Source organism: Suncus etruscus, chromosome 16, assembly GCF_024139225.1.
Source record: "Suncus etruscus isolate mSunEtr1 chromosome 16, mSunEtr1.pri.cur, whole genome shotgun sequence".
Lineage (NCBI taxonomy): Eukaryota > Metazoa > Chordata > Mammalia > Eulipotyphla > Soricidae > Suncus > Suncus etruscus.
The window spans coordinates 57,629,976-57,774,154 of NC_064863.1; the positions used below are offsets into that span (position 1 = coordinate 57,629,976).

The window sequence follows — 144,179 nt, forward strand, 5'->3', positions numbered from 1 at the left end:
ATTGACACAGGTAATTTATTTACACAGTTGAAAATGTAATGGAATTTGACTCACTAGTTAAATATAAAAAAGGATCAAAGTTTCTTGAAAATGTGAATTTAATCTCTAAATGAATAACTTTGATGCAAGATAGAAAAATTCTAATTCTACTAATTCTAGTGTTGTGAAATTTATCATTCTTTGACCTTTGAACATACTTCACTTGCTCTTCAAAATAGCACAGCAATTATATCTAAAAAAAAAACTACTGCAAAACAGGATAGAAAATATTTAAGCAATATTAATCAAATAATCAATTACAGCATTAATAAAAATTATAAAAATTAGCATTAATTATTATGAGAACTGTCTAGCATATGAGAAGTCTCTAAAATAAAAATAAATGTTGGAGTGCTTTAGCACTTTATGTAAGTGATTCAAAATATAAGATTATGGTTATTACATCATTTTGATAACTGGTCATGTCATTATTTCTGGACTAGAAATCAAAAATAATTCTTAGTTCATAAGTTTCAAGTAATTATCTATTAATGTTAGCTACAAATGATCTAAGACTCTTTTACCTCTATGTAAGGATGGTTTAATGTTTAAAAAGAAAATTATGTTTACAGATAAATAAAACTAATGTTAAAATGATTCTCAATATTTGGCCACATTCACAGCAAAATGATTGGAAATATTTTATTTATTTTTATTTTTAGTTTACTGTTTTTGAGGACAATTCTAGAAGTTCTCGGGGTTTACTCCTAGACCTGGACTAAGGGATCATGCCTGCAGTGCTCAGGGGACTGTATGGGGTATTGGGGATCAAATAAGGTTTGACAGTATACAAGGCAAATGCCCTACCTGTTGTACTATTTCTTTGTCCAAATGCAGGAAGGGGTATAAAAATCTAGAAAAGTCAAAGGACATGGTATTCACTGGTAATGCAGGAGTGTTTTGAAACTGAGGCCAGATATAATTCAATAACAATAAAATAGCATGCTTATCTATGCTTGGAACCATACTAAGTCATACACTTTGTGGATAAGCCTTATTTATCACTAATTGTTTAGTTAAATAAAATAATCCTGGAATGCGTTCTTTGATTTCTCTCCTCCCTCTCCTTTCCAACCAACTTCCATAGCCTCCTTCAGGATAAATTATTTATTTTAAAATGTTCTTTAATATCATTTTCCTCACTTGGTTCATCTCAGTTGTATGAATAACAATTAAGGCAAGTTAATTTTCAGCATTCCCCCAATTATATGCAATAGTGCAGTTGGTATTACTTAGGGTTTGTTTGTTTTTGTTTTTTTATTTGATTTTGCCCAGAGCTATGAATGTTAGTCACATTAAGGAGAAATTTACAGGTAATCAGAGAGCAGCTAGATCATGTATTCAGGAGGGTTCAAATCAAATAAGCTATACTTACTGAGCAGACACATATTCACTGTAAAATAGGTGATGACTCAGACACCAAATGTTGCCTAAATGTACACAGTGCCAAGTTCTAGGGATTCCTAGACTGTTCCTGAATGGCCTTACTGCATTATATTTGAAAAAAAAAAAACCCAAACAAACAAAACTACAGATAGTACCATCTTACATAGTTCTTCTTAAAACATGATAAAATTATAGAAGTTTGAGCCCATCAATCTGAATCATGCCTAAAATTATTAACATCATCAAGGGCTACAGAGATAGAACAGGGTATGATACTTGAGTACTGAGGTTACTCCCCATCAGAGAATAATATTAAGAAACACATAATGAGCCTTCACCAACATATATAGAATTTATTTGTAATTTAGAAACATAGATACTTTAAATAAAACTTTAATATAACATATTGTATTGAACAATTATTTCAAAATTTTCAGAAAGTCAAAAGTATTATTTGTTTTTTAATTATGTATTAAAATACCAAAACATTAAAGTGTGTTATGCATGTCACTTGATTTGTAATATTGAAAATAATGTGTATTTTAAGTTTATTAACACAGACTGATTTAATTCAAATTTCAAGTGTTTTCACCTTATCTATTATATCACAATCTTGGTCAGGCAGCTATGTTAATTTCTCATATCCTAGACATGATTCATTATTAATTAAAATTTATTGAGCACAAATTAAAGAGCAATATCATAATATTCACATCAAATAAACATTTATTTTAACAGAGTTAGACTTTTAGTTATAATGGTATAATGGTAATAGATTGAGAATTAGTGATTTAAAAATATAATTGACATTCAAAATTATGTTATGTTAATTTAAAATTTTATAGAATGATCAGTTTTTTCTATACTTATTGTTATATCCTTTTAAAATGATCTTTTTACCTTTAATAAGTTGCTTACACTTTGTCCTTGAGAATAACTGACTTTATCTCTTTGAAGATGGTGGCCACGTTATGGTATGTGTGAATACTTTACTGATTAGAGGTGGAACATTGCCCACAACTATGAAAGTCTTCACAATGTGGCATACTAACCACTGGCCTTTTTTTATCTACTCAATAAAAAGATATAATACTTCCCTGTGCCATCACAGTTATTTTCAATTATGACTCAATTCCAGTCACACTTTGATGAAGAAAATATGCCCTAATGATACTATAGAATTCCCCATGGTGTTTCACTGAATTGTATTCTCTAGCATAAACTTAAAATTTTGTTTATATAATTTTTTTTAGCTCATCAACTCAAGTTCACAAATTTCATATTGTATAGTCCTGGGCTTAGTATAAAGCTCATAAGCATATTATTAAAGGTTAAAGATAAAATACAGATTTAATGAAAATAATATGCATAAAATTATTAGTGTACTTTGTCAGAAAAGTAAACAGAAAAAGATATTGTCATGTGTTGCAAAAAGTATGGGAAGAATGAGACTTTTTTTTTTTACTATTATTAAAATTACTGAATCTTAGAATTTACATCTAGGCTAAGGTACAGGAGTAAAAAAGAAAAATGACATGAAATGGAGAAATGTATTTTCCTTAAAGCTATAGGCAAGGAATAAATAGGATTGCCAAAATAAGCCCTTACTGAATGAGAAAGTTCTAATCCTTCTTTTTCTTCTTTCCTGTCTTACCAAATTTTTTACAAGAAAACAAGCAACACTTTGTGACTAATATCAGAGCAGTTGCCACACAGGTCAGCAGGAAAGCAATCACATCCAAAGAGTGGTACTGGAACCATGTGAGGTCATGGGCAGCTGGACGCAGGTGCTTGGCTCCTTTGTGACGCATTACAAACTCGATCCAGAAGACTGCTCTATCCAGTGGCTTTACAGGTTGATCGTGATGAATCCTTGACAACCTCATAGCGTTCTCTTTATAACTGGTATAACAAAGACAAACATGAGAAATAAAATACTTTCATTGCTGTATTGGTTAAAAAGTGCTGTTGTGTGAACTTGGCTTGGTATTTTAAGAGTTGTAAAGAAAAGGGTGTAAACTGGAAGAGGAAATGCAGTGTAGAGATGAGGGGATACCTTGCCCCCCCCATGACTCCCATAGGATAAAAAAGAGAAAGATAGAGAAGGAAAGAAATAAAGGAGGGAAGAGAGAAGATAAGAGGTAACGGGAAAATAAGGGTAATGGATCTCAGGCATATTGATAATGCAGGGAAATATGTAGCTATATATTCAAATCACAGACAGGCTCAACCACACTAAAAAAATGATAACTGTACTACAACCACCAAATAATGAAAGGTGTCTGTCAAGGTGGCAGGTTGGTGGTGTGGGACTGAAAATGGGAACACAAGTGGAGGGGTATTAAAAGTGATGGTAGAATTGGTGCTAAAAAGTTGTATACTTAAAACTCAACTATCAGGAAAAAGTATACATCACCATTCTTTATATCAAAAAATGGAATAAAAATATACTTATGAATTAAAATTTTATTTAACCTTATTAATTTTATATATTAAAGAAAAACATCTTAAAATTTTACAAAAATAGAGAAAGGTATAGAAAAATATATTCTTAATATAATGCGGTCAATTGCAAACATAAATGAAATAAGCTTATTGACAATGTATAGCATAATTATTTTTTCAAGAAGGAATGTTGTCCAAAGTACAGTCTTATGATCATATCAAATTTGTGAACAACATGGTAAATGTTCATTAGACTTAATAAGTTTATACTCAAATGTCTGACACAAAAATAATGGAAAGAGAAAAACTTATAAATGTTTCTAAAGTATTTTAGATTTTGATCCTTGACAATATCTCCAATCTTCATAAAACATGCAGCATGAAAGCTGAACACATCATATTCAAATGAAAAGTGCAAGAATGATTTTTATAATGGCAAAGATAAATATATAGAGCTTTTCTTTTCTTGGGAAGGTAGGGATGAGACACATCTGGCATTATTTAGGAACAAAAGAGAGCTCAACAATTTAAATGCAAGCCTTGCATGCATTTAATTCAATCCCAGACACCACTTGTATCTCTGAACATTGATAGGAAAAAGGCCACAAAACAGAGCCAGGAGTAGCTCCCTGAGCACAAATTATGTGACCCCCCAATCAAATACATATATATTTATACATATTCATTTGTTGTAAATTATAAAGAGTAGCAAAGTGAATAGAAAATCTGCAAAAACTAATACTTACGAAGGTTCATTTATTACAGTTCTTAAGGCATTGAGCAAGTCTGCACTTGTCATTGTGTTTATGTTCACATCCACAGCTGCTCCTTTTGCTTTCATGTGAGCAATGTTATCAGGCTGATCAGCAAACATGGGAACTCCCACCATAGGAACACCGTGATAAATTGCTTCATAGATCCCATTGGTACCACCATGAGTAATGAAAGCTTTTGTTTTGGGGTGACCTAATTTAAGAATTGAGTAAGAAGTGATTATTTTTTTATCATACTATATTAATAATATTTAACAGATTTGGGATAAAATATGGGATAACTAAATAATAAAATATTTTTAATAAAAGCTGAATATATGGGCTCTTACTATTTTAGAAAGTATTCTAGTAAAATAAAAATTTAATTTTCTCTAATTTTATGGACAGACTTAATTGAAGAGATAATATCTAAATCAAAACATGAAGATATATGAATCAAGATAATGACGTGAAAATTTTTCATCCTAATTAAACTTGCCATGTTATCCACAGAAACATTAATATATACAATTAATGGTCAGTTAAATACTATATTTGCCTTAAAAGTGAGGATAATGTTAATTCTTCCACTTATGATCATGACATCTTTTATAGTGTTGACATTTTCAACAGTGAATTATAGTTTTTAATGTAGAAATCATTTTATCTCTTTGACTATCTCCTTGTCAAATTGATACTAAGAAACTTAATTCTTTTGATAAAATTGTAAATAGAACTACTTTCTTTCTTTTCTTTTCTTTTTTCTTCTTTTTTTTGGTTTTTGGGCCACACCTGGCGTTGGTCAGGGGCTACTCCTGGCTGTCTGCTCAGAAATAGCTCCTGGCAGGCACGGGGGACCATATGGGACACCGTGATTAGAACCAACCACCTTTGGTCCTGAATCGGCTGCTTGCAAGGCAAATGCCGCTGTGCTATCTCTCCGGGCCCAGAACTACTTTCTTAATTTCTTTCACTTGTTAGCCATTCTTTATACATATATATATATGTATATATATATATAATTTTTAGACTTACACTTTATATACAATTAAATTTATACATAATTAATTTTGTAGACTTCCACTTTACTGTATTGGTCTAATGTTTCTCTAAAAATTCTAGTGCAGCCTCTTAAGTTTTCTATTCATATTATCATGCCTTCTACAAATAATAATTTTATTTTTTTGGTAATTTTTTGTTTGTTTGTTTGTTTACTAGGATGAAACCCAGTGATATTCAGGGTTTACTCCTGGTGATTCTGTGCACAGGAATAACTCCTGGTTAGGCTTGGGAGAATATAAAGGGAGTGCTAGGGGTTGAACCTGGGTCAAACGTGCTGGGCGAGTGCCTTTCCCATTCTATTAACTCTCCAACTACTTTATTTTTTAACAAACTGGAAATTTTTTCTATTTATGTTTACTGTTAAACTGCTATGGTTATTCTAATATTTTTGTTGAATAATATGTTGGCATCTATATCCTATATCTGATATAAGTTTTGAATTTTTATTTTTCAACATTGACTATAATTTTTAATGTAGATTTGTGATGAATGGCTTTTACTATGATGTGCTAAGTTCTTTCTATTTCACCTCACATATGTAAGAATAGTATGTCTCAAAAAGGAAATCTTATTAACTGTTAATAAAAATATATATTTGCCCAGTTTCTATGAAAAAGTAGACATTTCTTAGTAGCAAAAATAAAAATACCACATGATCTATTCATTTTACTTCTAATATAGTGAAAATAGTCAACTAATATAATCTTATATAATCAAAATATTAATAACAAAGCCACATACACCAAAATTATATACAGACCTGTTCATTGCAACGCAATTTAACATTGCTCTAATATTTAAAAACTCAATAACAGATAAATGGGTGAATTATTTTGCATCTATTCATCTTCCATGTACAAATAATAAATAGTTCTAAGATAGTAGAATAAATAAATATTGCCTTTTTAACAGCATTTATGGAATTTGACAATGTCATGCTAAAGAAAATGGCAGGAGAAAATTAATAATAAATGACCTCACTTATTGTGTCATATCAATAAAAAAGCAGGAAGATATAATGTCTAATGAAAACATACTCGACCTCTGACAACAGAGGCTAACAAATATGAAATATGGTAGTGTTACATGAAAACTTTGGTGGTTGGGTGTGATATTAAAGTAACAGCATATTTTAATACATAAATATCAAAGCTTAATAGTATATGCAGTAATGCACTTGCTTTTTATGTTGCCTATCTTGGGTACCACATATGGTCCCTAACCCTGCCAGGAATGATTCTGAGCACAGAACAAGTAATAATTCCTGAGTACAGATGGATATGTCCTCAAAGTAATAAACCAAATAAACAAATAAACTAAAAGTTTACAAAAATTTACACAAGAGTAATTCAACATAATTAAAAAATTTAAAAAGAAACAAAAATCTTGAAATGGTGAAATTTAAAAGTCATTTAATAGTTATTGAATTTACTTGATATTAAACAAACACTTAAATTGTAATTAAGCATAGTATAACTACTCTCCCACATCTTACCAAGAAGGTCATTCTGGGGTAGCCAATCATATAGCCTAGTATTGGCTCCCAAAGTATCTGGTATCTTTCCTTTGTACCGCCACAAAACCTGAAGAAGAGATTTCTTTAAGTGTAAGCCTACAGTTGAGGCATTTGAAGAAGGCGCAGTTGTTAAGGAATCAGGTAGATCACAAATTATATGATAAGTTAAAGGAAAGTACAAAAGGCTATATTGCAAAAATGAAAAATGTTATAAACTATTTGACTACATTTTTGTAAGAACTTGTACCACTATCTTATATATATATATATATATATATATATCTTATATATATCTTATATATATAGTAGTATGACTGAAAATTATCATTTCAAATTTTTGAGAGTAAAATTATGTAAAGAAAAATAGGATTATTTTAGTCAAAGTGTAAGGGTTAAAATTATTAAAGCATAAAACATTATTTAAATACGCTTATATCACCAGGATTTATCAGGCTATAAATAATATATTTTTGAAAATCATATTTGAGTTTATATTTTATTGTATTGTTTAATACTTTCCTTTTTTCTTCCCCCCTCCCTCTTTTTCTCCCTTCCTTTCTTTTTCCCTACCCCTCTTCAGATAATTCTTTACCAAATAGTACAATAGTCTGGTGCTAAGGGCTTGGTGCATAGTACTGGATACAGTGATGCTCAGGAATCATCAAGGCTCTACCAGGGTGTGGTTTTCTATACTGTACTGGGGCTAGAACTTAAAGTCTAATATATATTAGACATAGAATCACCACTTGAGCTATATCCCTGGAACTATTATCTAATTTTTGAAAAATTGATTTCCCCCCAATGATTTAAAGTGTTTAACAGAATAGAATTTTAGTTTAAGTTACATTATTAATATTTGGTTATAATATTAATTTTTTATATGTAGTATGTAAGAAAAATTCAAGACTAAATGCATGACAGGGAAATTCTTTATTAAAAGCATTTATAAATAAAAATTCAAAGTTTTAGATTAAACCCAGGGCCTTACATATCAATCCCTGACTCTCAAATTCAAAGTTTTAACAGGCTTAATTAGTTCATTGCTATAAGGTCATTTACACTTAGTGAATGAATATGTTTAAAACAAAAATGTAAAGAATCCTAGGCTATTTCATAATTGTAATGATAAATCATTAAAGTTGTTCCAATATTCATTGTAGTGTTATTTACAATAGCCAAACTTTGGAAACAACCAAGATGCCCTTCAGCAGATGAATGACTAAAGAAACTGTTATATATACACACAATGGAATATTTTGCAGCTGTCAGTAGAGATAAAGTCATGAAATTTTTCTATACATGGATGTACATGGAATCTATTATGCTGAGTGAAATAAGCCAGAGGGAGAGAGATAGACACAGAATAGTATCATTCATGTATTGGTTTTAAGAAAAATAAAAGACATTTTTGTGAGATACTTGAAATCGAGCTCCCATATGATCCAGCCATGAAATTTTCCTATACATGGATGTACACGGAATCTATTATGCTGAGTGAAATAATTCAGAGAGAGAGAGAAAGATGCAGAATGGTCTCACTCATCTATGGGTTTTAAGAAAAATGAAAGACATTCTTGCAATAATAATTTTCAGACACAAAAGAGAAAAGAGCTGGAAGTTCCAGCTCACCACAGGAAGCTTACCACAAAGAGTGATGAGTTTAGTTAGAGAAATAACTACATTTTGAACTTTCCTAATAATGAAAATGTATGAGGGAAATGGAGAGCCTGTTTAAAGTACAGGCGGGGGTCGGGTGGGGAGGAGGGAGACTTGGGACATTGGTGATGGGAATGTTCCACTGGTGATGGGTGCATGACTGAAACCCAAACACAATCATGTATGTAATCAAGGTGTTTAAATGAAAAAAAAAAGACATTTTTGTAATAATTCTCAGAGACAATAGAGATGAGGGCTGGAAGGTCCAGATCACTATATGAAGTACACAGCAAAGAGTATTTAGAGAAATAACTATACTGACAACGAACATAACACTGTGAATGAATGCGGGAAGTAGAATGCCTGTCTCAAATACAGGTGGGGAGGGTATGAAGATGGAGATGGGAGATTTGGGGCATTGGTGATGGGAATGTTGCACTGGTGAAGGGGGTGTACTTTATATGACTGAAACCCAACTACAATCATGCCTGTAATCAAATTGTATAAAGATATTAATAAAAAGAAAGTTGTTATATATTATATGTAGAAAATATGTTATTTCACATTTGTATTGTTTTAATTATTAAATAGTTTGCTTTTATAATTAAAATATACTTTGATAAGCAAGGAATAAAAATAAATTATAATCTTGAGCACAATTCTTATACTTTATGTCCAACCTTATCCTCTTTTTTGGCATTTTAGTAAACTCTCATTGGTCAGCTCATTTAGAAAATTATCAAATACTAAATTACTATTTTAATTTTTATTTTGAAAATCAATAGTTTTATAAAGCATTAAATTTGCTGATAAAATATGGCCAAATATACCATTTTAATGTTTGGAAAATTTTATTTAAAGTTGGTGTCATTTACATTTATTATAATATGTCTCAGCTTTGATTAAGGAAGAGGTCAGAAGCCACACTATTTTCAAATCGCAAATAATTGTTGACCAATATCTGAGTTTGTACTGACCTTCTGTGGAACCTGAGCAAGGGCTGAAGCAATAAGATTGGCTTTTTCATCTGTGAGGTTTTTGACCATTGACCCCAGTGAAAACACCACAATGCCATCTTTACCTGAACTTTGGACAAATTCTTCCATTTCCTAAAAAGAAAATAATTATTCTATTAAAAAAATGAAAGATCACAAGGTAGGAGCAGGAAGAGAGTTTGCCACTTCTATTAGGGCAAAATGAAGATAAATGTAAGACATTATTAGAATGGTCTGTACCACATAAAACCATCTACACTTCTTATGAAGATAAAGCTATGAGAAAATAAATTTCTAAAATGACACATATTTACCAAGATAAAAAGTAAAGAGATGTAATCCAAAATTATTATACAAAATAAACAGGAGCTAAGAGAGTTGTTTCCATAGAACTGAGATTCCCCAAGACTTTATTTGATTAATCTCCAGGGCTCTGTGAAATAATGAAAGATTTTTTGAAGAAAACCCAAAAGGGGGGTCCTGAGAAATAATTATAAACTTTTAGCATCCAATTCCCATTTGGAAGCTAATAAAGTATTGTTAAATTTCTGCATTCAGGATATTTTTATGTTGATTTTTTCTCTATTTAATAAGACTAAAACTTGCATTGGAATGAAATATAAAGTGGTAAGCTGTAAAATGTGATTAACACATTTCATTGTAATTTTGGTGACATTTATGAGTCTACTTCTCTGTCCTCCTGCAAGAATATAACACTAACTGTAAACCTATAATATAAGCTTTGCAAAAAGTAAAATAGTTTTTCCTCGGAAAATTAGTCTTTTGGTCTTTTCTTTGTCATACAAGTTGGCAATAAAAATCTCGACTTTGATCTTTTTCTTATTATCATTGCCATTATTATTTGTCCTGTGGTGCTCAAAATGCCAAATGGGGATTGCTCTCTGGTCAGTGATATGCCTCAGTTTTAGGCTATCTCTCTGTCCCTGGAAATTTTATCTTTTATATTATAATCTGTGTGAATGTCACCTTATATTGATGTGTCATAATTTTTGTGCAATATTTGTAGTTGCCTGCAATCACTGTTTTTCAATTTAAGACTAGTAAAATTGCTTGGATAAAGAGGAGGTAATAACTGAAATGCATCACTATTTTTTAATTTCTAATTATTTAATTTTCATTAACAGGTCCTATCATTGCTTAACAAAGATGAAATGAAAGATGGGCTATTTAATGTCTTATCCACATCTTCATAGTAAGTGGGGAAGTCAAATTCAAATTACAATAATCTAGATCCAGTCATATTCTTTATTAAAAAATTGCTGAGTCCGCTTTCCCTGCATCTTAAGCATCATATTCTATACTACCATACTGTAGCTGTAAGATCATAATTCAAACATAAATTCCAAAAGAGAAATTTTAGAGTCAGTTGGCGAAGAGTCCTGATTTTCTGATGCTGCTGAAGGTAGCTTCTAAGACTGGCTTGGTTGGGGGAAAGTAGCGTTAAGGAGTTCTGGCCATTATAAAGGGAGCTCCAGGATTTCTGCTTCCCAACCTAGTTAAATAGCTAGATTGAGAAACGAGCCATGTGTGAGACTTCGTATATAAAATCTTCTGTAGTAATAAACCTACCTTAGGCAGCGGTTTAGCAGGCTTACAATGCAGTCCTCCAACAAATTCAAAATTAGGTAAGTAAGGGCGAGGAAATTCAAAATCCCAATATGTACGAATTAGCCAGATCTCAGCTTTTCCCATTGTCTCACACAATGTAGTAGGTCTTCCTAAAGAAATCGGGAAAGTTGGGTGGAAGTTATTAGCATATAAAGGTAAAAAAATGGACACTAATTTTAATGTTTGGATTACCTGTAGAATTCTTACTAGGTCTGATGAATGAAATAAGGTAAATAAAAGAGGGAAGAGAAAAAAAGGAGGAGGAAGAAATATTGGAATGTGAGAATAAAAGGAAAATCTTTTGCTAATGAAAGGACAAAAATTTAGCCACTTTCCTAAGTATTAATTTAATGCTCACTGATTTTTCTCTATTGCAATTAGTGACCATAGAATAGGTTCATTATATCAAGATTGTATCACTTTTAAATGTTTTTCCCTTTTTAAGATGCTTTTTATTTTTTGTTGTTTCCGCTACACTCATGGTTGAAGACTCCTACCAGTATCAGCTTATCTTACTGAGTCAGATTCTATTATTTCTATTTGTCGTTCTTTTCTTAGTAGAAATTCTCTGAATAACTTACACGCAAGCTAGCTAAGACAGCCTTCTTTGGAATGTGAAACACAGCATCACACATCACCTATATTGTATATTTAATTTTAGTTTTATCTTAATTATTTTTGAGAAAATGGAGAGTACAGTGGGTAGGTTGCTTGACTTGCATGAAGTTCACCTTATTTCTCTCCCAGAACCCCTAAAATTCCCCTAAGATCTGCCAAGAGCAATGCCTAAGTACAGTTAGAATTATATTCTGAGCACAGCAAAGTGTATTGTCATCCAAAACAGCCCTTGATATTTTTTGAAAATTATATATTAATAGATATAAAGTCACATATTAGCTATTGGAGATATTTGGAAAAGAACTCCCAAATGCCAAGGTAACTTGTATATTTTGAAAATATATTTTGCATCACAGTAAAGAAAAAGAATCCTTAAGATTTAAATCAAAATTGGATATCGTATGTGCAATAGGTTAGATCATCTTTCTTAAATTATTCTGTATTATTTCAACATATGTTTTAGATTATATAATTAGATGTCTTCACTTGATAATGTACAAATATTTCTCAAGGTCATTAAGCCACTAATTTTTACTTCTGTGTATATTATAAAAGAAAGTCACTTCATAACATTCATACTGGTATGTTTATATCTTTTGATGTCTTATTTTATTATGTAAATTATGCCAAATTATCATCTCCCCAAGTAAGGTTTTGCATGTAAGCAGTAGATAATCTTCTAAAAAATCTAGGTTACAGTATTCATTAGATTATATATTTGTAGGGAAGTAGATAGTAAAAACATCAGTAAAAATGTTGATAATATAAATGGAAAATGAGTAGGTAAAATTTGATTATTCTTTAATTTATTTTGGAACAATAATAAGAAATAAAATAAAATTAAATATTTTGTGTTATTCTCAGAAAAATAATGATCAATAAAAACTATAAGTTATAGATATTTAATTAACACAATATTAAAATTTGGTTAGTTATAAATGTTGTTATTGCTTCATTTATACTACACAAGAATCAACTGAAATAGATCTTTTAGCTGAAATAGATTTTAATGTCAAATAGTTTTTACAAGTAGGTAGTTTATTATAAAATGCATTGTGAGAGATAAAATAATATAGAAAACAATTTCAGTGAGAACAATTATAAATCTGCAGAAGTAAGTCATTTTACTTAATAATCAAAGACAACTTTTCTGTAATTCATAGGTTATTAACTTCTTCCAAAGACCTGTAAAAAAGTAAATGTGTATAACTTGAGGATCAATTTTAAAAGTTTATACTTTTATTTGTTTGCTTTTGGGTCACAGTTGGCAGGGCTCAGGGGTTACCCCTGGCTCTATGCTCAGAAATCGCCCATGGCAGGCACAGGGGACCATATGGAATGGCGAGATTTGAACCACCATTCTTCTGCATGCAAGGCAAATGCCTTACTTCCATGCTATCTCTCCAGCCCTAAAAGTTAATACTTTACATTTTAAAGAAGTTCAATTGCAGTAAAATTAAAGGAAACAAAAATATTCCTAATATTCTCTTGCCATGTATAGATTGTCCGAATAGTCTAATTGGGATAATAATATTAACATATAAATCACCACTCCAAGTATATAGCCTTCATTATTGTTGACTCCTGTGTGCAAATTCTATGGAAAAATGTGGTAAGATATTTCCTTATCTTGTTTTGATTTTAGAGAATTTTTTTGTGCTCACCACTAAAGAAGGTATTATTTACAGCTTTATGTGGTGTTTACATTTGCCAAATGTTTTATACTGTTTTTTGTTTAGTCAAATGTCTTGGTTTTATTGTTTATTTTTGAAAGATAATTTCTGGGGCTGGAGAGTAGTACAGTGGGTAAGGTGGCTTGTCTTGCATATGGCAAACCTGGGTTCTAGTTCTGGCATCCTATATGCTCCCTCTGAATCTTTAGGAGTAATTCCCAAGTGCATGAGCATTGCCAGGTGTGGCCCAAAAGCCAAAAAAAGGAAAGTTCCTATTGCTCTTACTTAAAATGTAAAGCCCTAAGTTTAATAAAATGAGGAATTTTTTTGTTTGATTTTTGAGCCACACCTGAAACTTAAGGCTTACTCCTAGCTTGGCAATCAGAAATTACTCCTGGCACACCTGGGGGACCATATGGGATGCCAGGAATCAACCTGGGTTGGCTGTGGCAAGGCAAATGCCCTACCTCCTGTGCTATCACTCTGAAACCACTTAAAGGGGGTTTTATAGAATTGCACGATATTTTAAAATATATATAGAGAGGCAAATATCTAAGAATAATCAAGATGTTTTTAAAAAAGAATTTTATGGAGCAAAGCATATTATCCTTTTTTAAAAATAATATCTTTATTTAAGCACCATGATTACAAACATGTTTGCTGTTGGGTTTCAGTCATAGAACACCCTCATTCACCAGTGCATATATTATACTTAAAGATGTCAAGAACAAATTACTAATGACATAGCTTAATAAGATGTCTCTCTTATATATTCCTATTAAAACAGTTATTTGATACATATTTAAAAGTAAAGGTTCACTTCTAAAAGTCTGGTCGTCTGGGTAGAAAAAAATCATAAAACTCTGTTGAGTCTAAGACTAAAGAAAAGGAGTTATGTGAGAAGGCAAATTTTAAATGATGCATCTAATTATTATGCTAACAAAATATACTAGGATATCTGTGTCCCTGAGACCTTGCTGACATAACCTGTTTAGTTATGGATTTGATTTCATCCCTCTAAACCAAGAACTCAAGAATACATGTAAGGTAATAGACCTTTGGGCCTAGGTCATAGGTTTGGATTCCAGAATAACCCACTATACAGTTCCAGCCCCTTTCAGCTATAATATAGAATCAACTGGACTCAAAACTTACAAACCCCTACAAAGAAAAGATTTTGAAAAAAAAAGAAAAGAAAGAAAAACAACACACTATTATGAGATCTTCCTGGCATAGTTTATAAACCAAGCTGCTGATACAAGAACTATAAACATAATGCTGCCAGAATCTCTGGAGAACTAAAAGGAAATACATTTAACTAAAGTCTGAAAGAAGTCTGTCTTGAGGATCTAGGCTCCACATTTCCATTTTGCAATCTGGAGATCACAAAAGGGCCCCAAGGAGATCATAAAAAAATCACAGTATATAAACAATTATGCCTACCAAGGAATCTAAGAGAAGACAATTCTGGCTATGCCAGTACAGGATTCAATGCTTTTCTGAGGTCCAGCTTCATAAAAGCCAATCTTGTTTGGAGATTTACTAACTCAGGACCAAGAAGGTTTTTTTCCCCCTAGAAATCTATATGTTTAATTCTAGCCTAGGGACATTATTTCTGGATAAATGGTTAAGGTTATATGCAAATATCATTAGTGACACTTAAAATGAGGTAGAATAAAATTGTCACTTGTGACAAAAAGAATGAATATTTTCAGAGATCTTTTAAGGATTGGACTGTATTACTGGAATACATAAGGAACTGAATCTTAACCTGAGCATCTAATGATCCCTAAGCATAGTTTGGCATAGGTCAGGTGAGTTAAACATTCCCAGGGCTAGATAGCACTGATTTTCTTTCTTCAAGCACTGAATTGTTTTTCCTGCATAGTTTTATGGACTATCACTGAAGTGAATGCCCCAAAGGCTTGCAGAACACTGCTTGAAAGCCACCTGTCAGTTCATATAAATAAAAGGAATAAGTTATGTAGATCTTTTAAGTGAATTAATTATATAGTCAAAAAATGCTGAATTATCTCACATGAGAGATATGTTTATAAAGAAAAGCCAAAAATAGCCTCTATCAGTAGCATCCCAGTCACAAAATGAATTCTTATTGAATAGTCAACCATCTATAATATTTATTTGTCAGCCCCCACGTGCCACATATGAAGACATAAAGAAATAAACAAGTTTACCTAGAGAGCTGAAAGTCTGAAGGGAGGTACTGATAAAAAGTTGAGGGCTCTTACTATAAATTATCAGAAGTCTGATGCCCACAGGGATGTCCTATAGGCAGGAGTTCTGTATACAGTCTCTTTTATCAGTCATCTTTTCTGGAGAAAGAATATCTTTAGAGATTTTACCTTAAATTCTTCTTTCCTCACACATTCCTTTCTGAAATGTAAAGCCCCACTTAGGCTTAGTTAGCATTAGATAGGAATTTGTCTGTTATCTGTCCTTTTCCCCATGTTAATTATTCCTGAACAATAAATGTCATACATGGAGTATGGTTATGGCTCTCAGTCCACAAGTTGGGAGCCCTTGTTTTCTTAATTCTCAGGGTGCCCCCTGCTTCAGGCTTTTTAACCGAGGGTTGGGCTCCAGAAAGTAGCACCTAAAAAGGGACCTGGAGCAATAGGAAATGTCTACTTTGACAGAAATCGGTGAAGTCAGACAAACTGCAATGACCCAGAACCAAAAGAGGGGATCCCCACCAAGTGACAAAGTTCAAAGAGTGAGTGTTATGGGGTAATAATGTGGCAAAATACTTGTAAAGAAGAGGAGTACATTCAACTCTTAAGGTTGGTAGGGTGCAAATCGGGAGTAAACATTTAAAAGGAAGTCTTGGGGCCAAAGAGATAGCACAGCAGCATTTGCCTTGCAAGCAGCCGATCATGGACCTAAGGTGGTTGGTTCAAATCCCGGTGTCCCATATGGTCCCCCGTGCCTGCCAGGAGCTATTTCTGAGCAGATAGCCAGGAGTAACCCCTGAGCACCTCCGGGTGTGGCCCAAAAACCAATAAATAAATAAATAAATAAATGAATAAATAAACAAAAGGAAGCCTTTCAGCAACTATTTCAGGCTACTAGGCAGCATTGTTATCAAATGCCCTTGCAAGGAACTTTAGATTTGAAGAAATAGAAGAATGTTATCTTAAAATTAAGAAAGGCCCTTAAACAATGAGCATCTATAGTGATTACTGTGTGTTCCCTTTGAAAAATTAATTTACTTAATTTTAAATTCATCACAGTCAGGAAAAAGGTGAACTAAGAAAAAAAGAACATACAATCAGTAGTGAAAGTAGTAAAGAGGACTAGTAAATCCCTCCCTTGAATTGCAATAATTATCAATAAACTCACAGAGGTCAGAGATATTAATAAATCAAGGATACTTGAAAAACACTCAGGGACCAGGTAGATACTAGGACCTGTACCTCCATAAGATCAGAATAATACCAGCCTCAGATATTTGTCAACTCAAACCATCTCAGTAACTTTTTCTGGCCCAGGAGTAATGCACAGGAAGAAGCAGGGCCTGTAAATTCTTAAATGTGAAACAGAGTTAAAAATTTACACATTACAACTCTATATTGCTACAAAGACTATTCATGTATGGGAACAAGGTCTGTTACTATGAAGAGCTTCCTTAAACATCCCAAGCATATCTTTGACAAAACAAGCTAAAAAAAATTCCTTTAAGTTAAATCAAGATCGTAATGAAAATCTTCAATTGGAGCCACTGTAGCTGTGTATCCTAAACCCATACACTTGGTATGGAAATCCACTCTTGCCATCTGAGCAAGAATATGTTCCCTGAGTTAGAAAATATTGGGTGAGTTAAAGGAGTAAAGAAAAGAATTTCTTTAGATCAGAAACTGTTCCACAGTATTTTGAAGTGCTTACATTTGTGATGTGTAAAAAGACAAGGATAAGGAAAAAGCTGGCTGGTTTGAGAATAGTGAATGTAGCAATTTAACCTATGAGACTTTTATAGCCAATCCTCACTGTCAGTAATTCCTAGAAATTGGAAATTACAGTAACTTATTTAAAGTTTCCTTACTATTCCTTTACCAGAGGCCACTAGGGAAGCTTCTTCCAGTGTCTAAGAGAAAATTAATTCCCTCCCTCAAAGCAGGAGGACTGATAATAGTAACATTTTATTGTCCTGGACCATACTTCTGGCAATATACCAGTGAAGCACTTTGACCTATTTCCATGTAAAACGAGCTTAAATCAGTGTCTGTTGTGTGAACTGAGGAAATGTAGAAAAAGTTCCAATCAGCTGACAGGGTTAATTTTTCCCTGGGCACTGTCCTTTTCTTCTGCATCCTCTCCTCATTTCAACCTCGCCACCTTAAATGAGTCAGAATAACAGCTGGAACAAATTGATTGATCAACTGTGTATGTGTGTGCATGTCTATATGTATGTGTTGGGCACCTTTATGTTTGTAGTCATTTTATACATCTTTGGTGGAATATTAAAGCCAGATGGAAATTAGAAGAAATTCTCAATACAGATTGAGCTGAGTCAGTGAATAAACGGGATAAAGAGCATAATCCCTAGAGATCAAAACATGTAAACTAACAATTTTAAAAGTATAAGAATGCTACTTATTTACTGTGACCTTGATTTAATAAAAGTAAATGGAAAGTTTTATAAATTGCTTAGAGACTATAAAGAAATCGGAATTCTTGATTTAAATATTCTATGGGGAAAATGAAGTGAATTGATTTGTGAGAGTCAGAAAAAGAACTTATTTAGAAATGAAAATGTGCCCTGGTTCTCACCCGCTCCCAAAGAATATCTCAAAAGACTTAATAGGGATATCTATATTTTCTTTGTATGTTTAATACCTCAATAGTTATACCACTTAGTGTGTTTATTTCCAAAGATAAAGGTAGCCTCCTCCATTCTTTTTTATTATATTTTTAATTTTTATTATTTATTTATACAAACACATATCTGTTATATGTGTATCATATATATATAATTTTGCTTGTTTTGGTTCTGCTTGTTATGAAATTCTAGAAGAAAAAGTCTTACTTGGGATAAAAGCTCAGGTCAAAACCAGGGCACACAGATCTTAGATCCTGTCATTCTTACTCCAAATGCATAAGCAATATAATATGGCACTGTTCTATTTTGCATAGGCATACTAAAAAAGGGAAAAATCTTATATATAGAAACAAGCTATTTTCTACTAAGGATAAAAAATCATAAATTTTATAATACAAGGGCATATCCTACCCAGAACTTTTGTCATGGGGACTTGACTTAGACAACATATGAGTGACCATCCAACTCCGAACCCCAGATCCCAACCATAGAAAGGACACAGTACCCTGCAGCAGCACCAGGAATTAAACTCCCACCAGGGAGTTCCTAATACTGCTCTGGCACCAATTTTGGCCAGGTTGATACCACACCCTGAAGATGAATAAACAGAAAAAACTTGATCTAAGAGCAGATTGCCCTACCTCACCACCTAATGGTAAGATGAAATCAGAAAACACTCCATCCTTTGATTTGTGCAAAAACCAAGATTGCTAATTACAGAATGATTTTGACAAATGAGATGGAGCAGAACTTTTCTTGGGATCAATAAAAAAAGGTCCTAGTCTAAGGTTTAGCCTAGAATTTGTACAAAACCCAAGATACTTGGGGCTGCGGTGGCACAGTGGTAGGGCGAGTCCTTGCACCTAGCTGACCTAGGACAGATCCACTGTTGAATCTCTCAGCATCCTGTATGGTTCTCCAAAACCAGGAGCGATATTTGAGTGCAGAGCCAGGAGTAACCCCTGACCATCACAGGGTGTGGCCCCCAAACCAAAAATCAATCAATCAATCAAACAAGATTTCGAATTCCAGAGGGTTGACTTTGATAATTGCAAGTGAACAGAACTTCTGGAACCATAAGTAATAGACTCTATCCTAGGCTTCCTGCTAGGATTTGTGAAACAACCAGATCACTAATTACAGAAGACTAACTACAGAAACCATGCAGAACTTCTAGAACCATAAAGAAAGACTCAGACTTGTGAAAATACCAAGATCTTTAATTACAGAGGACTGATTTTGTCAATCACAATTGAGTAGAACTTTCCCTGGAACCATAAAAAGATCTTGGGGTTCAATAATGAACATGTCGGAGCCATAGTCTTTCCCATAATAGTATGCGGCCAAGGGAATTCCCTTTCTAATTTCACAAATGCTTAATGGGCCTATGCAAAAATTAAACAAACAAACAAACAAAAAACAAACAATAAACCCACAAAACCTTGACACACCAGCCCTTCTCTGTGTTCAAGAGCACACAGAGATAGGAATTCTCCCTAAGGGACAAACCTAAACCACAAACAACTCATACCTATACCCTGTATAACCCCTCCCATATACTATCCCCTCTCCCTCCTCCAGAAATCCGACTATTCCTTCACCCCTCAATCCCACCCCCGATATCCCCATCACACTATAACTCTTCACCCTCAGCTTTTAATCCATTAGGCACCAAGAAAGACCTCCTACCACAACAAGCCAGTATCCACTACCCAAGTAAAGAGACACCCACTCAAGCTCTCACCTGGTTCCCGGCAAGAAAATACAACAAACACCCTGACAGACTCATGCAGTGTGGCCCTCCTAATTACCTCTCCCTAATGTGGACTGTGGCTTGATACAGGAACTAGCTCCAAAGGACCCCCACTGCAAGAACTCTACCCAAGACCTCCCTTCCTGGACCCCACATCTCACAAGGAAATCTCAAAAGACAATGGGAAACCCTATTCTTTCATCATAAGTATAGACCTATATAATACTACCTTTTATCCTTTTTCTCCCCAAATGTAAAGTGATCTCCTGTATCACTTTCTCCCCTTTTTCTTGTTTTTTTTTTCTTTTCTTTTTTATTCTTGTTAGTTTCTTTTGTTTGTTTGTTTGTTTTAGTTTTTTTTTATTTGATTTGATTTGTTTTTTCTTCTTTTGGGTCACTCCTGGCAGTGCTCGGAGAGTGCTCCTGGCTCTATGCTTGGAGAATGTCTCTGGTAGGCACGGGGGACCATATGGGATGTCGGGTTCTGAGCTACCGCCCTTCTACAGGAAGGACAGACGCCTGGTCTCCATGCTATCTCTCCTGGACCCACTTTATCCCTTTAATTCTTTTATTTAATCTTCTTTTTTTTTTTAAGAAATTTTTTTTCTTTAGATATGTGTGAGTATATATATTCTTAGTTTTTGTCGGGAGTCTGTTTCCTTTCTCTACACCCCCCAAATCCACCAGCAATATAATGTAGCACCACTTCCTCCTGCAAAGACCTATCAAACAAAGGAAATATTGTACGTATAAAAACAAGCTCTTATCTACTAGGGATAAGAACTCATACTTGTTTACAACACAGGGACATCTCCCACTCTGAATGTATGTCATATGGAAACAACCTAGGCTCCAGGGAACTAGACACTGACCATTCAGCCTTAACTGCTGGATCCCAGACATAGAAACGACAGAGTTCTCCACAATAGCTCCAGGAACCAAATCCCCTTCAGGGCATTTACAATGCTGCTTTGACACCAACATGTGCCAGTTCTAAATTGATAACCTGACAATGAGGAAATGGGAACAACTTGATCTAAGAATAAGTTGTCCTTTTTCATCAGCTATCGATAAGACAAAATCAGAAGACATGTCACCCTTTGATCTGTGCAAAAGCCAAGATCGCTATATACAGAGGACTGATTGTTGCAACCAAGACTGGACAGTACGTATCCAGGGACCACCACCACCACCACCACCACCAACAACAACAACAACAGCAGCAACAAAAAGCTCTAGCCTAGCTTTTGGTCTACGATCTGTTCAACACATAAGAGCTCCAATTCCAGAAGTCTGACTGAGACAACTGCAACTGAACGGGTCTTCCGGAAACAAACGACTTTATCCCAGGCTCCATTCTAGGAGCAACATAACGACCAAGAACGCCAACTACAGAAGATGGATTAAAACAATACTGAAGAAGCATAACTGCTAGAACCACAGAGAAGGACTTTATAAGCTCCATTCCCTGAGCTGCACAGCCACCAAGATCTCTAGATACAGAGGTCTGATTTTACCATCCAAGACAAAGCAGAAGTCTTCCACACACCACAAAAGCAACAAGGGGAGAGTAAATGATCATGCAAGGAGTCTAGAGTTAATCCCATGACAGATTATTTTAGGGGTGGAAAAACCCTGTAACTCCTAGGTGAAGGGAATTCCCTCTACAATATCCCCAATAGTTACTGTGCCTATGCAGGGGGGAAAAGAAAAAAAAAAGCACAAAACAATCATTTTTCCACATGTTTATTTATCGATTGATCAATTTTTTTGACATCTTTATTTTGGTGTGGAGATTAAGGTTGATGTCTCCAATATTATTTTATTTTATTTTGTCTTGTCTTTCTCTTTCTTTTTGCACTCGAGCATGATTTGATTTCAGAACTGAGACTATTGTGTGGTGCCTGTCTGTATTGCTGTGGTGCTCACTGGTTATTTAATTCGATATTTCTTTCTGTATTGTTGTGGTGATTCAATTACCTTTTTCACATCCTCTCTCAAACTGAGGTTGGAAGCCTCTAGAGGGACTCCGCCCATTTTCAGTGTATTTGACTTTTGACTTCATTTTTAGTTTTTTCTCTTATTTTGTACCCCAATCTATTGCTTTTCTTTCCTTCAAACAAAACCACATACCTCGATTTATCTAGCTGTGCCTCTTAAATAGAGGGGGAAACAAGGGAGGGTTCCAGGACCAAACAGATATGTGATCACTAATAGTAAGCCAGAAAAAGAGGGGTCCACCTACTCTAGCAGCCCGGGGGGGTGATGGTGGGGTATATGGGTTGTAGAAAGGAAACTGGAATGGGGGAGGACATATTTGGTGATGAGTATTCCCCTGATTCAATGTTAATATGTACCTAAAATACTACTGTGAAAGATACGTAAGCCATTATGGAAAAATATTTTGTGTTTTTAATCAGAAAAAAAAACATAACAGTCAAACAGGCCTTCAAAGAATAATTGAAATGTCGATCAGGGATAACAAAATATGCAAAGACTAATATGAGTTTTAAAATTTGGAATATTATAAAGTTAGATACTTATTTTCCAAGAAGGGTATGAAGTGACATTACGAGAATGTTTGTTCTCATTATAGAAGAAACAGTGAATAATGAACCAGGACAATAAAACACAAAAAACTCAATGAAATACTCAGTGAGCACACAAGCCAGATATGTTTTTAAGAATAAATTTGAATAAAGTAAATAAATTAAAGTAAATAAAATAAAATTTCCATACAAAACAGTATTATCAAAATAGTTGCATCTTGTAACATTTTAAAACTTTAACTTTAATCTAATTTTATACAAATGAGCTACATGCTCTATAGTAACTGGTAAACTAGAAATATTAATTATATGTTATTAACGTGAAATTATTTGCAAGAGTGGAAATGTTAGTTTTAGGAAGAGAATGATACCATACTTCACCCACAACCAAGTAATTGTCTTTTTATATATTTTTCATTTTGATTTTATTTTGGCCCACACTTGGATATTTGCAGGAATTACTCATGGATCTTGCTCTGGAATTAGTTTTTACAGAGCTTGGAAACCTTTATGTTCATGAGACAGGCTGTTTGCAAGGAAAGTGCCTTACCTGTTACTCTCTGACCCTTATGGTTGTAGAAATATTCTGCAATTAGCTTTTTTAATTGTTACACTTCTGCATCAATATCTTATCAGAATATCCTTTTCAATTGTTTGCTAGATAGCTAAGTTTTATTTACAAAACCACATAATCAAATATTAACAATTGAGAAATGCAGTATTAGTTTCTGATTTGTACTCTTATAAAACCTATATACTGCCTATCAATTGTATTCACTCAATCTGAAAGACATTAACATTTTCAACTGATACTATATATATATAATTGTATATACATACATATCTAGCCATCATTCTATATGTAGCCATGGACTAACAATGTTAGTCAGATGTGTTAAGCAACTAATGTTACTAAATGCTTCCTGAAGGCAAGCAGTTGACAGACTACTCGCCTTATACTAAAATGTAAAGAGGCATGACAAAATGACATCATTATTTATTTTTTTAACATACACACTCTGTTATTTTTTAAAGAAAGAAACTGCAGTCAAACTGAATTGTTATAATGAGATCTTTAATTTCTGTTATATCTGTATATTTGTTTTAATTCTCAAGTTTTGAGACAATTTGTTGAAAAGAGTCATAGATATTCTAGAATATAGACTTGATATGGAAAAAATTGTGGCAGTCTTAGCAAAATCATTACCAAAAATCAAGGTTTTCCTCATAGAACTAAAAGAATTAAGCAATCATAATAGTTTAAAATGTGTGATGACCTCCATAGTTGTTAACAATATTTTCTTTTATTATTAGTTAAATCATTAAGGCCAACAACCAGCTGCCTCTAGAGGGCCTGGCTCAAGGAGCAGTCCGATTTGTCAATCTTTTGTTGGCTTGACCTTAATTCTGATAATTAAGGTACCAGGTACCTCAGGCTCATATGTAGGTGGCCATGTAAATTGACCAGCCTCAAGCTGTTATTCCAATGTTAAAAGAACAATTGACTCAAGCAGGACTTAGCATAGCTCCTGAAAAAAATCAGAAGGAATATTCAATTTAATATCTTGACCATTTAATGAATAGGAATTCTTGATACTGTAAAAAGCACAGCTCAGAAATGATTTGAATTTACTTTAAATTATTATCAGGAGACAGAAATTTGGCTGGGTTATTTGGGGCATGCCAATTATAAATTAAGTGAATAACAACATTTTAAAGATGATCCAGTTTAAACAGCCCTCTTTGTCTGACCACAGCTACTAAATTAGAATAAGAATGGGTACAAGCTAGGATACATGAAGCCCTCTGATTAAAACTTGTGTTCCAGATGAGGAAATAAGTATGCTCATTTTTCCATGTAAACATTCTCTCACAGGAGTTTTGAATCAACAATAAAGAAGAGTGGGGTGAATATTTTTGACTCATATTCAACATAAAAATAGAAACTTAGATACAATAAAATTTTATCCTATGAGCCCACCTACTTTACTGATGGTAGTAGTAACGGAAAGGCAGGGATCCACTATAAGAGCATGGCAGATAACATATTCGTCTCCCAGGAGAGTGGAATTAGAAGCAGTGGCTTTGTGGGCAGAGTGGTGGCACAGCAGGTAGGGCATTTGCCTTTTATATGGTGGACCCGGGTTTGATCCCAAGAATCCCATATGGTACCCTGGGCCTGCCAGGAACAATTTCTGAGCACAGAGTTAGGAGTAACCACTGAGTGCTGCCAGTTTTGGACCAATGCACCCCCCCCCCAAAAAAAAAAGAAAAGAAAAGAAGAAACAGTAACTATGTTATTAGAGGATGTATTGAGTGAGTTAAATATTATTTCTGATAGCCAATGCATAATCATTGAAACCATTCACATTTAAGAAATAGATGAAATTTTTGGAAGAAATAGATGAAAATTTTATGCAGTTACAAAAGCACCCAAGGAATCATCAAACTAATGTGCATCTACATTGTGCATCTACATGCTCTTTCTTCATTACCTAGAAAAATTTTCAAAGGATTGCTGTAATAGACTGATTATTAATTTGTAATGTTTGAAAGGCTCTAGAGTAGCATCAACTAACTCATAGTAATAGTAAAGATCTTTATCATTGATTTGCAGTTCAGAAAATAGGAAGTAAGAGAAATTGTGACCTTTTGCCCAACTTGTGCTCATAACTATTTATCCTAGATGGCTCCTTGGGTTAATCCCCAAGTTGAAAGTATTAATGATAGATATCAGTCATGTCTTAATCTTTTGGCCAACATGATATTTAAGATTTTTATGGGCACAACCTTTATTCTAGAGGGCAAACAAAATATGTCACTGACTTTGTATGTTCTTGTTTTGTAGTTATGGGTGTTTCTAAAAGTATAGAGGCAAAATAAAAAAGTATAGAGCAATGGTCCAACATATATGTCTGATAAACTTAAAACATTTTTTCAACAATGGTCTATTAAACACTATTGGTATCCCTTATAAATCTATATAGAAAGATCAAAACCTTTGCTAAAAGTTTGGTTATGAAAACAAAAGGGAAAGCAGGAATCTCCAATTCACACATACATACAGTCTAAATTTTTTGTTCATCAAGGACAAGAAAAAATGTTTGCAGTAGAAAAATTGCAAAGGCTCGTAATAAAGTTCAGCTTAAAGAACCTATTTGCTTGAAGGATAAAGGAAAAGGAGAATATAAAAATGAAAGGATGAAAGTTTGGGGAGAGGGCCTGCTTGTAATTTTACAGGAAGAGATGCTTAGTGTGACCCTTCAAATCCAAGAAAATGATGAAAAAGGCCCATCTCGCATCATTACTCACCAGGGGATCAATGAAGAAATTTTCCCAAAGCCAGGAAAAGTATTGGTCCAAACTAATACTGATAAGGTACCAATCACTATTTTTCTAGCTGTATTGTACATTTTGAAGGTGGCAGTATGCCTTTAGTGAGCTCAGGCAGGAAGTGAAATATACCACTTTTGGCATTCATTAATTAAACTGTTGGAATGCCCAATACATGGAAACTAGATTCCTAGAAAAATAATCTAAAAATTGTACCTCAAATTATTTACATTTTTGGATTTACTATAAGTAAAGTCAAAGAAGAGCATTATTTCAGATTAGATTTGTCCACAAAGCGCATTAGCATTATAAAGAAAAAATTAACAGTAGTTATTACTTGGCTCTTTTTTTGTTTGCTTTTTGTTTTGGGGGACACACCCAGCAGCACTCAGGGATTACTCCTGGCTCTACACTCAGAAATCACCCCTGGCAGGCATAGGGGACTGTATGGGATGCTGGGATTCAAACCACCATCTATTCTGGACAGCCGCATGCAAGGCAGATGCCCTACCGTTGTGCTATCTCTCGGGCTCCACCTTGGCTCTTTACATGACCAGGGTTGATTCACAAATAACTTCTGGCCAGATTTAAGGACTTGTGAATTTAAACCCCTTTGCAGAAATTGAGTGTGGCTTGTCTCACTAGTAGAATGAAACCTATTTCATATAGACACCTGTAAAAATACTTTGTTAACTTGATAGGAAAGGTGATAGTTGATAGAGAGATAGGAAATTTGTTCTGTACCTCTTGTAGGTTATTCACTTGCCTGAATTTGAACATATTAAAGCTACAAATTCCTTTATTTACTTAAAACCCAAAGAGCTATATAGATGCTAAACTTCCAAAAGCATAGTAGGATTCCTTTTTGAAAGAAAAGATAAGATACTGAAAAAATATGAGAAGTTTTATATCAGTGCTTTTTTTTTGGAAATCAAGAGACAAACAGCATTAACTGCTGTTAATATAATAAAAATAATATAAATATATAAATAATAAATATATAAATAAAAATATAAATAATAAATAAAAATAATATAATAAAAAAACTTAGTTTATTATGACACAATCGACAATTTGATGCAAAATCATTACTCAGATAATAGACTTGCAGCAAGCAATGGTTCTTCTAAAAGATGTGGTAAAACCAAAGTTTGTTTAAAGTGTGACTGGAACTTTACCAAGTTGTTAGCTAATTAAAACATTACTTAATCAAGGAAATAGTTCTTATTACATACAGCGTTTGAAAAAATATATCTGATACTTTCTTCATAAGTAAAAGTCTTTAGTGACCGGAGCAGTAACGAGGAGTGGTAAAGCCAGTGCTAACCTAGGACTGACTGCAATTTGATCCTCGAGGGGCCCCATTTGGTCCCCCAAGCCAGGAGCAATTTCTGAGTGCATAGCTAGAAGTAATCCCTAAGAGTCACTGGGTGTGCCCACCCCCCCAAAAAATGAAAACGTCTTCTCTAATAGTGATCTAGTTAGAAGCATGATGGAAGGTATCACAGACCTTAATTTATTAAAAACTATTCATTTATGATAATTTTAGTAGTTTTCTTTTTATCCTAATCATTCTATCTTCACTGTTACTTGTAGCCTGGACAAGCCACCACAGATTCCCCTGCAGACAAGACAAAGATGTCAAACACAGTGAAGTTACTCACCCATGAAAACTATAGTAGAAAGGGGGATATGTTAGATAGGAAGACATCCAAAAAATAAGGAAGTTTAGGTAGAGTTGATAGTCTAAGGCAGGGGTCTCAAATTCGCGGCCCGAGGGCCGTTTGCGGCCCTCCGTACAACATTTTGTGGCCCGCGGCCGGCCTTCAACTATTGCAGTATTTGCGATTATTTGCTTACATAATAATTGCAATAAAAATCGCATTAGTCAGAAAAATATCGCATTAAACATTTGCATACCCCGAGCAGTTCCGTTCGGAGTATGCAAATGTTTGATGCGATTTTTTGCGATTTTTCTTAATAATGTGATTTTTTTATTGCGAATATTCGGTAAATGAAATCCCTTATGCGGTCCTGCCTCACCCCAACTTTGCTTCCTGCGGCCCCCAGGTAAATTGAGTTTGAGACCTCTGGTCTAAGGGGAGGTGCAGATAAAGATCTGAGTGCTCTTAATGTAAATTTCCAAAATGCTAGGTGTTCCCTGCCAGCAAGAGACCTGTATACAGTTTTATCTGACAACTCTCCTGGAGGAAGACAATTTTCAGATTGTACCTTAATTTCCTGTTTCCTTACACATCCCTTTTGAAAATATAACCTTCCACCCTTAGGCTTAGTTAGCATTAGATAGGAATTTGTTTCTGTCCTTCTCATGTTGATTATTCCTGAACAATAAATGTCCTTCATGGAGTATGATCAGAACTCTCAGTCCACAAAACTGTGAACCCCTTATCTCATGCTTTTCACTATTATATCTGTCTTGTTTTTTTAATTCGCAGGGTCCTGCTCCAGGCCCATGTAACCAGGGCAGAACTTTGGCAATATTAAAACTAGTTGAGCAAATGAGTTAATTTATTCAATGTTTTTAATGATCAAAACCAATATTTGTAATGTATATTCACTTGATACTAAAATATTTGAATAAAAATGTGATCTCAGTGAAATTAAATGGTAGCTGTTATGGAAAGTTGCAAAAAATTTATTATCAGAAGTAGAAGAAAATTTTGATTTTAGTTTACAAATAAACCAGGCAAGATTATCTATATTCTATTTTATTCTCTTCATATAACCTATGAGTAAAATCAATTATTAGAGTTATATGAGATATTCTACATATCAAATATTTATATTCTGTTTGGCAAACGTTTATAGGTATTCTATATTTTATTTTTATTTATAATGCTAAGCATCAATATATAGTAAACATGTTCAGAATGTATTTATAACGTTCTTTAAGAGTCAAACCTTCATAAATATATTTAGATAATTATAAATAAAAAGTCTTGGAAAGATTTATTTTATCCCCTTATTGGTTGTTACTTATAACCATTATTTTTATAATTTCTAGATATTTATATGGAATAAATATTTCTTACATATATTATATTCTATTTTTCTAACCTTTTTCTTTAAACTTTTATGATACAATATATTCTTTAGAATGAAAGAAGAGTTTCTTACCTAATACGTCACTATATAACTTGTCCCAGGTTTTATCATCATATTGGTTAATCCACAAGTCAGACAAAACAGAAAACACAAAATTTGTTACCCTTTCCAGAAAGGTCATTTTGTCTGTTAGGCCTGTAATGGGAATAGGCACATAGGAAGGGGGGATTGGAAGTTTTCCACAAAATTTCTCCACAGTATGACCCATTGAGAATCTTAGAGTGTACACAGATGGTATTTCCAGCAACTCAGCTATCAGCTCTCCACAAGGTATCACAGGGTCTGTAACCATCACATCATATTTAGTTTCTTGGAGTTTCTTCATGACTTCTTTATTGTACACCACAGATTCACACATAAATTTTAAACTTTCAGTAACATAAAGACTGAATTCTCGTAGCTTTATTGCAGACTTCCAGAGTGGTAATTTTGGCAGGATATTAGCAATTAGGTCTGCAAATTCATCCATTACTTCTGTAAAATTTTGTTTGTTATTTTCCATAGGGATCACCTGGAAGTTGACTGTGGAAGAATTCTTGTAGTCAATTAAAAAAGCATTTGAAGGAACAAAAACAGTCATCTCATGGCCCCTCTCTTCAAGTTTTTCAAGAATTGTCTTCATGTTAAGCCAATGGCTCATGTCAGTTGGCCATACCAGGATCTTCCCACAGAAGCCATAGTTAGTACAGCAAAACTTCAGCAGCAGAATTGCCAGAACCCATCTTTCAAACATCATGATAGCAACTACTTTACAAAGTTCTCTGCAGTTTCTGTCCACTTGCATAGCACCAAAGGAAAATGCAATTTAAATCAATATAAAGTTAAAAATTAATTGCTATGTTTGCTTAATTATGACTGCTCCCATATCTGTAGTGTAGAAAGGGCATAGTATTTTGTGAAGGAAATTTTATATATTTATTATTTTAAAGTGAATGATAATAACAGTGGGAAAATAAGGACACAGCTCCCACCTGCTATGCCTTCTAAGAAGAAAGCAACAGCTATTGCTGGAGCAATCATGGTGATTCTGTACTCATGGAGAGAGCAAAAGTGTTAACTGGAAATAACATCACTTTATGTGTATTGTGAAAAGCATCTGACTGTTCACTTGCTCTTTCCCCTGTTCTGGACAAATTTTTCTTTGATTATCTTAATTTTCTATGGTATATTTCCTCTTTGCAACAAAAAACTAAATAGCTTAACACCAGCATCTAGGAATATACTATTGCTAAAATTGCTTGTTTGAGATATAACTTTTTTTTTTTTGGTTTTTCGGGCCACACCCGTTTGATACTCAGGGGTTACTCCTGGCTAAGCGCTCAGAAATTACCCCTGGCTTGGGGGGACCATATGGGACGCTGGGGGATCGAACCACGGTCGCCATCTTTCCTTGGCTAGCGCTTGCAAGGCAGACACCTTAACCTCTAGTGCCACCTCGCCGGCCCTGAGATATAACATTTTTATAGTAGTTAGGAATAAATTATGCTAGAGTATAGTTAAATCTGATTTGAAATTCTGAGTAGGCATTTTTTTTTATAAAAAATAAACTGAACCTAAAGCATAGTATATGGATCTTTCCAAAATAGTCTAATTTTGATTAATATTCAGGATGTAAAGCTATATGTAAATACATTATAAAGAAAAAATAATTCCCATGTATTTATACAACGTATCAGTTACATAATATTTATTTTTATTTATTGATTGACTGATTGGTATTTGGGGGACACCCAGCAGTACCTAGTGTTACTTCGTGCTCTGCACTCAGAAATCGCCACTGACAGACTGGGGAACCATATGGGATGCCTGGAATTGAACTGGGTCCCTGCCAGGTCGGCCACACGCAAGATCCAAGGCAAACACCCTACCACTGTGCTACCTCTCAGGCTTTTATTTTTATTTGAAATTTATTTATTCATTTATTGATTGATTGATGCTCAGGGTTACTCCTGGCTCTGTGCTCAGAAAACGCTCCCGCAGGCATGGAGTACCACATGGAATGCCGGGATTTGGACCACTGTCCATCCTGGATCCCCTGCTTACAAGGTAAACGCCTTATTGCTGTGCTATTTCTTCAGCCCTGAATGATTGGTTTTTAAACTAATATTTATTTTACAATGTAAAGAATATAGGTGTTAGATGATAGAAATTAAGGGAAGAAGGGCCAATTCCATAAAACAGGTTAATTAGGGAGGAAATAAGTAATATAAATGCAGCTAGCTTTATTACTGATGGATGTGATGTAAACCTTGGTGAAAGGATCTGATCTATTGCAACAAAGAACTCATGACCCCACAGATCAGAGGCTAACTAATAGACTTGGCTTCTGAGCAGGAGGCCAGAAAAAAATATTTAAAAAGGATAGAGGAGGAACTGAACGACCTGAAAAGTTGATTCACAGCCCATTCCCCATAGGTAAGATAAAATGCCTAGAGACATGATTTCCAGAACATTTGGTTACTGAGAGCAGCAAGATAATTTTCCACCCCCTTAAAGCTCCCTAGAGACCTTTCTACAGTAGGAAAAACTGATAGTGATGTAGGGAATGTTAATATCAAATTAGGAAAAGAACCACTGTAAAAAAATCATAGAACCCCACATCAAGTTGTGTTTGAAGATTGTAATCTCAAAGATAGAATCAGAAACAAATTTTCATATAATCTCTCTGAAAATGACTTCAGAGGATTTCAGTGAAAATTCAGTGAAAATTCTTAGGATGCTTAATGAACTCAAAGAAACAATGGACTGGACTGCCAAGAAAACACAAAAATTATAATAACATAAAATACAAATCAAAGAACCAAAATCCTTAATAGGAGAAATAAAATACTGACTGGAAAGTCTGAGCAGAAGAATAGCTGCTGATGACCAAATTAGTGAGATCAAAGTGAAATACAAAAACAATACCCAGAAAATAACAGATGATAGGAAAAAGTCTCAAAATAAATAAATGAATTGTGACACGAGGTCTATGGAATAATGTCAAGAGAAGTACTGTTGTGGTGTTTCACCTTCTTTTTCCCCTTCATCTCTCAAACCAAGGATGAGGGCCTTTAGAAGTACTCCTTCCATTTTTGGCGTATTTGATTTTTACCCCATTTTATTACTTTTCTTCAAACAAAACCACATAACTTGAGCTATCGAGTCCCGCCTCCCAATTAGAGGGGGATATAATGGAGGTACCATGACCAAACAGTTGTAAGATCACTAAGTAGTAAGCTAGGCACAGAGGGGACCACTCATTCTAGCAGTCCCAGGGGTGAGGGTGGAGGACATGGGAGGTAGGATAGGAACAGAGGTGGAGGGAGGACAATTCGGTGATGGGAATTCCCCTAATTCAATGTTAATATGTACCTAAAATATTATTGTGAACGATATGTAAACCACTATGATTAAAATAAAAGTTATATTAAAAAAGAGAAATAAGAATCATTGGTGGGACCAGAGAGATAGCATGGAGGTAGGGCATTTGCCTTGCATGCAGAAAGATGGTGGTTCAAATCCTGGCATCCTGTATGGTCCCTAGAGCCTGCCAGGAGTGATTTCTGAGCATAGAGCCAGGAGTAACCCCTGAGCTCTGCCAGGTGTGACCCAAAAACCAAAAAAAAAAAAATCATTGGGAATAAGAATCTTAGAAGATACAGTGGCAGTGCATATGTGACGCATGTTCGTATGAAACATTAAATAACTAGCAAGATTATAAATATATCTAAAAGTAATTGTATATTATTCATTTTTAATATGCATCTCCTTGATCATTAGTGATGTGGAGCCTTTTTCACATGCCATTTAGCCACCTGTATTTCTTTCTTGAGGAAATTTCTGTTCATTTATTCTCATCTTTGGATGGGTTTAGATTTTTTGTTTCTTTACAAATTCTATCTTAGAGAGAAAATATCTTAGACATTAACCCTTTATCTGATGGTATTAGGTGGATAGTTTCTCCCATTCTCTAAATAGTCTTTATATCCTAGTCTCTGTTTCTTTGTAGTGCAGAAGCTTCTCAGTTTAATGTAGTCCCATTCATTTATCTTTGGTTGGCCAGTGGAGTTTTATCCATGCAGATGCTTTTAGCTTCCCTTAAGAACAAGAACAACCAGTGCTGGTGTGGATGCAGAGAGGAAAAGATTCTCATTCACTGCTGCTGATGATATAGACTGGTCCAGTCTTTTTAGGAAACAATATAGATATTCTTCAAAAAACTAGAAATTGTGCTTCTATATAATCCAATAATACCACTCAGAAATATAACCTAGGAACCCAAAAGCACAATGCAGAAAAGCTCTCTGCATTCCTATGTTCATCATAGTACTATTTAAGATAGTCAGTATCTGGAAACAACCCAAGTGCTTGAGAACAGATGAGTTGCTAAGAAATTATGGCACATTAGCACCATGAAAGAGTACGCAGCTTTCAGAAAAAATGAAGTCATGAACTTTGCTTATACATGGATAGATATGGAGAATATTATGCTGAATGAAATGAGTCAAGGGAGAGGGATAGACATAGAATAATCCCACTTTTTGTAGAATATAAGAAAAATAAAAAATAAAATAAAGAAAAGATAGGATGATAATACTATTCAGACACAATAGAAATAAGGCCAAGAGGACCAGTACATAGTTAGGAAGCTTGCCACAAAGAGAGGAAGTGCAGTTATGGTAGCAACTAGGTGCTGAAAGGGAATAACATGATATGCCTGGTAGCCCTGAGAAATAGTGCAAACAGTGTTAAAAATGAGAAATGTGAAGATAGATAATAGAAAAGAGAGAGATAGAGAGAAAGAGAGATGTAAAATTCTGCCCAAGTGGGGGGGGGACACGACTGGGGATACTGATGGTGATAAATATTATTGGTCAAAGGGGTGCACATTATATAACTGAAACTCAAGCATGAACAATTTTGTAATGGTGTTTAACTAAAGTAATAAAAATTCTAAAATATGCTCTAAAATGTTATGTTTAAAATTTATTTGAATGAGAAATTTCCTCTCTAGGTATGTATGATCTGTGGAAATGTTTGCATGTGTGTGCTAAAGTTTGTAGCAATTTTCTAATAAATAAATTCTTTAATTGAATCAAAGGGGAAATGAAATCATAGGAGTCACAACAAAAAGTAGCATAAAAGATGGCAGTTTTCTGGAATTGTTGGCAGTCTACCAGTGGATTTAATGGGGATGGAAAACAGTATAAAAAATACAAATATGACTGAAAAATAATAGGGAGATAAATTATAAAAATTTGTCTAGATCAGTGCCAATCAATTAATAGTAAAATGAAACTATGGAAAGGACTGGTTTTTATCCTCCATTTCTTTTTCCTCATGAGGATTTGTCTTCATGAGGAAGGTTTTTGCTTAAGGAAAGCAACAGACTTTAGCTTTGTTGATGTTGGGACAGTAGACTGTATGAAAAGGAATCAGGGTGCCACTGATAAGGTTAAAAATGCTGGCCAATCCTGGCCAAACAAGTAATGCTATGCTTCTCAAAATCTGAATTTCATGGGTGTGGGATAGTTAGAGACAGATTAGAAAACCAAAAGGTATAATAAAAATGGAGCCATCTAGTTGCCAGACCTTATCATTACTTTTATTGCAACACTGAATGCTTATCTTTCCTGCAGCTGCAGCAACAGATACACTTCTGTCAAATTTGAACTTTCTGAACAAACCTCTACACCTGATCTCTATCAAACCTGAGGAGATACCAGATTTGTTTTATGATTTAAGGTATTTTATAGAACCTTTATCCTGGGAAAGATTTATTCATTGATCACTCCTGAATTGTCATATTCTCAGATGTCTATTCAATTACAAACTATTTACATTCAATGTCTGTTAAAATAATTTTAAACAAATTGGTAATCTGTATGTTTGACTTCATTCATATTACTTTAAGATTTTCTTCCTGAAAAGAAAGAAACATTTAAAATCATAATTATCATTATAATCGTTATTTTGCTTTGAGTAAACACCACACTTTGCAAGGGTCTACTTTGCCAGGGGATCATATGATGTCAGTAACTGAACACAGACCTCCTGCATGCAAAACATGTTCCAGCTTTTTGAGTGATCTCTCTAGTTTTCAAACAACTTATAATCATGAGAGTTAGATTTTTTTTGTTATTTCTGTTTCCTTCAGTTAAGATCATTTTTTCCTTTTATTACTTTTAATTGGAATTTCTTTTAGTCTATATTATGCACAGGAATGAAAATTATTGTGCTGACAACTCCATAGACATGTTCTATATTATTATAGCTCCTGTGTTCAAAGAAAATAACAGGTATAAAATATCAGTGCATTTTCTCTATCACTTCACAACTTTTATGTGATACTAATGCTTTAAGAATTTAATCCTAAATAAAGACAAGGATTGAATTCTATCATCTTCCTTTCTACTATGCTTTCATGGCAAATAGAGTATCCAAGGACAATTTCCCACGTAACAGGAGCCATATAAAGGAGTTAAGTAAACAACATATTTAATTTCTGCAATGTAGTATTACTGAGACTAGATCATCACCTTGTGAAATTGAGACATAGGGAAAATTCTTTTTACAAATAATTTCCCACACTATGTAATTTATTATCACTTTCCTGGAGAGGGAAAATTTAGAACTTTTCACAGGCATTTATTTTTTAACATGTATTTGTTAAATCCATTCTATATAAAATGACTCATGGTTTCTGAATAGTGCCTTTCAATTGAGGAATACTTCTAAGGTTTGGTATATTCAAAATAGATATTTTTGTGGGTTTCAGTGGAGTATGTCCACACAAAAATTGTCATATGATTGTAAAGAATATAATAAAATGGGGCCAGAGAGATGGCATAGGGCAGGGGTCTCAAACACAATTTACCTGGGAGCCGCAGGAGGTAAAGTTGGGGTGAGGCAGGGCCGCATAAGGAATTTCACACACAAAAAAAGTCCTCAAACGTCATTATTAACAGTTTTAATTATTTCTTCTGAACATGAATAGAACATTGAGTGAAGATCATGAACAGTTCTTCTGAACATGGCATCTTTTGCCTATTCCTTGCTGCCAGAGACTTGACAGCACTTCTTCTCACAAATCTGAACCACATTTGGCTTTAGAGAGGAAGCAGTTGAGACCCTCAGTATGGCTTGAAGATGATCATCATTAAGTCTAGACCTGTACTTTTACTTATTGAAGCTCAATGTGGAGAATAAATTTTCACACAAATATGTGCTCTGAAAATGCACATGGTGCGCTTGAACATTTGGGAAAGCTCAGGGAAGTTGGGAGGCAATTTTCTCAAAAATTTCCCATGCATGTCTGCTTTTCCATTAATTTCCCTGAACTTGGCTTTGAGATCAGAGTTGCATTGCAGGTCAATGTAATCCATTTGAAGCACAGGAGTGGAATCTTGCACATCAAAGGAAAAGGGGTCCACAAAAATTTGGAAAGTGGCTCTGTGCTTTTTGAAGTCTGCAAATCTGTGATCAAATTCCTTCTCTAGCTTAAAAATAGCATCAACATATTTCTCACCACTGAATGGTATGCCTGCATCCACAAGTTCCTTGCATGCTGGGAAATGACAAAGGTTTGTCTGAGAGAACTGGGATTTCCATAACACACGTTTTGTGGAGAATGCTCATGTTGTCATAGACAGCACTGATAAGCTGCCCCAAGCCTTGTAACATCTTGTTTAGTACATTCAGCTTATGTGTGATGTCAACAAGAGAAGCTAAGTCCATGAGCCATTTGTGATCACTCAACTCAAAAACAGCATTCCCATCCTTCTCCATGAAGACTTTCACTTCTTCTCTCAACTTAAAAATTCTTTTCAGGACATTTCCCCTGCTGAGCCAATGTACCTCAGTGAAATAGAGCACATCTCCATATTCTGACTCCATTTCCTCTAAAAAAGCATGAAACCTCCTGTGCTTTAAGACACTGGATCTGATTTGGTTGATGCATTTCACAACAACAGACATCACATTGTCACACGGCAGGCATTTACTGCAAAGGACCTGCTGATGGATAATGCAGTGAAGAGCAACGGCCTTCTCTACACCCTCCTCTTCAAGTTTTTTTTTGAACAAGTGCCACCAGTCCATTTTTCCTCCATGTCATCGATGGTGCTTCATCGGTTATTATTCCAACAAACCTCTTCCATGGCAAAACTGCATTCTCAATGGCATCACACAGATGCCAAAATATCTCATTAGCGGGGGTCTGGCCATACATTGGAATTATTGTGAGCAGCTCCTCTGTCAATTCAAAATTGCAATCAACACCACGGACATAAATTGTGAGCTGTGCAGTGTCTGTTATATTTGTGCCCTCATCAAGAGCAACTGAGTATGCATCAAAACATTTGGCTTTCTCACACAGTTGATGATAAATGTCAATTGACATGTCAGAAATGCACTCTGCCACAGTATTGGCAGAAAGGCTAATTTTGCTAAACTGACCTTTCTTTTCTGGACATATAATACTTGCAGCCTGTAACATGCTTTTTTTAACAAACGCTCTTTCTGTGAAAGGTTTCCCTGCCTCAGCAATCATCTCACTAACCATGTATTGTAACTAGCTTCGACTGATGCAACATTCTCTTTGGTTGCTTTCTTGAAGAAATCTTGTTGCCTCTTTAGACATGCTTTATGACTGGCAACCCGCTTGGCTCTCTCATTTCCTTGATATTTTGCACATTCCTCAGCATGTTTAATTGAATAATGGTGTTTTAAGTTGTATTGTGCACTGCAACTTTCTCTGAGTAAATAAGACATGTGGGGATGCCCCTGTGCTCAACAAAGAAATACTGCGTCTCCCACTTTCCCTGAAATTGTCTGTGCTCATCACCAATCTTTCTCTTCACTGCAGGGTTTGATGAAGTCATGATAAAGATATGACAAAATCTAATTCTGTAATAAACTTCTCTTCCTTTTTTCCCTCAGGCCTCCGAAAATGCAAGGGACAGCGGGCAGGAGCAGCGGAAATGACATCTGTGCTAGGCGCAAAGTATTCGCGATTATTCACTTACAGAATATTCGCAATAAAAAAATAGCTTAGTAAAAAAATTGCAAAAATTCACATTAAACATTTGCATACATCAAACGGAACTGCTCGGGGTATGCGAATGTTTAATGCAATTTTTTTCTTACTAGTGCGATTTTTATTGCGATTATTCTGTAAGCGAATAATCTCAAATACTGCGATATTTGAAGGCTGGCCGTGGGCCACAAAATGTTGTATGGAGGGCCACAAACGGCCCACGGGCACGAGTTTGAGACCCCTGGCGTGAAAAAGGACAGTTGTTCGAATCCCAGCATCCTATGTGGTCCCCGATACCTGCCAGGAGTGATTTCTTCTTGTAGAGCCAGGAGTAACCCCTGCTCTCTGGGAGGTGTGACCCCCCAAAAAAACCCCAAATAACAAAGAAAAAATATAATAAAATATTATAAAAACAAAGAAAAATATAATAAAAATATAATAAAATAACTATAGCATTTAAAATAGGAGAAGCATTTTGACTCAGAGTTTGTGATTTTTCTGCAACCGGACCATAAAAAAGTGGAAGTTGAACTCAGAAACCACATGTGCTAAAGTTCCTTCAATGTTTTACATTTTTTAATCCTCTAAGAAAGTTAGGTTGATATCAACAATTTTTAATATGTGATACTTTGATATGTGAACTTCGATAATTATTGTGCAAAAATTTAAGTTTAGACAAATAATATTGTTAGAAATCTAACTTTGGTGTGAACTTTATATGTAAGCTTTGATGTGTGAACTTTGATAATTAATATGCAAATTATGAAGTTTAGAAAATGATATTGTTAGAGATTTAAATTCAAGCAAAACATATTGAATCATATAATTTAGAAAGCAGAAAAATCATCATAAAATTTCAACATAAATAAAATTAGAAGTATAGGGTCTGAGACATTGTACATTGGTAAACGTGCTTGCATTGCATGAGACCAACCTAGGTTTAATCTCATTCATGCCAGATAGTCCCACAAGTCTTCTGGGAATTATTCCTTTAGTCAAAGCCAGGAGTAAGCTCTGAGCACTTTTTTATTTGTTTGTGTGTTTGTTCGTTTTTGGTTTTGGGGTCACACCTGGCAGCGCTCAGGGGTTACTTCTGGCTCTATGCTCAGGAATTGCTCCTGGCAGGTTGGGGGAACATATGGGATGATGGATTCGAACCAATGACCTTCTACATCCAAGGCAAATGCCATAGCTCCATGCTATCTCTCTGCTCAGGCTCTGAGCACCTTTGAGTGTGCACCAAAAACCTAAATTATAACAGTTATAATTTTCTAAAATGCTAATTACCATTTTTAAGGACATATGAAAATTTTAACTGCCTTGTATTTTAATTCTTTATGATATTTTAAATATATATTTCTTTTTATCAATGCTATGAACACTTTTAAATTTTAGAGGCTGAAGCTATCATCAGAGGGTAAGGCATCTTGCCAACCTTGTTACTAACCTGAGTTGGATCAACAACAACCCATTTGGTTCCCTAAAACCTGCTAGGAGTGATTCCTGAACACAGAGCCACAAGTAATCCCTGAGTACTTCCTGCTGAGGTCCCAAATCAAAATGAAAAAAAAAAAATCTAGAATCTAAGTGTGTGCTACCTTAAGTGAGTAACATAAACCAAAAACTGTCTTAAGTAATGGGTTATTACATGAATATTTAAAATTCATGGAAATAATAAACACTACCAGTTTATATTTGTAAAACTTATGATTTTGGAAAAGTTGTAAATAATATGTTTTATATTTATAGTTCCCAATGCTCTTGTCAGAAAGCCGTTTTTAGGTCAAAAATTATTTTCAGGGTGTCAATTAGCTAAGGTCCTTACTTTTCTCAGATATTTGAGTGTGACTTATTTTACTTGGAATTTTCCAGGGCCAGATTAGATTAAATTGTACACCTATTCCCATATTTCTTTTTTCCTTACTTTTATCTTGTAACATGCACAGTCCAACTTTGTTTTTTTAACATTATCACTGTTTACTTAATTTTGAAATGTGAATTTTAATGTTTGCCATTTTTTTGCTAAGCACTGGATTCCTAGAACAATTCCATTTAAGATAGTATCAAAAATATCAGGTACCTAAGAATCAACCTTACAAAAGAAGTGAAAGACCTATACCAGGGAAACTTCAAAACACTTCAGAAAGAAATTGAAGATGATCTAAAGAAATGGAAGAACATCCCATGCTCATGGATAGGTAGAATTAACATAGTCAAAATGACTATCCTACCCAAACTACTATATAGATTTAATGCAATCCCTATCCAAATCCAGACACCATTCTTTAAAGAACTAGAACAATCAATCAGAAAATTCATCTGGAACCACAAAAGACCCAGGATAGCCAAACACATACTGAAAAACAAAAAGCTGGGTGGAATCTCCTTACCTAACTTGAAACTATACAATAAAGCCATAGTAATCAAAACAGCATGGTACTGGAACAGAGACAGGACCTCAGACCAGTGGGTCAGAACAGAATTCCCAGACATAAACCCCCAGATATACAGCCAACTAATATTTGATAAAAGAGGCAAGAACCTGAAATGGAACAAAGAAAGCCTATTCAACAAATGGTGTTGGTACAACTGGAAAACCACATGTATGAAAGTGAAAATCGACCCATACCTCACTCCTTATACAAAAGTCAACTCAAAATGGATCAAAGACCTTGAAATCAGACCGAGTCTATAAAGTTTATCGAGAATAAAATAGGCAGAACACTCGAAGACCTATATATCAAAAAGGTCTTCAAGAATGGAGCACCAATGGCAAGAACTTTATCATCAAACATAAACAAATGGGACTACATCAAACTAAAAAGCTTCTGCATGGTGAAAGAAACCCTACTTAAAGCAAGAAGACAGTTAACAGAATGGGAAAAATCTTTTCACTCAACATATCAGATAAAGGGCTGATAACTAGAACATACAAAGCACTCAGAAAGCTGAGCCCCCCAAAATAAAATAAAGCCATAGAAAAATGGGGAGATGAAATGAATAGACACTTCTCTGAGAAAGACAGAAGGATGGCCAACAAACACATGAAAACATGCTCAACTTCACTCATCATCAGAGAGATCCAAATCAAGACAACAATGAGATACCACCTTACTCCAGTGAGGATGGATTACATAAAAAATAATGAGAACAATCTTTGTTGGCACGGATGCCGTATGAAAGGAACTCTCATTCACTGCTGGTGGGAATGCCCCCTAGTCCAACACCTATGGAGAACAGTCTGGAGAGTGCTCAAAGAACTCAGAATTGAGCTGCCATTTGACCCAGCAATTGCTCTCCTAGGTATATACCCCCAAGTTGGAAGGACATTCATTCCAAAATACGTGTGCACCCCACTATTTATCGCAGCACTCAGTATAATAGCCAAGTCTTGGAAACAACCTCGATGTCCAACAACAGATGAATGGATCATTAAGATGTGGTATCTATACACAATGGAATATTAATGGCAGTAAGAAATGACACAATCACAGAATTTGCAGCAACGGGGATGGACCTAGAACATGATATGTTTTTTTTTTTAAATTTTTTTTATTTAAACACCTTGATTACATACATGATTGTGTTTGGGTTTCAGTCATATAAAGAACACCACCCATCACCAGTGCAACATTCCCATCACCAATGTCCCAAGTCTCCCTCCTCCCCACCCGACCCCCGCCTGTACTCTAAACAGGTTCTCAATTTCCCTCATACATTCTCATTATTAGGACAGTTCAAAATGTAGTTATTTCCCTAACTAAACTCATCACTCTTTGCGGTGAGCTTCCTGAGGTGAGCTGTAACTTCCAGCTCTTTTCTCTTTTGTGTCTGAAAATTATTATTGCAAGAATGTCTTTCATTTTTCTTAAAACCCATAGATGAGTGAGACCATTCTGCGTTTTTCTCTCTCTCTCTGACTTATTTCACTCAGCATAATAGATTCCGTGTACATCCATGTATAGGAAAATTTCATGACTTCATCTCTCCTGACAGCTGCATAATATTCCATTGTGTATATGTACCACAGTTTCTTTAGCCATTCGTCTGTTGAAGGGCATCTTGGTTGTTTCCAGAGTCTTGCTATGGTAAATAGTGCTGCAATGAATATAGGTGTAAGGAAGGTTTTTTTGTATTGTATTTTTGTGTTCCTAGGGTATATTCCTAGGAGTGGTATAGCTGGATCGTATGGGAGCTCGATTTCCAGTTTTTGGAGGAATCTCCATATCACTTTCCATAAAGGTTGAACTAGACGGCATTCCCACCAGCAGTGGATAAGAGTTCCTTTCTCCCCACATCCCCACCAACACTGTTTATTCTCATTCTTTGTGATGTGTGCCATTCTCTGTGGTGTGAGGTGTTATCTCATCGTTGTTTCGGTTTGCATCTCCCTGATGATTAGTGATGTGGAGCACTTTTTCATGTGTCTTTTGGCCATCTGTATTTCTTCTTTGTCAAAGTGTCTGTTCATTTCTTCTCCCCGTTTTTTGATGGGATTAGATGTTTTTTTTTCTTGTAAAGTTCTGTCAGTGCCTTGTATATTTTGGAGATTAGCCCCTTATCTGATGGGTATTGGGTGAATAGTTTCCCCCACTCAGTGGGTGGCTCTTGTATCTTGGGCACTATTTTCTTTGAGGTGCAGAAGCTTCTCAGCTTAATATATTCCCATCTGTTAATTTCTGCTTTCACTTGCTTGGAGAGTGCAGTTTCTTCCTTGAAGATGCCTTTAGCCTCAATGTCCTGGAGTGTTTTACCTACGTGTTGTTCTATATATCTTATGGTTTTGGGTCTGATATCAAGGTCTTTAATCCCTTTGGATTTTACCTTCATACATGATGTTAGCTGGGGGTCTAAGTTCAAGTTTTTGCAAGTGGCTACCCAGTTGTGCCAACACCACTTGTTGAAGAGGCTTTCTTTGTTCCATTTAAGATTTTATGCTCCTTTATCAAAAATTAGGTGATTGTATGTCTGGAGAACATTCTCTGAGTATTCAAGCTTATTCCACTGATCTGAGGGCCTGTCTTTATTCCAATACCATGCTGTTTTGATAACTATTGCTTTGTAGTAAAGTTTAAAGTTGGGGAAAGTAATTCCTCCCATATTCTTTTTCCCAATGATTGCTTTAGCTATTCGAGGGTGTTTATTGTTCCAAATAAATTTCAAAAGTGCCTGATCCACTTCTTTGAAGAATGTCATGGGTATCTTTAGGGGGATCGCATTAAATCTGTACAGTGCTTTGGGGAGTATTGCCATTTTAATGATGTTAATCCTGCCAATTCATGAGCAGGGTATGTGCTTCTATTTCCGCGTGTCCTCTCTTATTTCTTTGAGCAGAGTTTTATAGTTTTCTTTGTATAGGTCCTTCACATTTTTAGTCAAGTTGATTCCAAGATATTTGAGTTTGTGTGACACTATAGTGAATGGAGTTGTTTTCTTAATGTCCATTTCTTCCTTATTAGTATTGGTGTATAGAAATGCCATTGATTTTTGTGTGTAAATTTTGTAGCCTGCCACCTTGCTATATGAGTCTATTGTTTTTTACAAGCTCTTTGGTAGAGTCTTTGGGGTTTTCTAAGTAGAGTATCATGTCATCTGCAAACAGTGAGAGCTTGACTTCTTCCTTTCCTATCTGGATTCCCTTGATATCTTTTTCTTACCTAATCACTATAGCAAGTACTTCCAGTGCTATGTTGAATAGGAGTGGTGAGAGAGGACAGCCTTGTCTTGTGCCAGAATTTAGAGGAAAGGCTTTCAGTTTTTCTCCATTGAGGACAATATTTGCCTGTGGCTTGTGGTAGATGGCCTTAACTATATTGAGAAAGGTTCCTTCCATTCCCCTCTTGCTGAGAGTTTTGATCAAGAATGGGTGTTGGACCTTGTCAAATGCTTTCTCTGCGTCGATTGATAAGATCATGTGATTTTTATTTTTATTGCTGTTGATGTTGTGTATTATGTTGATAGATTTACGGATGTTAAACCAGCCTTGCATTCCTGGAATGAAACCTACTTGATCATAGTGGATGATCTTCTTAATGAGGCATTGAATCCTATTTGCCAGGATTTTGTTGAAGATCTTTGCATCTGCATTCATCAGCGATATTGCTCTGTAATTTTCTTTTTTCGTAGCATCTCTGTCTGGTTTAGTTATCAAGGTGATGTTGGCTTCATAAAAGCTATTTGGAATTTTTCCTGTTTTTTCAATTTCATGAAAGAGTCTTGCCAGGATTGGTAGTATTTCCTCTTGAAAGGTTTGAAAGAATTCATTAGTAAATCCATCTGGGCCTGGGATTTTGTTTTTGGGCAGACATTTGATTATTTTCTTAATTTCCTCAATAGTAATGGGTGTGTTTAGATATGCTACATCCTCTTCATTCAATCGTGGAAGATTATAAGATTCCAAGAATTTATCCATTTCTTCCAGGTTTTCATTTTTAGTGGCATAGAGTTTCTCAAAGTAGTTTCTGATTACCCTTTGAATCTCTACCATATCAGTAGTGATCTCTCCTTTTTCATTCCTAATACAAGTTATCAAGTTTCTCTCTCTTTCTTTCTTTGTTAGTTTTGCCAGTGGTCTATCAATCTTGTTTATTTTTTCAAAGAACCAACTTCTGCTTTCATTGATCTTTTGGATTGTTTTTCGGGTTTTCACTTCATTGATTTCTGCTCTCAGCTTTGTTATTTCCTCCTGCCTCCCTATTTTTGGATCCTTTTGTTGAGCACTTTCTAATTCTATGAGCTGCGTCATTAAGCTATTCAGGTATGCCCTTTCTTCTTTCCTGATGTGTGCTTGCAAAGCTATAAATTTTCTTCTCAGTACTGCTTTTGCTGTGTCCCATAGGTTCTGATAGTTTGTGTCTCCATTGACATTTGTTTTCAGGAAGGTTTTGATTTCCTCTTTGATTTCATCTCGGACCCACTGATTGTTCAGTATGAGGCTATTTAACTTCCAGGTGTTAAAACTTTTCTTCTGTGTCCCTTTGTAGTTCATATATAATTTCAGGGCTTTGTGGTCAGCAAAGGCAACCTGCAAAATTTCTATCCTCTTGATATTATGGAGGTATGTTTTATGTGCTAACATGTAGTCTATCCTGGAGAATGTCCCATGTACATTAGAGAAAAATGTGTATCCAGGCTTCTGGGGGTGGAGAGTCCTATATATATCTACTAGGCCTCTTTCTTTCTTTACTCTCCTCAGGTCTAGTATATTCTTGTTGGGTTTCAGTCTGGTTGACCTGTCTAGTGTCGACAATGCCGTGTTGAGGTCTCCCACAATTATTGTGTTGTTATTGATATTATTTTTCAGATTTGTCAACAGTTGTATTAAATATTTTGCTGGCCCCTCATTCGGTGCATATATGTTTAGGAGGGTGATTTCTTCCTGCTGTACATACCCCTTGATTAATACAAAATGTCCATCTTTGTCCCTTACAACTTTCCTAAGTATAAAGTTTGTTTGCATCATATGATATTAGTATGGCCACTCCTGCTTTTTTTGGGTGTTGTTTGCTTGGATGATTTTCCTCCAGCCTTTTATTTTGAGTCTATGTTTGTTCTGACTATTCAGGTGCGTTTCTTGTAGGCAGCAGAAGTTTGGATTGAGTTTTTTGATCCATTTAGCCACTCTGTGTCTCTTAACTGGTGCATTTAGTCCATTGACATTGAGAGAAAGAATTTTCCTGGGAGTTAGTGCCATCTTTATATTAAAGTTTGGTGTGCCTGTTGGTAAGCCTTGTTTTAAAGTATGCTATTCAGTTTTTCTTTTAAGAATGGTTTTGAGTCTGTGAAGTTTTTGAGCTGTTGTTTGTCTGTGAAACTATGTATTGTTCCTTCAAACCTGAAAGTGAGTTTTGCTGGGTGCAGTATTCTAGGCGAAGCATTTATTTCATTGAGTTTTGTCACTATGTCCCACCACTGCCTTCTGGCCTTGAGTGTTTCTGGTGACAGGTCTGCAGTAAATCTCAAGGATGTTCCCTTAAATGTAATTTCTCTTTTCGATCTTGCTGCTTTCAGAATTCTGTCTCTATCTATGGGATTCATCATTGTGACTAGGATGTGTCTTGGGGTGTTTTTTTGGGGGTCTCTTTTAATTGGCACTCTTTGGGCATGCAGGATTTGATCACATGTATTCACTAGCTCTGGTAGTTTCTCTTTAATGATGTTCTTGACTGTTGATTCTTCCTGGAGATTTTCTTCCTGAGTCTCTGGGACTCCAATGATTCTTAAGTTGTTTCTGTTGAGCTTATCATAGACTTCTATTTTCATCTGTTCCCATTCTTTGAGTAATTTTTCCATTGTTTGATCATTTGCTTTGAGGCTTTTTTCCAATTTCTTCTGCTGTATGTAATTGTTATGCATCTCATCTTCCAGTGTACTGATTCTATCCTCAGCTGCTGTTAACCTGTGGGAAATCTCAACCATGTTTTTCTTCAATTCATCTACTGAGTTTTTCAGACCTGTTATTTGATCTGAAATTTCTGTTTGGAGTTTTCTCATTTCTATCTTCATATTCTCCTGATTCTTATTAGTGTTCTTTTCTATACTTTGTTTGAGTTCTTTGAACATGTTCCATATTGCAACTCTAAACTCCATATCTGAGAGACTGACTAGGTGGTTGGTCAGGCTCAAGTCATCAGAGTTGCCATCTTCATTCTCTATGTCTGGCGCTGGCCCGTGTTGTTTCCCCATTGTCACACTAGTATTGCGGGTTTTTCTACGTGTTGTGGTTGTATTCATCGGCTAAATGATGTGCACCGTTGCGAAGGGGAGCGGAGCAACCGTGCTCCTCTGGCTCCTCCCTTTCTGGGCGTGTGGACTCACCTCCATGGAAGGCTCACGGGAAGGCAGGCTGGCAGATGAGCCACACCCAGGATGAAATCAGGCCGAAAATGCAGGACAGCAGAGTAGAGAGGCAGAAGGTTGCTGGCATCTGAGATCCAGTGGAGTTCAGTGGCTCCTCCCTTTCTGGGTGTGTCGACTCACCTCCACTGAAGGCTCACGGGAAGGCAGGCTGGCTGATGAGCTGCACCCAGGATGAAATCAGGCCGAAAATGCAGGACAGCAGAGTAGAGTGGCAGAAGGGTGCTGGCATCTGAGATCCAGCGGAGTTCAGTCAGAACATGATATGTTAAACAAAGTAAGTCAGAAGACAAAAGATAAACACAGAATGGTAGCACTATTCTGAAGCACCTATAACATACATCTCAAACACAACTAATACATAACAATCAAATAACAGGGTCTAACAGGGTAGAAACTCCAAACACTGTAATAGTCAACATATCCTTGGGAGCAGTGCCCAAAATACAAGAAAAAGGAACAATGCAAACTCTTGACTACACATTATACCACAAAGAAAACAGCAACACCAGAAACAGCAGCATAGAGAGAACAGGTATATAATCAGCCTTCTACAACAAAGGCCCACAATAATCTCTTAGAGATTGTATACAGGAACACAGGGAAAGAATACCACGGGAAATCACTGACTCCAATGGAAACATCCCATAACACTACATTTTAATGCCTTTATTTTACTATATTTAAAATAACCTCTCAGCTTTTCTGTCCACAGGCATTCTCGGATAAAAAGGGTGGACAAACTAAGATGCCAGCTTGGGGTACCACATGAGATACCATACCTAGCTTGCACTACGAGATGGCTCCGAGAAAACTCTTTAACATACACTTTATATCTAGGTTATACCTTCTTTTAGGAATTGAAGCACGTGACCAGTCAGACCACCAAAGCAGTAACTGCGACGTACAGACTTAAACTACAGGCTCTACTCATCAAACACATTCAAGCAAACTAGCATTCCCTTGCCATTCTCTTCTCTCTTCTCACTACTTTCTTTTTTTATTTTTTTCTTTTCTATTCTTTTCTTTACCTTTTTTCTTTTCTCTTTTCCTTTTCTTTCTAATGTATTTTCTCTTTTCTCCCTTTCTACCCCTTCCAAATACCTTCCCCTTTCCTCCCTCTGGAAATCCAACTATCCTTCCACCCCTCAATCCCATCCAGATCTCCCACCATATTAGAACTCTTCACACTCAGTCCTTAATCTATTAGTCATCAAGATTGACCTCCTACCCCAACGAACCAGTACCCATTACCCAAGCAAAGGGACACCCAGTCAAACCCACACCTCGTCTCCTGCAAGAAAAGGCAGCCAACTCCCCTGTGGACTCATGCTGTGCGGCCCTCCCTATTAACTCCCCCTAATGTGGACTGTTACTTGAAACCGGACTTAGTCCGAAATGTAGCCCCAATGCAAGAACTCTTCCAGGACCTTCCTGATGCAAACCTTTTGCCAATCTGAAGAAGGTCGGGGGTGGGGGTGATGGAAAGGTGCCTGGGAACCCACACACCACAAGAAAAACCCAAAAGACAATGGGAAATACTGTACTTCCAACATAAGCAGAAGACCTGTATTACACCACCTCTTTACCTGATTTTTCCCAAATGTAAGGTAGTCTTTTGCATCATTTGGTCCTTTAAATACTTCTTTACTTCGTTTTTTAATTTTTTTTTTAAAAAAAGTCTGTCCTACATATACATATGTAAGCACATATATTTTTATTCATATATATATATATATTTATCTTTTTTTGTTATGTGACCTGTTTTTGTTTTCCCCTCTCTCCACCCCCAAATGCACTGACAATATAATGTAGCACCATTTCTCCCTGCAAAGGCACACTAAAAAAAAGGGGAAATCTTACATATAAAAAAGAGCTCTTATCTACTAGAGATAGGAACTCATAGTTGTTTACAATACAGGGATATCTCCTACCTCAAAAATATGTCATGTGGAATCAACTTAGACCTCAGGTGATTAGATACCATTCGTCCAGCCTTGAACCCTGGATCCCAGACATAGAAACGGCACAGTTCTCCACAACAGCTGCAGAAACAAATCCCATCTGGGACAGCCTTAATACTGCGGGGTCACCAACAAGTGCCAGCTCTAATATGATATCCTGACAACAAGGAAAATGAGAACAACTTGACCTAAGAGCAGGTTATCCTACCTTACCAGCTAACAATAAGAGAAAATCAGAAAACTTGTCACCTTTTCATAGGTCCAAAAGCCAAGATCGCGATTTACAGATGACTGGCCGCTAGAACCATGACCAGACTGTATACATCTTGGGACCAATAAAAAAGCCCTAGTCTAGGGTTTGAACTACTACCTGCACAATAACCATGATCCCCAGTTCCAAAGGTCTAGCAGAGACAATTGTAACGGAATGTGGCTTCTGGAAGCACAAAGAAAGATGCTATCCTAGGTGCCATCCTAGGTACAGTGCAAAGACCAAGACCACCAACCACAGAAGATGGATTAAAATGACACTGAGGAAACAGAACTTCTAGAACCACAAAGACTGACTTCATTATAAGTCCCATTCCTGGATCTGTGCAGATACTGAGATCTCTAGACACAGAGGTCTGATTGTATCACCCAGGACAGAACAGAATACTTCCAAACACCACAAAAGCACCACCTGGAGAGTAAATGATCCTGAACAGAGTCTATAGTTAATCCAATGACGATATACTCCAAGGACGGAGAAACCCCATATCTCTTATGCCAAGTGAATTCCTTTTCGAATGACCCCAATATTTACTGTGCCAGGGCAGGAGGAAAAACCAAAAAAGCAAACAGCAAAAGACATTGTTTATTTTTTATATATTATTTTATCTTTATTATTATTATTATTATTTTTATTTACATATATATTTTTGGTTGATTTCTCTGTTTGGGTGTGGTTATTGAAGCTGTTGTCCCCAGTTATACCTATTTTTTTCTCTTCTTTCTTTATGTGCTATGCCATGTTTCCTATCTCAAGGCCATGGCGTTTTTTTCTTTTCTTTTCTTTCTTTCTTTTTTTTTTTTTGTGGTGCTTATCGTTATTGGAGTCCTCTCTGGATATTTGACACTTATTTTTGTACTGGTGTAGTGTTTCATCTTCTTTTTCTCCATCTCTCAAATCGATGATGAGAGCCTCTAGAAGGATTCCGCCCACTTTCAAAGTATTAGACTTTTACCCCAGTTTATTATTTTTCTCTTCTTCAAACAAAACCACGCAAATTGAACTAGCTTGTCCTGCCTCCCAATTAGAGGGGGAAATAAGGGAGGCACCAAGACCAAACAGGTGCAAGACTACTACGTAGTAGGATAGGTACATAGTGGACCACATATTCTAGCAGCCCTGGGGGTGAGGGAAGAGGATATGGGAGATAGGATAAAAACGAAGGTGTAGGGAGGATAATTTGGTGATGGGAATCCCCCCTGATTTTATGTAAATATTTACCTAAAATATTATTTTCAACAATATGTAAGCCACTATGATCAAAATAAAAATTATATTAAAAAAAGAAACAATCCCTAGTATCCAGAGTGATAGCACAACGGTATCACTTTTGCCTTGCATGCAGCTGACCCAGGATGAATTCAGTTCTATCGCAGCATCACATATTGTCACCCAAATCAGGAGTGGCTTCTGAGTACATATCCAGAAGTAACTGTGAACATCACTGGATGTGGCACAAAAAAAACAAACAAACAACAAAAAAAAGCCTACCAATTCCATTCATTTTTTTTAATTCCATTCATTTTAATGACACACAAACTCAGATATGTTAGAGTCAACTTAACTGAAGAGTAGAAGTACATATAAAAAAAACTACAAAATTCTGCTTCAAGAAATTAGAAGACACAAGGAAATGGAGAAATATATTCTGCTCAACATTGGAAAGATGAAAATCATTAAAAGGCCCAAACTCCCCAAAGCATTGTATAGATTTAATACAATCCCTCTAAATATCTTTAAAGAGTGGATCAAACACTCATGAAATTCATTTCAAACAATAAACACAGACAAATAGATCAAGCAATTCTTGATAAAAGGACTATGGGAGGCATTATTTTCCCCAATTATAAATTGCATTACAAAGCAATAGTTATTAAAACAGCAAGGTATTGGGATAAAGACAGATACTTAGATAAGTGGAATAGACTTGAGTATTCAGAGAAAGTTCCCGAGACTTACAATCAATTAATATTTGCTAAGGGTCAAACTTTTAAAATGGAGTGGTGTTTTCATAACTGGTTAGCCACTTGCACAAAAGCAAAACCAGACCCCTATCTAACATCATGCATAATGGTCAAATCCAAGTGGATTAAAGACCTTGATATCAGGCCTGAAATGTATATGGAACAACACATATTTAAAACACTCCATGTCATTGAGCCTAAAGAAATAAAAAGACACTTCATCAAAGAAAAAATACAAAATAGCCAAAAGACAAATGAAAAAATGCTCCACATCACTAATCATCAGGGAGATGCAAATCAAAACAATGTTGAAGTACCATCTCATGCCACAGATACTGGCACACATCAAAAAGAACAATAAAAATAAGGCTGGCAGGGATATGGAGAAAAGGGAATTCTAATTCACTGTTGGCAGGAATGCCATCTAGTCTAGGTTTTATGGAAAACAAAATGGAATGGCTAAAGAAACTGTGGTACATATACACAATGGAATATTATGCAGCCATCAGGAGAGATGAAGTCATGAAACTTTCCTATACATGGATGTACATGGAATCTATCATGCTGAGTGAAATAAGTCAGAGGGAGAGAGAGAGATGCAGAATAGTCTCACTCATCTATGGGTTTTAAGAAAAATAAAAGTCATTTTTGCAACAATCCTCAGAGACAATGAGAGGAGGGCTGGAACTTCCAGCCCACTTCATGAAGCTCACCACAGAGTGATGAGTGCAGTTATAGAAATAACTACACAGAGAACTACCATAATCATGTGAATGAATGAGGGATCTGGAAAGCCTGTCTGGAGTACAGGTGGAGGTGGAGTGGGATGGAAGGAGATTTGGGAGATTGTTGGTGGGAATATTGCACTGGTGAAGGGGGTGTTTTTCTCATGACTGAAACCTAATCCCAATCATATATGTAATCAAGATGTTTAAATAAAAAAATACCAAATCTACAACAAGCTATACACAAACAAAAGGGACCTATTTAACTAGCAGTCCAGGAGAAAAAGGGGGGAACTATGAATGGATGCTGTGAACAGGGGTGGAAGGAGAACAAGACATGGCCCTCATTTACTGTCAATATGTAAATATAACTGTTAAAGACTTGTAATTCACATTGATCACAATAAAAAGTATAAAAACTAAAAAAAACTGTAATGAAATTCAAAAGACCATAGTTTAAGAAGTATTCAAGCTAAATCACAAAGGTTAAAATCCTTCAAAACTGGTTTCTTCTCATCATCTCTATATAAAACAGAACCTCAGCTTTATCTGATGTGAGGGTATCAGTGAAGATATTGTCATCATCACTAAGTTTGCAAATATCTTTATCACTGCTCTCAGTCTCATACAAAGCGCAGAATATTTTGGGTTAACTAGTTCAGTGGCATACTATTCAGTTCATCTGCCTACCTCTTCAGCTCAACCTCGATTTGTGGACTGGGGTGAAGCCCCACCCCTCCAGGTGATGGCAGAAGATGACCAGAGACTACATGCCTGAACCGAGTATAAGCCGATTTGGGTTTGTTTTTTTTTTTTAGCACAAAATTTTGCCAGAAAAATAAACAAGGCACTGAAATAGATGTGAACTACAAAGCGCCATAGAAGAAAGACTGTAACAACTGAAAACTTTAATAACTGGAAATTAAACAGCTTTTTATTGAGCATCCAGTGGGTCAGAGATAAAATCAAAGAGAAAATCAAAACATTCTTGAAAACAAATGGCAATGAAGACACAAATGATCAGAATTTATGGGACACAGCCAAAATGCTACGGCAAGAAAAATTTATACTTTTGCAAGCACACATCAGGTCAGATGAAGCAGCCTACATGATTCAACTTATTAAGTTAGAAAATTTTATCAAAATGAAGCAAAAATAGATGTGCAGAAGAAAATAGCAAAGCTTAGAAATCAATGAAGTGCAAATCTAAAAAACAATCCAAAATATCAATGAAAGGAAAAGTATTTTCTTTGAAAAAATATTAATAAATTACTGGTAAAACTTACAAAGAAAGCTAGAGAAACTTGATAAACTGGATTAGAAATGAAAAGGGGAGATCAGTACAGATTTTGCAAAGATTCACAGGGTAACCAGAGACAACTTTGAAAAACTCTATGTCTTGAAACATGAGAAACTGGCAGAAATGGATAATTCCTTGACTCTTATCAAATTCCACAGTTGAATCAGAATGATGTAGCATATCTAAACAGCCCTATCACTAGTGACAAAATTAAAATGGTAATCAAGCCTTCCCCAAAACAAAAGCCCAGACCCTGATGAGTTCACTAATGAATTCTATCAAACCTTTCATGAGGAACTACTACCAATCCTTTTCAGACTCTTTCATAAAATTGAAGAAAGAGGAATACTTCCAAATAGTTTTTATGAAGCCAACACCACCTTGATACAAAAACCAGAGATGCTTTCAAAAAAGAAAATTATAGACCAATATGTCTGTTGAACAAAGATGCAAAGATCCTCAACAAACTTCTGGCAAATAGGATCCAACGCCTCATCGAGAAGTTCATTCACAACAACCAAGTATGTTTCATCCCAGGACTGCAAGGATGGTTTAACATCAACAAATCAATCAACATAATCCACAGTATCATAGAAATAAAAATAATTGATATCAATTATTTATTTATTTATTTATTATCAATAAATCATATCAATTGATGCAGAGAAAGCTTTTAATAAGTTACAAAACCCATTCTTCATAAAAAATTCTCATCAACATAGGATTGAAAGGAACTTTTCTCAATTTAATCAAGGCCATCTACCTGAATCCAATGGCAAATATTCTCAATGAAGATAAACTCAAAGGCTTTAATCCAAAGTCTATTACAAGACAAGGCTGCACTCTCTCACCACTCCTGTTGAACATAGTACATGAAGTACTTGCCATAGTGAATAGGCAAGAAAAATATATCAAGTGCATCCAGATAGAAAAGGAATAAGTTAAGTAAGCTCTCACTTTTTGCAGATAACATATTATATTTAAAAAACCCAAAAGGCTTTATCAAAAAGCATCCAAAAACAATATATTTAAATAGTAAAGTGGCAGAGTACAAAATTAAAATGCAAATATCAATGGCCTTCTTATACACCAATAATAATAGAGAAAAAATGGACATTAAAAAATCCCCAATAGCCAGAGCGATAGCACAGCAGTATCACTTTGCCTTGCATGTGGCTGACACAGGATAAACTCGGTTCGAACCTAGCATCCCATATTGTCACCCAAACCAAGGGTTATTTCTGATCACATAGCCAGAAATAAGCCCTGAATGTCACTGGGTGTGGCACAAAAACAGACTAATCCCATTCACTATAATGTCACACAAACTGAAATATGTTGGCGTTTGCTTAACTAAAGAGATGAAGTACATATACAAAGAAAACTACAAAAGTCTGATTCAAGAAATGAGAGGACACAAGGTAATGGAGACACACATCATGCTCATGCATTGGCAAGATGAACATCATTAAAATGGCAATACTCCCCAAAGCATTTAATAGATTTAATGCAATCCTTCTAAAGTTATTTAAAGAAGTGGATCAAACACTCATGAAATTAATTTCAAACAATAAACACAGACAAATAACTCAAGCAATTTTTTTATTTTGGGTCACCCGGCAGCTCTCAGGGGTTACTCCTGGCTCTGCACTCAGAAATCATCCCTGGCAGCTCAGGGACCATATGGGATGCCGGGATTCAAACCACCGACCTTCTGCACACAATGCAAACACCTTACCTCCATGCTATCTCTCCTGCTCCACAGCAATTCTTGATAAAAGGACTGTGGCAGGCATTATTTTCCCCAATTATAAATTGTATCACAAAGCAATAGTTATTAAACCAGCAAGGTATTAAAATAAAGACAACTACTCAGAAAAGTTGAATAGACCTGTGTATTCAGAGAATGTTTCCCAGACTTACAATCAATTAATTTTTATAAGGGTCAAAAATTTAAAATGGAGTGATGTTTGCACAACTGGTTAGCCACTTGCACAAAAGCAAAATCAGACCCCTATTTAACACTATGCACAATGGTCAAATCCAAGTGGATTAAAGACCTTAATATCAGGCCTGAAAGGTATATGGAACAGCACATATTTAAAACATCTCATTATATTGAGACTAAAGAAATAAAAAAAGACACTTCCTCGGGGCCGGCAAGGTGGCCCTAGAAGAAACACTTGCCAAGGAAGGACTGCCGTTAGATCCCCCAGCGTCCCATATGGTCCCCCCACGCCACGGGCAATTTATGAGCGCTTAGCCTGGAGTAACCCCTGAGCATCAAACGGGTGTGGCCCGAAAAACCAAAAAAAAAAAAAAAAAAGACACTTCCTCAAAGAAGAAATACAAAATGGCTAAAAGACATGGAAAATGATCTACATCACTAATTATCAGGGAGATACAAATTAAAACAACATTGAGTTACCATTTTATGCCACAGAGACTGGCACACATCACAAAGAACAAGAAAAATGAGTGCTGGCAGGGAACTAGAGAAAAATGAACTCTAATTCACTGCCGGTGGGGATGCCGTCTAATCTAGCTTGTATGAAAAACAAAATGGAGATTTCTTAAAATCTGGAACTTGAGCTCCCATAAGTTCCAGCTATATCACACCTAGTAATATACTCTAGGATCACAAAAATACAATTCAAAAATTCTTGATAAAATTTATAAATAATAATTGTACATAAATTGAATCATTATTTAAAATAGTCAGACTCTGGAAACAACCAACATGCCCTTTAAAAAATGAAAGGGTAAAGAAACTGTGGTACATTTACACAATGGAATATTATGCAGCCATCAAGAGAGATGATGTCCAAATTTTTCTATACATGGATGGACATGTAATTTATTATGCTTTATGAAATAAGTCAGAGGGAGAGAGACACAGAATATTCTTACTCATTTATGGGGTTTATGAAAAATTAAAGACATTTTGGTAATAATTTCCAGAGGTAATAAAGATGTGGGATAGAAGGACCAGCTCACAATATGAAGCTCACCACAAAGAGTAGTGGTTTAATTAGGGAAATAACTACACTAACAACTATCATGACCATCTTTTTTACTATCTTTATTTAAACACTGTGATTACAAATATGACTGTAGTTGCATAATTACAGTCAAGAAAAGAACACCCCCTTCACCAATGCAAGATTCCCACCACCAATTTCCCAGATCTCCTTCCTCCCTACACCACCCACACCTGTACTTACAGAGGCTTTCTACTTCCCTCATTCATTCACATTGTAAAGATATTTCTAGGTGTAGTTATTTCTCTAAGTGCATATCATGACAATGTTAATGAGTGAGAGAAATAGAATGTCTGTCTCAAATACAGGCAAGAGTTCAGAAAGGATGAGGGGTGGCATTGGTGATGGGAATGTTGCACTGGTGAATGGGGTGCTCTGGTTATGATTGAAATTCAACTACAATCATGTTTGTAATTATAATCCTTAAATAAAGATTTTACAAACAAAAATAAAATAAAAATATTTTGTAAATTATAAGATATGGTATTTTTAACCATTTTTCTGAAGGTCATTTGATTAGTGACCTTTGACCATCATGCAGGCATATAGGAGAAAGGTGCTAGATTTTTTCCCCACAGTGTCTTTACTGTGGAAGATGGGGAGACTTCAATGTATATATTAATGGAATTCCTAATTTCAGAGCAACCATGTCCCCACAGATTATTACTGGGTCTGCAATCAACACATCACCACATCAAAGCACCCTTCTGAAGTTTTGTCATTAACTCAAGGTTGCTTAACACGTCATCACAGATTTGTATATTAAATTTGAAACAAATATCTAGCAGCTTTTCTAGTTCTTTGCAGAATCTCCAGAGTGTGAAAGGTGTTGGCTGATGATCTATCCAAAAAGTTATCATACGATCAATTAAAACATCTATATTGTTGCTTTTGAAAGAAACAGGTACCACTTGAACACTCATGAAAGAACTCGGATTTGAGTTAATGAATAAAGTATTGATGAGGCAAGTAGTGTCATACTGTGATTTTTAAAAACAACTTTCCTAGAATGATTCTAATATTTAACCAATGGCTACCATCCATAGGCCACATCAGCACATTTCCACCTAGAACAATTTTAATCAGAGTCAAATTTAAAACCAACAGCGAACATACTTCTTAAGTGTTACGTTGTCCATTATGGTAACCATTCTACTGTAGAAATTTTGAAAAATAAGAAGCTTTCAAAGTACATTTAGAGAAATTTATCAGAAAACATATTGGTATTGTTTCTAAAAGCATTGATATGTAAATTGATTCATATTTAAAAGAAAATGATATTATTTGAATTACTTATGCAATAACCTGAAAATTTTATATTAAAGATGAAATTTCATATTAAAGATAAAATACTAATTTATTGCTATTTTAATGAGATAATTGAAGACAAGTTATAACTCTTTTATCTATGTACTTTTTGACAAAAACTGATTTAGAAAAATACAGAATGTATATTTTAAAAATTATGCTGTAAATGAATGATCTTACTGCTGGTCACTTTGTCAAAACATTAAGGCTGGATTATATTACCAAGTCTATAAAAGTTGTATATTTATGAATAAATGCTAACATTATCTAATTAATTATTTAATTTGTCTGTAAGTTGTCTTAGCTCTAATTTTAGAAAATTTACCAATGTACACTAATACTATTTTTCATGAATTATGTTTTCGAAAATAATTAAAAGCCTTGCTTACATATAAGTACAGAACTTTTGCTCAAATGTTTTTAGATACTGTATATACTCGAGGAAAGCCGATAGTAGGTTAAATGTTTTTCAATATTTATTGCTAACAAAAAAAACTGTAAACTTGCAATAGTAACTTTAAAACTTTAATTAAGTTCAAAAGATTGTAGTTTAAGAGGTAATCAAGCTAAAACACAAAGGTTAAAATCCTTCAAAACTGGTTTCTTCTCCTAATTATCAGTATATCAAACAGAACGTCAGCTGTATTTGATGTGAGGGTATCAGTAAAGATATTGTCAGTATCACTGAGTTTGCAGATATCATCATCTCTGCTGTCAGTCTCATACAAAGCGCAGAATATTGTTGGTTAAATAGTTCAGTGGCATACAGATCAGTGCAGTTGCCTTCAGCTCAGCCTTGATTTGTGGACTGGGCTGAAGCATCACCCCTCCAGCAGACAGCAGAAGGTGACCAAGACTACATGCATAACTCGAGTATAAGCCGATTTTAGCACAAAATTTTGCCGGAAAAAAAAGGTTTATATGCGAGTATATATGGCATGCTAATTAATGCATAATTGAGCATGCACCAAATAGCCCAGAAATTTCTGTCTCTTCAAAATAGTTTAGGGAACTTAAATAAAATCATTTCTGAGCTGTACTTTCTACAGTACAAAGAATTCCTATTTATTAAATATTTCTTACATATAATATATTCACTTTTTCTAATCTTTTCTTAAAAATTTTATGATACTTACAATATATTCTTAAAAAAAAGAAGAGTTTCTTACCTAATACGTCACTATATAACTTGTCCCAGGTTTTCTCATCATATTGGTTAATACACAAGTCAGACAAAACAGAAAACACAAAATTTGTTACCCTTTCCAGAAAGGTCATTTTGTCTGTTAGGCCTGTAATGGGAATAGGCACATAGGAAAGGGGAATTGGAAGTTTTTCACAATATTTCTCCAGAGTATGACCCATTGAGAATCTTAGAGTGTACACAAATGGTATTTCTAGCAACTCAGCTATCTGCTCTCCACAGGGCAACACAGGGTCTGTAACCAGTACATCATATTTGGTTTCTTGAAGTTTCTTCATGACTTCTTTATTGTACACCACAGACTCACACATAAATTTTATACTTTCAGTAATATAAATATAGAATTCTCGTAGCTTTATTGCAGACCTCCAGAATGGTAATTTTGGAATGACATTAGTAACTAGGTCTTCAAGTACTTCCATTACTTCTGTAGTATTTTGTTTGTTATTTTTCATAGGGATCACCTGGAAGTTGATTGTGGAAGAATTCTTGTAGTCAATTAACAAAGCATTTGAAGGAACCAATACAGTCATCTCATGGCCTCTCTCTTCAAGATTTTCAATAATTGTCTTCATGTTAAGCCAATGGCTCATGTCAGTTGGCTATACCAGGACCTTCCCACAGATACCATAGTTAGTACAGCAAAACTTCAGCAGCAGAACTGCCAGAACCCATCTTTCAAAAATCATGATAGCAGCTACTTCACAAAGTTCTTTGCAGTTGCTGTGGACTTGCATAGCACCAAAGTAAAATGCAATTTAGGTCAATATAAAGTTAAAAATTAATTGCTATGTTTGCTTAATTATGACTGCTCCCATGGGAGTAGTGTAGAGGGAACATAGTACTTTTGGTTTGTGAAAGACAAGAATTTTTATATTTATTATTTTAGAGTGAATGTTAGTAACAGTGGGGGAAAGGAAGGACACAGCTACTCCTGATATAATTTCTAAGAAGAAAGCAACAGCTATCTTTGGAAAAATCATGGGGATTTTGTACTCATGGAGAGCAAAAATGTTAACTGGAAATAACATCACTATGTGTGTATTCTAAGAAACACCTTACTCTTCACTTGCTCTTTCCCATGCTCTGGACAAATTTTTCTTTGACTTATCTTTATTATCTATGGTATACAAAATCTTTCCAACAAAACCCAAACAGCCTGACACCAGAATCTGAGAATGACCTAATTGCTAAAATTATTTCTTAGAGGTGTAAATAAATAAAGTAGTCAGGAATAAATTATGTTAGAATAATATAAAATCTTATTTGACATTCTGAGTAGGCTTTTTATAGGGAAGAAAACTGATAATAAAGCATAGTATATGGAGCTTTCCAAAGAAGTCTACATTTGATTAATATTCAGGGTGTAAAACTATATGGAAAATACATTATAAATAAAAATCAATTCTCATGAATTTATAGAAAAATAGGTTAAGTATTATTTCTTATACGATGTAAAGAAGATGGGTCTTAGATGATAGAAATTAAGGGTCAATTCTATAAAACAGTTTGATAAGGGAGGACAAAAGTAGTATAAATGCAACTTTAGTACTGATAGTTGTGCATGTGAATTTTGGAGGAAAGTTCTAATCTATTGATCTATGGCCCAGAGGTCAGAGGCTACACTAATAGGCTTGGCTTCTGAGCAGGAGCCCAGAAAAATATAAGCAAAATGTTAGAAGGGGAACTGAATAATATGTAAAATTGATTCAACCTATACCCCATAGGTAAGATGAAATGACTAGTAGGCAGGAATTCCAGAGCATGTGTTTACAAAGAACAGCTAGACAATCTCCCATCCCCTTAAAGCTCCTCAGAGACCTCCCTCCAGTGAGAAAAACTGACAGTGATGTAGGAAAATGTTAATTTCAGATTAGGAAAGGAGCCATTCTATAAAAGCATAGAACCCCACATCAAATTGTGGTTGAAGACTGTAATCCCAAAGATCAAATCAGTACCAACCTTATATATAACCTCTCTGAAAATGACTTTAGAGAATTCCAGTAGAAATTCAGTGAAAATTCTAAGTATACTTAATAAGCTCAAAGAAACAATGGACTGGATTGCCAAGAAAACATAAAAAATATAATAACAGAAAATAGAATTTAAAGAACCGAAACCCTTGACAGTAGAAATAAAGTATTTTCTGAGAAGTCTCAAGAGAAGAAAAGCTGCTGAAGACCAAATTATGAGATCAAAGTGAACTTCAAAAAAAAAAAAAGCCACAGAAATAACAGAAGATAGAAAAAACGTCTCAAAATACATGAATTGTGACCCAAGGTATATAGGATGATTTCAAGAGAAATAACTTAAGAATCATTGTGACTAAAATTCTGAAAAAATAGCGTGGCTGTACTTATGTGATTATAAACTCCAGTTTTAGAACTTTACAATGGTAAAATTACACAAAGAATGTGAACAGATGAAAATAGAAGTCTTCAATGAAGTCAACAGAAACAACGTAAGACCATTGGAGTCCCATAAACCCAGGAAGATAATCCCGAGAAAGATTCATCAGTCAAGGACATCATTGTAAAGAAACTCTTAGAGATAAAGACTGCATGCAACCAAGTCCTGCATAACCAAAGAGTACGAGCTAAAAGAGATCAGAAGAAAAGCACTCCTAGACACATTCTAGTCACAATGTTGAATCCCACAGACAGGGATAGAATACTGAAAGCAATACAATCAAGAAAGGAAAATTACAATCAAAGGCATCCTTAAGATTTACAGTTGACCTGTCACAAAAAACCCTCAAGCAGAAGCAGTGGTGGAATACAGTGACAAAACACAATGAATTGAATGTTTCACCTAAAATACTATACCCAGCCAGACTCACTTTCTGGTTTGAAGAAAGTTTCTATTCCTTCACGGGTAAACATCAGCTCAGAAACTTTACAGACTCAAAACTAGCCATAAATGAAAACTGTAAGATATAATTTAAGACTAGACTGATCAACAGACACACCAAACTTCTGCACAAAGATGGCACTAAATCCCATGACAATTATCTCTCTTAATTTCAATGGACTAAATACACCTGTTAAGAGACACAGAGTGGCTAAATATATCAAAAAGCTAAATCCAATCGTCTGTTGCCTACAAAGAAACACACGGAATAGTCAGAACAAATATAGACTTAAAATCAAAGGTTGGATAAAAATCATCCAACCAAATAATTTCCTGAAAAAAAGCTAGAGTGGCCATGTTAATATCAAATGATACTAAATTTAGAATTAGAAAAGTTCTAAGACACAAAGATAACATTTAGTATTAATCAAGGGATATGTAAAACATAAAGAAATCACTTTAAAACCTATGCACACCCAATGAGGGACAAGAAAAATATTTAATAAAATTGTGGACAAATCTGAAAGAAGATATCAAAGCAACACAATCATTATAGGAGACTTCAACACTGCCCCCTTGCTTCTTGATGGGTCAGCCAGATTGAAATCAAGCTAAATTATACTATCTTTGATAAGAGAAATGGAGAAGGTAGTGGACTAGTGTGTATATACATATATATATATATACACATACTATACCTTTGTCTATATATATTTATATAGAGTTATATATAACTCTATCTCAAGAAACCGGATAACATTCTTTTCCAATACACATGGGTCATTCTCCAGGATAGACCACATGCTAGCCCTTACAATATAGCCCATAATCAAGAGGATAGAAATGGAGCAGACTATCTTTGCTGCTAACAAGGCACTGAAATAGATGTGAACTACAAAGAAAGACTTTAAAAACTGAAAATTCTAACAACTAGAAATTAAACAGCTTACTCTGGACCATCCACTGGATCAGAGATAAAAGTCAAAGAGAAAATCAAAACATTCTTGGAAACAAATGACAATGAAGACACAAATTATCAGAATTTATGGGACACAGTCAAAGTGATACTGAAAGGAATATTTTTAGCTTTGCAAGCACACATCAGGAAGGATGAAGTGGCCTACATGATTAAGCTTATAAAATTAGAAAATAATTATCAAAATGAAGCAAAAATAGGTAGACAGAAGAAAATAACAAAACTTAGAGCAGAAATTAATGAAGTGGAAATCCAAAAAACAATCCAAAAGATCAACGAAAGTAAAAGTATTTTCTTTGAAAAAATAAACAAGGTTGATAAACCACTGGTAAAACTCACAAAGGAAGGGAAAAAAAAACTTGATAAACTGGATTGGAAATGAAAGGGGGGGATCACTACAGATATTGCAAAGATTCACAGGGTAATCAGAGACAACTTTGAGAAACTCTGTCTTGAAACATGAGAAACTGGCAGAAATGGATAAATTCCATGACTCTTATCAAATTCCACAGTGGAACCAGAATGATGTAGCATATCTAAACAGCCCTATCACTAGTGACAAACTTAAAATGGTAATCAAAAGTCTTCTCCAAAACTAAAGCCCAGGCCCAGATGGGTTCACTAATGACTTCTATCAGACCTTTCAAGAGGAACTACTACCATTTCTTTTCAGGCTCTTTCATAAAATTGAAGAAGCAGGAACACTTCAAATAGTTTCTATGAAGCCAACACCACCTTGATACAAAAACCAGAGATACTTCCAAAAAAGAAAATTATAGACCAATATCTCTGTTGAACACAAGTGCAAGGATCCTCAACAAAATTCTGGCCAATAGGATCCAAAGCCTTCTAGAGAAGTTCATTCACCACAACCAAATATGTTTCATCCTAGGACTTTAAGGATGATTTAACATTGATAAATCAATAAACATAAAACACAATATCAAAAAAATTAAAACAAAAGCATATGATCATATCAATGGATCCAGAGAAAGCATTTGATAAGGTCCAAAACCCATTCTTCATAAAAACTCTCATCAAGATAGGAATGAAAGGAACTTTTCTCAATATGATCAAGACCATCTACCTCAATCCAATGGCAAATATTATTCTCAATGGAGATACACTCAAAGGCTTTCGTCCAAAATCTGATACAAAACAAGGCTGCACTCTCTCAACACTCCTGTTGAACATAGTACAGAAAATACTTGCCATAGTGAATAGGCAAGAAAAATATACCAAGGGCATCCAGATAGAAAAGGAAGAAGTTAAGTAAGCTTTCACTGTTTGCAGATAACATGATATTTTATTTAGAAATCCCTAAAGGCTCTATCAAAAAGCATCTAGAAACAATAGATTTATATAGCAAAGTGGCAGGGTACACAATTAACACGCAAATATTAATGGCCTTATACACCAATAATGATAGTGAAGAAATGGACATTTAAAAAAATCCCTAGTAGCCAGAGCAATAGCACAGCGGTATCACTTTTGCTTTGCATGCTGTTGTCCCAGGACGAACTCAGTTTGATCCTAGCATCCCATATTGTCACCCAAACCAGGACATACTTCTGAGCACATATCCAGAAGTAACACCTGAACGTCACTAGGTGTGGCACAAAAAAGCAAAAAGCAAAACAAAACAAAAAAACCAAAAACAAAAATAATCTCTACCAATTTCATTCATTTTAATATCACACAAACTCAAATATATTGGAGTCAACTTAACTAAAGAGGTGAAGTACATGTACAAAGAAAACTACAAAAGCCTGCTTCAAGAAATGAGAGGACAGAAGGAAATGGGAGACATATACCCTGCCCATGCACTTTAAGGTGAACATCATTAAAATGGCAAAATTCCCAAAACATTGTATAGATTTAATACAATCCCTCTAAATATATTTAAAGAAGTGGAAACATTCATGAAATTCATTTCAAACAATAAACATAGACAAATAGATTAAGTAATTCTTGATAAAAGGACTGTGGAAGTCATTATTTTCCCCAATTATAAATTGTATTAAAAAGCAATAGTTAGGGGCCGGAGAGATAGCATGGAGGTAATGCGTTTGCGTCTCATGCAAAAGGTCATCGGTTCGAATCCCGGCGTCCCATATGGTCCCCTGTGCTTGCCAGGAGTGACTTCTGAGCATGGAGCCAGGAGTAACTCCTGAGCACTGCCGGGTGAGACCCAAAAACCAAAAAAAAAAAAAGAAAAAAAAGCAATAGTTCTTAAAACAGCAAGATATTAGAATAAAGACAGATACTTAGACAAGTGGAATAGACGAGAATTCAGAAAATGTTCCCCAGACTTACAATCAATTAATTTTTGATAAGGGTAAAAATTTAAAATGGTGTGGTGTTTGCACAACTGGTTAGCAACTTGCACAAATGCAAAACCAGACCCCTATCTAACACAATGCAGAAAGGTCAAATCCAAGTGGATTAAAGACCTTGATATCAGTCCTGAAATGTATATGGAACAACACATATTTAAAACACTCCATGACATTGAGTCTAAAGAAATAAAAAGACACTTCCTCAAAGGAAAAAATACAAAATGGCGAAAAGACAAATGAAAAAATGCTCCACATCACTAATCATCAGGGAGATGCAAATTGAAACAACACTGAGTACCAGCTCATGCCACAGAGACTGGCACACATCACAAAGAACAAGAAAAATAAGAGCTGGCAGGGATGTGGAGAAAAAGGAACTCTAATTCACTGCTGGTGGGAATGCCCTCTAGTCTAGCTTTTATGGAAAACAAAATGGAGATTTCTCAAACTCTGGAACTTGAGTTCCCATATGATCCAGCTATACCACACCTACTAATATACCTTAGTAACACTAAAATACAATTCAAAAATTGTTGATAAAATTTATATATAAGGTTGTATATAAATTGATGCACTATTTACAATAGCCAAATGCTGGAAACAACCAAGATGCCCTTTAACAGATGAACGGGCAACGAAACTGTGGTACATATACACAATGGAATATTATGCAGCCATCAGGAGAGATGAGGTCATAAAATTTTCCTATACATGGATGGACATGTAATTTATTATGCTGAATGAAATAAGTAAGAGGGAGAGAGAGGGAGAATATTCTCACTCACCTATGGGTTTTAAGAAAAATTTAAGACATTATGGTAATAATTCTCAGAGGTAATAGAGATGAGGGACAGAAGGACCAGCTCACAATATGAAGCTCACCACATAGAGTAGTGGTTCCACTAGGGAAATTACTAAACTAACACCTATCATGACCATCTTAATGAGTGAGAGAAATAGAATGTCTCTTTCAAATACAGGCAAGAGTTCAGAAAGAGTGAGGGATGGCATTAGTGATGGGAATGTTTCACTGGTTAATGGGGGTGTTCTGGTTATGACTGAAATTCAACTACAATCATGTTTGTAACGATTTTTATAAACAAAGATAAAATAAAAATATGATATTGTAGATTATAAGATATGGTATTTTTAACCCTTTCTCCGAAGGTCATTTGATCAGTGACCTCTGAACATCATGCAGGCACATAAGAGAAATGTGCTGAATTTTTCCACAGTATCTTTACTATGGAAGATGGGGGAGGCTTCAATGTATATATAAATGGAATTCCGAATTTCAGAGCAACCATGTTCCCACTGATTATTTATTTATTTTTTGGTTTTTGGGTCACACCAGCAGCGCTCAGGGGTTACTCCTGGCTCTATGCTCAGAAATCGTTCCTGGCAGGCTCTGGAGACCATATGAGATACTGGGATTGGAACCACCATCCTTCTTCATACAAGGCAAACAACCTATCTCCCTGCTATCTGTCCAGCACCATTCCCACCGATTATTACTGGGTCTGCTATCAGCATATCACCACCTCAAAAGCACCCGTCTGAGGTTTTGTCATTAACTCTAGGTTGCATAACCCATCATCATAGATTTGTATATTAATTTTTGAAAAAATATTTAGCAGTTTTTCTAGTTATTTGCAGAATCTCCAGAGTATGAAAGGTGTTGGTCAATGATTTATCCAAAGAGCTATCACAAGCTCAATTAAAACATTTATATTGTTCCTTTGAAAAAAACCAGGTACCGCTTGAACATTCACAGAAGAACTCAGATTTGAGTTAACGAATAAAGGGGTTGTTGATGGGGTGAATAGTGTCACACTGTGAATTTTTAAATCAACTTTTCTAGAATGATTCTAATATTTAACCAGTGTCTACCATACATAGGCCATCCATATCAGCACATTTCCATCTAGAACAATTTCAATCAGAGTCAAATTTAAAACCAACAATTGAACATACTTCTTGGGTGTTATATTGTCCATTATGGAAAACATTCTACTGTAGAAATTTTGATAAATAAGAAGCTTTCAACGTATATTTAGAGAAATTTATCAGAAGACATAATTGGCATTGCTTCTAAATGTATTGATATGTAAATTGATCCATAGTTAAAGAAAACCTATATTATTTGAATTACTTATGCAGTATGTTGTTAATTTCATATCAAAGATGAATTTTCATATTAAAGATGAAATACTAAATATAATATTTTTGCTATTTTAGTGAGATAATTGAAGACATGTTATAACTTTTATGTATGTACTCTGATAAAAACTGATTTAGAAAAACATAGTATGTATATTTTTTAAAAAATTATGCTGTAAATGAATGATCTTACTGCTGTTCACATTGTTAAAACATATAGTAACTAAGGCTGGGTTATATTACCAAGTATATAAGAATTGTGCATTTATGAATAAATGCTAATATTATCTGATTACTTACTGAATTTCTTCGTAAGTTGCTTATCTCTAATTTTAGAAAATTTCCAATGTACACTGATTAATGTTATTACTTTTCATGAATTATGTCTTAGAAAATAGTTAAAAGCTTTACTTATATATAACTGTAGAACTTTTGCTCAAATATTTCTAGATACTGTACATACTCGAGGAAAACCAACAGAAGGTTAAGTGTTTTTCAATATTTATTGCTAAAGAAAAACTGTAAACTAGCAATAATAACTTTAAAACTTTAATGAAGTACAAGAGACCATAGTTTAACAAGTAATCAAACCAAATCACAAAGGATAAAATCCTTCAAAACTGGTTTTTCCTTCTCCTCATCTGTGTATCAAACAGAACTTCAGCTCTATCTGATGTGAGGGTATCAGTAAAGATATTGTCATCATCACTGAGTTTGCAAATATCATCATCACTGCTGTCAGTCTCATACAAAGCGCAGAATATTGTGGGTTAACTAGTTCAGTGGCATACAGTTTAGTTCATCTGCCTACCTCTTCAGCTCAGCCTCGATTTTAGACTTGGCTGAAGCACCACCTCTCCAGCAGATGGCAGAAGATGACCGGAGACTACATGATGGCCCTAGTATATGTGATTTGTGGGTTTCAGCACAAAATTTTGCCGGAAAAAAAAGGTTTATAGGCGAGTTTATAAGGCATGTTACTTAATGCATAATTGAGCATGCTCTAAATAGCCCAGACAAATTTCTGTTTCCTCAAAATAATTTAGGGAAGTTAAATAAAATCATTTCTGAGCTGTACATTCTACATTACAAAAAATTCCTATTCATCAAGCTGTCAAGATATTAAATTGTATATTTCTTCTGATTTTTTTCAGGAGCTATGCTAAGTCCTGCTTTAGTCAATTGCTATTTTAGCATTAGAATAACAGCTTGAGGCTGGTCAGTTTACATGACCACCTACATGTGAGCCTGAGATAACTGATGCCTTAATTATCAGAATTAAGGCCAGGCCAACAAAAGATTGACAAATGAGACTGCTCTTTGAGCCTGGCCCTCTTCAGGCACCTGGATGTTGGCCCTTAATGATTTAACTAATGATAAAAGAAAGCATTGTTAACAACTATGGAGGTCATCACACATCTTAAATACCATAAGTGCTTGATTCTTTTAGTTCTAGGAGGAAAACCTTGATTATTGGTTATGATTTTGATGACCATTTTTTCTAAGAGTGTTACAATTTTCTTCATATCAAGTCTATATTCTAGAATATCTATGATTCTTTTCAACAAATTTTCTGAAGACTTGATAATTAAAACAAATATGCAGATACAACACAAATTAAAGATTTCATTATGACTATTCAAAGTGACTGCAGTTTCTTTCCATAAAACATAACCCAAACCCTTCTATATGGTCATTTAAGTTAATTTTGTAATATAACATTTTTAATAAATCAGTGCTTTTTACTTTAAGACAATTTATCAACTATTTCCATGTATTAACTGCCTACTTTGGCCTTTTTTAATATTTCACTAAAACAGGTGACTAGTGTTTCTGGAATGTGTTTTAGAATGTTTTAATATAGTCTACCTAGAACCATAAAAAATATAAATTGCCAAAAACTATAGAGACCAAATATATGTATATTTAACAACTTAGTTTCTTATATTAGTACCAATTTCTAAATATTATGGAGTCATATATTTAGGCAAGCTATAAAATCCCTGTGCCCTTGTCTATAATTTCTAGAAATTTACATGGAATAAATATTTCTTACATATATTATACTCACTCTTTCTAAAGTTTTTTTTAAACTTTTATGGTACTTACAATATATTCTTTAGAATAAAAGAAGAAATTCTTACCTAATGCTTCACTATATAATTTGTCCCAGGTTTTATCATCATATTGGTTAATCCAGAAGTCAGACAAAACAGAAAACACAAAATTTGTTACCCTTTCCAGAAAGGTCATTTTGTCTGTTAGGCCTGTAATGGGAATAGGCACATAAGAAGGGAGAATTGGAAGTTTTCCACAATATTTCTCCACAGTATGACCCATTGAGAATCTTAGAGTGTACACAAATGGTATTTCCAGCAATTCAGCTATCAGCTCTCCACAGGGTGTCACAGGATCTATAAACATTACATCATATTTGGTTTCTTGAAGTTTCTTCATGACTTCTTTATTGTACACCACAGTCTCACACATAAATTTGAAACTTTCAGTAACATAAAGACTGAATTCTCGTAGCTTTATTGCAGACTTCCAAAATGGTAATTTTGGCAAGACATTATTTATTAGGTCTAAAAATTCTTCCATTATTTTTGTAGGATTTTGTTTGTTATTTTCCATAGGGATCAACTGGAAGTTGATTGTGGAAGTATTATTGTAGTCAATTAAAAAAGTATTTGATGGAACCAATATAGTCATTTCATGGTCTCTCTCTTCAAGTTTTTCAAGAATTGTCTTCATATTAAGCCAATGGCTCATGTCAGTTGGCCATACCAGGATCTTCCCACAGAAGCCATAGTTAGTACAGCAAAACTTCAGCAGCAGAATTGCCAGAACCCATCTTCCAAACATCATGATTGCAGCTACTTCACAAAGTTCTCTGCAGTTGCTGTCCACTTGCATAGCATCAAAGTAAAATGCAATTTAGGTCAATATAAAGTTAAAAATTAATTGCTATGCTTGCTTAATTATGTCTGCTCCCATATCGGTAGTGTAGAAAGGACACAGTACTTTCTGTTTGTGAAAGAGGAGATTTTATATATTTATTATTTTAGGGTGAATGATAAAAACAGTGGGGGAAATGAAGGACACAGCTCCTCCTGCTATGACTTCTGAGAAGAAAGCAACAGCTATCCCTGGAACAACCATGGTGATTCTGTACTCATAGAGAGAACAAAAATATTAACTGGAAATAACATCACTATGTGTGTATTCTAAGAAGCACCTTACTCTTCACTTGCTCTTTCCAGTGCTCTGGACAAATTTTTTCTTTGACTTATTTTTATTATCTATGGTATACAAAATCTTTCCAACAAAACCCAAACAGCCTGACACCAGAATCTGAAAATATAGTAATTGCTAAAATTATTTCTTAGAGGTATGAAATTAATAAAGTCGTTAGGAATAAATTATGTTAGAATATGTTTAAATCTGATTTGAAATTCTGAGTAGGCTTTTCTTAGGGAAGAAAAAGGAACCTAAATCATAGTATATGGAGCTTTCCAAAGAAGTCTACATTTGATTAATATTCAGGGTGTTAAACTATATGTAAAATACATTATAAATAAAAATCAATTCTAATGTATTTATAGAAAAATTAGTTAAGTATTATTTCTTATACGATGTAAAAAAGATGGGTCTTAGATTATAGAAATTAAGGGAAGAAGGGCAAATTCCATAAAACAGTTTGATAAGGGAGGACATAAGTAATATAAATGCAACTTTAGTACTGATAGTTGTGCATGTGAACATTGGAGGAAAGATCTAATCTATTGATCTATGGCCCACAGGTCAAAGGCTACACTAATAGGCGTAGCTTCTGAGCAGGAGACCAGAAAAATATAAGCAAATGTTAGAGGGGGAATTGAACAACATGAAAAAATTGATTCACAGCCCATCCCCCATAGGTAAGATGAAATGCCTAGTAGGCATGATTTTCAGAGCGTTTGGTTACTGAGAGCAGCTAGACAATATTTCATCCCCTTAAAGATCCCCACAGACCTCCCAACAGTGAGGAAAACTGACAGTGATGTAGGAAAATGTTAATTTTAGATTAGGAAAGGAGCCATACTATAAAAGCATAGAACCCCACATCAAATTGTGGTTGAAGACTGTAATCCCGAAGATCAAATCAGTACCAACCTTATATATAACCTCTCTGAAAATGACTTCAGAGAATTCCAGTAGAAATTCAGTGAAAATTCTTAGGATGCTTAATAAGCTTAATAAGAAACAATGCACTGGACTGCAAAGAAAACACAAAAATTATAATAACGTAAAATAGAATTTAAAGAAACAAAACCCTTGATAGTAGAAATAAAATATTTACTGAGATGTCTCAAGAGAAGAATAGCAGCTGTTGACCAAATTATGAGATCAAAGTGAAGTACAGAAAAAAAAAAAAAACAACCTACAGAAATAACAGAAGATAGAAAAAAGTCTCAAAATACATGAATTGTGACCCAAGATGTATGGGGTGATTTCAAGAGAAATAACTTAAGCATCATTGGGACTTAGAATCTGAGAAAATAGAGTGGCTGTGCTTATATGACTCATAAACGTCATTCATTGTCCATATGAAACATTAATTAAATAACTAGCATATAGTATAAAATATCACAGAAGTGGTATATTTTTTGATTTGCATATCCCTGATTATTCATGATATGAAGCATTTTTTCACATGCCATTTAGTCAGCTGTATTTTTTTCTTAACAAAATTTCTGTTCATTTATTCTCATTTTTAGATGGGGTTAGATTTCTTTTATTTATATATTCTATCTTAGCAAGAAAAGATCTTAGATATTAGCCCTTCATCTGATACGTATTAGGTGGAGAGTTTATCCCATTCTCTGAGTAGTCTTTGTATCCTTGTCTCTGTTTCTTTATAGTGCAGAAGCTTCTCAGTTTAATGTACTTCCATTTTTTTTGTCTTTGATTCCACTTGGTGGCCAGTGGAGTTTTATCCTTGCAGATGCTTTTAGTTTCCATCACGAAGAACAAGAAGGAGTGCTGGTGCAGATGCGGGGAGTAAAAAACTCTCATTCACTGCAGGTGGGGATATAGGCTGGTCCAGCCTTTTTAGGAAACAATTTAGATATCCCTCAAAGATTAGAAATTGTGCTTCTATATCATCCAATAATACCACTCAGGAATATACCTTAGGAACTCAAAAACACCATGCAGAAATGTCCTCTTCATTCCAATGTTAATCATAGCACTATTTAAGATAGCCAGAATCTGGAAACAACCCAAGTGGCTGAGAACAGATAATTTGCTAAGAAACTATGGCACATTTACACAGATTTCAGGAAAAATAAAGTCATGAACTTTGCTTATACATGGATACATATGGAGAATAATATGCTGAATGAAATGAGTCAAGTGGAGAGGAATAGCCATAGAATAATCCCACTTATTTGTGGAATATGAGAATAATAAAATATAAAATAATAAAAAATAAAATAAAGAAAAGATAGGATGGTAATACTATCCAGAAACAATAGGAATAAGGGCAAGAGGACCACTACTTAGGTTGGAAGCTTGCCACAGAGAGGAGAACTGCAGTTATTGTAGCAACTGGGTGCTGAAAGGGAATAAAGTGATCTATCTGTCTGGTAGCTCTGTAAAATAGAGCAAACAGTGCAAAAAATAGAAAGGTGAAGATAGAGATAGCTAGAAGAGAGAGAAAAACAGAGAGAGAGAGAATGAGTGGAAGAGGTAAAATATCTGCCTGGTGAAGGGTGGTGCACATTATATAACTGAAACTCAAACATGAACAACTTTGCAAACTTGGTGCTTAACTAAAGTAATAAAAAATCCTAAAGTTAAAAATATTGTTATAATGAAAAATTTTTTCTCTAGGTATCTATGATAAATGGAAATGCATATACTTGTATGCTAAAGTTTGTAGCAATTTTCTAAGAAATAAATTTTTTAATTATAAATTTTTATTTTGACCATATTGACTTACTTATCTTTCACAGTAATATTTTAGGTACATATTAACATAGAATCAGGGGAATTCCCATCACCAAATTTGCCTTCTCTCCACCCCAATTCCCACCCTGCATCTCATATCCCCCACTTTTACCCCCCGGGCTGCTAGAATATGTGGTCCCCTCTGTGTCTAGCTAACTACTTAGTGAGCATACATCTGTTTGAATCACCATGCAGAAATAAAATCATAGGATTTACAACAAAAAGTAGCATATACGATGGCAGTTTCCTGGAAAAGGTTGGCAGTCTATAGTGGGTTTAATGGGGATGGGAATCATAATAAAGAAATACAAATAAGACTTTGAAAAATAATAGGGAGATAAAATAAAAAAATTTGTCTAAATCAGTGCCAATCGATAATAGTAAAATGAAACTATGGAATAGACTGATTTTTTTAAATACATTTTTATTGTGACCAAAGTGCATTACAACTCTTTCACAGAATTATTTATGGTACATAGTGACAATGAATGAGGGGCATTCCCACCACCATTGTTGTCTTCCCTCCACCCCTGTTCCTAGCATGTATCCCATATCTCCCTCCTTTACTCCCCAGAATACTAGTGTAACTGGTCTCAACTTTACAGCTTGTTGTAGATTGGGTATCTATTCTGTTGTCATTGGGGATAAAAAGGATAATAAAAAAGGAAGAAAACTAACAAAAAAAAAAGAGGAGGAAAAATTTTTTAAAAAATGCACCTGGCAAAGAAAAAAAAACCCACAGCAAATAATAACCACAAGAGTGAAAAAGAAAAAATAAAGTGGAAGAAAATAGAGAAGGAAAATAAAGTCAAAACTAACAAATCAACACAAAACAAGAAAAAGAAGGAGTGTTGAAGTGGCAGGTTTGGCGTCACCCCCGCCCCACTTTTTTTTTTTTTTTTTTTTGCATAGGCACAGTAAGCATTGGGGAAGTAAGGGAATTACCGTGGCCTGAGTGATTCAGGGTTTCTCCATCCTTGAAGCATACCATCATGGGATCAACGCTGGCTCCATATATACCCATTACCCCATCCCAAAGGTTTTTTTGTGGTGCCAGGAAACTTTCCTCTCAGTTGTGGGTGAGAAAAGCAGGCCACTGGAGCTAGCGATCTTGGTATTTGCGCAGGTCTTAGGACAGGGTCTAGGATGGAGTCTTTATGGCTCTAGAGGTTCTGTTCCATCATTGTTGTTGTGTTCAGTCTTCTGTAACAAGTGCTCCCTGTTTTCGTTCAGTCCCTAGCTGAAACCTAGGATATTATGGACCCAAAGGTTCTGCTCAGTCTCTGTTGTCAAAGTTGGGCCTCTGTAATAAGAAATCTTTTTTTTTTTAATAGGAGACCTGGGCTACAGCTAGGGTAGGGCTTTCATTATTGGGAAAGGACTGATTTTATCCTCCATTTCTTTTTCCTCATGAAGATTTGTCTGTGTTTAAGGGAAGCAACAGACTAATTTTGTTGCTGTTGGGGACAGTGAACTGTTTGAAAAGGAATCAGGGTGCCACTGATAAGGTTAAAAATGCAGGCCAATCCTGGCCAAACAAGTAATGCTATACTTCTCAAAATCTGTATTTCACTGGTCTGGGATAGTTGGAGATAGATTGAAAAACTAAAAGGCATAATAAAAATGGGGCCATCTAGTTGCCAGAGCTTATAATTATTTTTATTGCAACACTGAATGCTTATCTTTCCTGTAGCTGCAGCAGCAGATACACTCCTGTCAAATCTGAACTTTCTGAACAAACATTCTCTACACCTGATCTCTATGAAACCTGAGGAGATACCAGATATTTTGTGATTTAAGGTATTTTTTTTAGAACCTTTATTCTGAAAAAGATTTATTTGTTGATTCACTCCTGAATTGTCATATTTTCAGATATGTCTATTCAATTACAAACTATTTACAATTAATGTCTGTTAAAATAATTTTTGACAATTGTAATCTGTATGTTTGACTACATTCATATTCTTTAAGATTTTCTTCCTGACAAGAAAGAACATTTTAAATAATAATTATTATTATAATTGTTATTTTGCTTTGAGTAAACACCACACTGTGCGGGGTCTGCTCTTAATGCTGTGTGTTCCAGGGGATCATGTGATGTGATTGATTAAACATGTGTCCCAGCTCTGAGTGATCGCTCTAGTTTTCAAACAACTTATAATTATGAGTTAGTTTGTTCTCTGTTACTTCTGTTTCCTTCAGTAAATATCATTTTTTTTCTTCTACTACTTTTAATCGGAATTTTTTTAGTTTATATTATGCACAGGAAAAAACAATTATTGTGATGCAAATGTCACAGAAAAGTTCTATATTATTATAGCTCCTGTGTTCAGAGATAATGCCAGGTATAAGATACCAGTGCATTTTCTCTATCAGTTCACAACTCTCATGTGACACTAATACTTTAAGAATTTAATCCTAAACAAAAAGACGGATTAAATTCCATCAATTCTTCCTTTCTACTATGCTTTCATGGCGAGTATAGTCTCCAAGGACAATTTCCCATGCAACAGGAGCCGTATAAATGAGTTAGTAAATAACATATTTAATTTCTTGTAATGTAGTTTTACTGGGAATAGAATATCACCTTGTAAAACTGAGACATAGGGAAAATTCTTTTTACAAATAATTTCCCACACATTATGTAATTTATTATCACTTTTCTGGAGAGGGAAAATTTAGGACATTTCCCAGGCATTTATTTTCTACAAATATTTGTTAAATCCATTCTATGTAAAATGACTCATGGTTTCTCAATAGTGCCTTTCATTTGAAGGATACTTATAAAATTTGGTATATTCAAAATAGAGACTTTGGGGTTACAGTGAAGTATGTCCACATAAAAAGTGTCTTATGATCATAAAGAATATAATGAAATAACTAACCCTCTTATAATAGGAGATGCATTCTGACTCAGAACTTGTTATTTTCTGCAATCAGATCATAAGGAAGTGGAATTTGAACTCAGCAGCTGCATGTGCTCAAGTTCCTTCAATTGTTTACATTTTATAATCCTCTAAGGAATACAGGTTGATATCTATAATTTTTAATATGTGATACTTTGATATGTGATTTTAATAATTATTATGAAAAAATTAAGTTTAGAGAAATAATATTGTTAAAAATATAAATTTCAAGTAAAATATTATTGAATCATAAAATCTAGAGAGCAGAAAGATCATCGTAAAATTTTAGGGTAAAAAATTTAGAAAAGTCGGGTCTGAGCCATAGTACAATGAATGGTTAGGATGCTTGCCTTGCATGAGGCCAATTTAGGTTTAATCTTAGTCATGCCAGATGTTCCCACAAGTCTTCCAGGAATTATCCCTTAGCACAGACAGGAGTAAGCTCTGAGCACTTTTGGATGTGCACCAAAAACCTAAATTATAACAGTTATAAATTTTTAAATGCAAATTACTATCTCTTTTAGGGTATATGCAAATTTTAACTTCCTTATATTCATTTTATTTATGTTATATGTTATATATATATTTCTTTTTATAAATACTATGAAAAAATTTTAAAGTTTAGGGGCTTAAGCTATCATACAGAGGGTAGGGCGTCTTGTCAACCATGTGACTAACCTGGGTTGGATCCTTGACACCCCATATGGTTCCCTAAAGCCTGGTAGGAATAATTCCTGAGCACAGAGCCATGAGTAACCCTTGAGTGCTGCCTGGTGTGGCCCCAAACCAAAATGAAATAAAAACAAAAAAAAATCTAAAAGTTTAAGTGTGTGCTACCTTAAGTAAATGACAGAAAACAAAAAATTTTTAAGTAATGGGCTATTAGATGAAAAGTTCAAATTCATGGAAAGAAAAAAATCTAGTTTATATTTATAAAAGTTATGGTAGTTCATATTTATAAAAGTTATGGTTTTGCAAGCAGTGTTGGCGAGGATGCAGAGAGAAAGAAACTTTTATCCACTGCTGGTCAGAATGCTGGAAAGCTATATGGAGGTTCCTCTAAAAACTGGAAAATGAGCTCCCATATGATCCAGTTATACCACTCCTAGGAATATACCCTAGGAACACAAAAATACAATACAAACATCCTTTCCTTACACCTATATTCATTGCAGCATTATTTACCATAGCAAGACTCTGGAAAAAACAAAGATGCCCTTCAACAGATGAATAGCTAAAGAAATTTTGGTACATATACACAATGAAATATTATACAGCCATCAATAGAGATGAAGTCATCAAATTTTCCTATACGTGGATGAACATGGAATCTATTATGCTGAGTGAAATAAGTCAGAGAGAGAGAGACGAAGATGCAGAATGGTCTCACTCATCTATGGGTTTTAAGATAAATGAAAAACATTCTTGCAATAATTTTCAGAGACAACAGAGAGGAGGGCAGGAAGTTACAGCCCACTTCATGAACCTCACCACAAAGAGTAATGAGTGTAGTTAAAGAAATAACTACATTGCGGACTAGAGAAATAACTACATTGCAAACTATCCTAACAATGAGAATGTATGAAGGAACTAGAAAGCCTGTCTAAATTACAGGTCAGGGCTGGGTGGGGAGAGGGATATTAGGGACATTGGTGGTGTAAATGTTGCACTGGTGATGGGGAGGGTGTCCTCTTATATGACTGAAATCCAAGCACAATCATGTGTTTAAATAAAATATTATTTAAAATAAAAAGAACAGCAATCAAGGCTGAAGAGATAATATAGTGGGTAGGACAATTAAAAAAGTTATAGTTTTGGACAAGTTACAAATATAAATATTTTTATATTTATAATCCCAATGCTCATTTCTGAAAGCCTTTTTTATGTCAAAAATTATTTTCAGGGAGTCACTTAACAAAGATCCTTACATTTCTCATTTGAGAGTGACTTTTTTCTCTTGGGGTTTTCCAGGGCCAGTTTAAATAAAATTGTGCAACTATCACCAGAACCATTTTTTCTCTTACTTTTATCTTGTAGATATGCACAGCCTAACTTCCCTTTTTTAAAAAAAATTATTATTGCTTAATTTTGAAATGCAAATTCCATTATTTGCCAGTTTTGCTAAGCACTGTGTTCCTATCAATGCATACTTGCATATAAAATTATAAAAAGGAAGGAAATTAGGGGTGGAGCAAAGGCAAAATATAAAAAGACAAACATTTGCATTACTTTTATAAGGACTTACTATTGGAAACATATACTGTTAACTTCTACTTCTAATCAATACACTTACAATTTGTATACCTAGACAATAAAAAGCATTCAGGGTAGGGATTATGACATTACAGTGAGTAGGACACTTGCCTTTCAAGCAGCCTACCTGGGTTCAGTTTCCTGCATTTAGTATGGTACCCTGAGCACTGCCAAGACAGTGCTGATAGATTGCTGATTACTGAATGTAGAGCTAGAAGTAACCCCAGCATTGTCAGTGCGGACCCAAAACAGAACAAACAAGCAAAAACAACACCAAAAATTCATGAGAAAATAGAATAGGAAAGTAAAATTAGAGAGATTTGTAAGAGTCAGAAAAGGAAGTAACAGCTTGCATTGTTTTGTTTGACACTAATAAATATGAGTCAAGGCCATTTGAGTCTTGCAGCAGCTACTTAAAAATTATTTTGAATAAAATATTAACCCAAATACCCATCAAAACAAACAATAAACAACAAAGAAAATATAGAGGAGGTTATAAACTCAAGTTTTAGAAGCTTCATTTTAAGTGATTTAAAGACAATGGATAAAAGCAAAGGGATAGCAAGTAATGTCAACACTCCAAGAAGTCTGCCAAATAGTTTTGAAAGTGTCATAACTTATCCTAGCCAACTTACTAAAATGTTTATTTGAAGATACAAGGATTTGCATTGCTTTACCACAACACATATAAATACTTCAATTAGAATTTGGTATTAATACAGATAATAACCTAAAGACAAATATGTAACAAATAATATAGAAAGGTCTATTGTAGACTACTATATCACAAATATAATAAATTTGATTAAGACTGGCATGTACAGTGAGGTGTAGAATTGCTCTTTTAATACTACTAATAAATAGGATAATTGAAGTCATTGATTCTAGAATATCATAGAGACTTACCTAGAATTTTGCTGTAGTATGAACTCCATTCTCCCCAATAGGATTGAAAAATGTAATCTTGTAGATAATAAGATATGGTATTTTTAACTCTTTCTCCAAAGGTCATTTGATCAGTGAGTTCTGACAACGCTGCAGGTACATAGGAGACAGGTGCTGGAATTTTTCCGCAGTGTCTTTCCACTGTTGAAGCTGGGGAGAACCTCAATGTATATATGAATGGTATTCCTAATTTCAGAGCAACCAAGTCCCCACAGATTGTTACTGGGTCTGCAATCAACACATCAAAACCACCCTTCTGAAGTTTTTTCATTAATTCGAGGTTGTTTAATACTCCATCACAGATTTGAATATTAATTCGGAAAAAAGTATTCAGCAGTTTTCCTAGTTCTTTGTAGAATCTCCAGAGTGTGAAAGGTGTTGGTCGATGATCTAGCCAAAGAGCTATCATATGTTCAATTAACTCATCTATAGTGTTGCTCTTGTAAGAAACAGGTACCTCTTGAAAATTCACAGAAGAATTGGGATTTGAGTTGATGAATAAAGTTTCTGATGCAGCAAGTACTGTCACATTGTGATTTTTTTTAGTCAACTCTTCTAGAATGACCTTAATATTTAACCAGTGGCTACCATCTGTAGGCCATATCAGCACATTTCCACTTAGAGCAATTTCAGTCAGAGTTATATTTAAAACCAATAGCTGAACATACTTCTTAAGTGTGATGATGTTCATTGTGGAAACCAGTCTACTGTAGAAATTTTGAAATAAAATGGAGCTTTCAAAGTACATTTAGAGAGATTTATCAGATGACATAATATTTTTATTGTTTCTAAATATATTGATATGTAAAATGACCCATAGTCAAAGAAAAACAGTGTTATTTGAATTACTTATGTAATATACTGATAATATCGTATTAAAGATGAAATTTCATATCAAAGATGAAATGATTCCTATTTTAATAAGACAATTGAAGACAAGTTATAAATCTTTTATCTATGTACTCTATGATTAAAAACTAGTCTAAAATACAGTATGTATATTTATTTCAAAAATTATGCTTTATGAAAGTTCTTACTGCTGGTCACTTTTTCAAAACTCTTTGTAAGTAATTCTGGGTTTCATTTTCAAAGTATATAAAATATATATAAGTACATAGTACATATAATAGTACACATATATGTATATATAAGTACATATATATGTATATATAAGTATATATGCTTATATATATATATATATACACACACACACATAGGGGCTGGAGCAACAGCACAGAAGGAGGGCGTTTGCTTTGCACGTGGCTGATCCAGGATGGGCCCAGGTTTGATTCTTGGCATCTCATCTGGTTCGCAATAGCCTGGCAGGAGAGATTTCTGAGCGCAGAGCCAGGAGCATACCCTAAGCGCCACCAGGTGTGGCCCAAAAAACAAAAAGAAAACATACAAAAATATTCTTGCATTTATGATTATAATGCTAACATTATCTAATTACTAAATTTTTTTGTAAGTTGTCTTAGCTTTAATTTTAGGAATTTTGCCAATGTACACTAATTAGTAATAGTTTTCCATGACTTATATTTTGGAAAACAATTAAAAGCCTTGCTTATATATAACTACAGAACTTTTGCTCATAGATTTCCAGATATTTCAGATTGATTGGGTTATAGAATAAATTGCTAAATATTTAGTAGGTAAGAATTTTTCTTTTAGATAAAGCAACTGATCTTTCTACAAAAATCAAGCAATCTACGAATCAGGAATCTTTTGCTTTGAACTGTGTAGTAGCTTAAATTAATGGGATACAAGAATTCAATAACCATAATTTCAAAAACTATTTTTTCGTCAGTACTGTCGAACTGGAAAACTACCTAAAATTACTTTAGATTGTGTGTGTGTGTGTGTGTTAAAAAATAGAATAACACTTCTTAAATTTTTTATACTAGTTTTTTTGTTTTTTTTTTTGTTTTCTTTTTATTAATTTTTTATTTTTAATTATGAGAACAAAGATGCAAAGAAAGAGGACAAGGTAAAGTTACAGTGGAAGGACAATCACCCATAAACAGAATTCTAATAATGGACTCAGAATAGAACTAGGACTTTATAATTGTTTGTAATATATGTACTAAAATATTCAGGCTATTTAATTGTCATTTTGTGTTTAATATAATGCTTTTATATACTGCTTTTAATTATACTGGGATAAAAATAATAGAAAAATATTTGACCTCTTAATTTCTTTAGGCCATTTCACATGAAAAGACTATTTCTGTACTCTTTTTTGACTATATGTAAATGAGAAGCATTTACTCAATAAAGAATTAATAATTCTGTTAAAAATAGAATAACGATGTCATTTAGTCATACTTCTTTACATTTTAGTATAGAGCTATTCTGTAAACTGTCTCCAGGAAGCATTTAGTAACATTAGTTACTTAATACATTTGATTACCATTATTATATAGAATAACAGCTAGACATATATATGTATAAATTTCATGTATATTTAGTATCTATTAATTGAATTTTTAATGTCTCCAGACTGAGTAAATACAATTGGTAATACAATTGGTATATAGATTTTATTAAAGTACAAATCAGAAACTAATATTGCATTTCTCAATTGTTAATATTTGATCATATGGTTTTGTAAATTAAAAGGTGTCTAGCAAATAATTGAAAATTATATTCTGATAAGATATTGATGCAGAAGTATAACAAGTAAAAAAGTCAGCTGTAGAACATTTCTAAACTTGGAATTTTTTCTTTTTCTCTTTTATATTCTAAATATTTTTTGTTTATTTTGGACCAACACCTGGAGATGAACAGAGCTCACTTCTGGTTCTGTATTCAGCGACACTCATGCTTGGAGGGCCATATGTGATGGGCAAACCAGTTAAGCTACATGAAAGACAAGAGCCTGGTACTATCTCTAGAGAATTGTTTTTGTATCAGAGTTTTATTTTTTATTCTAACCCCTGTTTTCCAGAAATGGGAATCTTTTAGATGATAATAGAAAATATTTAAAATTATAAAAATCTTATTCTTAAAATGACCTTCAAGGTCAGAGAGTAGCAGGTAAGTCACTTTCCTTGCAAGCAGGCCATCTCATTCACATATAGGTATTTCAATTCTGCATAGAGTGATTCCAGAGCACTAATCCATGAGTAATCCCTGAGCAGAGCCAAGTGTCGGCCAAAACAAAATAATAATAATAATAATAATAAGACAGTCACTTACTGGTGTATAAAATATGGTATGTCTTTTCCTAAACTAAGATTTACACTCTTGCAAAATAATTTCACTTTAATAGTATATTAATTAAAATATTTCACTTTAATAGTTACAGAGAATATTTATCTTATATGTATAAATTAAAGATTAAAATTTTAAAATGTTACAGATGAAACTATTTTGATAAAATACCATGTTATATGGAAATTTTATTTTATCTACTTTAATGTATTCACTTTATTCAATCTTTTCCTTAAAAACATACCTGGCTTGAAGGTCTTTTTCTGTGTTCTCACTGAGCATTGCTTTGAATTTTTAAAGTTGAATTATCATAATTCATTTTCAATGTTTCTTATATATTGAGAATGAGCACACTAGAAATTTCTCTTCATACTCTTCTTAGAAAATGAGTAATTAACTTCCTAATAATATAAGAGTTTAAAAGTCATATTCATCTTTGAATATATTGTGAATCTCTAACTGGCCTTTGAATTATTCTTTGAAAAGCTTATTTTTTTAATTAGGAAATTAGAAAACAAGGAGCTAAACTAAATAGTATAAATTTTTGAGTTTTTTTTTAAACCTGCAGTCTGACCTAAAAAAATTTTAAACACTTTATTGATTGGAACTCCAGTAAGTTACTTAACATTTTAATGTAGATGGGGAGAATGATAGTTATTCTTTCTTTATTGAGATTGCTGAGTGGAACATTGCATGTTAACTATTCAGAAAAGCTTCTGTGCTCATAAATTTTAGTCATATATCATTATAGAAAGATAATCTTACATTATCATGATCAATTTGAACAAATTTATTTGTCTTATTTCTTTTATCCCCTGATCTCTTAGGGCATTAGAACTATGCAGCAAATGCTCCCAATTTCCCAAGTAGACAGTGCCTAGATGCAGCACAAGTAATCTCATACTATGAATATATTCATTGCCAAAACACACAGATTAATTAAAAATATATGTATAAAAATAAAGATTATATTCATAATACGTGCAACTTTCAAGAACATGGCAACTTTTATTCTCTTATATAGAATGTAAGTAATATAAAGTGATAGTTTTCTGAGTATTCTGAATACAGTTCCACCCAAGATGTTACACTTATGGCTATCATGAGCTCATGTGTTTAGAGCTGGAGCATTTTAAAGGTTCTTATAAGTAATGATTATTTTTTATCCTGATCATGTATCACTGTGGAAAGTGGAGATCTAGAGATAGAGTGATCTTAAAGATTCTAAGTATGATTCATTTACATGTAAAATGTCAGAAGGAGGTAAAGAGGAAGGAAAGGAGGAGGAGGGGAAGGCAGAATGAAAGTAAGGAAAGATGGAAGGAAGAAAAGATGGAAGGAAAGGGATAGAATTCCGGAAGAGAGGATTGAAGGAAGGAAGAGAGAAAGAAGGAAGACAGGAGGAAAGAAGGAACATTATATAATTATAATTATATAAGGGAGGATAAAAGGAAACGAGGAGGGGAAAAGGGAAGGAGGGTTGGAGAGAATAAAGTAAGAGGACTGGAAAAAATAAGGGGGGGAAAAATAAGAAAAATCCAAGCCAAATGAATTAATTTTTAAGGAAAAGATGCCTAAATGTACCCATTTTGTCTTTTCAGACTAAATTTCATATTTATTGATAATAATTATCAATAAAAACAAGTATTGTAGATACATATATTAATTTGGTTTTGTTTCTAGTTCATTATTTTACAGTAATTACTCATACTCACTAAAATATGCAAATATCTTATTATTATGGTCTTTGAAAATGTTTAGTTGCTGTTTTCCTAGAAATAATACTATAGTTATTTGTTCTTAATGTTCACCTAGTTATTTATATATTTACTATAACATAAATATTATTAAAATGTACAAGTTCCATTTGTTTCTAGAGTGGCCAAATTGTTGTTAACAATAATTTATGTTTATACATTACAAATATTTTAATGACACTAAATTTCTACATTATTTTTTAACTGCTATCCTAATTTTACTGTATTTTATGTTTCTAATATAGACATAAAATTTGCTTTACCTGATTCAGAATTTAGGAAATATATTTTAAATATGCAGAAGTCTTTTCTTGTAGTCAGTTAAGATAATCATAAAGGTTGTTTGTAATATTCTCTTAGGGTGAGAAAACAAGTCTGAGCTAACTAACTCAGCCTAGGTAACCATCACATGTAGATCTGTACATAAGGGATTAGCAAATTCCCTAATGCTAATATAGTCTGATTAAACTTCACTCAGAAAATAAAAAAATATTATAATTAAAAAAGAAGAAAATATAAAAAAAGTAAGACATAGAAGAGCTGATTTCAAAACTAATCTAAAAAATACTCCAAATATTTAAATCTAAAATATTCTGAAGAGCTGATAAAGTTGGAACTGAAATTTTAAAGAAAGAATTTTTGTTCAAGGGTTATACCTGGTGGTGCTCTCTGTTCTGTGCTCAGGGATTATTCCCAGAAGTACTTTAGAGGACCATATTTTGGTGCCAGGATAAAACCTGGGATACTGCATGCAAGGCAAACACCTCACCAGCCGTATTATCTCTCTAGCCAATCTAGATGTGTTGATATTAAATAATCTTTAAGTTTGAAAACTTTTTCTATAACAATAGCTATCGATTTTATTTTAACATACTAAACATTTCTACATGTTTACAGCTCAATAATTTTCTATTTCTCATTCGTTTCTTTCCTTCATTTCCTTCTGTCCTTTCCTTCTATTTTTCCTTTCTTTTTTTTGATATAAAATCTTTATTTAAATACCATAATTATAAGCATTATAGTAGTTGGGTTTCAGTCTTAAATAGAACATCCCCTTCACCAGTGCAACATTCCCACCACCAATGCCACCTTCCCTCCTTCCCCACCCATTCCTGACTGTATTCAGACAGGCATTCTAACTTCTCTCACTCATTAAGATTGTCATGATAGTTGTTAGTGTAGTTAACTTTTCTTTCTTTCTCTTTCTTTTTCTTTCTTCTTCCTTCCTTTCTTCTTTCTTTCTTTCTTTCTTTCTTTCTTTCTTTCTTTCTTTCTTTCTTTCTTTCTTTCTTTCTTTCTTTCTTTCTTTCTTTCTTTCTTTCTTTCTTTCTTTCTTTCTTTCTTTCTTTCTTTCTTTCTTTCTTTCTTTCTTCTTTCTTTTCTTTCTTTCTTTCTTTCTTTCTTTCTTTCTTTCTTTCTTTCTTTCTTTCTCTCTCTCTTCTTTCTTTCTTTCTTCTTTCTTTCTTTCTTTCTTTCTCTCTCTTTCTTTCTCTCTCTCCTCTTTCTTTCTTTCTTTCTTTCTTTCTTTCTTCTCTTTCTTTCATTCTTTCTTTCTTTCTTTCTTTCTTTCTTTCTTTCTTTCTTTCTTTCTTTCTTTCTTTCTTTCTTTCTTTTCTTTCTTCTTTCTTTCTTTCTTTTCTTTCTCTTCTTTCTTTCTTTCTTTCTCTTTCTCTTTCTTTCTTTCTTTCTTTTTCTTTCTTTCTTTCTTTCTTTCTTTCTTTCTTTCTTCTTTCTTTCTTTCTTTCTTTCTTTCTTTCTTTCTTTCTTCTTTCTTTTCTTTTTTCTTTCTTTCTTTCTTTCTTTCTTTCTTTCTTTCTTTCTCTTTCTTTCTTTCTTTCTTTCTTTCTTTCTTTCTTTCTTTCTTTCTTTCTTTCTTTCTTTCTTTCTTTCTTTCTTTCTTTCTTTCTTTTTTCTCTTTTTCTTTCTTTCTTTCTTTCTTTCTTTCTTTCTTTCTTTCTTTCTTTCTTTCTTTCTTTCTTTCTTTCTTTCTTTCTTTCTTTCTTTCTTTCTTTCTTTCTTTCTTTCTTTCTTCTTTTTCTCTTTCTTTCTCTCTTTCTTTCTCTTTCTTTCTCTTCTTTCTTTCTTTCTTTCTTTCTTTCTTTTTTCTTTCTTTCTTTCTTTCTTTCTTTCTTTCTTTCTTTCTTTCTTTCTTTCTTTCTTTCTTCTTTCTTTCTTTCTTTCTTTCTTTCTTTCTTTCTTTCTTTCTTTCTTTCTTTCTTTCTTTCTTTCTTTCTTTCTTTCTTTCTCTCCTTCATTCTCTCCTTCATTCTCTTTTTTCTTTTTATTGCACCAGTGAGCACCACCTCTGACTCCAGAGTTATAATCTGGCCATATTTTTTGTTCTTACACATTGAAGGACATTAACCAATGCTATCTGTTATCACTATATTTATATGCATCGCATATTACACTGATACTCATGTCCTGATAAAAGAAAGCAATTTTGGACATTACAAAATCCATTTTCCCTAGAAATAATCAGAGATTAAGGACTCACCTTGAGGTTTCTTATTGCATCCGATGTAGAAAAAATCTTGCAGAAAGTTGTTCTATTTATTATTTTTTTGGTATTACATTTGAGAACCTTAGGCATATCTTTTTTGTTTTAATTAATTTGGGCATACAAACTCATCGTAAAAATATATTTACTATTTGCACATTGGAAAATAATTCAATTTTACAAATTCATTTTATTTGTTTTTATATATAAACATCTTGAACACAAATTATTATTCAACTGTAATAATCTTTTTATTTCTTACCCAGTCTTTTGAATATGGGTGCTCATGTCCTTGACCATCAATAAAAATATTATGTTTAAGTAAAACAGCTTAAATAGTATATACTAAGTCGGAAGAGTGTAATTTGATTTGAAACAAGATATTATCAAAGGTAAAGGATAAGAATATTTATAGAGATACCTATTACATTCCCACACACAAATTGTTAAGAAAGATTAGTCTTGATTATTAAGAATTAAGGAGTAATATGACTTCATTACCAGCATTAACTGAAGCAAATAATTCAACAAGTAATTCTATTGTACAAACAATGAAAAACATATGAGTAAGGAGCACTGGCTTTAAGTATTCTTCTTCTAAAATTTAGAAGACCTAGTTGATAAATACATGTTGATGATATTAATAAAGACATCAAAACACTTACCAACTAACTGTATATTCACTCTATGTATCTCTCTTTTTTGGGGGGAGGGCGATGTTTGGGCCACACCCAGCAGTGCTCAGGAGTCTTAATGGTTTGCAGAAATTACCTAGCTCAGAAACTACCCCTTGCAAGCTTGGGATGTGGGATCGACCCAGGTGGGTTGGAGCAAGGCAAATGTCCTTCCCACTGTGCTATTGTGCTGGGCTCCTCTTCATTATTTTATTTCATTAGCAGAGATGCTGTGCATATCTGTTATGCATATATAGTTTACAGTTTACTATATACATAAACAATTTGAAGAATTTCTGTATATCTTGGAAGGTTTATTCCTTAATAAAATTCCCATTAATTTCATTTTCATGGCCCAATTCTATCTGTACATGTTGATCCTTCATATATAGTCTACTTTCATATAAGTAATAACATAGCTGTCACAGTTTCCCCAAATAACAGAAAAACTACGTGTTATACTCTCAGAAATAAGCATTTATTTTAGCATTTGAGTCAAATATTTAATATTTCCTAGAGTAAATGATGTTCAGTGTCAGTTACAATAGGTTCACTTGTTTTTGGTATTATTATCAACCTTTAGAAATTAACATTCTCATTCTACCTACCCCATAAATAGTTTTAAGCTAATTTGACTTATATAGATAATGTATACTATGATTTAAACCATAGGTTTGTAGTAAAATAGTAGGCAAATCAATAGAATGACATAGAAACTTTTAAATTTTCTCTCTCTTTCTCTCTCTCCATTTTTTGTTTTTGTTTTTGGGCCACACCCAGTGACACCCAGGGATTAATCCTGGCTATGTGCTCAGAAATCACTCCTGGCTTGGGGGACCATTTGGAATGCTGGGATTCAAACCAGGGTCTGTCCTAGGTCAGCCACGTGCAAGGCAAATGCTCTACCACTGTGCCACTGCTCCAGTCCCTAAATTTTCTCTCTTCAACATGTACTGCTCTCTGTTTTTGTGCTGTTTTTCATCTTTAAACAAATATTTTTTGCATGTTTTTTATATTTTTTGAGCCACACTTGGCTGTGCTCAGACATTATCCTGGCAGAGCTCAGAGAACTATATATATGGAATGCTGAAAAATGATCCTGGGCCAGCTGCAGGTAAAGCAAGTTGTTTACTGCTGTATAAGTATTGCTCTGGCCACTTTTCAGGTTTTTATTCTTCCCTAATAATGAATACTTGCAAAGCTATAAATTTTCCTCTTACTACTGCTTTTGCTGTGTCCCACAAATTTTAATAAGTTGTGTCTTTATTCTCATTTGTTTCCAGGAATCTTTTATTTTATTCTTTGATTTTGTCTCTTACCCACTAGTTGTTCAGTAGTGAGCTAATTTCCAGATGTTCAAGTTTTTTCTCTGTGTCTATTTATAATTCACTTCTATTATAAGTGTCTTACGATCTTAGAAGATATTTAATACAATTTCTATCACTTTGATTTTATGTAGCTATGTTTTATGACCTAGCATGTGATCTATCCTGGAGAATGTCCCATGAACATTGGAGAAGAGTATGTATTCAGCTTTCTGGATATGAAGAGCTTTTCAGTCATTTTTTAAAATTACTTTAAAAAATTCCTGTTTTAAACACCATGGTTACAAAGTTGTTCACAATACAGGTTTTTTCATATACAAAATTGTTCATGGTTGAGTTTCTGTCATATAATACACAACACCTTTCATCAATACATATTTCCCCTTACCAAATGCCATCTGCAGGCATATTTTTCTGGACTCCTTAGTCAATAAAATTTTAATTTCTACATTATTTGTATAATCATACAATATATTATAATACATTATATTACATATTTATATAATATAATACACTATATTATAATAATTATAATGTATAATAATTTGTATTTATTCTTCAAATAATATTTGAATTGTGACTTTATTAATTGGTTAAAATAAATGAAAGTACACAAATTACTTTGTAGATATTAATGATAAGTAAAAGTCTTAAAATTGAATAGAGTTGTAAGCCTTGTCAAAATTTTGAAACAGAGGGACCCCAAGCCCAAGCAGAAAGCACACGGGTGAGTGTTTTTCCCTGGCACCTCCACACTCTCCACGTAGGAGCCTGAGACAGACTTCTCGCAGCTACACCGCATGTCCCTCCTAGGAACCCCAAGCCTGAGCGGAGAGCACACGGGTGAGTGCCTTTCCCCAGCACTTCCATACTCTCCACGTGGGAGCCTGAGACAGGCTTCTCGCTGCCACAACGCATGCCCCTCCCAGGGACCCAAGCCTGAGCTGAGTGCAGGACTGGATGAGGAGAACCCTGCACCTGACCCACTCTGCACTGCTGGGCCAGGCTAGGACCAATAGACTGGGTGAGATTGGGCCTGCCACATGGACCTTTGGCTAACCTAGAGCAGCCTACCCCCCCTGAAGCCCCAGAGTGGACCTGAGACTCCCCAAGGGCTGAGGGCAGTTACTGGGTGGGTTTGACTATGGAAAATTCTTCTGCTGTGGCTCGGAGGACCTAGAACATATTATGTTAAACTAAGTAAGTCAGAAGACGAAAGATAAACAGAATGATAGCACTATTCTGAAGCACCTTAGAACATACACCTTATAGACAAACTAATACTTAACAATCAAATAACAGGGTTTTAACAGGGTAGAAACCCCAAACACTGTAATAGTCAACATATACTTGGGGAGCAGTGTCCAAAATACATGAAAAAAGGAGCAACACAAACTCTTGACTACACATTATACCACAAAGAAACCAGCAACAGCAGAAACAGCAGCATTGAGAGAATAGGTATGTAATCAGCCTTCTACTACAAAGGTCCATAATAATCCCTTAGGGATCTTATACATGATCACAGGTAAAGAATACCACGGGAAATCACTGACTCCAATGGAAACATATCATAACACTATGTTTTAATGCCTTAATCTTACTATATTTAAAATAACCTCTCAGCTTTTCTATCCACAGGCATTCTTGGATACAAAGGGTGGACAAACTAAGATGGCATCTCGGGGCTCAGTCACATGAGATACCATAACCAGCTTGCACTACGAGAATGTCCCGAGAAAACTCTTTAACATACACTTTATCTCTAGGTTATACCTTCTTTTAGGATTTGAAGCACATGACCGCTCAGATCACCGAAGTAGCAATTGTGATGTACAGACTTATACTACAGGACCTACTCATCGAACACATTCAAGCAAACTAGCATTCCCTTGCTATTTTCTCCTCTCTCCTCACTACTTCTTTTTTATTTTTCTTTTCTTTACTTTTCTTCTCTTTTTGTTTTTATCTTTCCTCTTCTCCTTTTTTTTCTAGTTTATTTTCTCTTTTCTTCCTTTCTACCCCTTCCATATACTTTCCCCTTTCCCCTTTGGAAATCCAACTATCCCTTCACCTCCCAATCTTATCCAGACCTCCCACCATATTAAAACTCTTCACCCTCACTTCTTAATCCGTTAGGCATCAAGACTGACCTCCTACCCCAACAAACTAGTACCCAGCTTCCAAGCGAAGGGACACTCAGTCAATCCCATACCTCGTCCCCTGCAAGAAAAGGCAACCAACTCCCCTGCAAGAAAAGGCAACCAACTCCCCTGCGGACTCATGCTGCGTGGCCCTCCCTACCAACTCCCCCTAACGTGGACTGTTACTTGAAACCGGACTTAGCTCTAAAAGTACCCCCAATGCAAGAGCTCTTCCAAGACCTCCCTGCCACAAATCTTTTACCTATCTCAAGAAGGTCAGGGGCTGTGATGGAAAGATGCCTGGGAACCCACACACCAGAAGAAAATCCCAAAAGACAATGGGGAAACATAAACTTCCAACATAAGACCTGTATTACACCACCTCCTTACCTGCTTTTCTCCAAAATTAAAGTAGTCACTTGCATTACTTTGTTCCTTTAATTACTTTGTTGATTCATTTTTTAAAAATGTTTGTTCTACATATACATAGGTGAGCACATATATTTTTATTCCTATTTTTATCTTTTTTGGGTGTGTGACCTGTTTCTGTTTTCTTCTATGTCCACCCCCAAATGCACCAACAATATAATGTAGCACCATTTCTCCCTGGAAAGACACACTAATAAAAGGGGAAATCCTACATATAAAGATGAGCTCTTATCTACTAGCGATAAAAACTCATACTTGTTTACAATACAGGGATATCTCCCACCTTGAATATATGTCATGCAGACCCAACTTAGATCCCAGGTGATTAGACACCATCCGTCCAGCCTTGAACCCTGGATCCCAGACATAGAAACAACAAAGTTCTTCACAACAGCTACGGGAAGCAAATCCCATCCGGAACATCCTTAATACTGCTGGGCCCCCAACAAGTGCCAGCTCTAATATGATATCCTGACAACGAGGAAAATGGGAACAACTTGACCTAAGAGCAGGTTATCCTACCTCACCAGCTAATGATAAGACAAAATCAGAAGACTTGTCACCCTTTGGTAGGTCCAAAAGCCAAGATTGCGATTTACAGATGATTGGCTACTAGAACCATGACTGGACTGTATATATCTTGGGACCAATAAAAAAGCCCTAGTCTACGGTTTGAATTATGACCTGCACAACAACCATGATCCCAGTTCCAAAGGTCTGGCTGAGACAATTGCAACGAAATGGGGCTTCTGGAAACACAAAGAAAGACGCTATCCTAGGTTCCATTCTAGGATCAGGGCAAAGACCAAGACCAACAACCACAGAAGATGGATTAAAATGACACTGAGGGAACAGAACTTCTAGAACCACAAAGAAAGACTTCATCATAAATCCCACTCCTGAACTTGTGCAGATACTGAGATCTCTAGATACAGAGGTCTGATTTTATCACCCAGGAAGAAGCAGAAGTCTTCCAAACACCACAAAAGCATCAAGGGGAGAGTAAATGAACCTAAACAGAGTCTATAGTTAATCCCATGACAATATACTCCAAGGGTGGAGAAATCCCATATCTCTTAGGCCAAGTGAATTCCTTTTTGAATGACCCCAATATTTACTGTGCTAGTGCAGGAGGGGAAAAAAGGGGCAAAAAGCACAAAACATTTTTTATATACTCAATTTTTTATTATTTTTTATTTTTATTTACCTATCTACTTCTTGTCGATTTCCTTGTTTTGGTGAGGTTATTGAAGTTGTCCCCATTTATATTTATGTTTTTTCCTTCTTTTCTTTTCTTTCTTTATATGCCCTGCCATGTTTTTTATCTCAAGACCATGGCTTTTTTTTGTGGTGCTTATTGTTGTTATTGTTGGAGTGCTCATTGGATATTTGACACTTCTTTTTGTACTGTTGGGGTGTTTCACCTTATTTTTCTCCTTCGTTTCTCAAACTGATGATGAGAGCCTTTAGAAGGATTCTGCCCATTTTCAGCGTATTACATTTTTACCCCAGTTTATTACTTTTCTCTTCTTCAAACTAAACCACCTAACTTGAACTATCTAGTCCTGCCTCCCAGTTAGAGGGGGAAATAAGGGAGGCACCAAGACCAAACAGGTGCAAGACTAATAAGTAGTAAACTAGGTACAGAGGGGACCACATATTCTAGCAGCCCCTGGGGTGAGGGAGGAGGATATGGGAGATAGGATGAAAATGGAGGTGTAGGGAGGACAAATCGGTGATGGGAATCCCCCTGATTTTATGTAAATATCTACCTAAATATTATTGTCAACAATATGTAAGCCACTATTTTCAAAATAAAAATTATATTAAAAATTTGAAACAAGGGTTGGATTGATAGTACAAAAGGTAGGGTATTTTCCTTATATTTGTCCCACCCAGGTTCAATGCTCTGAATTTCATACCATCCTCTAGCAAAGTCAGGAGTAATATTTTACTCTAAAGATCCTGAAATATCCCTCAACATCACCCCGTATGGCCTCAATATCAAACAAGCAAAAATATTGAAAATATCCTAAATTTGTTTAATTGATATATGAATGAAAGCTTGAGAGGCTATCAAAGCAAAGTGAAATGTTGACTATGCAATATAATACTATGTTCAAGATAGGGAAGATAGAACTGGCCATGATTCCATCCACTGCATTCCATGGCCTCACAAAAATGACCTGGTGTGATCCAGATCAACCACTTACTTCCCTTAACACATCTCAAACCTATGACTTTAAATTTCCCAGCACCACTGGATAGCACTTAAATTTTAGGCCCAAAACAAAACCCTGCTGAGTATATACTTTCTTAGCACCAATTTGGAACCCTACATCCCACAAATAAGACTGTGTGGAAGGTATGAATGTATGAATGTAACCATGTATTGCAAAATGATTTTAGCTTTCTAGGTCGATAAATGATGTATATGATGTATTAGTGAACTGTTTGGCACTAAATAGATTGAATTTGGTAGTTTCATGGATATACCATATGTGAAAGCAGGATAATAGCAACAATCTATAGGTAAGAAGAAAGTTAAGAGTATTATAAAATAAACTATGACATCATATGCAATCCTCATATGTTATGCTTAAATTTCTCATCTATAACACCCCCTTTGAGATCTCATTATATCTTTCCAGAAACTCCTTAAAATATCTCATACAGAACTTGCTTAAAGTAGAATATGATATGCTTACTCAAATCTTGTCTCTCTAGAGTCACTATCTAATATTTGTAATTTTATTATGTGCTGAAGAAAGTTTAACAGTTTTCATTTCTTTCTTTCCCTCTTAAGACTCTTCTGCTTATCCATCAGGGGTTACTCCTGGTTCTGTGGTAAGAAATTGCTTCTGGCTCAGGGGACCATATGTGATGCTGGGATTTGAACCCAGGTCCATCCTGGGTTGGTCACTTGCAAAGCAAACACCCTAATGCTGTGCTATATCTCTGGTCCATATTTTCTTTATTCTTTGCTGTTCCTCACCACATTACACATTCTCAGAAATATTGAATCATAATAGCTCTCCTGTGCTATTTTGATTCCACAATATTTTGTCTGCTGATTTCTTTCTCACCCTTTGCAGGGAAATTTATACTAACTGCTTTGAATTATGTTATGCTCTCACATAATGTGTGTCTCTATTTATGGCATGTAGGCACTTTATGTTTACATTTATATTACTCATGACTTTAAAATATTACATTCCATGTTGAACTTTCATGTTTGACTGCATTTTTTCCAGTGTCAGGGATTGAAAGCAGGTTTTACACATGCAAAATATGCACTTACCACTGAGACACATTCATGGTTTGACTGAATTTATTTTATTTATGCTGTTCACCGAAATGTTTATTTTAATGTTTATTATTTAATGTTTATTAGGTAATGCCTAATAAGTAATAGAAATTTTGAGCTGTATTGATCTATATAGATTAATTTCTTTCAACTTTTTTTTTTTTTTTGGGTGACACCCGACAGCGCTCAGGGGTTACTCCTAGCTCCATGCTCAGAAATCACTCCTGGCAGGCTCGGGGGACCATATGGGATGTGGGGATTCTAACCAATGACCTTCTGCATAAAAGGCAAAAGCCTTACCTCCATGCTATCTCTTCTCTAGCCCCAATTTCTTTCAACTTGATACACATGCCCATGTTAATAATGGCCTGAGGAAATTTCCTCCCTCCCTCCTTTCCCCACTGAAGGTTTATTGGCAATTTTTATTTTCAAATAGTATTTAAATTAGTACTCAATTCTTGTTTTAAACTAAAGTGATCAGATTCTTATAACTAGAAAAGCAGCACACTTTAGTTCCAGTCCACACTATTTTTGTTTGTTTGTTTTGTTTTGAATCATACCTGTGATGCTCAGAGGTTATTCCAGGCTCTTCACTCAAGAATTACTCCTGGTTGTTCTTGGGAGACCATCTGGGATACCTAGGACCAAACCCAGGTTGTCTTCATGCAAACCAAGCATCTAAACCTCTAGACCTGGAATCTTCTCTTATGTACCATTAAATGTTTTTAGGAAATGTTAGATTCATAGGATTGGAAAGAAATACCCATTGGAAGTAAAGAACTCTATTTGTTCAAATTAAAATAATAAAACAATAAAAAATGGTTACATACCCAATTCTTTACTATAGTAAGAATCCCAAGGTTTCCATATAGTATAAAACATGTGGTCCTGAAGATGGTAGGAGATGAAATTTCTTATTCTGTCAGTGAAGGACATCTGGTCAGTGAGTTCCGATAAAATAGCAGGAACATATGAAGGAGGGTAGGGCACTTTTCCACAGTGCTTTTCAACTGTTGATGCCGGAGAAAATCTTAAGGAGTATATAAATGGAATTCCCAGTTTTAATGCTACTATATCACCACAAGGAAACACTGGATCTGATACCAAGACCTCAAAATTGCTGTTCTTCAGTTTTTCCATCAATTTTGAATTTTTCAGAACACCATCACAGATTTCTTTAGAAACTAAGTGGAACTCCTGAAGGACTTTGTCTATTTCCTGATAGAACTTCCAGATTGTTGAAGGAGATGGTCTATATTCCATCCAAGTCAAAACAAAGCTTTTTATTACATCTTCTATTTTTTCTTTGCTAAAGGGGACCTTGTATATTTCAAATGCCAGAGAAGGATGAGAGGTTGGAGAAATATACAGTGCACCAGAGGCAACTAAGACAGTCACATTATGTTCTTTCCTTATCAATTCATCTATAATTATCTTAATATTTAGCCAATGACTACCTTCCATGGGCCATATTAGAACATTTCCACCAAGACTGATTCCTAAAAGACTTATCTGAAGACACAATAGTAAACTCTTCTTGTATGACATGATGTATCTGGATGTGGAACTCTTGATGAGTTGTCAAGTGAAAATTTTCTATGCCTTTTATGAAGAAGAGAAAGAAAATTATTTCACACTTTATTCAGATTATTGTACCCTAAAGTACTTTCTATTATCAAAGTAACTTCATATTTCATAATTACAGTGTAGTGGTAACATATGTCTTATCACTCTATTGATTTACCTTTGGCTGTCTTTCTTGCTGTCTGTTAAGTTACTTGATTCTAATCCTTAAGTAAATCTTTTATTTATGTATCAATTATTAAATTGTCATTATTAAGCAGTTTGTTTTTATTACTGTATGCATTCTGTACTCTATATTTAAGTCTAAGTGAAATCTTGGATAAAAGCAGAACTTACTAAGAAACTTAGAGATGTTTATACTTTAGGTTTTTCAAAATTTAGTACAACATGCATGTCCTTAGCAGCAGTTAAATACTATAAAGTTTCTAGTTGTTAATGGGACTGTTGAATATATTTAAAAAATATATTTTATGGTTTTAAACATATATTTAAAATATAAACATAAAATATGTTAAGTATATTTATTACCTAAAATATTAAAAATATTTTTAGAAAATATGTCACTGAATAAAAAATTACAAATAATGTACAAATAATATATGCAGAAGATAAAGACAGATGTCACTACCAAAAGAAGTTTATTTGAAGAAAATTGCTAATTTAAATAGTCTAATAAAATATTATTTTAAATCTAGATATTCTTTGAAAATAACTACATTATGTCTAAGCTGAGTTATTTATCTACTAGTTTTACAAATAATAACCTCATTTATTTCTCTTACAAAAAGACCTAGTGAGGTATATACTATAATTTAGTTGTTTCCACATAAGAAAGAAATTGTTGCTGAGAGTAGTTATTGCAAGTTTATAGAACAATACAAAATAAATGTGGAAAGTGCCTTACATTTAATGTTGATTTTAATTAACCACTTTCATAGCTTGCCCTCATTAAGTGGGCCACTATTTCTTATCTACTATTGGCCACCCATTTATATAAATCATAAAATTGCCCCAATGAACTTTTATAATATAAAATATTTAACGTAAATGTGTATAATACACAATGAAATATATAGAAGATGTTTGTCAACGTGCAATTAATGTTTGAAATTTTGCATATGTATGCATTTTGCTATGAATGTAAATACCTGAATTTTAAAAATAAATAATTTTTTGTCTTAATCAATATATGTTGAAGTCAGGTATATTTTTAGTGGTTTTTTTTTGAGTTCCCCTATCACCAAAGATCTGTAGTATTACATACCCATCTTATTGAAACATCGACATATACTAACTTTTACAAAGTATTATTCAGAACTTAACCAGAATATTCAATTCACACAGTTTACTAAATTTCAATTCTAAGCTCTGCAGTAGAATTTTATAGTATAGAGAACATTTCTGCTTCTTACTATCAATGTACTCTACAGTTATTTAACAAGAAAATTTAAGATCACTGTTATGATGTTTGGAGATAATAAATCCATCAATATGTTCTAGAAACAGATTTTAGACAATCAAAAGTTTTTCATTTAGCTTAAATGTTTGCATTTATTTGGGTACCAATTTAGATTTATAAACTCTGAGTAGGATTAGGATAAATTAAAGAATACTACTCATGGGGCCAGAGCTATAGTACAGTGGATAAGGTATTTGCTTTGCAAGTGACTGAGCAGTATTCATTCTTAGCATCTCATATGATCACTGAGTGCAGCCAGGTGTGGCCCCCAAAGCAAAAAAATAGTACTTGATTGCATATGTACTTTGCAATCTATCAGCAAAATAAGAGTATTGAATATATAACCATAATAAAAATAAACATTGACTACTGAATATTATTTTTTGAAAACAATTTATAATTTAGAAAATTGTCCAAATTCACATGATACAATGATTATAATTGTTATGAGAAATTTTAAAATTTCTTACCTAAAGTTTCCAGCTGGAACTTTAATAGCATGTATTGGCTATTTGGAAGAAGTTGAACTTAAGTAAATTCTAGTTGGGATAAGTAATATGATAAGATGTATGAGCTTAAGTGGATAGAAGATTATTTAGATTTGATTACGTTTTCATTACTTATCCATTACATTATGAAACACATGCATCTTCTGTTAAAGGTGTACCTTGGAAAATACTTGTATTAAGTATTTTTTTCTATCGTGGTCTTTGCAATGAAATAGTAATTTTGAAATAATGACTTACTTATAATAATATTATTTTAATAATGATTAAAATTTGTATTATTAAAAGTGAAAAGCAGAGTCTCAAATTGATGCAACATAAAACTTATTTTATTACAGTATTTTATTATAGTAATTTTTGCAGAGATGCATAAAAATAATAGGATTTTATGTTAAATCAAAGATAGAACATATGGCAGAATGGAATGTCTATAATTTAAAAAAACTTCTGGAGATTTGGGCAGAGATCCTAATGATCTGAAACACATCTTTTTCATCTAAGAAGCCTAAGTTTCATACCCTTCACCTTATGGTCTACCAGAGCACTGCCACGGATGATCTCCAAATTCGGAGCTGAATACTACTAGGTATGACCCTTAATATACCCAATTACCCAACAATCCTTAATATCCAAACTCAGAGACAAACACTACCAGATATGATCCTTCCTATATCCACCCCCTCAGCAAAACCTCTGTAAAATCAGAGTGACTTAATTAATATTTGTATTTCTTCTTTAAAAATTGTTCTGGGGGCTGGAGAGATAGAATGGAGGTATTGAGTTTGCCATGCATGCAGAAGGACAGTGGTTCAAATCTTGGCATCTCATATGGTCCCCCGAGCCTGCCAAGAGCGATTTCTGAGCATAGAGCCAGGAGTAACCCCTAAGAGTTGCCGGGTGTGACCCCCCCCCAAAATAAATAAAAATTGTTCTGGCTTAGATAAGTATTTTAAAACTTCATATATTCATTATTCAACTTTTTTGGGAAAATTGTAATTAACTTCCATTGTGCAAACATTTCAGAGAAAAAATAAATTTAGTATGCATTTTCCCATGATATCCAAAGTATGCCACTTTTAGTATAAACGACTAGAATGAAATCTGAGAATTCATTGCGGTTTTTTGCTGTGGTGATAGTGAACTAACAAACAAATGTGCCAATAAATTTCATACAGATAGTAAATAGAAATAAGTCCCACTATTTCTATTATTTGTGATGGTAATAGAAAAAATACATGAGATAGAGCATGACTCTTTATGTCCGATCATACTTGGAATGCATATTCATGATTAAAAACATTATTTATTAACCATAGAGTTATAAAGAAAAACTTCAGGGGTATCCCAAAATATCTTTTGATTAACCCAATTATAAAGTGACAAGGAGAAATTAGCAAGAGAAAAAACAAAATTTAATTTAACACACATAAAGATCCGTAAAACTTGTAAATGACTGGAACAGATAACTGATACAGTTTTTAGTAAATAAAGCCACAAATTTGTAAGAATAGATAGAAAGAATAAATTCTTAAATACTTTGATTTGGAAAAGAATTTAATAAACTAAATAGAACTTGTGCACAAAGTTTCCCATTTCTCTAACTATAATATGTTTACCAAACTCTGTGCAGGGGAGGTAACTTTCACATACTTAATTTCCTGTTTTAGGGGCACACAGACAATGAAAGTCTTATAAATTTTCTGCTTTTAGACAAAATAGAAGCTTATTAAATAATACATTCATTGTTTCATGAATCTAAAATAGTCAATATTCTATGTTGCTATAACTTGGAACAATGAGAGAAAACCAAGAGTTTAAGTTTTGTACTGACAAATAAAATAAGCACAAGTTCTACATAGTTGCTTACTCATTTTGAATCATTAATATCTTAACGAACCAGTTTAATATTTTAAGGTAAAACAACAGGAAAAAATTTTTGTGCACAGTCTGTCTCTGGATCACTCTTTCCTTTGTGGTGCAGAAAACTCTGAGTTTAATGTAGTTCAATTTGCTTATAATGCATTAATCTACTTGGTTAATGCCGTTTTATCCTTGAAGATGTCTTTAGCTTCAATGTCATACAGAGCTCTAGCTACATTTTCCTCTATGTATTTTATGATTTCAGTTCTAATATTAAGGTTTTAACTCCATTTTTATTTGACTTTGTAGATGGTGTTAAAGATGTCGGAGATCATTTTATAGCACATAGATACTCCAACATCACTAATTGAAAAGAGTTTCGTTGCTCCACTTCCCATTCTTGTTCTTTTATTAAAGATGAATATGTCAGATACCTGAGATCTGTCTCAAGATATTCAAGTCTGTTCTATTGATCTGACAGTCAATCTTTAAGCAAATATTTGTTTTAATGACTACCGCTTTATAATCCAGTTTGAAGTTGGGTGAAATTTCCTCCTATCTTCTTCCCATTGATTGTATTAGCAATTTATGAAGATGTATTGTTTCATGTGAATTTTAGAAGTGGTATCTATTGTACATTCTTCCCTTTTATTTCAGTTTGGTTTATTAGGGTTGTTTCTCTTTTTCTTTGTGAGTCTTGATAATGGTTTATCAGTCATATTTATGATGTGCAAAGAATTAGCTTCTTTTCATTGATCTTTTTGCGTTTGTTTATGCTCTTATATCCTCCTGTGTTTCATTGGCAGTCATTCCATAGTTTTTTTTGAGTTCATTAAACATCTGAAGCATTTACACTCTAAACTCCATTTCAAAAGGTTGAGTAATGGTTGTTAATGACTGGGTCTGCAGTCTTTAACAGAGCATGGTGGAGTGCTGCTTTACCATGGTTCCTTTTGTAGTTTCTTTTTTCTTTCTTTTTATTTATTTATTTATTTATTTATTTATTTATTTATTTATTTATTTATTTATTTATTTATTTATTTATTTTGGTTTTTGGGTCACATCTGGCAGCGCTCAGGGATTACTACTGACTCTATGCTCAGAAATCACTCCTGGCAGGCTCAGGGGACCATATGGGATGCTGGGAATCAAACCACCAACCTTCTGCACGCAAGGCAAATGCCTCACCTCCATGCTATCTTCCGACCCTCTTTTTTATTTTTTAATTGAAACTATTGTAATTTACAAAGTCCTTCATAGTTGAGTTTCAGACATACAGGGTCAATCTCACCACCAGTAACCATCTCCCTTCACCAATGTTCTCCAAGTGCAGCCCATATCATCCCCCTGATCTCAGCTTCTCTGTATAACAGACCATTTTAAGTTTAGATTGTTAATGCTTGGCCTCTTGATTCCATTGTTGTTGCCTTTGGCTTAGATGTTTAGTCCTTTTGTAAGTGCTTCTTTCCTAATTTATTGTCAGTTTATTGTACTGCCAGGGAGATCACAGGAGAGTTTATGTGGGTGAGAGATTATTTTGCGCCCCATTTCAGAGGCCATGCTCTTTTACATGGCCTCTACCTGCATGTGGGAGCAACAAAATTTAATATTCTAGGGGAATCTGAGCATGGAATCTGGGCTTCCGAGCAGTTGCCATGTAGCCACCAACACAGTTGCCATACTGGCCCTTTCTCCAGTCTAAGAAATTCAGGTTTTCTTTTGACCACCTCTCTCCTGCCTCCTTTTATTCCCTAATAAACCGGTTTTAGCCATTTTTTCCTAAAATTCTTTTCTATGAAGGAAAGGTGATGAATCAAATAGAATAGGTAAGATTGAAGACTGACCCACCCGAGCCCACAGCTCCTGAGAAATCAGGATTGCCTCCAATGCAAGTGAAAATCAAGTTCAGTTTGACAACTGACTTACCATCACTTCTTAATTTCCAAAATATTTCCTGTGCTGACATACGTGGGTAGAACCAAGGGTTCACTGACAAACAGAGTGACAAAAGGTATGAAACATTTCGCAAAGTAGAAATATAAAATGATATGTTATATATATACTTCAATAGGAAATTCACTGTGATGACTCTGAATTAATTGCTAGATTTACTACAATAGCTATTATAATAGATTATAGTAGAAATTCATATGTAAGCCTGGGCATGTAGTGAGAAAAGTAAGATAATTAGAAAGCATTTTTTATCCTGAGATTAAAACATATACAATATATAAAATTTCAAATACTTTTACTGGGTTAACAGTTTATAAATAAAGGATATGGATGCAGGAGAGTGATATAATGCATTATTTATCATTTTAAACTTTTTAATAGTCAACAGAGCTTATGTTTATATATGTTATATAGTTTAACTTTTAGCATAATTTTATTTCTAACTTATTTATTGCAATAATTCTAATCTGAAATGGCAGTTTTTACATAATCAAGAAAACTATTGACTAGAGAATAGTCATGAATGTTGTATATGTCTTCATATGTATTTTTATGCACACAGGTACACACAAATTTGATGTTGCATATCTACTCATATATTATATACTATATACAAACACAACGAATTTTTATTTATGTACATATAGATAACCTTATTTTATTCTATCAGCAAATTAATAAAAACACAAAGAATTAAATTTAAGTCAGTTAAGTCAGAATTTTCTGGGAAGTTTGACTATCTTAAGGCTTCACTTAATATGTATTAAGTAATATACATCTGTATTTCATAATTTTTTTTTTTGTTTTTTGGGTCACACCCGGCAGTGCTCAGGGTTTACTCCTGGCTGTCTGCTCAGAAATAGCTCCTAGCAGGTACGGGGGACCATATGGGACACCGGGATTCGAACCAACCACCTTTGGTCCTGGATCAGCTGCTTGCAAGGCAAACGCCACTGTGCTATCTCTCCGGGCCCTGTATTTCATAATTTTGAAAATACTTTTACAAATAATTTTTTACAGAAGTTTCACAAAAGTGTTGTAATATTAATTTTATTTTATAGCTGGAGAAATCAAAGTTAGAGAGAAAGAGAATTTGTAGACATTTACAAATAATTTCTTATGGAAATTTCACAAAAGTGTTGTAACATTAATTTTACTTTATAGGTGGAGAAATCAAAGTCAGAGAGAAAGAGAATTTGTAGACATTAGAAGCTAAAGTCATAGCTTATTTTTACTGATACAAATGTTTTGCATAATACTGCATTTGGTTTCTAAAAGATGATTAAATTGTGGACAGAAGCTTTTAGATTTTTTCCCCTGTATTTCACTGTGATTCCAAAATAATGTTATCCTTGAACATACACAAAGTAGTTTCCAATATCATGGAGTGTTTTTGTCTACATTTTCTTATATATACTTTATGGTTTGGGGTCTTCATTCATTTTTATTTGAACTTTGTGGATGGTGTTAGATAGAGATTTGAGTTCACTTTTCTTTTCTTTTTTCTTTTTTTGCTTGTGGCTGAAATTGTTCCAATACCACATGTTGAAGAGGCTTTCCTTGCTCTATTCTACATTTCTTACACCTTTATCAAAGATTAATTAATTGCATGTCTGGAAGTCATTCTCTGAATTCTCAAGTCTATTCCACTGATCTGAGGGTCTGTCTTTATTCCAATACCATGCTGCTTCAATGACTTTTTTCTTTGTAGTACAATTTAAAGTTGGAGAAAGTGATTTCTCCCATCTTCTTTTTCTTAAGGGTTGCTTTAGCTATTCATGGGCATTTATTGTTCCAAATAAATTTCCTGAGTTTTTGATTCACTTCTTTGAAGAATGTCATGGGTATCCTTAGAAGAATTGTATTAAATTTATACAATGCTTTGGGGAACGTTGCCATATTAATGATGTTAACCATCCCAATACATGAACATATATATACCCATTTTTTGTGTTCTCTTTTATTTCTTATGATAGTGTTTGAGACTAAAGGCATCTTCAAGGAGGAAACATCACTGTTCAAACAGTGGAAATAGATAAAGAAATGACACTATGTTAAACTTAGATGCTTCTGCACCTTAAAGGATACAGTGATGAGAATAAAAAGGCTACCCATAGAATGGGAAAAAACTATTCATCCAATACTCATAAGATAGGGGACTAAAAAATAAGATATACAAGATACTGAGAGAATTTAATAAGGAAAAAATCTAACCTCATCAAAATTTGGAGAGAAGTAATAAACAGACATTTCCTCAAAGAAGAAATACAGATAGCCAATAGGCACATAAAAAAAAATGCTCCATTCAAAAAAAATGCTCCACATCACTAATCAAAAGAGAGATGCAAATCAAAACAACAATGAGGTATCATCTCATGCCACAGAGACTGACATACATCACAAAACAAAACAAAGCAAAACAAAAAAAACACAAAATAAAACAGAACAATCAGTGCTAGCAGGTATGGGGAGAGAAAGAATCTCATTCTCTGCTGGTGGGAATGCCTTCCAGTCCAACCTTTCTGAAAATAATATAAAGATTCCTCAAAAACTGAAAATTGAATTTCCATATGATCCAACAATACTACTCCTAGGGATATACCCCTGGAACAACAACAACAACAACCACCACCACCACAAAAAGAACAACAAAAAGAACAATACAAAAATGCTCTCTGCATGCCTATGTTCAGTTCAGCTCTATTCACAATAGTCATAATCTGGAAACAACACAGAAGAGTAGCTAAAGAAACTGTGGTACATATACACAATTAAATACTATGCAGCTGTCAGGAAATATGAAATCATGAAATTTTCCTATGGACATGGAGATTATTATGCTGAGTGAAATAAATGAGATGGAGAGAGATAGACACAGAATAGTCTCATTTATCTGTGGGATTTAAGCAAAATAACAGACAATGTTGTACTAATATCCAGAGACAATAGTGATGAGGGCTGGAAGGACCAGCCCATGATATGAAGCTTACTGCAAAGAATAGTGAGCACAGTTAGAGAAATAATTGCACTAACAACTACTGTGAAAGTGAGAGTGTGAGAGAGAAATAGAATGCTTGTTTCAAAGACATTAAGGTGGTTTGAGAGGGGGGAAACTGGGGACATTGGTGGCGGGAAAGTTGTACTGGTGAAGGGGGATGTTCTTTTCATTTCTGAAACCCAACTACAATCATGTGCTTAACCATGGTGCTTAAATAAAGAAATTATTTAAAACAAACAAACAAACAATAAAAACAACATAATTTCCAGGTAGAGATGAAAGTTAGGCAGCATTATTTTAAAAAATATCTTGGTAAAAATATCGCAGCAAGTTAAATTCCCCCATGTATATTTTTACGCATCCTGAAATCTAAAATTATTGGACTAGCTATTTCAGTAGTAAATAAATTACAACTAATTATAAAAATGCTGATGTATTATAAAATTTAGTGAATAAATAATAAATCTGTCTTAATCCTAAATTTTAGTTGGTTAACTTAATAAAAACCCAAACAACACCCATATAATTTTTATTTGTAATTTATAGAAATAAATACTAATTAAAATTTTATAAAACATAAATCTAAAAGAAGCTATTGTAAAAAAAAAGTTTTTTTTTGTTTTTGTTTTTTGGGTCTCACCGGCAGGGCTCAGGTGTTACTCCTGGCTCTGTGCTCAGAAATTGCTCCTAGTGGGCTCTTGAGACCACATAAAATATGGGATGCCTGGGATCAAACCCAAGTTCATCTTGGCTCAATCACGTGCAAGCAAATGCCCTACTGCTGTGCCCCCAAAACAAAAAATATTTTAAGTGGTTTTATTTAATATCTTGAAAATGTTAGTTTCTTAATTTTATCACAAGATGGTGCTATAAGCATGACTTCCCTTAACTTCACTAAAATGTCTAGTACTTTTTAGAATAATTCGTAGTTTTCTTCATTATTTAATTCATCTTTTCATTGCCTTATAAGATAATGGAAATTTAATTCCATATTTTTGATGTTATCCAAACATCACCTGTTGCCCCCACACCCACCCTTACCCTTTCTCAATCCCTTTTTCAATAAGCACTTTAAAAATTTAGATTTATTGATTTCTTTTTGTCAATTGGCATTATTTATTTATATTTTAGATAAGAATAAAAATAAGGGACCGGAGAGAAAGCATGAAGGTAACGCATTTGCCTTGCATGCAGAAGGTCGGTGGTTCAGATCCCGGCATCCCATATGGTCCTCTGAGCCTGCCAGAAGCGATTTCTGAGCATAGAGCCAGGAGTAACCCCTGAGTGCTGCCAGGTGCAACACCCCCCCGCCAAATAAAAATACCTGTTAATTTTCTTTTACTTTACTTATTCTTTACTTATCACTTAGGTTAACCAACTTAAGCTCAGTCTACTTTGTCTCAGTAGTCACTGTTTCATCTTAATGGCTGCTAGGAGTAGTACCTGAGTACAGAGCTAGGAGTAAGCACTGAGTACCACTGGCAGGCGTGGGCCAACCCACACCCGAAATAAATTAACTTAATGACGTAAATACAATATGGCATATGACTAAGACTGTTAATGTTAAGTTATGAAATATTTTCCTTTTATTTTTTAGGACTCTGCACACAATTTTCCATAGCAGCTATACCAATCGAAGTTTCCACCAACAATATTCCAGATCTTTTTTTGTTTGTTTGTTTGTTTTGTTTTGGGGCCACACCTAGTGCAAGGCAAATGCCCTACCACTGCACCATCGCTCCAGCCCATTATTCCAGATCTTTTTTCTCCATTTTTACCCATTTTCTTTTTTTTAATTTTATTTTATTTAAACACCTTGATTACATACATGATTGTGTTTGGGTTTCAGTCATGTAAAGAACACCACCCATCACCAGTGCAACATTCCCATCACCAATGTCCCAAATCTCCCTCCTCCCCACCCGACCCCCGCCTGTACTCTAAACAGGCTCTCCATTTCCCTCATACATTCTCATTATTAGGACAGTTCAAAATGTAGTTATTTCTCTAACTAAACTCATCACTCTTTGTGGTGAGCTTCCTGAGGTGCCTTTTGTGTCTGAAAATTATTATTGCAAGAATGTCTTTCATTTTTCTTAAAACCCATAGATGAGTGAGACCATTCTGTGTTTTTTTCCTCTCTCTCTCTCTCTCTCTCTCTGACTTATTTCACTCAGCATAATAGATTCCGTGTACATCCATGTATAGGAAAATTTCATGTCTTCATCTCTCCTTACAGCTGCATAATATTCCATTTTGTATATGTACCACAGCTTCTTTATCCATTCGTCTGTTGAAGGGCATCTTGGTTGTTTCCAGAGTTTTGCTATGGTAAATAGTGCTGCAATGAATATAGTTGTAAGGAAGGGGTTTTTGTATTGTATTTTTGTGTTTCTAGGGTATATTCCTAGGAGTGGTACAGCTGGATCTTATGGGAGCTCGATTTCCAGTTTTTGGAGGAATCTCCATATCACTTTCCATAAAGGTTGAACTAGACGGCATTTCCACCAGCAGTGGATAAGAGTTCCTTTCTCTCCACATCCCCGCCAGCACTGTTTATTCTCATTCTTTGTGATGTGTGCCATTCTCTGTGGTGTGAGGTGGTATCTCATTGTTGTTTGTCCATTCCCCATTCTCAATCGTTTGGGCTAAGGCCATTCTCCTAGTGAGTCACTCAGTGTGGCTTTCATTTGTATTGCTTATCTCTTCAACTCTTCTCCTCTATTTTATTTTATTTTTGGTGTTTGAGCCACAGGAAAAAAAAAACCCGCCAGCACTCAGGTATTACTCCTTGCTCTACTTTCAGAAATCGATCCTTGCAGTTATATACAAACATACATACATACATACATACATACATACATACATACATACATGGAGTTGTTTCCTTCTTGAGTTTTATGAGTTTCTTATATGATTTGCCCTTTTTCAGATGTATGGTGCTTCATTGATTTCTCTCATTTAGCTTATTCTTTTTATTTTAATGAGTGGTTCTGCTAGACCCAATCCTAACTACAGCAAACAATTCAATATTATAAAATAAAACAATTCAATTTTGATTGTATTTTATTTGATAAATCCTATGATTTGAGGTCCAAAATCCATGTATTTAATCTATATTGAATTGCTTTGTGCATGGTGTGAGACAGTGATCTACTTTTACTCATTTGGACTTTGCTATTCATTTTCCCTAATACTGTTAAATAAATAATGTTTTTCTGTTGGTGAAGGTTTTGTAAGATATAGATTTCTAACTATTCAAATATAGTATTTATTCTCTAGCAAAAAATATTGTGGTCTTTATGCTCAAAAGTACATAATTTGTCTCTAGAGCATATAGAAGTATAAAGCACCAGTATGAAGTATAAAGTATCAGTAGCAGAATGTTTAGTACTAGAAGGAAACTTATTTGTCTTTTGTGTTACATAAAAATGTACAGATTTAAATTTTATACTTGTACTGATCTTGAACTACTCTTGATATATCTGATAAAATTCCTTATTATTCATAATGAGCTCATTTTTCTTTTCTCTGAATTTATCTGAATGAAGAGGTAGATCTCAGGATATAATTACCAAAAAGAAAAACAAAACAAGGCAACAATACTTCACAAGACACTTACAATTTACGACATCCTGAGGGTCAGCAGATAAAGAATACTTAAGTAATAATGGCTAATCTAGAAGTCAATCATATATCTATAATAGAACTCTTAATAAAAATATAAACAACAAAGATGAGGTAACTTCAAAGTTGGGGAACTTGTTGATTAGAATAATTCTGTGTAAGGAAATTGCTGGAAATTTTTGTAAATACCTTGTCTTTTGCATCCTTTGGCTATAGACTTTATATAAATAGTTAAGAAAAGTATTTTGATTGTTGCAAAGTAATTCTAACAAATGTTTATATTGTAACCTTTTTTTCTAAAATAAATAAATGTATTTAAAGAAATTATATATTACATAGTTGATCATAAAACATTCCAAGACCAATCCAATGTAACAGTTCTTTATGGATGTCATAAAGAAACACAAATTAATGACTATTTAAGAGAAATTAAATGTTTTTCCTGTGATGACTCTACTTAATATTGACCTAATATATTCTATAAAACAATAAATGTGATATTATTTCTTATTTTCCTGTACAGTGCTAAGCACAAATATGGCAATTATCAATCCTTGAACTCATTTCCTTATCAAATTCACAAAATAACCTCTCATGGCATAAAATAAGTGAATATATTTATGATAAAGAATGACATGTTTAAGTTGGTAGTTTTATATTTTGGGAGAATTAATTTTGCATAAGTTAAATTCAAGTGACAGAATTTATTTTCACATTAAATAATAACTTTATGCTTTTGCACTTGATCCCAAAATTATAGTCTCTACCATTTATTACTCTGTGTGTGTGTGTGTGTGTGTGTGTGTATTTCATTGCATTTTGGCGTTGTTGGTGATCAACTTGGTGAATGTTCAACTTGGATTAGTAAGAAGATTATGCATTGGTATAATAAGCTTTCCTGAAACAATTGTCAAAAAATGCTATTTGGAAAAATGTGAAAATATAGACCATGATTTTAAATGATAGTTTATATTAAGATCTTTAATATCCTTGTTTTATCTCTTGCATATTTCATACTTGATCACAGCAAAAATTCCCTGCTTATTTCCTCATATTTATGCAAGCTATCAATGTAATAGCTTGTGCTTTATTCCTCCTTTTGGTTTTTTTCCAAGTGGGTACTCTGTGGGAGAATTTGTTTCAGCAAAACTTAACAGTTCATTCTCTCATATTGAGGATGTGATTGTGGGGTAATTATGCTTCAAATATGTTCCCAGTGGTGAGATTATATCTATTGTAAAGAAAAAAAAACTAGGTACTGAAAAATAAAGGTAATTTTCAATAATTACATAGCACATAAAGCAAAATTAGTAATCTGTTTGCAGTTCTTAAGGTGCTGCTTGATTGATGCTGTTCAGCATTGTTAAGACCTAGGTTTAGAAAAAGTTGGAGACGGGGGCCGGAGAGAGAGCATGAAGGCGTCTTTCCTGGTGGTGCTCAGCTGAGCCAGAATTGAATCAGAGTCAGCTGCTTTGCAAGATTTTCATTTTTATATGAGCCACATCCTGCTGACTGGAATCAGAGATATAGGGACTACTACATTCAAGGTGATACATAGCAGAAGTGCAAGCTTTGGTGCAGAGTACATTCAAGCATTCTGCTTCTCTGATTCAGATCTTCTCTTTATATAATATACTAATCAAAACTGTGTGGCATCGTTTTTGTAGCAAGATTTTCAGTAACATACAGTATGCTTCATTTCATCCAGAAATTTTCTCAGGCATCTTCCAAGGAATCACTCCTGATAAGACTTGGAACCATATGGAGTGCAAGGGATCAAACCACTTGCAAGATACTGAAGTCTCCTTTTACAGTCAGAAGAAGGTTCAGTATAAGAACAGATACACTTGGTCTCAAGACATGTCTCCAGAAATATACCCCCCCCCTTTGTTTCCAAGGCATTGTCTTCTCTCGCCATACCCACTGTTTACAAGCAAGATTCAGAACTATCATACTTCTCCTTGCAACTTTAAGAAGCAAAAGCAACCAGTACCTCCAACCAGGCCACCAAGCAGCATCACTTACCTCCCTGACAGCCCAAAGCCAGCATTATACTTAACTCTGGCAGGACTAATCCCTTTTGTTGCTCCACCACTGGTCATGGCAATAACAAAGTCTTATATCCCTATTTTAGCTTTTGCTCAAATGGCTTATGGAGCTAGTTTCTTATCTTTCTTGGGTGGGGTTAGATGGGGTTTTGCTCTGACAGAAGGTAGTCCTGCTAAACCAGATTATCTTAATTTGGCTAATAGTGCAACTCCACTTTTATTTTCATGGTTTGCTTTCTTAGTATCAGACAAACCCAGTGAAGCTATAGTTTTTGTAATAATAGGTTTGGGGATAGCATTACACCTTGAACTTTTTCTTTTGCCACATTATCCCAATTGGTTCAAAGCCCTGAGGATACTAGTCACTTTGGTGGCCTTTTTTTCATTTATAATTACTTTACTACTTAAAGATATTTATCCAGAGAAAGGTCCCAAGAGACCTACTCATGTAGGATAAATATAAACCTCAGATGATATTAGCTTGTGACATCACCTTTTAAGCTTCTCTTTGACATTTTTACCTCCACTAATGATAATTTTGCTGTGAAAAGAGAGGCTACAGTGGTAAATTCAAGTATGGAGTACTGTTGGTAAACTATAATGTAATATTACCAGTGTTTTTAAAAAGGGAACTTTTGAAACAAATGATGGGAATGCCATTTGCACATAAAGACTGTCATCTATATGCCAAGGAGAAAAACCTAGAACATCCTTTCAGACGTCTCAGAAGAAATCACCTCTACCAAAACAGATAATAAATTCTGTTTTTTTTTTTTTTTTAAAAAAAAGACCTAGATTTAGAAAAGTGTTGAAATGATGTACATGTTTACCTTACCTCACAATTAAGTGCCAGAAATCCTTCAGCATGGTTCATCTTTAAAAAAATAACTGGGACCAGAGTGGTAGTGCAGCTGTAGGACATTTGCTTTGCACATGGCTGACCCAGGATGGACATGGTTTTGATTCCTGGTATCCCATATGGTCCCCAGAGAAAGGAGCAATTTCTGAGCACAGAGCCAGGAGTAACCCAAGTGCCACCAGGTGTGACATTAAAATAAGAAAGAAAGAAAGAAAGAAAGAAAGAAAGAAAGAAAGAAAGAAAGAAAGAAAGAAAGAAAGAAAGAAAGAAAGAAAGAAAGGAAGAAGTAACTGCTTGTTGCTTCTGAATTTTTATGAATTGAATTATTTGTAAAATAATCTGAAAATATGACAAAATTATAGGTATTATTTTAACATAATGTGTATAGATAAGAAACAAGAATATGCTAACATATGTGTGAATGGACGTAAGGTGAAGTAGAAAATAAAATCTTTTTCCAGTTTTGTATATTTACAGAAAATAAAAAACACTTTATTTTTTTAATGTATGAATCTTTAATGCCATTGCTTGGAACCAAACAACAGCAATAACATAAGCAAATATGAAGCTATGCAAATATATACAAAGTACAAACATATAATATATTTATGGTCTTAGAAAACTTTTTTTTAATTTTATTTTTAATTATGAGAACAAAGATGCAAAAAAAGAGGACAAGGTAAAGTTGCAGTGGAAGGACAATCACCCATAAACAAAATTCTCAGAAGTCCCCTTGCTGATATCTTAACTTTGAACTTTCAGGACCAATGTAAAATTGCTTTGTCCCTCAAGTTCCCAGATTGCAATACATAATATTTCTTAGCAGCACACAAAGCAATGTAAAGCCATAAAACTTATGTAACTCCTTCAACATTGAAGGCAAAGTACTTTTTTACATTTCCATGCACATGCATATTAGTTTAAGTTAACCTCAAAAGTTTAAGTAGGTTGTTTTTCTTAAGGATTATAGTCAAAGGAGTACAGTAAAAACGGTGTTAGAGTGGCAATTATTGTTTGCATAGGCCCACTAAAATATGAGGGACATGGAAAGGAAAAGCCTTGGTCTAAATACAAGGAGACCCTACCCCTGAAGTTTCCTGGCATAAGACCAACTCTAGGCTCCAGGCAAGCTAGTTTGTCCAATCCAAGACATTGTCTGTAGTGCCAATACAGTTTTATTTTTCACACAGTCTCTGTTGTTGGTATCATGTTTCTATATTAAAGATTCTGAAATCTGCATATCCTACATTGCAGTCAGAATGGTGCAGAGCGTCCTCTCGTTTTACCTCACAATTAAAGGGCAATGCAGAGAGCCCTGTCCTGTAAGCAGGTCGTTGTTGTTGTCAAGTCTTCTTAGTGCAAAGGGAAGTCTCTTTTGAGCAGGTGGTAGGGTCTTCCCTGGTAGGGGATTGCTTCCAGGTGTTGTTATAAAAATCCTTGGATGATTTGTAGATATCTTCCGTGGTTCAGGGGTGAATGAAGGATGCCCATTCTTCTGAGGCCTGTGCCAGGTCATTATATCAATGATCAGGATGTAAGGTCATTTTAATGTGCCTATGCAAATAAGGAACAATGCCATGTGGCATTATTTGTGCATATGGGGGCCTTAAGAACAAGTGCACCAATCCCCATGACATGGTTCAATCATAAGCATTAAACTGAGGAACTCTTTCACCAAAATTCCTTAGTGAAAAGCTCACAAAGAGAAGAAAAGATAAAAAGTGGGTAGAATTGTCACTATAATAAAATATTTAGTAATAATTATAGCTATCAAAGAAAATGCACATAAAATATTAAAAAAACATGTGTCCATTTTATGTCTTTTGAAATAGTTGGGGGTTGTTAAATCCAATGCACAACTTTGGTCTGTGATTAGGACTGTGCAGTATTGAAGTTAAAAAGAGTAAATGTGGGGTACTGATGGTTGGGGTGAGAGAGTTAAAGAGTAATAATGAGCTGAGGGTGAAGAGACCATTAAGGGGAAGTTAACAAATCCAGATTAGGAGATGAGGGAGTAGAAGGGACTCTGGTGTGGGGGAGGGGCAATATATCAGAGGGGCTCAATACATTGTATAAATGAATTGTTTATGGATTAGGCTCGGCAGTCAGAGAGGACCACTGTATAGGAAGTGACATCTACATATACACTGATTTTAGAGACCTATTTGAATGTTATCCTCCAAATATAGGGCATTCCATTTTTTTTTCTTAGAAACAGTCAAGAATTAATATTTTTGGATGAAGTTAAAAAGTATATATGTCACACAGGCGCAAATGCACCCTCGAGATTTTGAAAATGAATACTAGTAAGAAAAGAACCCCTGAATGGGGTCCAGTATGCATAGGAGAGGAGTTTGTTTCCCCACCCTCCCCCCAGGGCCCGATTTACTAGGCATGGCCCTGAAGACCCGTCTGGCGTGGGGGGATCTCAGTCAGTCCCCTGGACTAAGTGGTCAGCCCAGGGGTCCTATGGCTAGCTGTCCTGCCCAGAGCCCCCAACATACCAGTCAAAGACACCCAGAAGTCCTGGTATGCTGAGTCTTCTCAAAAAACACTTTAACTGAACTATTTTGTGATCTATTAAATTATTTTGCATTGTCCTGGAGAGAGAGCACAGCGGCATTTGCCTGCAAGCAGCCGATCCAGAACCAAAGGTGGTTGGTTCGAATCCCGGTGACCATATGGTCTTCGTGCCTGCCAGGAGCTATTTCTGAGCGAACAGCCAGGAGTAACCCCTGAGCACCACTGTGTGTGGCCCAAAAACAAAACAAAACAAAAATTATTTTGCATTGTCATTGTATATCGGGTTAAAATAAAAATTATTCAGGGAAGTTCAATTTGAAAATTTTATACCTCCTTACTGACACCGAGATAGAAAACTTCCCACTTCAAACTACCATAGCTGATTTGTTATACTGAACTTTAGATATAAAGAGCTCTTTTGTGCCTAACAAAATGGGCGTGAAATGAAAAAAATTGAACTCATTCTTTGGGTTTCACTTACTGTTAATGTATCTGTGTGAGAGTCTTAATGCTTTTCCAATAGTATTATGTTTTTTTTTTTTGAGAACTGTTGCACAACAGCTTATTATTATTACTCATGTCTCAATGTTCACACTATCCGAGAAATTTCACTGAGTAAATGCTTTGAGCTAAACAGACCTGTGGCAGCTCAATAGGCAAAATCAAAACATCTTCTAATAATGTGTTGCCTAAAATGGTTCACAACTGGCATGCACTTCTTGCTACTCATTTGTTTGCCCTTTTCTTTTTGTCTTTTTCTAATTTATTTTTTTCTGAGTATGTTTTAATTGCATTTTATGTCAAATTAATCAGTTATTTTTATTTTGTCACAAATATGCAATAAAGGGTATAATCAAACATCTGTATAAAGAACATATTTAAGTATAATAAGCTCTTATTTTCTGTGAATTTCTCAATAAAATTATTTTTCCTTTATTTGAACGTAAATTATCAGGACAAAATATTTTTGCCCTGTTCAGATCATTTATTTCTTTTTTTATTAAATATTTTCTTAATTTAAACACCGTGAATAGAAACATAATTGTAGTTGGTTTTCAGTCATCATAAGAACACCCACCTTCACTGTGCAACCTTCCCATCATCTCTTCCCTCCCCACCCAAGCCTTTATCGAGACAGGCTTTCTACATCCTTCACTCATTGACATTGTTATGAAAATTCACAGCATAGATATTTCTCTAACTGCACTCACCACTTTTGTTGTGAGCTTCATGTCTTAAGCTGGTCCTTCCAGCCCTCATCTCTGGGGATTATTTTAATGTCTTTAATTTATCTTAAAACACATAGATGAGGGGACTATTCTAAGGACACACATTTTTGTTTAGATTTTGGAGTTCTCATTCACATACCAATTAAAAACGTTGAAACTTAATTCTACTAAAACCCAGTTAGAATGTATAGTACTGAGGCAAAACTAAATATTTTAAGTTTGATTCTTTTTATATAGAACATATTTAAGCTTGGATATTAGTCTTTCTGTCTTTATATGAAAATTTATGGCTGCATGTGTTCCCCATTCTACCATGCTTATTTTTAGATATAACCATCTAATATTTGCTTTTAAACAAAATTCTGCTGGCTAGTAAATGTGATTTTAAACTAGTAGATTTTGAGAACACTGATAATCTGAAATGAATTTCCCTCAGAATTACATTTACAAATAAGAAGAGCATCCAGTATTGAGTCCCACTATGTTTGACTCTATATAAAAAATTATAAATACATTTACCATTTCATTCTCATTATGGGATCTATAGTTGTGCTCATTTTTACAAAGGTAAAATTTGAGACATATTAAATGACCTAAAAAAATCACTGTCATTAGTGGTATGATCATGATTTCAGCAAAGGCAGTCTAACTGTAAGTCTCACTTTAGCTTCTTTATTGTATTTTGTAATATTAAAATTTAGATTATATTTCTTACCTGTTTTGAAACTAAGTTCATTTTGAATTTGTATGTATCTTGTCATTTTTTATGTACATTTAATTTATGTACAAATTTGGGTTTATATGCAGGAAATATGTAGACAGTATTTATATTTCTGGATAAGCAGTGAACTAGATATTTTGAAGAGCTTATTCAAACCATATATATGTATGCTTATATACATACATATGTAAGTAAAGCAACAAGACAGAACCTGTGTTGATCCAAAAATTTATGCTCCAGTTGATGACATTTACACTCATAAAAGGTGAAGTTCAAACAAACCAAAACTACTATCAATGAAAGTGCTGAAAACTATACAGGCCAAAATAAATACCTCACTGTCTAATTCTGGCTCTCACTATCTGGTCTTCCACTTAATTATCAGCAAAAATAAGCATTCCATTTTCAAAAATGTTATGTTATTAAGGATTAAATAATAAATAGTATAAAACTATTTTCATGCTTTTTGTCCCTAAGACCCAACTTATCAAGGATAATAGCAATATTTTTAAATAGCAATTTGTTTAAAATAACTTGATATATTTTATTAAATATCAAGGGGGGACCTGACATTTTACATACCATTTAATGGTTGTAACCATTTCACTTAAGTGAGCATCAAACAATGGATCCTACAAGTAGAGACTATTAGTTTACCATCTAAAAGTCACAACACACCTGTGTGTTGTAAAATTCCAGGTGACAGAAATGGAGGGAAGCTGAATGACAGTTTTCACTTAATACTAACAATAACCTCACTCCTTAGATGCTAGTACCCTTAAACCAAACTTTGTGATTTCAGTCTCTCCTGTTTCACATGAAGTTTTCTGGATCCAAAAGATACAATTGAATTTATTTCTGTTATTACAGACAACTTATTTGGACAACTAAAATTTAGACAACTAAATTTGTCTATACATAGAATCTATATCTAGTCTTTATAATAAATGTAAAGTATCTGTAGGATTAATATTTCTGACTTGTTTACTTAAAACCTTTACCAAGGGGCCGGAGCAGTGGCATAGTACTAAGGCATTTGCCTTGCACGTGGGTGACCTAGGACCGACTGTGGTTTGATCCCTGGCGTCCCATATAGTCCCCCAACCAGGAGCAATATATGTACACATAGCCAGGAGTAACCCCTGAGTGTCACCAGGTGTGGCACAAAAACAAAAGCAAAACAAAAACCTTTTACCAGTAAACCCAGGTGATAGGAGATAAGTTTATTCTTTCACTCCCTTTATTGACATAAATTTCAAAACACTTTTAATTCCAAATGTTGACAAAAAAAAACAAAACAAAAGTAAACCTAACCAAAAAAGAAACTTTATAATAGACATCACAGTCATATTTTACTGCAATGTAATCTTCAGTGATCTGTGTATTTTACTAACCTACCATTAAAATCATTTATATACTATGATAAGATAGAAAGCTCTACAAAATCCTGAATATTCTGTGTACACTCATCAGTAAATTCTAAGAGATTATTCATTTTGCTGCTTTTGATTTGAGTCCCTTCTTGTTTCTGACCATAACCATTCTTTTTTTTAATATATTTTTTATTTAAACACCTTGATTACATATGTGATTGTGTTGTTTGGGTTTCAGTCATGTAAAGAACACCACCCATCACCAGTGGAACATTCCCATCACCAATGTCCCAAGACTCCCTGATCCTCACCCAAACCCACCCCTGTACTCTAGACAGGCTTTCTATTTCCTTCATACATTCTCATTATTAGGATAGTTCAAAATGTAGTTATTTATCTAACAAAACTCATGCCTGTTTGTTGTGAGCTTCATGCGGTGAGCTGTGACTTCCAGCCCTTCTCCTTTGTGTCTTAAAATTATAATTGCAAGAATGTCTTTCATTTTTCTTAAAACCCATAGATGAGTGAGACCATTCTGCATTTCTCTCTCTGTCTCTCTGACTTATTTCACTCAGCATAATAGATTTCATGTACATCCATGTATAGAAAAATTTTAAGACTTTATCTCTCTTGACAGCTGTATAATATTCCATTGTGTATATGTACCACAGTTTCTTTAGCCATTCATCTGTTGAAGGGTATCTTGGCTGTTTCCAGAGTCTTGCTATGGTAAATAGTGCAGCAATGAATATAGTGTAAGGAAGGGATTTTTGTACTGCATTTTTGTGTTCCTAGGGTATATTCCTAGGAGTGGTATAGCTGGATCGTATGGGAGCTCAATTTCCAGATTTTAAAGGAATCTCTATATCGCTTTCCATAAAGGTTGAACTAGACGGCATTCCCACCAGCAGTGAATAAGAGTTCCTTTCTCTCCACATCCCCGCCAACACTGCTTGTTCTCATTCTTTGTGATGTGTGCCAATTTCTGGGATGTGAGGTGGTACCTCATAGTTGTTTTGATTTGCATCTCCCTGATGATTAGTGATGTGGAGCATTTTTTCATGTGTCTTTAGGCCATTTGTATTTCTTCTTTGTCAAAATGTCTGTCCATTTCTGCTCCCCATTTTTTTTGATGGAATTAGATGTTTTCTCTTGTAAAGTTCGGTCAGTGTCTTGTAAATTTTGGAGATTAGCCCCTTATCTGATGGATATTGGGTGAATAGTTTGTTCCACTCAGTGGGTAGCTCTTGTATCCTGGGCACTATTTCCTTTGAGGTGCAGAAGCTTCTCAGCTTAATATATTCCCATATGTTAATCTCTGCTTTCACTTGCTTGGAGAGTGCAGTTTCCTCCTTGAAGATGCCTGTAGTCTCAATGTCCTGGAGTGTTTTCCTACGTGTTGTTCTATATATCTTATGGTTTTGGGTTTGATATCGAGGTCTTTAATCCATTTGGATTTTACCTTTGTACATGAGGTTAACTGGGGGTCTAAGTTCAATTTTTTGCAAGTGGATAGCCAGTTATGCCAACACCATTTGTTGAAGAGGCTTTCTTTGCTTCATTTAGGACTTCTTCTCCTTTATCAAAAATTAGATGACTGTATGTCTGTGGAACATTCTCAGAGTATTTAAGCCTATTCCACTGGTCTGAGGACCTGTCTTTATTCCAATACAATGCTGTTTTGATAGCTATCACTTTGTAGTAAAATTTAAAGTTGGGGAAAGTAATTTCTCCCATATTCTTTTTCCCAATGATTGCTTTAGCTATTCTAGGGTGTTTATTGTTCCAAATAAATTTCAAAAGTGCCTGATCCACTTCTTTGAAGAATGTCATGGGTATCTTTAGAGGGATCGCATTAAATCTGTATAATGCTTTGGGGAGTATTGCCATTTTAATGATGTTAATCCTGCCAATCCATGAGCAGGGTATGTGTTTCCATTTCTGCATGTCCTCTCTTATTGCTTGGAGCAGAATTTTATAGTTTTCTTTGTATAGGTCCTTCACATTTTTAGTCAAGTTGATTCCAAATATTTGAGTTTGTGTGGCACTATTGTGAGTGGGGTTGTTTTCTTAATGTCCATTTATTCCTTATTACTATTGTTGTATAGAAAGACCATTGATTTTTGTGTGTTAATTTTGTAGCCTGCCACCTTGCTATATGAGTCTATTGTTTCTAGAAGCTTTTTAGTAGAGTCTTTAGGGTTTTCAAAGTAGAGTATCCTGTCATCTGCAAACAGTGAGAGCTTGACTTCTTCCTTTCCTATCTGGATTCCCTAGATTTCTTTTTCTTGCCTAATCGCTATAGCAAGTACTACCAGTGCTATGTTGAATAGGAGTGGTGAGAGAAGACAGCCTTGTCTTGTGCCAGAATTTAGAGGGAAAGCTTGTAGTTTTTCTCCATTGAGGATAATATATGCCACTGTTTTGTCGTAGATGGCCTTAACTATATTCAGAAAGGTTCCTTTCATTCCCTTTTTGCTGAGAGTTTTGATCAAGAATGGGGGTTGGACCTTTTCAAATGCTTTCTCTGTGTCTATTGATATGATAATGTGATTTTTATTTTTCTTGTTGTTGATGTTGTGCATTATGTTGATAGATTTATGGATGTTAAACCATCCTTGCATTCCTGGGATGAAACCTACTTGTTCATAGTGGATGATCTTCTTAATGTGATATTGAATCTTATTTTCCAGGATTTTATTGAGGATTTTTGCATCTGTGTTCATCAGCGATATTGGTCTGTAATTTTCTTTTTTTGTAGCATCTCTGTCTGGTTTAGGTATCAAGGTGATGTTGGCTTCATAAAAGCTATTTGGAAATGTTTCCGTTTGTTCAATTTCATGAAAGAGTCTTGCCAGGATTGATAGTAGTTCCTCTTGAAAGCTTTGAAATACTTCATTAGTCAATCCATCTGGGCCTGGGCTTTTGTTCTGGGGCAAATTTTTGATGACTGTCTTAATATCCTCAGTAGTGATGAGGCTGTTCAGATATGCTACATCCTCTTCATTTTACTGTGGAAGACCATAAGAGTCCAAGAATTTATCCATTTCTTCCAGGTTCTCATTTTTAGTGGCATACAGTTTCACAAAGTAGTTTCTGATTACCCTTTGGATCTCTATCATATCAGTAGTGATTTCTCCTTTTTCATTCCTAATAGAAGTTATCAAGTTTCTCTCTCTCTCTTTCTTTGTTAGTATTGCCAGTGGTCTATCAATCTTGTTTATTTTTTCAAAGAACCAACTTCTGCTTTCATTGAACTTTCGGATTGTTTTTTTGGGTTTTCACTTCATTGATTTCTGCTCTCAGCTTTGTTATTTCCTTCTGTCTTCCTATTTTTGGTTCCTTTTGTTGAGCACTTTCTAATTCTATGAGTTGCATCATTAAGCTATTCAGGTATGCCCCTTCTTCTTTCTTGATGTGTGCTTGCAAAGCTGTAAATTTTCCTCTCAGTGCCACTTTTGCTGTGTCCCATAAGTTTTGATAGTTTGTGTCTTTATTGTCATTTGTTTCCAGGAAGGTTTTGATTTTCTCTTTGATTTCATCTCGGACCCACTGGTTATTCAGTATTAGACTGTTTAACTTCCAGGTATTAAAGTTTTTCTTCTGTGTCTCTTTGTATTTCACATATAATTTCAGGGACTTGTGGTCAGTGAAGGTAGCCTGCAAAATTTCTATCCTCTTGATATTATGGAGGTATGTTTTATGTGCTAGCATGTAGTCTATCCTGGAGAATATCCCATGTACATTAGAGAAAAATGTGTATCCTGGTTTCTGGGGGTGGAGTGTCCTATGTATATCTACTAGGCCTCTTTCTTCCATTTCTCTTTTTAGGTCTAGTACATTTTTGTTGGATTTCAGTCTGGTTGACCTATCAAGTGCTGAATGCCATGTCAAGGTCCCCCACAATTATTGTGTTGTTATTGATACTATTTTTCAAATTTGTCAACAATTGTATTAAATATTTTGCTGGCCCATCATTTGGTGCATATATGTTTAGGAGAGTGATTTCTTCCTGCTATACAAATGCCTTAATTAATACAAATGTCCATCTTTGCCCCTTATAACCTTCCTGAGTATAAAGTTTGCATGATCTGATATGAGTATGGCCACTCAGCTTTTTTATGGGTGTTGTTTGCTTGGATAATTTTTCTTCAGCCTTTTATTTTGATTCTATGCTTTTTCTGACTATTCAGGTGCATTTCTTGTAGGTAACAGAAGTTTGGGTTGAGTTTTTGATCCATTTAGCCACTCTATGTCTCTTAACTGGTGCATTTAGTCCATTGACATTGAGAGAAAGAATTTTCCTGGTATTTAGTGCCATTTTTCTATTGAAGTTTGATGTCTCTGTTGGTCAGTCTTGTCTTGAAGTAGGTCTTTCAGTTTTTTTTATTAAGACTGGTTTTCAGGGGCCGGGAAGGTGGCGCTAGATGTAAGGTGTCTGCCTTGCAAGCGCTAGCGTAGGATGGACCGTGGTTCGATCCCCTGGCGTCCCATATGGTCCCCCCAAGCCAGGAGCAACTTCTGAGTGCATAGCCAGGAGTAACCCCTGAGCATCAAACGGGTGTGGCCCAAAAACCAAAAAAAAAAAAAAGAAGACTGGTTTTCAGTCTGTAAAGTTTCTGAGCTGTTGTTTGTCTGTGAAACCATGTATTCTTCCTTCAAACCTGAAAGTGAGTTTTGCTCAGTGCAGTATTCTAAGCAAAGCATTTATTTCATTGAGTTTTGTCACTATGCCCCAATATTGCCTTCTGGCCTTGAGTGTTTCCAGTGACAGGTCTGCATTAAATCTCAAGGATGTTCCCTTGAATGTAATTTCTTTTTTTTTTTTGATCTTGCTTTGTTCATAATTCTGTTTCTATCTATGGGGTTCGTCATTGTGACTAAGATGTGTCTTGGCATGTTTTCTCTGGGGTCTCTTTTAGTTGGTACTCTTCAGGCATGCAGGATTTGATCACATGTATTCTTTAGCTCTGATTGTTTCTCTTTAATGATGTTCTTGACCGTTGATTCTTCCTGGAGATTTTCTTCCTGGGTCTCTGAGACTTCAATGATTCTTAAGTTGTTTCTGTTGAGCTTATCATGGACTCCTATTTTCATCTCTTCCCATTCTTTGAGTAATTTTTCCATTGTTTGATCATTTGCTTTAAGGCTTTTTTCCAGTCTCTTCTGCTGCATGAAGTTGTTATTCATCTCATCTTCCAGTGTACTAATTCTCTCCTCAGCTGCTGTTAACCGGTAGGAAAGCTCATCCATGTTTTTCTTCAATTCATCTACTGAGTTTTTCAGACCTGTTATTTGACCTGAAATTTAAGTTTGGAGCTTTCTCATTTCTATCTTCATATTCTCTTGTTTCTTATTTGTGTTCTCTTCTATACTTTCTTTGAGTTCTTTGAACATCTTCCATATTTTGACTCTAAGCTCCTTATCTGATCGATTGACTAGTCGGTTGGCCATGACCATGACCATTCTGATGTACAATACCATTTTTATCATCTGTTAAAAGCATCAGAGGTGCTTAGGCCTTCATTCAAGCCTTATGATCAGGGATCAGTCCTGGCAGGATTAGAGGGATCAGGGATAAAACCCAGATAAGCTGGATGTAAAACAATTGCTCTATCCATTGTATTATCTCCATTGCCACAAAAAAATGCAAGTTTAAATATTATAATTACATGGATTGAGAGAACTACAGTTTGTATATAGTTCACAATTTATACAGATAAGTATATTTTGATCATTTTATACATTTAGATAAGTCATTCTTTATATCAATGTACTTTAAGAAATAAAATGGAAATCACTTGCTTGGAAAACCTGGGCTTTATATCATTTTTTATCAATCCAGTTTGAATTTTTTTGTATATTTTATTTTGTTTTTAACCACATAAACCTGTGCTCATTTTCAGAGTTTACTTCTCATGGGGCTCAGAGGACCATATGTAGTTCCAGAGATCTAGTCTACAGGGCAATAAGCAAGGCAAGGTTTTGACCAACTAAAATATGTATGTCTCATGAGATTTTTCTGTAGTGTATGTAGATTTTTTTAAACAAATTACATCCTCTAAGTTAGAAAAATATCTATAAAATGAAGGTTGTATCGCTCTCTTTCATCTTCTAAATGTTTTAAGTGGAGATTGCTATGCTTTCTTTTTTTCTCCTCACCTTTCAATTACCTATACTGACACTCAGGTCCTTTACTACATTTCTTAATAAGTGGAGTATAGAAATTTGGTTGACATATAAACAACTTAAGAATGTTTCTCAAAGCTATGTATGACTAAATTTAAGTGTATTAGTGTTAAATGCATTGTTATTGTAATAGTGCTGAAAAAAGTCTAATTGACTTTTGTATTGACACTGGCCTGATCTCAGCTGTTGTAATGTAGAAGTCATTCTATTAAGGGTAGAACTATTTCAAGGATGAGATCAGTAGAGTGACATAAGTTATCAGTATAAGCAAATGTGTCAAAGACACAAGACAAGACAAACTTAACAGAGCAAATTATCTCACCTAAAAAAAAAATTAGCAGGCTGTTCTGTTTTGCCTCTTTTGACATGGAATTCAACCCGATTTGAAATGCATTGAAAAATCTAACTGTGGTACTGAGCCCTTCCCAAGAAACATTATGATCTTTGTTAAGGTGCACTATACTTTGAGAAAATCTTAGGAATTAAAATGTGATTCCAAGCTACTGGCTCACTTAAAATGATTATTATTGTTTTCACTGGTGCGGGGAGTAAAATGTTGTTTCCAAGTTGTGCTCAGGCTATTTGTAAACTCAAAGGTCTGAGTTTGTTTGGGACGTTAATTTGTCCTTATGAAGCTAGAGATACTGGGTTTACTATTATGGTGCTGAGAGCTTCAAGGTCTACACAGGCAGTGCATGGATGACTCCAAAGCTCTAACTTTTCCTGCTCTTAAACCCATGTGTTGCTAGAAAACCAATACAATCAGGAGCATGCTAGGGTTGACTTTAATTGTTGTTCCATATTCATGTCCTTGCCTTTTGTGAACATACCTTATGGATTACTTTGAAATCTGGGAATAATAAAAGTTGAATCCCAAATATTGCATCTTTGAATTAGAATGCTTGCTCAGAAAGACATTATTTTGCAATAAGTGACTTTTACAGATGATGCTTAAGAATATTCACTCACAGAACTTGATATCAAAAGTACTTACCAATATTATTTGTAATAGAAAGTTAATTGATATGCTACTGCTATTTTTGTCATTAGTTAATATAAATAAACCTTAAAATGAATTTATGGACATGTTTACCAAAAGAAAAAAATGCCTATTTTATATAAAGTAGCTTTATGATTTCAGGTACATCAAAGTTTTATAGTTTATTTAGTGTACACATATATCTTGGGGATTAAATTTGAATTAATATTTATCACATAAATGCATATCATTGTATTAGGACGATTGCCTTAAACAAAATAAGTCATATTTTATTATAGTCTTATATTCTATATTATTCTATATTAAGTGCATGATTTTCTAAACCATCTTCAGAAGAGTTCATCCCTAGGTACAAATTTATAAGTAAAATTCATTTTTCTGGTTCCAGATAGATAGAATGGAAGTAAGACTTTCACCTTGCATGCAGAAGGACGGTGGTAAAAATTCAAGTTTCCCATATGATCCACCCTGAGCCTGTAAGGAGCGATTTCTGAGTGTAGACCCAGGAGTAACTCCTGAGCGCTGTTGGGTGTGGCCCCCAAAAAAAGAAAACAAAAAAAAAATAAATTTTTCTACCCTTAATCTGTAAATATTGAATACTGTTTTTGAAGAAAACTCTTGATGTAGAAATTCTTATCTAAAATGATCACCTCTGGCAGCAGTGATAGTACAGTGATAGGACATTTGCGTTGCCTGCAGCTGATCCAGGATGATACTTGGTTCGATTCCTGGCTTCCCATTTGGTCCCCCTAATCAGGAGCGATTTTTATTGCATAGCCAAGGATAATCCCTGAGCATCACTAGGTGTGGCCCCAAATCCCAAAATATAAATTGATAAAAATAAAATAAAATTGTCACCTAAATATATATATATATATATATTTATCTCCTAGGTTCTTGTTAATAAATATAAGATACTCTCATACATATTTACTTAAAATAGATATGCAGTTTATTAAAATGCAATAAATCATTTGTATTTTTCTAAGAATTTGTTAGCTGAGAATTGTAATGACATTTGAAATATGTGACCTTGAATATTTACTCAAGACAGAAGATAACTGGAGTAAAACCATAGACAACATTAGCCTTAACTACTGATGGCCAAAGAAGAAGAAATATATAATAAATATTTAAAATGTTAGAAATTATGCATATAAACAAATTGGCTTGAATTTTGATACTAACCCTTACAATATAAACATTAAGTTTTTGAAACTTAATATAAGCTGTAGTAAAATACTACTACTCTAATAATCTTGATGTCAAGGCTATTCTCACTTTTGATATTCAATGATCATATCTAAAATTTGAATATTTAAGATGAGAATATGTAAAAATAAAAATAAAAAGTAATTTGAGAATAATCATCATGGGTTATTAATAAATATTATGTAGACAATTATTATGGAATGATTTATATAGAACAGGTATGAAAGAGCAGCTAGCATATAATAAGCTAGCACCATAAGAGTTAGAGAAGACCTGAGGCTGGAAAGACATTTGCCTTGCACATGCTAACCTAGAACGGAGTGTGATTTGATCCCTCAGCATCCCATATGGTCTACCAAGCCAGGAACAATTTCAGAGTCCATAGCCAAGAGTAACTTCTGAGTGTCACCAGGTGTGGACCAAACATCAAAAAAAATTACAGCATATCAAAAGAAACCCTTAAGGCCAGAAGGCACTGGTGGGATATAGTGACAAAACTCAATGACATGAATGCTTCGTGTGTCATGTAGACCCAACTTAGACTCCACGTGATTGAACAGCGACCTTTAAACCCAGAACCCTAGATCCCAGACATGGAACTGACACAGGTCCCAGTGACAGTTCAAGGAACCAAACTCCTATGGGGGAAAATCGGAATGCTGTCCTGGCACTAACTTCTACCAGGTTTAACATGACATCCTGCAATGAGGAAACGGCAACAACTTGAGCTAAAAGAGGGTTGCCCAATCTCAGCACCTAATGGTATGATGCAACCAGGAGACATGTCATACTTTGCCTAAGAAAAAATAAAGATTGCTATCTACAGAAGACTGACTTTGACAAATACCCGCTAGGCAGAACCTATCAATGGACAATGAGAAAGTGCCTAGCCTAGGCCTCAGCCTAGGATTTGTACAAAAACCAAGATCACTAATTCCAGAGGTCTAACTTTAACAACTGTGACTGAGCAGAACTTCTGGAACTACGCTGAAAGACTATACCTAGGCTCTGTTCTAGGTTCTGAACAAAACCAAGACCACTAATTACTGAAGACTGATTACAACAACAGAGATGGAACAGAACTCCTAGAATGATAATGAAAAACTCTCTCTTGGCCTTCACCATATGACCTACACAAATAACAAGATCTCCAGCTACAGAGGCAGGATATAATCACCTGCCACCATAAAAAGACCTCAGGGTGTGCAAATGAGTGAGAATGGAGCAGGTAGTTGTTCCCATGGCAGTATGCATCAAGGGAGGAGAAACCCTATATCTCTTATGCCAAGGGAATTCTCAGGGTAATTTTTCCTATATTTTCTGTGCCTATGCAAAACAAACAAACAAAGCCAACAACAACAAAAAGATGATGGTTTTGATTTTTGGCTTAATCTGTGTTTATTCTTTTTGTAATCTTGTTGATACTCCCTTAATGTTTTTTATTTCCGGTGGTCTTTTTTATTAACTTTTTCTTATTTTTTCCTTTCTTCTTCTAAATGGATATTTATAACACCTAGACAAGAGGTCCTCAAACTATGGCCCGCGGGACACAGATTGTATTTGTATCTGTTTTGTTTCTTCATTGCAAAATAAGATATATGCAGTGTGTATAAGAATTCGTTCATAAGTTTTGTTTTTACTATAGTCAGACCCTCCAATGATCTGAGAGACAGTGAACTGGCCCCCTGTTTAAAAATTTTGAGGACCCCTGACCTAGACAAACCCTCCTAGATTTTCTCTTTTTTGTTTTCTTATTTTTCTTTTCTTTTCTTTTTTTTTTTTTTTTGGTTTTTGGGCCACACCTGTTTGACACTCAGGCATTACTCCTGGCTATGCACTGAGAAATCACTCCTTGCTTGGGGGGACCATATGGGATGCTGGGGGATTGAACTGTGGTCTGTCCTGGGCTAGCGCTTGTAAGGCAGACACCTTACCTCTAGCACCACCACACCGGCCCCTTCTGTTTTTCTTTTTTCCCTTCTTCCTCCAGATGGTACCAAGGCTAGACAGTTTAATGTTCATTAGATGGAAATAAAATCTGATCAGACATGAATACCAAATTTAAAGTCAATGACAACAGAATCAATACCCAATCTACAACAAGGTGTACAAGGAGGGGCAGTTGCACTAGCAGTATGGGGGTAAAGGAGCGACATGTGGGATGCATGCTCAGACCAAGGGTGGAGGGAGTTCAACACTATGGTGGGAAAGCACCTCACCTATTGTCACTATGTGCCTCAAATATTACTGTGAGAGATTTGTAATTCACTTTGACCACAATAAAAAATAAATAAATGAATGCTTTGCTTAGAATAATGCACCCAATCAACCTCACTTTTAGGTTTGAAGGAAGTATACACAGCTTCCCCAATAAACAACTACTCAGAAAGTTTACAGAATTAAAAACATCCTTAAAAGAAAATCTGAAAAGTGTATTTTAAGAGAAGATAGACCAACCGACAAACCAAACTTCTACACAAAGATGACACTAAATCCTATGACAATTATCTCTGTCAATGTCAATGAAGTAAATGCACCTGTTAAGAAACAAATCATGACAAAATGGATCAAAAAGCTAAATCCAACATTTTGCTGCCTACAAGAAATGCTTCTGAATAATTAGAATATATATATATTTGTGTCACATATTGGCCACGAGATTTATTGGGTGCCAGAGCAATAGCAGAGCTGGATGGCATTTGCATGGCACATGGCTAACTTAGAGAAAACCCCGGTTTGAGTCTCCACATCCTGTATTTTCCCCTAAGTCTTCCAGGAGCGACATCTGAGTGCAGAGTCAGGAATAAATCCTGAGTGCCTCCACGTGAGACAAAAAACAAAAACAAAAACAAAACAAAACAAAAAAGAACATAGACTCAAAATCAAAGGCTGGAGAAAAATCATTCAAGCAAACAACTTTCTTAAAAAGTGGGAGGGGCCATATTAATATCAGATGACAAATAGTTTAGACTCAGAAAAGTTGTAAGGGACAAAGATGGTCATATTGTACTAATCAAAGTATTTGTAAATCAGAAAGAAATCAATCTCCTAAATATATATGTACTCAATGAGGGACCAGCAAAATAATAGAATTATTGACAAATCAGAAAGAAGATATCAATAGCAACACAATAATAGTGGGGGTTTTCAACACTGCCCTGTCACCCCTTGATAGGTCAACCAGGCTGAAACCAACAAAACTGTATTAGTTGTGAAAAGACAATTGGAAGTGGCCTAATATACATATATACATATACATACATACATATATATATATATATATCCAAAAACTGGATATACATTTTTCTCCAATGCACATGGGCCAGATAGACCACATGCTGACCCATAAAACATATCTCCATAAATTCCAGAGGATAGAAATTGTACCTTTTTAGGTCACAAGACACTGAAATTAGAAGTGAACTGCAAAGAAACACAGAAGAAAACTTTAACATCTGGAATTAAATAGCACACGGCTGAACAACCAGTGGGTCAGAAATAAGGTGGATGCTGATCATTGCTGTGTTTTATGCACAGGAGAGCTGTTATAAAAAAGTGCTTCTTGTGCCCTGTCTACTTTTTGCAGAAGACATCCAAGATGATGCCATTACATTAAACACAATCCGCAGGGTGCAAACCCAGTAATGGCCTCACCCAATAAGGTGGGAGCTGGACCCTTCTGTGTTTTGGTCACAGAAGAGCCAGTATAAAAGACTGCTTCCTTGCTCCCTGTCTACTTTTCAGCACAGGTCAGCCAAGAAGACACCATTCAACACAATCTCTAGGTCAAACCTAGTAAGCGCCCCACCAAATAGCTGCAAACAGAGGAGCACAACTACTCTGCTTTGCTCCCTGGACTAGTGTATCTTACACCCCATGAACCCCCGCATATCAAATATAAAAACCACTATATAAGGGGCTGAAAGATAGCATGGAGGTAGGGATTTTCCTTGCAGTCAGAAGGATAGTGGTTCGAATTCCGGCATACCATATGGTCCCCAGAACCTGCCAGGAACGATTTCTGAGTGTAGAGCCAGGAGTAACCCCTAAGAGCTGCCAGGTGTAACCCAAAAACTAAACAAAATACAAACAAAACAAAAAAAAAACGCTATGTAAGTTTTGCAGTGTGGAATCAATTCCTGACAAAACCACAAATAGAGAATGAAGGTGACCTGAAAAGTCTCTCAGATCAAGAGTTTAGATTATTAATTTGGAGGATGTCAAAGAACTCAAAGCATGCATATATCGATCTAAACAGACCATAATGATAGAACTAAAAAAACTCCAAAATCAAAAAACAGGTCTAAAAAACTCAGTAGTTTAAAAGAAAACCTCAATAAAAAGCCTTTGCTGGGGATGAATAGTAACTGAGGATGGGGTCAGTGAGCCAGGAAATGAGATGCAGAACAACTCCACATGGCAGAAAAGATTAGAAAAGCTCCTTAAAGAAAATGATCATGCAATGAATAAACCACTCAATAAATGTGAACAGATGAAAATATAAGTCGTTGATAAACTCAAAAGAAAAAAATCACAGAAATCATTGGAGTCCCAGAGACTCAGGAAGACAATAGTAAAAGTGTTGAAGAAAGTGTGAGAAGAGGAGTAAGAAGAAGAGGGAAAAAAGATAAAGAAGAATAAAAAGAAAAAAGAAAGAAGAATGAAGACATGGAGGAGGAAGAAGAAAAGGAGAAAGTAGAGGAAGGGGAAGAAGAAAAAAGAGAAAATAGAGGAAAAATACGAGAAAGAAGAAGGGAAAGAAGAGAAGCAAAGAGAAAAGGAGACAAGAAAAGGAAGAATGAGAATAAGAGAAAGTAGAAAATTAAGAAGAGCAGAAAGAAAAGGAAGAAGTAGAAGAGGAGGAGGAGGGAGGAGAGGAGGAAGAAAAAGAAGAAAAAGAAATGAAGGGAAAAAGGAAAATGGACTGAAGATTTATTTTTAATTTATTTTCTTATAATAGTGTCTGTTTAAGCACCATGATTATAAACATGTCTTTAGTTGGGTTTCAGTTAAAAAAAATTAAAAATAAGTTAGTCAGTGCCCTAGATCTAAAAACCTGTTCCCTTAGGGAAAAGAAATTTGATAAGGAAACCTGACTTTTTGCTAATTTCTTAATTTACATCAGTATGACACCTAGGCCCTGGCCAAAGAGGAACTACTTTACTATATTAAACTTTTCCTTCATTTTGGGCTGGAGAGATAGAATGGAGGTAGGGCATTTGTCTTGCATGCAGAAGGATGGTGGTTCAAATCCTGGCAACCCATATGGTCCCCTGAGCCTGCCAGGAGTGATATCTGAGCTAAGAGCCAGGAGTAACCCCTGGGCGCTTCCCAGGGTGACCAAAAATCAAACTAAAAAAATTCATCTTCCTTTTATCCTCTGGGCTCCTAACTGAACTGTAGTCTATTCTCAGTTCTGTAAACCACCTAAAGCCATGTTATTGTTATAAAATTTAAACAATGCACATTAAAAAATTTCTATTAACAGAGATATGTTGTACTTTGCAAAGGAACAAAGTGTAAACATTCTTTTTATACATGTGACTGGCAATATACTCCTTATAAAACCTTTAGTCTAGATATTAAACTTCAAATGCTGCTTCTCCCATAAAAAATTATAGAGGGTTATATCAGTTGTTTGCAAATTCGATCAGAGTTAATCTAGAATTCTGAATACTAATCAATAGGTTTCATAGGACTATACTTGTGTGTTTCATAGGTCTATACTATATTTGTGTGTTTCTGTGTATGTGTATGTCTGTGTGTGCATATTTGGGTCACACACAGTTATGCTCATATCTATGCTGGCTCTGTGTTCAGATATCATTCCTGGTGGGTTCAGGATCTATACACAGGACCAGGGGTCAAACTCCAGTTGGCCACAGTCAAGGCCAATACCCACCTTCTGTACATCTCTTTGGGCTGCTGTATTTATTAATCATAAATATAATTTTCACATAAATAATGGTGTATAATGTCTGTAAATTTGACAAAATTCCTTTTAGAGACACTATTATTTGGGAATGTGAGATAGATTAAGTATTTATGGGAAAGTCATAAAAGACCAAGAAGTAAACCTTTCAACTACATGTTTCGAGCTAATACTTTCCTAAGAAAGCTGAAAAAAATCAATAAATAAGTATTGTGAGCACAGCAATTTATTAACAAATTAATTACTTAAGGCATGGGAGTTAGTAGAGAAGTACAACATTTCCCTTGCAAAAGGCCCAACTGGGTTCATTCCATTCTATTCATAGCATGGGACTGCATGGTCCCATCACCACTGCAAAAAGTAATTCCTGAGTATTAGAGACAAGCCTAACCCTAAATATTAATGTGTGTAGCCCCCAAGTATTAAATATGAAGTTTTTCTCTTATAATGAAGATATAAAATACATGTTAGATATTATTATATTGACCAGAAATTGACAAATATATGTTTTGATATTTTAGTATGATACTTTATGTTATATAATTTTATTGTCATTAAATATTTTAATATTTCTTGAGTTTCTTAAACAGCTTGATCATTTTCTTGCAAATCTTTTGCATAGATACCATTCATGCCACATGGTTGGGTGGAGGGACAGTAGATTTGTATATCAAAAGAATAAGCAATAACATTAATATAAATCATGCTATCTTAATAAACTTTAAACATATACATTTATACATTTAATTGTGTATTTTCAATGATAAGACAGAGACACTTTCAATTTAAACATTTATAAGCAAAGTCAATTAGTTAATTTGTACAATTTATATAAAAATCTAATTCCTAAAACACACTTTAATATTATATATTTTCCCCTTTTTGGTGAGGTGGTATTCTGTGCTCAAAAATTACTCCTGAAGATGCCTTGGGCCCCTTTATGAGGCCAGAGAGAAAATACTGATAAGAAAGTGCAAGGCAAGGTTCCTCTTTACTTGCTGTATTATATCTGTGGTACACTTATTCAACATATTAAAAAAATTATTTCAATTGAGATACATTTTTAAAGGAGGAGCCGGAGAGATATCACGGAGGCAAAGTGTTTGCCTCGCATGCAGAAGGATGGTGGTTCGAATCCTGGCATCCCATATGGTCCCCTGAGCTTGCCAGGAGTGATTTCTGAGCGCAGAGCCAGGAGTATACCCTGAGCTGCCGGGTGTGACCCAAAAACTAAAAAAAAAAATTGTGACTTTTATGAATATATGTATTTTATACTAAAATATATATTTATGTCCATACCATATTTAAAAAATTACACAGCTATAAAATCACTATATTTATAAATAATGTATATCACAATGATAATAAAACTGAACCAAATGGCTATGAATAACCTAAAATAAAACAAAATATTACTGTTTTTATTCCTTATTTTGTTTATAGATTTGCTTATAATTTGGCTAGCTGAAGTAACAAATGATGCTAGACTCAGGGGCCGGGGCTGTGGAGAAGCAGTAGGGCATTTGCCTTGCAAGCGGCTGATCTAGAACGGACCTCGGTTCGTACCCCTGGCATCCCATAAGACCCCCAAACCAGAAGCGATTTCTGAGCTCATAGCCAGGAATAACCCATGAATGTCACAGGGTGTAGTCCAAAAACTAAAAACAAACAAACAAAAAAAAACCTAAAAATAAAAATAAAAAGATAAGTTCAGGGGCCAGAACAACAGTATGGCTGGTAGGAGGACACTTGCCTACACACAACCAACCCATATTCAATCCTTGACTTTCTAAATGATCCATTGAAGTAAGTGAATGTTGTGATACCTGATGGCAAAACAGGGTGAACCCAGAAAACAACTCAGTGTGACCCCCTCCCCAAATTAACAATTTAATAAAGTAAAATTCCATTAAAATATAAAATAAAAAATAAACCATAAATGCTTAACCACTTCCTCTTTCAGATTACATATAAAATATTATGACTTACCTCATTTAATTCTGTAAAGGGTTTAACGAAAAGAAATATTTTGCACATTGAAAAATCCCAAATACAATCTGGTTGACATTCTTAATTACACAGTTATTAACCATAATAGCAAATAATAAAAGAGTACAGAGCAAAAATTTATAACATCTAACAGGGGTCCTCAAACTTTTTAAACAGGGGGATAGTTCACTGTCCTTCAGACTGTTGGAGGGCCAGATTATAGTAAAAACAAAAATTATTAACAAATTTCTATGCACACTGCATATATCTTATTTAGAAGTGAAGAAACAAAATGGGAATAAATGCAATATGTGGCCCGCGGGCCGTAGTTTGAAGACCCCTGTCTAACACCATGTACAAAGGTTAAATCCAAATGAATGAAAGACCTCGATATCAGACCTGAAACCATAAGATACATAGAACAACACGTAGGCAAAACACTCCAGGACATTGAGACTAAAGGCATCTTCAAAGAGGAAACTGCACTCTCCAAGAAAGTAAAAGCAGAGATTAACAGGTGAGAATATATTAAACTGAGAAGCTTCTGCACCTCAAAAGAAATAGTGCCCAGGATACAAGAGCCTCCCCACTGAGTGGGAGAAACTATTCACCCAATACCCATCAGACAAGGGGCTAATCTCCAAAATATACAAGGCACTGACAGAACTTTACAAGAAAAGAACATCTAATCCCATCAAAAAATGGGTAGAAGAAATGGACACTTTGACAAAGAAGAAATACAAATGGCGAATAGACACATGAAAAAATGCTCCACATCACTAATCATCAGGGAGATGCAAATCAAAACAACTATGAGATACCACCTCACACCCCAGAGATTGGCACACATCACAAAGAATGAGAACAAGCAGTGTTGGCGGTGATGTGGAGAGAAAGGAACTCTTATTCGCTGCTGGTGGGAATGCCGTCTAGTTCAACCTTTATGGAAAGCAATAAGGAGATTCCTCCAAAAACTGGAAATCGAGCTCCCATACGACCCAACTATACCACTCCTAGGAATATACCCTAGGAACACAAAAATACAATACAAAAATCCCTTCCTTACACCTATATTCATTGATGCACTATTTACCATAGCAAGACTCTGGAAACAGCCAAGATACCCTTCAACAGATGAATGGCTAAAGAAACTGTGATACATATACACAATGGAATATCATACAGATGTCAGAAGAGATGAAGTCATGAAATTTTCCTATACATGGATGTACATGGAATCTATTATGCTGAGTGAAATAAGTCGGAGAGAGAGAGAGAGAGAGAGAGAGAGAGAGAGAGAGAGAGAGAGAGAGAGAGAGAGAGAGAGAGAGAGAGAGAGAGAGAAAAGACACGAATGGTCTCACTCATCTATGGGTTTTAAGAGAAATGAAAGACATTCTTGCAATAATAACTTTCAGACACAAAAGAGAAAAGAGCTGGAAGTTCCAGCTCACCTCATGAAGCTCACCACAAACAGGGATGAGTTTAGTTAGAGAAATAACTATGTTTTGTACTATCCTAATAATGAGAATATACGAGGGAAATTGAAAGCCTGAGTACAGGCGGGGGTTGTGTGGGGAGGAGGGAGATTTGGGACATTGGTGATGGGAATGTTGACCTGGTGATGGGTGGTGTTCTTTACATGATTAAAACCCAAATACAAAAAAAAAAAAAAAACAACCCAAATACAATCATGCATGTAATAAAGTTGTTTAAATGAAAAAAATTATAACAGACATGGTGATTTGTTTCCAAATGCTAGGAAGCAATAATATAAAAAATAACAAAGATGTTATTTATGATCTTTGAAATGTGGGCAAAATATAGATAATATTTATTGAATATCAGTATTATATGATCAATATTATATTATGTGCTGTCCTTTTTCAGATAATATTTTTGCAGCAAATACATTACTTTTTTACTTTATGTGTATTTTTATGACTATTTAATGCTAGCTAGACTATAATTAGGATATTTTCTAAATTTTTATTTTTCAACTATTTAACATATATTTAATTTATTTAATTTACACTAACATAATCCAGAATTCTTTATATTTTTAAGTATTAGGAGAAAAAGTACAATGAGGTCAATAAAAGTAAATTTTATTTTACATTATTTATGTTTTGTACAGGTAATATCTGAAGTGTACATATGTTTAATCACAAAAAAATAAACAAATATACTGGGAAATTAGTATTGTCCTTAAAATGAAGAATACATGATATAACCATATAATTCAAATTATAGGACTAGGAATAAGTAAAGTATAATTTAAAAGGTTTTAGAGTCACTTAACTTACGCTAAATAAATGAGAATATATTAATTAACTAAAATAGAATTTCTAACACATTCGTTTTCTGTATTAGCAGCTTCATTTCTTCATTTTATTTGAAGAATATTGTAACTTTACATTATATTTACCTATTTACATAAGTATAATAAAATATATTTATTAAATCTATTTAGAAATAAATATATTAAAATAATAAAATAAAATTAAAATATATTGTATTAAATATCTACATATAAAAATAAATGTAAGGCCTCAATAAAAATTACATTTTATTCAAGAATAAGAAGATTATTCCGACATTAATAATGATTCAATTATTGTCAACACTATGAAACATTCTTCATTTTTTGCAGGACACGTCTCTTTTTTTTTTTTTTTTTTGGGCCACACCCGGTGATGCTTAGGGGTTACTCCAGGCTATGCGCTCAGAAGTTGCTCCTGGCTTGGGGGACCATATGGGACAACGGGGGATCGAACCGTGGTCCGTCCAAGGCTAGCGCAGGCAAGGCAGGCACCTTACCTCTAGTGCCACCGCCCGGCCCCAGGATACGTCTCTTTAGGCATTAGATAGAATACAACATTTCAGTTAAATTTATAATATATGAAAATTAGATATTAACTATATACTTATATAAAATATAATTTAATAAAGTTAAATATATAAATATAGACAAGTAAAATATAATTATATAGGTGTTTATTATAATATAAGCTGTATATTAAAATAATATATAATATATAACATGTATAAATATTTGTAAATCTATATATATATATTAATCGTATACATATATAATGTAAGATTTAATGAAATTAAATTGCATAAAAATCTGTTTATTGATAGCCACAATCTCTATTTTTAAATGTAAGCTAAATTGTGGAATATCCCACTACTTGACTCTAAGAAGTATGACTACTGCTGTGCTCCAATCAAATGCATTATATTTAAAAATAGTTGTATGTGGCAATGTTAGGTAGTGGGCCCACTAGACAATATTAGGTCTGACGCCTGCTGCTATCATTGCTTTCAGGAAGCACTTAATAATCTTAAAAATTTGAAAATATAGAGAAAGAATAAAAGAAAAAGAAGAATAGAGAAAAATGAATGATAAAAAAGAGAAAAAAAATAGAGTAAAAAGAAAAAAGAAAGAAAAAAGAGAAAAAGGAAAAGAGAAAGAGAGGAAATAAATAGAGAAAAGCAAGTCAGCCAGCAAGGAAGGAAGGAAGGAAGGAAGGAAGGAAGGAAGGAAGGAAGGAAGGAAGGAAGGAAGGAAGGAAGGAAGGAAGGAAGGAAGGAAGGAAGGAAGGAAGGAAGGAAGGAAGGAAGGAAGGAAGGAAGGAAGGAAGAAGGAAGGAAGAAGGAAAGAAAGAAAGAAAGAAAGAAAGAAAGAAAGAAAGAAAGAAAGAAAGAAAGAAAGAAAGAAAGAAAGAAAGAAAGAAAGAAAGAAAGAAAGAAAGAAAGAAAGAGAAAAATGAAAGAAAGGAGGAAGGGAGGAAGGAAGGAAGGAGGGAAGGAAGGAGGAAAGGAAGGAAGTTAGGAGGGAAAAAAGACAGGAAGACAGAAAAAAAGAGGAAGGAGACAGGCAGGAAATAGGTATAAAGAAATAAACAAGGGAAAGGAAGGAAGAGGAAAAAAGAAAAAAGTGAAATAAGGTTTTTTTTTGACATTGAAGTGTTTTTTTTTTTTTAAACAAGGAACTGATTTTGAACGTTATTACTCACAATTTCTCCAAATTGCTTCACATAAATCAAGAGCCAAGACATTTGTTTTTGTTCTGTTTTGTTTTTTAGGTCACACCCAACAGCACTCAGGGGAAACTCCGGGCTCTACACCCAGAAATCGCTCCTGGCAGGCTCGAGGGACCATATTGAAATGCTGGGATTTGAACCACAGTCCATCTGCATGCAAGGCAAAAGCCCTAACTCCATGCTATCTCTCCGGCCCCAAGATCCAAGACATTTTTGTAGGTTTTATTTAGGAGCTACATGTAGAAGAACTCAGACTAATTCCTGTACTATAAGACTAACTCATGACCATGACAGTGCTGAGAAACATGCGGTTCTGGGGTCCTTGGGAGTTGGAATAGCAAGTGTGCTTGATCTACTATACCTACAGTCCAAGAATCAAGGCATTTCATAATGTTTACGAGACGTAACATTAAGTCACAGAAAACTATAGTTTTCCTATTGAACAACAATTATATACAATTAACTATTTTATAAACATAAAAGTTGAATTCATAGAATTATGTGAATTGTTTTCTCTAAATGTTTACTCTTATTAATGCCAATTTGAAAATTTACACTCAGCTTTTATCTTTGCTAGAGTTTCTATGGAAAACAAAAAAGCATGTCAGAGAGATTTGGCCTGAAATGGAGGATGTTAATGAAGCCATGGAAAAAGACAAGTTCTTCATTTAATACTCATTTTAAAGTAATATTTTGTACAACACTGCAATATAATTGAGGGACTTGTATGAGTAGTTCAGTATGTTAAATATATTATACATACATGGTGGTGTACACTGTGCGTGATTAATGTAGTAGGAAATCCAAGACATGAATCATCAATAAAAGGCACATTTTTTAAAAAAATACAAAATAAAAGTTAGTAAATATGGGTGTAAACATACATACATTATATACATATTTATGTACCCTCATTTGAAACACTCAGTACATTTATGAAACTGTAGGAATTACTGACATGGGAAATTTTTAAGGTAGATCAATCGAATGTTTCTCAATAACGGTTTTAGAAGAGCTTTTTTCTAATATTAAAGAGGTGCATGTCTTGGCTTAAGCTGAAAATGAAAAAACAACATTTAGCAAAAAAGAAAAAGTGGAAAATGTATTTCATAAAAATAATTGGGGATGTTTCCGCTGGTTTTACTCGGCACAGTGTGATTTCCGATCTGTTCCTCGCAGAAATTTCTACATACAATGACTGGCACCACTGGCACCACTGACACCACTGACACAAGCAGGTGTGAAATTTCCTGTCCTGGTCTCATGGACCTGCCCTCAAAGTTCCCTGGTAGCTCAGGTCTAGAAGCACAGAATCAAGTAAGAAAGGTTAAAACCAGATTACCTAATCCTCCCCATCTCCTCCCCAATTCCTGACCAGGTCATGCCACCACAATCCAGACCACTACGTTGGGCACGGGAAACCATGGCGTTGAGTGCTGAGCTGCCACGCGGCTTGCAGCAGCCAAGGCCATCTCGAGTCTCGCCGTGGCTCAAGGGAGCCAGGAAGTGCCAGTGGAGTGCTGTTGGATAGAGGCAGCAGCTGGCGCACAGCAGAGGTGGGCGTGCCTGCGAACCTTTGTGGCGTCTCCCAGGAGATGCTGTGATGCAGTCGCACAGTGTCGCTGCTGTTTGGGCTCCCTAGGACTATTAGGCGGTCGTGGCGGCTCTGCGTCCAGCTCTGCTGCACTAGAATCGGGTGAATATCTACATAATTGCTCTTATTTTGCTCTGTGGTCCCTGGATTCTGTAGTAAGTAGGTTTTTTCCACATGATATCTTGCATATCTTAGTGCATGAGAGGAGTTTAAGTCGAGGAATTCCTCCTTCCCATCCACCTCCTGAGGACTTTTTTCATCCAAGATGTCTTAATTTTGCTACTTGTTTGATGAACTCTGGAGTGGTTCACATCAATTGCAATGGCTTTCAGAAAAAGAATCTGATGTTTTCAAGTGCATTGGGGCAATCTCTCAACAGTGCCATTCCTGATCATTATAAGCAATGTTTCAGGCTGACATGTCACCACAAAGTCTTGATAGTCCATCTTCAAATTTAAGTCAGCAAGACCAATTAGAAGCTTTATGGTCTGCAGTAGACCAAACCAATTTCCTCGCACTTATGTCTAGATGCATCAAACAATGGGCATCAGAACACCCACATTCGGCCACTAAGTTGTGCTTTGTTCTAGAATGGACATGGAATAAAGTGAATGTCACCAAAGAAGAATTGGTCAGACTGTGTGCGCCGTTATTTGATGGCTCATGCCATATCATTGATCCACAGACTATACAGTCTATCCATTGTTGTTATTTGCTTCTGTGCCACCTTAATGCAGTTCTTAATTGTTTGTTAGCAGAAGCCAAAAGCATGACTGAGGAAGGCATATTGAGCCTGAACAATAAACGTATGTTGACTCAAATCACATGTCAATACATACAAGTGGTTCTGTGGTTCTGTCGTTTTGAGCTTCTACCAGAGGGCTTCCATGATGCTATGCATTTAAGAAGTTTATGCTATAACTACCCTGTAATTCAGGAGTACTACACCAGTTGTCGACAGAAGTGTGAGAGTTTTTCAAGGGGGGAAATGAATCCTGATTACCTGATCATTGATGGACTGGTTTCTCGCCTAGGAAATAGGATTGAGAATTTGTGGGAAAACGATGAAGGAAGCACTGGAAAATATCCTCCTCCAAGTCTGCATGCACTGCTTGACATATACTTACTTGATAATATTCCAGAAGCAAACAAACATGCAGTTACCATCTATTTGCTGCTAGATATTCTGTCTTGTTTTCCAAAGATGATTCTGCCATTGAATCATTTCTTAAGCTTTTTGCCATTTCTTATAGCCAACTGAAACTGATTAAAGGATTGTGGTATATAGACCATAAAAATTATGAGAGGGCTTTGGAACTTCTGTTTGACCCAGCCACAGTCGAACCTTTGCCATGGCAACATACAATGATTCTTCAAGCTTTCATAAGTCATGGTGAGCACAGAATCGCCCTCAGATATATCCATTCCATGAAGCCAACGATGTCCACAGATGGTGATGTTTGCCTTCACTTCACCATTTTGACCTATAATAGGTGTGTGGTTGAGGCCTTAAATTTGCTGCGGCAACATTCTAGTAGTTTAAACAGAAAGGACTTATTCAAGCACACTTACGACATGTGCCAGGAACTGGGCTTGCTGGAAGATTTTCTAAAGATACCGCTCAAAGACACTGAACATGAGGATTTGGTAAGAACTTTGCAAACCAGTCCTAGAATCAAAGAATCCTCTCCTGGAGTATCTTCTCCCCCAATACCTAATGCTTCTGTTGGAACCCCAATTGCACAAGCTTCACAAAAAAGTTCTAAAGAGCTGAATACGGCTGATTATCCTGTACCTCAGCCTTCTCAATGTATGAGGGTTTTTCTGCAGAGCCCCACCAAATCTCCTTTGTACCTTCCATCTTATTTAATGCCAGTAAATTCATGTGTCAAAAGATCTTGGGACCAAATTACCAAGGCTAAGGAAATACATTGCCTTGAAACTCCTCTTGTGGCTAAGAAAGCTAAAATTTCGGCCACAACAGTTAATGCTTCTGGATTTGCCAAAGCTAGTCTTCAATCCATTTTAAAGTCTTGTCGTCCATCAACTTTAGCATCACCCTCTTTGTCTTCTGGACCTTCTCTTGTTCCTTTACAACTGAAGGAAACTTCAATTTCATTGAGGGAAGAGGGCATAACTGCACCATGTACAACTGGAGTTGCCTATGACAACAAAACTAATATATATGTTACTACACCACCACGTTCAATTCTAAAAAAACCTGACTCACTGAAGACCCGAAAGAAGGTATCTTTTTCCTTAGACCATCAAGAAAATGAAAATCAAGAATTGCATGTAAGGCTACAGGATACTGCGAGCTCTTCTACTGAACTAATTGCTGATGTAACAGAAAAAGGGCAAGATGGTAATAGTAATATGGTTGAGTCTGAAGGAAGTCCTCCTAAAATGCCAGGACTTTCTGATACTGGGAATACCGAAGATATTTTGCTGTCATCTCTGACAGCACAACAGGCAGAAGTCCCCATGTCTGACACACCTAGAAAACGTGGTAGACCAAGAAACATAAATGCTGATGATGTAGCACCCACAGCTCATGAGGAGGAGAGAAGTCCCAAAAGGAGAAAAGATCTTAGCATTCAAAGGAGATCGACAAGAAACACCTCAGTTACAACAATAAATACTCATGCTGGAGAACGAGCTTCAGAGAAGTCAGTTTCAGTTCCAGAAGAGGAACTTGAGCCAGTGTTGAGCCCCAAGTAAAAAGTCAGATGGGGAAAGACAATCAATACTCTTTAATATACTCAGAGTATTATTAGACCAATTTTAAAACGAGACTGATTTAACTTCTATTGCTTTACATTTAATTGACTGTTTAAGCGCTTTGCTTCTGCGATTAAGATTTCTATCACAGAAATCACTTTATAAGGTTTGAAAAAGATACATTTCATAAAACCTCGAGTACTGATAATTTGGGACATATTAGTTTGTCCTTTGAATTGGGAAAAATAATGGAAATCAAAAAATATTATGACTGCAATTGGTGATGCTTAATGTTGGCTGAAAATCATCAATACATGAGTGCTGTAAAATGATGTATACCAAGTAGTAGATATTTTGGAATGAATGGACCATTCATATTTGATCATCTGGAAACAAATTTCTTTGCTGAATAAGCTTCTAATGTTCTACTGTGAAGCCTAAGAGTGCTCTCTACGTTATTTTCTTACCAAGTAACTCCAGTAATAAAAAATAATGAAAATTTCTATACCAAGTGTTGACAATGTTAAAGTAGCAGTACGACTGTGGCCTTTTAGTCAGATTAGTGATATTTCATTGCTTTTTTGACAATTGACTATCACTTGGATTTTATCACTTTTTTAAGGATTGTAATCAAACTTGTATTTAAGCTGCATTTCTTCTATGGAATATGGACCTTCTTGAAATGAACTTGATAAATGAACTGTGTAATTTAAAGATCTAAATATAATTCAGTGAATTGTATTCCTTTGCATGACTTTAAATGAAAAAGTTGACAAGAGAAGAAAATGAAATCATTAAAATACTGAATATTGCATAATGCACGATATTATGTTCCCAATAGTAAAATATTAAAATACTTATTTACCCACTGGCACCAATCCATCTAGAGTGAGGAAAGCAACATCATTTTAAAAGTCTTCGGGAATATGTCTAATCGTAATAGTAATATTGGACTCAGTAAACTTTGATCTTCAGAATCTTAGACTTTACTGCATTATTAAAATGATAAGTGAATAGGTGTCTGGAAAAATGTTTTAGAAAACATGAGGTTGATGAAAACACCAAAGAGCTTTTAGTGAGGGATTAATTCCTATTGATAATATGTTTAATTGAAAATAAATTGAAAGTTTTAAGTGCATTTGTCTGTGTGTTCATTTTTACATTAATAATCCAAAAATTTTCATTTTATATTAGGTGATATGTACCGCTATCTCACTGAATAATTATTGCAGTTTTTTTAAATTTTTTAATTTTTTTGAAATTTAAACCAATCTAAAATTCGGTTTTAAACTTCTTCCACAAGAGTAAACAACTTAGTAATATTTTAATATTTTTGTTTGGTTGGTTTTTTGTGCTACACCAGAAATGCTCAGAGGTTACTCCTGGCTATGTGCTTAGACATCACGCCTCGCTCGGGGACCATATGGGATGATGGGGATCAAATCCGGTATATACCGGGCAGTGTGCAAGGCAATTGTTCAACTGCTGTTGTATTATGCCCTTGTATTATTTTTTTAAGTTTTTGTTTTCTTTAGTGCTTTAATTTACAAAGCTTTAAAAACAGACTTGCAACTCCAAACCTACAACCAGTTTTAGTGTATTTTGACCAAGGACACAGGTTTCCATTAATCTCATACCACCTCCTTTATAAATACCTATTTTATTTTATTTTACTTTTTATTTTTGTTCTTTGTTCACACCTAGCAACACTCAGTAGTTACTCCTGTCTCTACGCTCAGAAATTGCTCCTGGCAGATTCGGGGGGACCATATGGGATGCCAGAATTCGAACCACTGTCCTTCTGCATGCAAGAAAATGCCTTATCTCCATGCTATCACTCTGGCCCCTGCATTTTATCTCTCTGGTCCCATTTGTCAATAATCACTTATTAATTTAGCTCACAGCTTACCAGGATTATGTTTTCTAATTATCTAATTATTATGTTTAAAATTATCTAATG

The 144,179-nt window shown here is 34.6% G+C and overlaps 4 protein-coding genes across 5 annotated transcripts; 2 read left to right on the forward strand and 2 right to left on the reverse strand.

The window, feature by feature from the left end:
• Positions 1 to 2,941: 2,941 nt before the first annotated feature.
• Positions 2,942 to 69,931, reverse strand: LOC126032361 (UDP-glucuronosyltransferase 2A1). Of its 2 annotated transcripts, none has more exons than XM_049790021.1 (6): positions 69,491 to 69,931; positions 11,442 to 11,590; positions 9,834 to 9,965; positions 7,180 to 7,267; positions 4,617 to 4,836; positions 2,942 to 3,327 (listed from the first exon to the last, which is right to left on the reverse strand). In XM_049790021.1, the coding sequence occupies exons 1-6, from the start codon at positions 69,834 to 69,836 to the stop codon at positions 3,048 to 3,050; spliced, it is 1,215 nt and encodes a 404-aa protein (XP_049645978.1). In that variant the 5' UTR covers positions 69,837 to 69,931; the 3' UTR covers positions 2,942 to 3,047. The 2 variants fall into 2 exon arrangements, with proteins under 2 accessions (XP_049645978.1, XP_049645979.1); XM_049790022.1 differs by lacking the exon at positions 69,491 to 69,931 and adding an exon at positions 58,987 to 59,021.
• Positions 69,932 to 71,581: 1,650 nt separating this feature from the next.
• Positions 71,582 to 96,341, reverse strand: LOC126032163 (UDP-glucuronosyltransferase 2A1-like). Its single transcript, XM_049789856.1, has 3 exons — positions 95,624 to 96,341; positions 79,406 to 80,035; positions 71,582 to 71,604 (listed from the first exon to the last, which is right to left on the reverse strand). The coding sequence occupies exons 1-3, from the start codon at positions 96,339 to 96,341 to the stop codon at positions 71,582 to 71,584; spliced, it is 1,371 nt and encodes a 456-aa protein (XP_049645813.1).
• Positions 96,342 to 110,459: 14,118 nt separating this feature from the next.
• Positions 110,460 to 111,361, forward strand: LOC126032367 (transmembrane protein 69-like). Its single transcript, XM_049790028.1, has one exon. It carries the CDS (start codon positions 110,542 to 110,544, stop codon positions 111,283 to 111,285), a length of 744 nt encoding a protein of 247 aa, XP_049645985.1. The 5' UTR covers positions 110,460 to 110,541; the 3' UTR covers positions 111,286 to 111,361.
• Positions 111,362 to 139,098: 27,737 nt separating this feature from the next.
• LOC126032164 (protein ELYS-like) lies at positions 139,099 to 142,219 on the forward strand. Its single transcript, XM_049789857.1, is given in 4 exon segments — positions 139,099 to 139,192; positions 139,364 to 139,906; positions 139,909 to 140,700; positions 140,703 to 142,219. Coding segments are annotated over 4 exon segments (2,946 nt in total).
• Positions 142,220 to 144,179: the final 1,960 nt, after the last annotated feature.

Bases quoted from the DNA above. Each gene is read 5' to 3' on its own strand.
- LOC126032361 (XM_049790021.1), bottom strand. From the start codon at position 69,836: ATGTGTGAGACTGTGGTGTACAATAAAGAAGTCATGAAGAAACTTCAA. The intron at 11,591-69,490 runs GTAAGAATTTCT...CGATTTCTTTAG, and splicing joins ATTATATAGTGAAGCATTAG to GAAGACCTACTACATTGTGT. The intron at 9,966-11,441 runs GTAGGTTTATTA...TTTTCTTTTTAG, and splicing joins CTGCTAAACCGCTGCCTAAG to GAAATGGAAGAATTTGTCCA.
- LOC126032163 (XM_049789856.1), bottom strand. From the start codon at position 96,341: ATGTCATACAAGAAGAGTTTACTATTGTGTCTTCAGATAAGTCTTTTA. The intron at 80,036-95,623 runs GTATGTAACCAT...TATGGCCTACAG, and splicing joins TTACTATAGTAAAGAATTGG to ATGGTAGCCACTGGTTAAAT. The intron at 71,605-79,405 runs GTAAGTCTCTAT...TTTTCTTTGCAG, and splicing joins ATACTACAGCAAAATTCTAG to TCCAGTGCATTGTTTCTTAT.
- LOC126032367 (XM_049790028.1), top strand. From the start codon at position 110,542: ATGGAGTGCAAGGGATCAAACCACTTGCAAGATACTGAAGTCTCCTTT.